Here is a 112,079-nt window from a genome sequence, read left to right as displayed (position 1 = left end):
AGTGCTGGAGTTACTGAAGGGTGAAATGCAAACGAGCTGCTGTAACCTTCCCGAGCTCACCCCAGCAGTGCTGTTCTGACAGGGAGGCTCCTGCCTCCGCTCCCTTCCTTCCCAGCTGCCGACGAAGCTGCCGGCAGGGCTGGAGAGGAGAGGGAGAGGAAAGAGGAGGGAGAGGAGAGGACCTCTCCAGAGCCAAGTATCAATTCCACCAAGCTGGAGGCACAAGAGACACCAGGGTGGCCCTGGGAGCTGCCCACACCTTGGTCTGACCGTGATGGTTACACCAGCCCCATGGCTGGCCAAGCCAGGGGTGTAACATCTGTTATGGCTTCTGGACAGGGTGCCAGGCAGCACCATAGGGGCTGGGATGTGCCAGTGCTGGCAGGAGTCAGTGGTGGCATTAAGGTTGCTGCGTTTTCATGAACCCAGCGGCTTGTTTGGCTGGTGGGAGCTGCTCTGTGAAATCTGTGCGGGGCCAGGGCGAGCAGAGGAGAGGGTGGGCGGGGGAGAAGAGCAAGGGAAGAGGGCATCAGGTGCCTGCAAGCCCCAGCAGGGTGGCTGTGGCCGTGGGCAGACTGCTCCCTCCTTCCTGCCCGCGCTGGTGCCGCTCTCTGCCCTGGCACGGCTGGAGCCTCGATGCCAGGTGGCTTATTTGTGGCCCTGAGTTAAACTCCACAAAGTGTGACAATCAAAATTAAAGATTTCTCCAGGAAGGCAGCCTGGGGGGAAATCACTGCTGCAGCCAGCTGAGATTTCCCAGCGGTGACTTTTAAATTAAAGGGGGGGGTGTGGATTTTTTCCCTTTAATTTGCTGGCGTGCTCAGGATGCAGCTCACTGGGCACGTTATTACCCAGCCCAGCAAACACCCTCAGAATTCATTCATGCTCCAAATTGCCAAACTCTCCGTGAAGCAGAACAGCCCCACCTGCACTGGCATCCACTGGCACCAGGGGCACTGGCATCACAGGGGATGAGCAGGACTTGGACACCCTGGAGCCGAGCCCGGATGGGTGCCCTCTCTCCCTGCCCTGTGCTAGCTCCTGGGTTGTGGAATGCAGCTGGATTCTGCCTCTGCACAGGATGAGAGCAGCACAGCCATGCTTTGGAACACTCCCTGCTGGACACGGAGCTGATTCAAGTTCTTGGAGCCCCAGAAGGCTCCACAGACCCATCCTGTCTGCACGTCCACAGGGCTGGGCATGCAGCGTTGCCAGATGGATTGCACACCAGCCCCAGGGCACCAACCAGCTGAGGTTGTCACTGTGAAAGCCTCATTGGCATCAGAGGCACTTGTGCACCTGAAACACTCCTCACCCTGCTCTGCCGTGCCACACAGAGCACGGTGAGCTCCACGGCACAGCAAAGCACCACAGCTCCACACCACCACCTCTGTGCTACTCCAGGATGCTGCAAGGACATTGGCACTGTCCTGGATCTCCACGGGCATGCACCGAAGCCTTTCATATGCCCCATGGGTGAGGATGCAGCTCCTGCCACACACCTTGCCCCAGGTATGTGCCAGGCTGGGGTATGGGGCACAGCAAAAGGGTTTTAGTGCCCAAGCTGGCAAAGCTGCCACTTGTCCCCACCTCAAGAAGCGCCCATGGTGACAGGGGCTGATGGTATGGGGCTGGTCCTACCCAGTCAGTGCGTGGATGCCACGGGGGGCACGGGCAGCCCTAGACCTGCCTGCCCTGGCACTGCTCTTCCCTTCCTCTCCCCTCCCCCCGCCCTCCAGATGAAGCAATGAAATTATTTTTCTACTTGAGTAGTTTTCAATTTAGATTAAGAAAAATCTGTGCTCCGTTAGCGGCGCTGCCGTAAATCAGCAGCGAGCGCAGCGCGCCGCTGGCAGCCGATCGCTCCTCGCCTCCCAGCATCTCCTCAGGCTGACAGCCTCCGGCTGTGACATTGAGCGAGGGCAGCGGTAATGGCGGGGGCACGGCGGGCAGGCAGACCCCCGCCGAGCACGCAGACCCCCGCCGGGTACGCACCCCAGGCACCGCGGCTCTGCCCTAGCTGCAGGCAGTGCCCAAAGCGGGCAGGCAGACCCTGGCAGGGTCAGGCTCTGGGCATCACGAGGTGGGGCAGACCTGGGGATGTGTTGAGCAGCACCGGCCCCTGCCTGGTTGCAGCTGTGCCAGCCGATGGCACCGCTCCTGGGGCTGCCCATGGGAGCTGGGCTGGATCCATCCCGGCTCGCTGCCATCACACCCATCCCCACCCCCCAGGGCTGCCTGGTGCCCCAGCATCTTGCCAAGCCTTGGCTCTCACCCATCCATCACCACTAGTGTGGTGGTGGCACCAAAGCAGCCACGATGGTGCCCATCTCTAGCTGCCTTGTGGCCACACCACGATCAGATGCCCACCCGCGCCGGTGCCAGCCCCATCAAAAGGAGCATTTGACAGCAAACAAACCTTTTTTTTTCCACACACCCCCTCCGGTTCCTGCGGCTCGTTTATCGCTGGTGCGGGGCGGGCAGAGCTGTCAGCGCCTGAACCTCACTCATCCGTTTAACCTTGGGGGAAGGAACACATTTGTGCCGGGTAACGCGCATCAGATGGTGGCACCGGGAGCGCCGGGAGCCGCCGCGCCTGATGGATGGGCTACACGGGCCTCGCCTGACCTGTGCTTGTAGCTTATCTGCAGTGCTGCGGGAGGCTCTTCATCACGCCGACAGCTCCAGCATCACCTGCCTGGCAGCAGCGCCTCGCCAGGGACGGCTGCTGGCCACGGCGGCTGGCACCGCGGCGAGCCACCGCGCCAGGGGACAGCCTGCCGCCCCTGGGGAGGGGTCACAGGCTGTGCCCACCCCCGGTGCACGGCTGCAGCAACGAGGACAGCCCCACCAAGAGCAGAGCTGGTGCTCTCTATGCCTGAGGGGGCAGAAGGTGCCCTCACCGCCGGCGGTGCCACCGGGCAGGGCGGAAAGGAGAGGCCAAGCTGCCGCACTTGTCCTTTGGGTGACATTTTGCCAACGAGGGGTCCTGTGACAGAGACAGAGAGGGTACAGGTCCGGGCAGCCCAGGGCCCCGCTGACAGATGAGCGCTGCCAAGCGGCGCCACCGGAGCCATTTGGTGTGGGGAGATGATCGATGCCCACATTCATTCCGAGCCCCGGCAGCCGAATTCCTGCAGACACCGGCGGCGCCCAGGATTTAGGGCACAGCTGCTGGGTTCAGATAAGGTGTGAAATCAGCCCGGCGTGCAGGGTGCTGCTTAGTAATGAACAGCTTGTGATGGATGGGGGTGGCTCAGCGACAGAACCTCCACATTTGGAGCCTTCCAAATCTCTTGCCATCAATCCTGCTCCCTGCCAGGTGGCAGGAGGGAAAGCTGGGAGCTGGCAGCAGGCACACGCCCCACCAGGCTGGCACCGGAGCATGGGCTGAGCCATTCCCCCTTCCCTGCCCCCCATCACTGGCACTTTCAGAGGCTGGTGGCAGGTCTGGGGCTGGGTCCTGCCTGGGATGGCTGTGCCTGATCCCTCCAGTGCCACCAGCACCACGGCCCCACAAACCTCCTCCCTTCTGTCATGCCAGTGGAGATCTGGGCTGCTGAATGAGAAGGGGGATGGCAAGAGGTTGTGTCCTCCCCAGGCATGCCCCTGCTCACCCAGCACCCTGCTCAGAGCAGTTTTCTCCTCACTACACCAAGCAGTCTCTGACCCATGTGGGCAGCACAGGGACGTGGCACCAGCCTCACATATTGACAGTGGAGGTTGTTGGGAGGGGCAGAGGCTGTGCTTGCCTGGAGCATTTAATCTTCCCTCTGACCTTACACAAACATCTGCTTACACCACCCCCTCCAGGCCTCACACCCTGTTAATCTCTCCTCAACCAAATGAGTTTGGTGTTTGCTCTTTCCCAGTGCCACCAATGCCAGAGCACAGGGAGAATGCACACAGTGACCACCCCTGCTCAGAGCTGCTGCCTGTGACCCACTCAGCCCATGTGTGCCCCTGCATGCTCAGCCCTGTGCACACACTTGGCCTTGCACGCTCACCCCCATCACACACAAGCACCTCTGAAGCATCTCCTCCAGCTCGGGGAGGTCTGGGCACTGCTGCCACTTCCCAGCAGGGCTCAGAGCTGGGGGATGAAGGCTGGCATGGGGCAGAAGCATCAGACCAGGCTCCAGAGAGGTGGCAATAGGCTCACCCGGCCTGACCATGCACAGCATACCTCAGCAGAACCCCACAAGATGCCTGTCTCGCCGCAGGAGTGCCAGCGAGGCTGGGGTTGGTGGCATGTGGCACTGCTGCAGCCAGAGCAGCTGAGCTCTCAGCTCAGCACAGGGCCACTGGTTAGGAGGTGATTGCTACTGGGGTCACTCACCTCATCATTGTGCAAACAGCTGGGATGTAAATCTGGGTGCACCTAGGAAAGAACTGAACAGTGTCCCTGCTGGGCCAGGTCCTGGGGCACCTTCTGCACGTTGGGTGATGGCCAGGCTCCCCTTCCTCTGCTGCACCCAGCACGTGGCTTGTTTGGGTATCTGGGACTGTGGGGTTTTACCAAGCACATCAAACCATGCTCCTGAAGTCTCCAGAAGGCTCCACCAACAGCACTGACTGCCCACCTCGGGGTGCTGGGTCAGGGGGTGTTATTGTTCACCAGGATTTACCACCAAGGTAAAGGTTCATGGTGCCTCCAGCCCCAAAACTTACCTGCCCTTCCCCAGCCCAAAGCTTGAAACTCCCAGAACAAGAGCACCAGCAGTCCTCACCTCAGCATGGCACACAGCCCTGGCATGCAAGGCCTGGGCATGGGGCAGGCAGGGAGAGCTCGTGATCTGCCCAGCAGGCATGAGCAGGGTGCCAAGCTCTGCTGATTTATTACCCAGGAAACGCCTGATTTAGGCCGTGTATTTAAAGGCACTAATTAGAGTTGCATTAATATTCATGGGCCCTGTGCAGGAGCTGATAGCCACCGTTTGAGGGCATTTGCCCTTATCTCTTACCCGGCAGGACCGGGGTGTTTGGAGGCAACTTTAATTGCAATGAAAGCAGCCAAGACCTCGCCCGGAGGCTGGTGGCAGCAGCTCACCCGAGGCTGTTTGAAGCACTAATGAGCATCTGCAGAATTAATAACCCTGCCCACGTGGTGCTCCCCTCCCAGCATCCCTCTGAGGAGGGACAGGCACAGCCAGCTGCTCAGGCTGTGCTGTGGGTGATGGGGGGACCAGGGGAGCTAGACACACACCCCGCACTCCCCCTTCAGCTCCCAGAGCGGCAGCAGCTTGGCACCCCGAGCCAGACGTGCCTCCGGTCCTGCTGCTGCTGCTCCCCATCCATCCCACGCAGAGGGGCCCAGGGGCAGGGAGCTCCCTCCAGCAGCCCCCAGCTCATCCATAACCAAGCTCCCCTGCCCGACCTCTCGCTGCAGCAAAGTTCACATCAATTTTCCTTCCCCTCATTTGTCTGTAAACCATGAAGAAAAATCACCGCCGTCCGCCCGCATCAGCCCGCCACGGTGATCTATGGCTGTAATAAAAACCCCATTTTGGGAGGCCGCCTTCCCGGGGCCGCCAGCCGGCTCGCCAGCAGCGCCCGTGCCACCAGCCGGGCCGTGCCGGCTGGCGCCAGGATGGGGCAGGCGCCGCCAGCCCAGCGCTGCCACCAGCGCTTCCACCTCGGCCTGGCCCCGCAGCCAAGAGCAATCGTGGAGCATCAACCTCTGTGCGGCTGTTGGTGGCACCCCACACATACACCCCCCACCAAGGGGGGGGAAGCAGGAAGAAGCTGGGGAGCACATGGGGCCAGGCAGGGAGAGGAGGCTGAGGTGCTGCCGGCTGGTGGCTTTGTTGTGCGGGGCACGGCAGACCTTAGTCCTCCCTGGCTGCCAGCCCCTTCCTGGCTCTGGGGCTTCTGGTTCTGCTGCCCCACCTCTCCCTCAGGGTCAGTCCTTGGCACTCCCTGGGGGACAAAAGGGGACAGAGAGAAGAGTGGTGCAGGGCAAGGGGAGGCAGTGGGGTGCTGGTGTCAGTAAGCAGAGCTGGCCCCACACTGGCTACTGCACTCACACACACACACCCCTTCACCCCCTGGGAAGTGGCACAGCCAGGAGCACCTCTCGTGGTTCTGGTGTTCCATGGAGACCACCACTGTGCCAGGGACACTAAGCACCGAGGGGGCTGCTCAACCACCAACAGCCCCAGCCGCCCGCGGCTCCGCCTGGAAAGGAGGATCACACCTGGGCAGGTGTCCACACAGTGCCAGGCTCCCCCTGCGGGTGCCACTGCAGCTCTGCCAGCCACCTCCTCCCCCAGGTGCACGCCCCGTGCCCAGCGTGTTTAGCAGAGATGCGGGAAGGCAAACGGCAAGAGCAGGCTCTTTCCCTGCCCCCGCAGGCTGAGTGCCGGGGTGGTCACACCTGCTTTGATCATCAGTGGCAAAGCTGGGACCGCTGTGTTCTGATTCTGACCAGGGCTGGTGCCAGTGCCCAGGACGGGGCTGTGAGCCGGCTGAGATTGCCCAACCATCAACACCCAGAGCCCCTGTGCCGTGTGTCAGGGCGCAGGGACGCTGGTGCCCGCATGATTGGCACAGCTGTACCACCCCTGCTATGGGGAGGTACAGAGTAGACCCTCTGGTTCTGGCTGCCTGGCAGCAGGGGGAGCCCAGTCCGGCCCAGCCTGGCCCAGTGCAGTCCTTGCTCTCACCCTGGCAGACCTGATGGCACTCCTTCACCGTCCTGAGGTTGTTTGGCTCGCCACAGCCGCTGTGGATGAAGGTCTGGCAGGTGCCCGTGGCAGGGGTGTAGGCAGCTCCCCAAGGCGAAGGGTCCCGGGGACGGCAGGAGAGGCAGCGACAACAGCTCACGGCGCTGCTGCCGCCCGCACCCCCTTAAATACCGCCGGGAGCACCGGGACCGGCCCGGGCAGGCGCCGTGGGGCTCCCGGAGCCCGGCCCCGCTGCTGCGGAGCAACAGCCTCCTCTGCCGGCCGTCGCCTGGGGAGCTGCGCCGGGGCCGAGGCCAACGGGACTGCGCTGCCCGCGTTGAGAGAACCGGGACCGCAGCCCCTGGGGCTCACGGAGCTGCAGGGCATCGCAGGAGGGGGCTGTGGGCAGGGAAAGGAGTGCCCGGGCCAGGGTGAGCCTGCCGCAGGATATGGTGGCAAGGGGACGCACTGGCCTCCATGCCGCCGTTACCGGCACACGGCCACACGGTGACCAAGGGGAGAAGGGTAGGAGGCCAAAGGACCTGGCACTGCTGGGGAGAGCCTGGTGACCCTGTGGCACCACCGTGGCACCATGGCACGTTCCGTGCTGGGGCAAAGCTGTCACTCGGGGGGACCCCGCAGGCGTGACGCGGCACCGGGGCCGTTCTCCCAGCCCCCCGGTTCTCTGCTGCTGGTCCCTTTGTGCCAGCCCCGGAGTTTCTGTAGCAACAAGGGCAGCTGGCAGCAGGAGCAGGGGTGACGCAAACAGGAATTTCCAAGCGAGGAAACGCGATCGCTGAGCTGTAAAACCCCGCATGGGACCGCAGAGGTCACCTCCCTCAGCACAAAGACACCAGGTACAAACCCCCAGGCAGGGAGTGTCCCCAGCGTCCCCCGACACCGGCACACCAGGACCTCAGCCCGAGGACATTGCCCTCGGCTCCAGCTCCAGCAGATCATGAGCCCCTTGCACCAGCCCCTCCAAAACCCAGGCTCCTGCCCCTCTCTGCCCACTGTCGCCACAGGCTGCCCCTCCTGCCTTGCTGCATCTCTGGCAGCCCTTTGCCATTTGGCAGAGTGTGGTGAGCTGTGCTGGCACGGCCACAGGTGAGCAGTGAGAGCTGTCCTGGTGCAGACCTCCTGCCATGCCCCCCCCACTGCATGGAATGGGGGGCAAGGAGCAAAGCCTTCCTTGGCAGAGTCTTGGGGTGCAGCAGTGGCAGCACTGTGGGGTCCCTGTGGCACAGAGCACCCCTCACACCCAGCACAGTCACTTTTGGTTGTGACCCCCACAGCCCCTTCACCTTGGCATTCCCCACCCCAGGCAGGGCTGTGTCCCGCTGGTGCTGCTGCTCGGTGAGGTGAGGGGCAGGCCCGCTGCCGACCCCACCGCAGCACCCATCTGCTGGGGCACGTCTGGAGCAGCTGGCATGATGGCACCCAGCCACCTGCTTGTCCCCACGCAGGAACGCTGCAGGGTGCACGGTGGGGGCAGCGGGTGCGCCCAGCCTGGCACGTCACGCACCTTCCCACGCTCCGCTCCCCCTGAGGCCACGCTCAACCCCCGGGCACCTGTCTGGCCGCACCCTCTGCTGCGTCTGCCTGTGGCTTGGCATCTGCCGCGCTGAGCCCCACAGCCTGGCCAGGTGGCCACCCCTCCTCTGCCCCTCATTGTGGGTCTGCCCAGCACCGCCATCTCCTGCAGCCGCAGCAGCGTGAAAGTCGTATCTGCGCCCTCTGGGCCGCTCTGGGTGTCCCAGCCTTCCCCCTGCCCCCTCCTTCCCAAGTCGGGGAGCTCCAGCCCCTTCCTCCGGGCTCGCCATGGCCGTGGGGGTGACCCTGGCCCACGGCCTCATCTCTCTCCGACCCAGGGGTGGGTGCTGTTGGGTGCTGACGTCCTCAGCCTGGCTGTTGGGGCTGGGCCGGGGCCGTGGTAAATGATTTCTCAGGCAGAGACTCGTCGCGGGGCTGCTGCTGCCTCGGGCACGGCTCTGAAGCAGCCGAGTTTCGGTTATGTTTCGGCAGCCCCTCCCCGGCCCCATGCTGATATAAACCCCTGCCGCCCGCGCCCGCCACCTGCCACCTGCAGCCAGCACCATGAAGACCACCACTGGCATCTTGCTGATGGTCATCCTGGCTCTGTGTGCCCAGCTGCAGCCGGGCACTGCGGCTCCTGGAGCAAAGGGTGAGTGTTGGGGGGCATGGGGTGGCAGCTCCCAGGGTGCTGCGTGGCTGCCTTGGGCCGGGGTCCCCGTAAGGGATGAGCAGGTAAGACCAATGGCAGCAGCAGAGACAGGGACTTCCCCGGCTCTGGGGCACCCCACAGGCACCACCACCAAGCCACAAGGTCTGTGCCACGCAGGCATGGAGGAGTTTGGTGGCAGAACACATCAGTGCAGTTGGAGCCCCTTTGCCCACGGTGTGCCATTGGCTGCCAGTCGGGGCACAGCTGGGCCCCCAAGGGATCAGGTAATTCCCTGTGTGTCACAGTGTGAGGACCCTGAGGTGGCTTCACATCTCCCCAAGGATGGAGTGTCCCTATCGCTGTGCCTTGCTTTCACTGCTCCATGCCAGCAGTGAGAGGCCAAGTAGCTCTCTGGGGCACCTTGTCTGGCCCCCTTTTAATCATTGACCACCCTCTCTTGGAGTGAGGCGTGATTTGAGCACCTCCCCTCCTGCCATGAAGGGGCCCACAGAGCCTGGGCACAGCCAGCATGACCAGGCTGAGCAGCAGCAGGCGCTGCCACCTGGGGATGCTGCAGCAGCTTTGGAGCTCAGGGCTGCTGATCCCACAGCCTCAGCCAGGATCCTCCTCTGGGATGTGCCATGGCGTGGGCATGACTGCCCACAGCCCTGTTGGCAGCCCCCCGTGCTCTCCACAGCCTCTGTCCAGGAAGTGCCTGGCAGAGCCGGGCCGGGGACAGCAGCATTCCTGATGCCACGTGCTGGGGACAGGAGCCAAAGCGCTTCTGTCTCCCAGAAAGCAATGCCAACTGCCCGGGCTGGAGCTGCTGCCCCTGCTGCCAGCATGTCCCTCTCCAGCTCCGGCTGGCTGAGAGCAGCTCCGGCTGGATCGGCCGCGTGGCAGCCAGCTGGGCACGCCGGGGGCACGGCACAACCTTGGGCAAACCTGCCGACACCCACACCGCAGCTCTCGCCTTCCTCTGTGGTTTCCCCCTTGCCTCCTGCCACCGGTGCTGAGCTCCCAGCTGCTCCCACCCGGCTGCCCTGGTGCAGCTCAGCTGTTGGCATCCCCACTCGCATCCTCCCGGCTCCGGCTGCTCGCTGCTGGCACCAAGGGCACCCCGCACGCTGGGGCAGAGCAATGACCCTCAAAGGCAAGTGCTGGCACAGGAGCAGCAGCTCAGCCACGGTGGGACACTGGGGCGGCCCCTGCCCTGGTGGTGGGGATGGCAACGCTGTGTGGGCAGCATCAGGGAGTCCTGGGCTAGAAACACCAATCCAGCCCAGTCCCCCAAAGAGCTGTCACCAGTGGGAACCAGCTGCATGGGCAGAGTGGGAGCAGCCAGCCCCCGAGCATGGCACAGGGACAAGGACAGTTCTTCCAGTTTCCCTGACATGCCCTGCCACTCTCCCCACCACCCCTGGCCTGTCCAACATTCCCATGTGTCAGACCCTGCTGCCAGTGGTGGTGAGCACGGCACAGCAGCGGGCAGGCAGCTCTGCCATGCACACCAGCTCCTGTTCCTGCACAAACACCCATGGCAGGGAGGGGACTGCAAGGGCAAACAGTTCCTGATTCACTGCCACTGCCCCGTGCTGTGCTGCTGGCCATGGGGTTCAATTACCTGGCATGGACCCTGGCAGCGCAGACACCGCTCATGACTCAGGGCAGGGACTGTGTCCTTGTCCTCTGGCTCATGTAGGGCTGCAGGATGCTCCAGCCCAGAGCTGGAGGCTGCCCCAGAGCCTCTGCCAGTGATGAGCACACATCATCAGCACCAGAGCAGGTCTCATCCTTCTCCCCACACAGGAGAGGCGCAGCCTGTGACCTCTCCCTGGATGGGGCCCAGGGAGCCAGGATGCCCTGGGATTGCCTCCGGGCAGAGGGGGCCAGCCCGTGCCCCCCAGGCAGACCAGCACCTTTTAGCAGGACCTGTGCTGTGGCAGCTGCCAAACCACCCGAGCTATCGAGCTGAAACCACGGGCTGTGAGCAAAGGGGATGGGGTCCTCAGACTCTCCCAGTGCAGTGCTGGGCTGCTCCGCTTCCACCGGCAGCCCTGGAGGAATTGCAGCGGTGCCCAGCCGCGCCTGCGGCAGAGCCAGGAGCTGGCAGGGCGGCGAACGCCAATGGGAGCAGGGCAGCCATGCCGGGTGATCTGGGCTGCTTGGCTGGCTGGGCCTGCCCAAGCACAGGCCAGCTCAACGCTGCCTGGCACCGCCGAGCGTCCCGGTGTGTCGCCGTGAGTGCCGCCAGAGGGGTGCCGGCACAGCTGCCGCGCCGGAGGCCTCCAGGGTCGCACGGCTCCCGGCACTGCCGTGCCCCGCAGCGCCGGGCGCACAGCCAGAGCACGCCGGCAGCTCGCTCCCCGCCAGCCACTCGCCCAACCGGTGCTGCCAGATGATCTGGGCCGCATCCCCGCGGCTGCGGGAGGCTGCGAGGATGGCGGATGCCACGGGACGAGACTGGGCCCGGGCAGAAAGAGCTGCCGCGGTGGTGTGGGGGAGGCTGGAGAGCAAGCAGCCTGAAGAGCTCTCCAGCCGAGAGCGAGAGCTGGAGGAGGACAAGTGGCTGTGGCTGGAGCTGGAGCAGGAGCTGAGTGAGCAGCGGCTGCAGCTGAGCCGCAGCTCCCAGCCGTGCCACCAGCTTGTCCTGGCCTTTGGGCATCAGCGGCCCCGGTCGGGAGCTCCACTCGTGCTCGTGGCTGGAGTGGTGGGAGAGAGGGACCATGCCTTATTCCTGGGCCACCCGTGCTGCCAGTGCCAGCTGCATCCCCATGACCTGTGCTGGCCGAGCCCCATGTGGGGCCACGGCAGCCTGGCTGCCTCAGCAGCTGAGGGCAGAGGGGGCCTGGCGTGCGGCACACGGGGTCCACAGCCGGTGGGGGCCGGGTGTGCGGCACACGGGGGCCATGGCCGGTGGCGGCTGGCGGCTGTTCCTGCCGGGCGAGTTTTTGGCGTGGCGGCCGGGCTCCTCCAGGCTCCCCCTCCCTGGTCGGCAGCCAGCGGCAGCAGATACCTGATCCTGCGTTGTGCAAGCGAAGGGGGAGCCTGGCCCTGCCCGGCCCTTGGGAACCACCCGGAAGGCCGAGCCCGCGGCCCCACCTGGAAAGGAGCTTAAAGGGCGTCCGGGCAGCCCCGCAGGCGCAGCGCCGGCTCCCGCACCATGCCCATGGCCCGCAGCGTGCTCGTCCTGGCAGGACTCCTGGCTCTCTGGGCAGAGCTGCCTCCAGCATCCGCCCAGAATGTCACCAGTGAGTATGAGCGCACGGCAGAGCGCGGCACGGCTCGGCGCGGCTCGGTGCAGCCTGACATGGCTCGGCACGCCCCGGGCGAGCAGCCAGCATTGCTCCCAGCTGTGGGGCCTTCTGGGGTCATAGCTGGGAGCCGGCCGGTGCCCGGCGCGGTTGGGTTCGGCAGCATCCCTGGAGCCAGCCCTGGGGCTGGCAGCAGCATCTTCTGCTTCAGGCCACAGCCCTCGCCCCGCTGCGGGGCCGGCAGCCCTGGCTCCCACCTATGCGCCCACCCTTTGCCTTGCAGCAAAAGCCGGCGTGTGCCCGGACCCGGCGACGGAGGCGGTGAACTGCACGGTGGGGTGCCAGTCCGATGGCGACTGCGAGAGCACCCTCAAGTGCTGCCCGGCGGCCTGCGGCAAGGCCTGCCAGAAGCCCGACGGTAACGCTCCCTCCTGCTCCCGGCTGCGCTGCCCGCAGCCGGTCCCGCTGCTGAGAGCCAACAGCCCGTCCCAGCGGGAGCACCGGTGCTCCAGAGCGTGGGACCGGCCGTGAGCCCGGGCGCCCAGCGCCCACCCGGCTGCAGCGTGGTGTCGAGGGTTTTGCGTGGAGCCCAACGTGGCTGGGGTGCGCTCCCGCGGGGCCACGCTGCCCCTTCCTTCTCCCGGTGACGCGGGGGTTGAGCAGACGCCTCGGAACGGCCCAGGGGCCAGGGCAGAGGGCAGGGGCCTGCGCCGCTCCCCTCGCTGCCTGCTCAGCCCCCTAGGCACTGCTGTCCCTCCTGACATCATGTCCAGGAAGTGTCTCCCAAGGGCGTCATCCCCAGCCCTGCGCTGAACGCGGCCCCGCAGCCCCGCGGCTGGGCACGGTCACCGCCCCGCTCCTGCCGCAGAGCAGCCCCGGCAGATGAGCGCCGGAGTTGGGATCTCCAGCTGCAAACACCTGGATGTGGACTGGGGGCTCCAGTGCCTCCATGGCCGCCCGCAAGGACGAAGCTGGCCTGGCTGTGCTGCAGCGGAGGACGGCGCAGCGCAGAGCCGGGAGCCCAGTGCTGGGGGCAGGCAGCAGGAGGCAGCAGGATGGCAGGGGCACAGCCGGGGCACGGGCTGCCTGGGGGCACACGCCCCCCCCCCCCCGGGACCTGGGCTGAGCCCACATGCCAAGCCCACCTGCCACAAATGCCTAACCAGGGCTGTCCATGGTGGCCGTGGGGGAAAGGGGCCACGGCTGCCATCGGGGCTGTGTGCTGTGGTTACTCATCCTGTGCCAGCCAGCGAGGGGAACCACCATGCCTGCCCAATCCATCCCCATCAGATCAGGCTGGTGGGACTGCCAACGGGGTGGAGGAACCACCAGCTGGCACAAAGGCCCTTTCTGTATGGCAGCCAGGGCCTAGAGCCATGCCCTCTGCTGGGTCAGCTCTGCCCCTTGTGCCAGGACCGTGGGTCTCAAGCTGTGTCCCTTCACCTTTGCAGAGAAGCCTGGCACCTGCCCGCCCGTCAGCCCAGGGATCCCCATGCTGGGCGTCTGTGCCAACCAGTGCAAGTCTGACTCCAACTGCTCCGGGAACCAGAAGTGCTGCAGGAATGGCTGTGGCAAGGTCTCCTGCGTGACACCCATCCACTGAGGTCAGCTGGGTGACCACCGACCCCGGGGGTCCCACGGCACGGCACCCGTGGCACAGCGCCCACACGCCCATCCTGCTCACTTCCCTCTGCTCCCTTTGCAGGCACAGCCACCTCCTTCCAGCCAGGTCACAGGGAAGCTGCTGCCTGATGCCAGTCCCACACACCCAGGCCCCGGCCCCACACAGTCCCCCTTCTTCCGGAGCCTTCAGCCTCAGCCTTCCTGCTGAGGTGCCCTGCTTGGGGCACGCCGCAGCACCCTGCGTGCCCACCAATAAAGCAGCATCTCCCTGCCGTGCTTGTGCCTGTCTCTGTGCCCTCTGTGCCCGTGTCTGTCTCTCTGTCCTGCCATGCTGCCAGCCAGGCAGTCACCTTGCCCACTCCTGCCTGCACCCTGCTCACCAGAGCTGCTGCTGGTGCTGGGGTCCCGTGAGAGCAGAGCTGCTCCCTGTTCTGCAGTGGCCAGGCACAGGGAGGCTGCCAGCAACTGCTGTCACATGAGTGCCACCCAGATCCCTCCTGCCCCCCATGCTCCCATCCCTGCAGCAGCACACTGCCTATGGCAGAACCCTGGAGGAGCCACAGGCATCTGTAGTCCCCATGCCCCTGCTCCATGCCTGCCTCTGCAGAGCTGGGCTCCACTCCCACTCCTGCTCTGCTCTGCTGGCACCTCCTGCTCCCCACAGGGCTACTGGGGACCCTCCTGCTCCCACCCCAGTCCTGCTCCAAGTCCCTGGAACCAGAGAAACCAGTCCCTTCTGCCTGTGAGGGGCCAGCATCCCCAGAGCCTTTGTCACTGGCAGGGGACAGAGCAGAGCTGTCGCCCAGTGCACAGTGAGCCCTGAACCGTTCCTGGCACAGCCTGGTGCCCAGTGCCTGGTGTTGCTTCCCCTTCTCCCTGCAATGCAGGTGCAGGCTGGTGCACCCTGTCTCAGTACCATGGCAACTGCTGATGGTCCCCAGGCAGGACTGGGTGGGCCCTGAGGACCAGGCACAGGATGTGACTTCCTCATGTGCCAGCCTTGCGTGCCATGGGGGAGTACAGGCACCAGGCTCCAGAGCGCCCACAGGTCACTGGTGACCTGGAAAGAGCACAGTGTGGAGGATGTGGCAGCCGTGGGCCCCGAGCCCAGCAGTGCCCAGGAGTCTCCTCTAAGCTGGATTGTTCATGCCCAGTGCTCCCACGGTCCTAGCACAGAGCTGCCATGGGAAGGAGCAGTGTGGTGGGTTGAAAGGAAAGGCTCCGCGTTCCCTCCCCCACTGAGAAAGAAAACCACGGCTAACTCGGTAACTAGGAAAGCAGACACATATATTTACAAGCATATATAGGAAGCAGGTTTTATGTAACACCACAAATGCAGGTATTTTACAATATATACAGGAATATACAGCAAATGAACTCAACCAGAAACCAGACCCCCAACAGAGGGGGCTTCCCCCTGGGCCCCCTTCACCCCCCTACCTCCCTTCTCCCCCCAAAGAGGTAGAAAAAGGAGACAAGGATGGTTAGCAGGGCAGGCAAGGAAAGAGAGGCTTGGTACAGAAGTTAGTTCTTATCTGTTAGTTGGCCAGAAGCCCAGAAGCAGTCCAGCCAAAAGGAAGAGCGAAGGAAAGGAAAAACAGAGAAGGTCTCAGCTCCCCTGGGTCCAAGAACATCACCTCCCCCCTTAATTAGCCAAAGAAATTCGTTTAGAATATGAACATATTTCACAAACATTTAGCCAGTGTGCCCCTTCCTCAGAGGCACAGCCTCGAATGGTCACAAGCAGCTTGCCTCAGCCACTCCCCATCCCAGGAGGGTTTAAATCCCAGCCAGTGTGCCCAGCAGCACAGCGCCCAGACAGCTGCACGATGCCAGGGAAGCACACCCTCCTCCTGGCACTCCTGGTGCTGCTGGGGCAGCTGTTGCCCACCCTGGCCCAGAAACACCATGCCAGGAACCAGGCTGTTGCACCGCTTCGGGGCCTGCGGGAACGCTGGCCCCGCACTGCCCTGCCTGCCCCAGGCAAAGCAGGGGAGTGCCCGGCAGCAGGGAGTGGTGCCCGGCGTGCCCCCAGGCTCTTCTGTCTCTCCGACCACAGTTGCCCTGGCACCGAGAAGTGTTGCCCGAGCGGCCAGGCCAGGACCTGCCTCCTCCCCACCACAGGTACTGCCAACGCAGGGACTGGGGAATGGGTGGGATGTGACTGGGGATCTGTGCCCATGTCGGTGCCCCTGGTGAGAGCCCCACTCCCTGGGCACACAGCCACATGGAGCATCTCCCTCCGCAGACAGCCCAGGGTACTGCCCCCGCGCCAGCAGCGCCGTTGGAGCCGGCTGTGGGACGAGCTGCCGCAACGACTCTGAGTGCCACACCGGGGAGAAGTGCTGCACCCGCGGCTGCTGTGCCCGCTGCATGCCTGCCGAGCCAGGTAAGGCAGCCTGGCCATCCCCCAAGCCGGGCTGGCAGTGCCATGGGGCACCCCCATGGGGCCCGCAGCCCCTGTCTCTCCGTGGGGCAGCTGTGGGTGCTGCGGGGCCAGCCCTGAGCCTGTCCTCCCCTCCAGCCAAACCCGGGTTGTGCCCACGGAAGCGTGCCCAGCGCCGCGCTGCCTCCTGCCCCAACCGCTGTGCCGACGACCGCGACTGCCACGGGGACCACAAGTGCTGCTTCTCCGGCTGCGGGCTGGCCTGCGTCCCGCCGGGCACAGGTACGGCCCCGCCACCCCTCCTCCCGGGGCTGAGCACCCACGGGCCAGACCCACATCCTCCCCACCCAAGCTTGTGCACCCCCAGCACTGCCCACGGCTGCCCCACATCCACCCCGCAGCCTTGCCAGTGAAGGCTCAGGCCCCCCACGACGGCCGGCGTGTGCTCAGCCGTGCTGCCCGACGAGCCCCAGCAGCCGTGCCCGGCCAGGTGTGCAGCCGGTGGCAGCCATCCAGGCCCCAGGGAGTATGAGCCGCCAGCTGTGCTTCCCAGTGCCACACACCCACCACGGGCACAGCCCCGGCACTCACAAGCCCCTGAGAAGGGAACCTTGTGCCCAGCTCCTCTGAGACAGGTGGGTGGCAGCCCCGAGAGGGCACGGGGCTGCAGCTCATCCTGCACCCCATCTATGCCCCACTCAGGCTGGGTGCTGGCAGGGACTGCTGCCAGGGTTGTCTCTCGTCAGTCCAGCTGACGGCTGGCATCCCATAATGACCTCTGATGGGTCTGACTGGGTCAAACCGGCGCGGGTGTAAGGCTAGCGGCTGAGGACAGCATGGGGCTTTGGGAGGGAGGGCAGGGGGCAGTCAGAGGGCTGGATTGGAGCAGCACAGGGGCAGACCGAGGCCGTGCCAGGAGCAGGGCTGCGGACAGCAGGACCCTGGCACAGCGCAGTCCCTGTCGTCACCAGGCAGCCGCCGTGCCACGGCGAAGCGCGGAGTGTGCCCCGCGGTGCTGCGCGGCTCCCTGGGACCCTGCCGGGAGCTCTGTGACACCGATGGTGACTGCCCCGGGAACGCCAAGTGCTGCTCCACCGGCTGCGGCCACATCTGCAAACCACCCGCTGAGGGTAAAGCCCCCCACACCCCCCCAGGCCAGGGCGGGCACCCCCCTTGGCTGCACCCACTTTCCTCTTGGATGCCCGCCCCCACCCCAAGAGGTGATGGCAGCGTGGGGACTCAGCTGCTGTCCCCATGGGGCACTGAGGGGCTGGCTTGCTGCGGGCTCCTCCAGCCCAGGGGGGTGCACTGCTCACAGCAGGAAGCCCCTCACCCTTCCCTCTCTCCACATGTGCCAGTGCGGCCTGGGCTCTGTCCCCCCACGGCTGACGGTGGCCAGGCGGCTGCGTGCCTCTTCCTGTGCCTGCAGGACAGGGACTGTCCCCGCGGCCAGAGGTGCTGCTTGCAGGGCTGTGGCCGGGCGTGCGTCCCCTCACTGCAGGGTAAGAGCCCCCCCAACCCAGCCACCTCCTGGCTCCAGCAGCCCCGGGTACTGTTGCAGGTCTCATCCAGCCTGGATGAGACTGAGGGGCTCCGGAGTGGTTGACGCCAGGATCAACATCCCTCAGGGCAGGAGCATCCCCTCCCTGCGGGCTGACCCTCATCCATCCCCTGCAGGCACAGCCTAGCCCTGGCCAGGAGGGGCTGCACCAGCAGCTGCCACTTCGGGGCACTCCCCACCCTGCTGCCATCACACCCCTTGAGTGAGGACCATCTTGTGCCCATCCCTGCACCGGGCCCTCTGCACCGCCAGCAAGGTGCCACCAGCATCGTTCTGACAGGTCCCTGCAGTACCTCCCAAGCCCCGGCTGCTCCTCGGCTCTGGAACAGAATAAACCAGCCCACGGTCGCCTCCTGCTCTGGGTCACTGTCCCTGTGCTCCGCGGTGCCTTCACAGCAGGTGCCAGTGGCCCCGGAGTGTGTGTAGGCAGGAGCCTGGCAGCCGTCCCTGCAGGCAGCGCCGTCCTGGGGCAGGGAGTGGTTCTCTGATCCATGCCTCCAGCCACCATCACCTGGTAGTGACCATTGCCTGGTGGTGACCATCCCACCGCGGGGGGCAGTGCTGCCGTGATGTCCCCTCGGCAGTCACAGAGTGCAGGAGCCAGTTCCCTCGGATTCCTTGCACCACGGCAGGGCTCATTTGCACCCTGAGGTGTGAACACCTGGCTGGAAGAGCAGTCACGGGCCGGGGGCAGTGAAGCCCCGGGCCAGGGAAGGGGCAGGGAGCAGCAGCCATGTGCCAGGGGCTGTGGCAGGACAGTTTCACTCCCCAGTCCCATCACCATGCTGGGACACCCAGCTGGCCCAAGACTCTTCCCCCGGTGCCGGATTCGGAGCGCTCCTGCGTGCAGCGGCTGAGCCGAGCCACAGGTCCCAGCTGGCACTGTGGTGGCAGTGCCCCCCTGCCTGCTCCCTGTGCCATGCTGGGGCCAGGCCGTGGGGTGTCTCTGTGGCCCCCAACCTAGCGAGATGAGGGGCGAGCAGACCCCAGGAAGGGACCGCAGTGGCCAATGGCAGGGACAGGGCTGTCTGCCACAGGGGGCGGGAGCCACCAGCCCCGGTTGTCCTCCCTGCCCTGCGGGTCACCCTGACCCGATGACGCGGCTCAGCCGCAGATAAGCAGGGTGGCGGTCGGGGCATAGGCGGATTCTGGGAACCGCCCCTCCTCCTGCCCCTCCTGCCCAGGCACAGCCAGCCTGCCACCACTGCCAGCCCAGCTTGAGCTGCCCTGCCACGCCGGGTACCCTTGCCAGAGACCTCAAACCCGGCCCCAGCTCAGCTCCACACACGCAGGACTGCCCTGGCTGCACCATGAGGCTGGGGGTTCTCCTCTTCCTGGGGCTCCTCATCCTCAGGGCAGAGCCAGGCACCGCACCAGAGGAGAAAGGCGGTGAGTACAGGTGGGCAAACCCAGCAGATGCCAGGTGCAGGCACCCTGGGGCCAGCTCCTTGCATCCGGGCCCCCCTATGCCCCTGCCATGTCCCCTTTGTCCCTGCCCAGCACACACCGGTGGGGACCACGTCCCAGCCGGCTGCCCCTCAGACATGCTGCAGTCAGGAGCCCGTTTCCACCCCCTGCACCCCCACCTGCACTCCTTGTCCCCCAAGGCTGTGTGGAGAAGGCAGAAGCAAGGAGGGTGCTGGAGGGGGGCCAGGGCTGCCCGAACCCTCACCCCTGTGGCCTGGCAGCGTCGGGCTCTGCTCCTCGCAGCCCCCACCGCTGCGTGCGGCCCCGACCATGAGGACAGCACAAACCCCAGGGAAGGGGCCCAGGCTGCAGGTGTTGCTTCCTGGGCACAGACCCCGGTGCCAGGTCCCCCCTGCCGTGGGCGCCATGGCAGGGGCAGCGGTGCCCAGCTGGGGCGATGCTCTGCCCGGCCTGGCACAGCGGCCGAGCTCCTCCTTTGTCGTGAGCCGGCAGCTGCTGTTTGCAGGGAAAGCTCCCAGCGGCTCCTCTGTTTGCAGCCCAAACAGCGCAGCGCTGCCAGGGGCCGCCCGGGGCTTGTTTGCAGAAACTGCTGCTCCCACAGCCCCCGGCCGGCAGGCAGAGCTGGGCACAGTGCCAGCTGGAGTGTGCCCACGCCTGCGGCAAAGACAGGGCTGCCACGATCTTCCCAGCACGGTCAAGAAGATGAGCACAGGGTGCCAGGAGGAGGAGGAGGAAGAGGATGATGAGGAGGCAGCGAGGGGTGTGCTGCTGGCACAGAGGATGCACAGGGCAGAAAGATGCCCAGGGATGGATCCTGACCTCCAGTCGGTGCTGGCTCGGTGCTGGCTTCTCCCTGGCAGTGGCAGTGACACTTACTGCCTTGCAAGGGCACGCACAGCCCCGTGCCATGCCACCCTGTGCCATGTAGGTCTCGGTGTGGGGGTACAGCAGCCCTGGGGCTGTGCTGCAGGGGAGTCTTCAGCCCTGCTCTGCCTGGCAGTGCTGGTGTTGCCATCATCTGGGCACTGCCATGGCAGCGAGGGAGGGTTAGTGGGAGCTGGGCCCCTCAGCTGAGGCCCCAAGAGGCTGAGCTCCTGCCAGGACCCTGCCCTCTATGCTGTGCCCCCTGTTCTGGTGTCTGTGCCTTGCAGAGGGGCTCCTCAACTGCTCCCTGAGGGTGAGGAGCTCTGTCTGGCACTGCCCTGACGATGCCATCCCACTGTAGGGCAGGCCCAGAAGCCGGGCAGGTGCCCACGGGACTTCACGCGCTGCCTACGCCTGAAGCCCCCACTCTGTGCCAAGGACTCCAGCTGCCCTGGCTGGCACAAGTGCTGCTTCCAGGACTGCCAGCTCCGCTGCACCCCCCCAGCAGAAGGTACAGCACTGTGGCACATCCACTGGCACCACCTCCTGCCCCATCCCTGTCCCCATCCTTCTGCCATGCCCACTGCCAAGGAGCAGCTCTCTCTGTGCTGCCCACAGCTCCTAGAGTGGGCATGGAGTATGTGGAGGGTCTGGGGTCTGGCAGGAGCTGGCAGAGGAGTCTGGGCAAGGTCAGGTCTCCTGGCACTGCCCTGGGGTGATGCTGGTGCAGCCTCGCCTCTCATCCCTGCTGCCCATTGGCACTGCAGAGAAACCTGGCACTTGCCCAGCAGAAGCCCCCGAGGGTCTCTTCAACCCCTGCTCCTTCCCCTGCCTGGAGGACAGGGACTGCCTGGGTGCCCAGAAGTGCTGCCAGCTGCGCTGTGGCTCTGCCTGCCTGGAGCCACTGCAGGGTAAGGCCTCTGCATGGCACTGGCACAGCCTTGGCTAGCTGTACAGTGCCTCCACGCTCTGGACACCTGCCACCCCCCTGCCACCCTGCTGCCACCACCATGGGGGGCCTGCATGCCATGTGCCCTGCACCAGCTGCTTCTGGACAGGGAAACCCAATGCTGGGATGTGGCTGCTGGATCTGGGCATGTGCCCCAGGGTGGGCAGGGCAGTGGGATGGGCACGCTGCAGCCTCACACTCACTCTGCCCCACCAGACCAGCCCAAACCCAGGGAGTCCCCCACGGTGAAGCCAGGGCAAGCAGGGCCATGCCAGGAGAAGTGCCAAGGGGACAGCAACTGCCCTGATGGAGAGAACTGCTGCAACAGCAGCTGTGGCAGGCAGAGCCTGCTGCCAGCCCCAGCCGGTGAGACAGGAGGGGATGGGCATCGTGGGCAGGGCAGCGGCTCAGGGACCAGGAGTGATGCCATGAGGCCGCAGTCACTCCAGGACACAGAGCCCGGGCACAACAGGGGCCTCCTCACCCCATACTTGCCAGGGGGGGGCTCTGATGGGGCTGGCAAGGCCACCCTTCAGCCAGGCCACCACCCTACCCTCACCTCCTCCCTGCTGGCACTGCCGGCTGCACCCTGCTCTGTGGCACAGGGAGCCCCAGCCCTGCCCCTGCCACCTCACAGCCGCACCACCAGAGGTGCCACCAGGACCAGGACTGTCACCCACCCCAGGTGTGCTGTCACCAGCAGTGCCATCAGGAGTGCCACACACAAAGCCAAGGTGAGGGAGAAGGCAGCTCTGCCCAGCCTGGTCCCCACAGCAGTGCCAGGAGTGCTGCTGGGAGCTGTGGGCATAGGGGCCCCAGTGAGGCAGAAGGGAAGGGCTGTGGCAACCCACCCAAGCTGGGACCCCTGGGAACCTGCACCTTGGCCACCTGGGAGTCCCCAGGGGCAAGCTGTGTCATGCCATAGTCAGGACCCCGTGGCCTGTACAGCTGGGGCAGGAACTGGGCAGTGCCAAGCTGCCTCCTTGGCTGCTGTCCTGGTGAGGGATAGGATGGAGGGCACTGAGCAGAGCTGGGATTGGCAGAGGGGACAGATGTGTCCCGATCCCTGCTGGCATTCCTGGCCCTGCCTGCAGCCTTGAGCTGTTCACCTCCCAGGGACCCCTACAGTCGTGCCAGCCTGGCAGGAGCAGACAAGGTGCCAGAGTGACAGAGACTGCGGCGCTGGGGAGCTGTGCTATGGCGGCTGGTGTGCCAGGCTGCGCGGGACCGGGCACCAAGGTGGGACATGGGCAACAGCCAAACCTTCCAAGCCACTGAGGCAAGGGTGATTCTTCTCCACAGCCCCTGTGCCCCTCGGCAGAGGAGCCTGATGCCAGTCCCATGGTTCCCATGGGAGGAGGTGCTGCAGCATTGCCACGGGGCACAGCCACACCGTGGTCCCTGGAGCACCCAGGTGCTCTTGAGGCCACAGTGCCAAGGGGGCTGTGTGCCCAGCGGGGGTGGTTGGGCTGCAGTGTGAGTCTGTGCAGCCATCCAGGGGGCACCACAGCCACCCCCTGTCATGCCCTGCAGGGAAGGCTGGCTTCTGCCCAGCCCGGCCCGGGCTCTTCCCCAGTTACGACTGCAGAGCCTGGTGCTGGCAGGACACGGAGTGCCCTGGCCAGGAGAAGTGCTGCCAGAGCGGCTGCGACTACCTCTGCCTGCCCCCGGCCCCAGGTGACAGACACTTGTGCCCACACCAGGCAGGGCAGCTGCGGGCAGGCCCCCCCCAGCTCCAGGGGTACAGGTCTGGGTGGGGCAGAGCTGCTGTTGTCCCTGGCACACATAGCCCTGCTGCCTCCTGTCCCTAGAGAAACCTGGGATCTGCCCCTTGGCCGAGGAGGCACTCCCCACCGTGGCACCGTGTGGTACCCCCTGCACTGGGGACTGGCAGTGCCCAGGGGCTGAGAAGTGCTGCAGCAGCAGATGTGGCCGCGTGTGCTTGGCCCCTGAGCGAGGTGAGGAGACAGTCGGGGGGGACAGCAGTGCCACACGCCACCGGGCACGCTGGCAAACCTCGTGGGGAGGTGATGCCACAGGGCAGGTGCTCAGACCCTCAGGGGGAAGGTGCCAGGGTGTGTGCATGTGGCACAGGGGCGTGCCTGCCCCTGCTACCCCTTCCTGCCCCTCTCAGACAAACCTGGTGAGTGCCCGAGGGTGAGGCCGAGGCAGGCGCCGGAGCCGTGCGCGGAGCAGGATTCCTGCGCCCACGACAGGGACTGTCCCCGGCAGGAGAAGTGCTGCTTCTCCGGCTGTGCCCTGCACTGTGCCCGCCCTGCCCGAGGTGAGTGTGGGCAGCCTGGCCACCGGCACGGCAGAGTAGGCACATAGAGTGGGCAACATCCTGGTCTGGATGCCCCCCTCCTGCAGAGCACCCCGGGCAGTGCCCCCGGGCAGAGCCATGCTGGGACCCCTGGCGCAGGCACAGGAGCCAGTGCCTGGATGACAGCGTCTGCGGGCAAGGGGAGAAGTGCTGCCACACCGGCTGTGCCTGGCAGTGCCTGGCCATGCCCACAGGTACCCGAGCAGCCTCTATGGGGGGAGGTTGTCGCTGGCTCCCCGAGGGCAGCTAGGTGACAGCAGGTCACTGTGCCCCTGCAGAGAGCCCGGGCGGGCCGCAGTGCGTGGCAGAGTGCCAGGACGACTCACAGTGCCCCCGCGGTCAGAGGTGCACCGGCACCGGCTGTGGCCGCGTCTGCATGGACATCCCTGGAGGTGAGAGCCAACCAGGCACCCCTGGCACCATGCAGGGCCACCCTGGGCTGCCCACAGCCGGGTGCTTCCCTTTCAGGCAGAGTGGGAGTGTGCCCCATCCCTGGGGAGGCAGGGACGTGCGTGGACCTGTGCAGCTTTGACGAGGAGTGTCCCTGGGGCCAGAAGTGCTGCAGCAACGGCTGTGGCCACGTCTGCATGCCAGCCTCTCTGCCAGGTCAGGCCCTGGCACTGGGCTGCGATCCCCTACCCAGCTGAGCCCAGCGGGGATGGAGCTCAGGGTCCCCTCAGGGGCATCTCGCCTCATAAGGGCATCCCACCCTCCCTCCCTGAGGGCATCACACATCCACCATGCGGGAGCCCCATGCTCAAGGCTGCCAAGGCAGCTGTGCCCATGGGGTCTCATACCCTCCCTGTGCCAGGGACACACCCCTGTTCTTCTTTCCATACCTTCTCCTCTTCCCATGCCAGTGCTGAGCCTGCATGGCCTCAGCTCAGAGCCGCTACACAATGGTCCTCTCCTGCCCACAGAACCTGGCACTGCGGCCGTGCCATGGCCCCGTGCCCAGCGGTGCAGAGACGAGTGCCAGGCCGACTCACAGTGTCCCCGGGGACAGAGGTGCAGCCACGCTGGGTGCAGCCGCATCTGCATGGACAGCCCTGGAGGTGAGCTGTGCCTCGGCCAGGCAGCACCCTGGCACTGCCCTGGAGCCATGAAGTGGCATTTATTGGATGCCCCATGGTGGGTGCTGTGCCCTACAGGCAGAGAGGGAGCGTGCCCTGTCCCCCAGGGCCGTGGGGCGTGCGTGGACCTGTGCAGCCTCGATGCAGAGTGTCCCTGGGGTCACAAGTGCTGCAGCAACGGCTGCGGCCACGTCTGCACACAGGTGCCCCGAGGTAAGGGGACCCAGGGCCCCCAAGCCAGAGCTAGTACCAAGGCTGGCACCAGGGCATATGTGTGTCAAGGGCACAGCCTTCAGCATGCTGCCAGCTCAGTGTCAGCACAGGGCCAAGTCCTGCTGCTGCCCCATCACTCTCCTTCAGGCAGCGATGCGCTTTTGGGCTGCTGGGCAGGTTGAAGCTCTTGCCAGCACTGGCCATGCCCAGCTGCCACTGTGGCTGCCAGTCCCTCACTCCACAGCCTTGGGGTCCCTGAAAGCGTGTCTGTGTCCTCCTTTTCAGATGTGGTGTGACATGAGAGCAGCTCCTCCAGAGCAGGAAGATGCTTTTGCCAGGGGATGTGGGGTGGTGAAGGGTCCCAGCTGGCCGGTGCCCTCCCCACCACCTGCAACAATAAAGGCTGTGCCCAGCCACCTCCATCCTCCCCCAAGTCTTGGCAGCACTGGCCTGTACCGACCAGACCCTGGGACAGAACTTTCTGCACCTGAAGGAGCCCTGGCAATGGAAGGGTCCTGCCAGGGCTGGGGACACTGGGCTCAGGTTGGTGCCGCACGGCCAGCAGACTGGTGCAGGCACAGACTCAGGTCTGGGGCAGGCTGCAGGACAGGCACCAGCCTGGGCATCCTTTGAGGTGGGGGCAGTTCTTCCTTCATCACTTCAGCTCCCAGAGAGGTCACATTGGCAGCTTGAGGGCAGAGCCGGTGCTGGGAGCCCATCCAGAGGCTGTGGGAGCTGCAGGTGGTGGCTGGGGCTGCCAGGGGGTGCTGCCGAAGACACCCAGTGCCAACAGGGAGGGTGGCCCAAAGGGATGGGCACTGCCTGCTCCTGCCCATGCAGGCAGGAAGGACAAGACCCAGACGTGCTCATCCAAGCACCTGTCCTTGTATTGAGGTGTCACAGCCCAGGGGAGGGCCTGGCTTCTCCGTCCAGGCACCACGGCGCAGGAGGGGCAGGTACATGCCCCTGTCCTGGGGCCAGCCAGCATCCCCGGGTGAGCCACAGCCCTGGGCACATCTGCTTCGGGCAGCAGCGCTCATCACCACCAGCCCTGTGGGAAACGGCTCCCTGTGGGCACCGGGGCATGGCCACCAGCGGCAGCAGCTACCCTGGGCGGGGGCCGGGCAGAGACCATTGCGCTCCCCAGGCTGGAGCTATCAAGCACCTGGAAGTGAGAGATGGGGCATCAGGAGCAGGGCCAGGCTGGATACTGCTGGGGCAGGGGCAGCCACCGGCTGCAGCACAGGGCATAGGGCACAGGGCTAGTTACCGACGTGGGAGCACGCCCGGGAGCACTCGCCCTTGGTCTCGAAGTTGTTGAGGTTGCCGCCGCAGCCGCCGTAGATGAACTCCTCACACTGCTGGCTGGAGGCGTTGAAGAAGAAACGGCGGAACAGAGCCTTGCAGCTCCCGCAGACCGAGGGCAGGTAGCAGAAGTCTGAGAGGTGCAAGGGGAACAGCCTGAGACCGGTGATGGGATGGAGACATCGCCAGACTCAGCTCTCCCAGCACCGCCGCCAAACGCTCCCTGCCAGCAGCCAGCTCTGCACCCACTTGTCCCATGCCCCCCTGTGCCAGCAGTCCTGGTTCTCCTCCAGCCCACAGCACAGTGGCCCCAGGATCTAGGGAACCTGGCAAGAGCTCAGGAGCCACCTAGGGACCCCCTTCCCCGTTTGCTCAGCTCACTCCCTCCTCCTGCCACCCCCCACTGCGCTCGCCACGCCGCCAGGAAAAGTCCCTCACCCAGCACCGGCTCCTGGCACGTGTAGCCGCACTTGCTGGGGCAGCACTTGGTGGCACCAGGGCAGCTGCTGTCACCGGTGCAGCGGGAGCAGGAGACGTCCCCGCGGCAGGCACCGCAGCCCTTGTCCAGCGGGTCCTCCACCTCCGCGATGTGGTAGCAGTACCCGGGCTTCACTGCGGGGCACAGAGACCGAGACGCTGGAACGGGCTGCAGAGCCGGGGCCGAGCAGCTCCCCAGCACCCCAGGGCCAGACCCCGATCACCCCCAGTCCTGTGCCCCCACGGACATCCAGCACCACACAGAGTAGTGGGCAGCACCAGGCGTCAGCGCACCCCAAGCATCGCAGGACGTGTCCCGGGCACTCACCTGTCCCTGGCTTCTCTCGTCCAGCCACATGCGAGGCCGGCCCGGGCCGTGCCGAGAGGGGCAGCAGGGCTGCGAGGAAGAGGAGGAGGCGGCCGGGCAGCAGCTCCATGATGGCCTGGGCAGCCGGGTCTGGGTCCGGGCGCGGCGGGCAGGGATTTAAGGTACGCAGGCGGGGCAGAGGGAGCAGGGCTGGTGCCTGAGCCCCAATAATTCCTGCCATGTGGGTAACGAGCCGCACCCAGGCAGGGCCAGGCCGCTCTGGCAGCATCCCTGCCGCAGCCCTCGAGCCGGGGGGACCGGTAGGACGGGACGGCTGCCCTGGCGTGGCTCTCGCCGAGCCTGACCAGGCAGCAGCAGCGTATTCCATGCTGGGCTGGGGGCACCGCCAGCACCCGCAGCCCCTCGAGCCCGCAGTGGGGACGGGCAGGGCATCTTGGCTCCAGACTCCCCATTCCAGGGCATGGAAAGCTGCCGGCTCTGGCACAGACATCACCCAGGGAAGAGTCTGGGGCACTGCACACTGCGGCGCTGCCCTCCTGCCTCTCCCTGCAGTGCCGATCCTCGGGGAAGAGCTGCTTGGGGGTCGTGCCCCTTCTGCCCTTCTCCCCGGCTGACAGCAAGCGTCCCAGGCGGGATGGTCCCACACACAAGGCTAAACCTGTGGGTGCCACCACCCCTGCCCTGGAAGGGAGGTCTGGCAGGACAGGATGCTCCCACCCTTTCCCAACAAGACACCACCAGCCCTGTGCCCCCCACCTCACCACCCTCTGCAGCATGGGCTCACCCACTCCCCTCCTCGGGTGCTGCCATCACAGAGCTGTGCCCTGTGCCCCCACAGCTCCCTGCCCCCAGCAGCAGGCTGGGGGTCCAGCAGCTGCATCAGACCAGTGTGAAGAATATCCCCTGGGCACAGGACACCATTCACAACCTACTCAGCCCCCAGGCAGGGGTCTGGACCCCTGGCAGCACAGGGCTCTCAGTGCTGGGTTGGGCAGCAGCCAGGTCCCCAGCACACGGGAGGGCGTGGGGTGAAACCTGCCAAAAGGAGGGAGAAACAGATTAAGCTGTTTCCATCCAGCAGGATTAATTGTCTTCCTAATTACTGCCATAATTACTGTCCCAAGGGGGAAGCAGAGGGCGAAGAAATCTCCATGGGGAGAGGCCAGGAAAGTCAGAGCCGGGGTGGGGTTTGAGAGGAGGTGCCACGACCCTGGTGGGGGAGCCACAACAGTGGGGAACAGAGGGTCAGGATGGGTGGTGGGAAAGGGACCCCTGTGCCAGGACTGTACTGGTGGCCTCTGTGGCCACTCGGTGGTTCAGCGGCCGCCCTTGGTGCATCTCCCACAACCCTGAGCTGTCCTGGGTATTCCCAGCGGCACCGAAACTCCCAGCCCCGCACCCCAGAGGGGGGCAGGGCCACAGCTCCAAAATCCACCGGGGCTGCATTCTTCCCCCGCTATCTCTCCATGCTATCTCCAACGCCCCGAGATCACCAGGACGACTGCCATGGGCTTCTCGAGCAGCCCCTGCTGTCCTGCACTGGTGGTGAGGCTGCAGCCACACTGGGCAGGCACCAGAGCAGGTGCAGAGCTCATCCTGGGGGTGCTGGGGTTCAGGGCACCGTGAGAGTGAGGGAGGGGCTGTGTTGGGGTTGCACACGACAGAAAACCACAGCCCGTGAGGAGCCCATGCTGGGAGCACTGTGTCAGAAATCCCGTGTCAGTGACCCCTGCCACCACACCCAGCTTTGGTGGCCAGGGACACACAGCTGAGCAGTGGGCACAGCTGCCCAGGCAGAGCCTCCAGCCTGATCTCTCCACCTTGACGGAAATAGAGACCGCGGCAGCCCGGCCCAGCGAGCACCCAGGAATGTGGCACCTCCCAGGGCAGGCACCCAGCAGGGACAGTGACAAAGGCAGAGCTGTGCCACCGGGATGCTGCTGCTGCCCAGACCAGGGTGCATGGGAGGTGAGGCACTGAGGGAGCCGAGGGCAGAGCAAGTCTCTCCAGTCGTGAGTCGTCCTGGCTGGCCCTGCGGAGAGCCTGCTGGCACGCTGGCACTGACGCCAGCCAGAGCTGACACAGGCTGGGCACTGTCCCAGGCACAGGGCCGACCCCTGCAGGGAGCAGGGACACCCCAGAGCACTCCATCCCGCACACGGGGACACACCGACGGGAGAGGGTCCCCAGCAGGCGGTGCGCGGCGCCACCCGGCCAGCCCGGGCTGTGAGTGGGCACTCGCAGAGGCACGCACTCACGGCGTGCTCTGTGCCCACACGTGCCAGAGCCACCAGGGAAGGCTGCTCCCGGAAGGCAGCCGGCAGGGAAAGCCCCGGCAGCGCCGGTGCTGCCGTCCTTGCCACAAGCCGCAGCAGACTCGCCAGCAGCCCCATGTGGCACCGGCACGGCGCAGCCCCAGGAACAGGCAGCAGGCCCCGCGACTGTCCCCGCCGCTGGTGCCACAGGCAGCAGGTGCCCCCAGCACGGGTTTGGGGTCAGCGTTGGGACCTCCAGGGGCTGGCACGGCTGCCAGTGGGCTGCAGGCACACAGTGAGTGTGGGTGGTAGCACAGCCAGACCTGTGTGTCCTGGCGAGGGATGGTGCTGGCAAAGATCCATGCCCAGGGACCGGGTGGAAGCCGGTGCACCGATCCTGCCAGCCCCAGGGAAGGGAGCAAGAGGCAGCTCTGGCATCCAGAGCTCCGGGCACACTCAGGCTCCAGCAAGGACTCAGGACCCAGTGCTATGGCCCTGCAGCACCAGTGCCCAGGCACAGCCCCCACCTCCCTGCACCCAGCACTGGGGCCCATCAGTCCCTGGCCAGTTCTGGCCCCCAGTTGCCACACCAAGGCATGGGCCAGGGTGGGCATCAGCTGTCCAGAAGGTGCAGGGCCAAGGGGCTGGTAGCAGCGTGGGGCTGTGGACCGTGTCTGGTCACAGGACGTCCCTCAGGAGCCAGTGATTGTTCCCAGAGGCAGAACAATGCCCGGAGAGCTGCCAGGGCACCACGGGCCGCTCCGCAGCGCGCGGCCAGGAAGCCACCTCCACCACCTTGGCAGGACCAGACCTGTGCTGGGGTCCCCCAACCCCTTAATGCCACCTGGCCTGGACCTGCCCTCCCCAGTGGGAAGCTGTGCTGAATGCTCTGGTCTTGTGGCACAGCGTGGCACGGCTCTCTCAGAGCTGCACAGAGCCCAGCACCGAGCAGCAGCACCTTGGTGCCTCCCCAGGTGGTTCATCCAGCAGCAGCAGCCGTGGGCAGGAGGGGATGGGGAGGTTCATGCTTGGATGGAGAGTGCCAGGCACTGGGGCACAGACCAGGTCACTGGGACCAGCCTCCAGCCCCAGGAGGATTTAAAGCCCTGCCTGTGCTGGGACAGGCAGCCCCCACTCCGCCTGCCCTGTGCCATGCGCCTGCTGTCACTGCTCCTGCTCCTGGGGTTCTGCTGCCTCTGGGCACGGCTGGTGTCCACAGGTGAGTGTTGGGTGGGCACAATCTGGGCATGGGGAAGGCATGGAGATCTGGCAGGTCTGTGCTGTATGAGGATCTGCAGCTGTGACTAGCAAACCTCTCCAGCAGCTCCCCTGGAAGGGGTGCAGGGGGGCTCAGGAGCCCATGGGTCCCCACTGGAGGGCTGATGACTGCACCCAGGGTGCTTGAAGTGGAGGCTTGGGACAGACCCTTCCCCATCTCTCCTCAGGATTCAGCTGACCCCCACCTGGACCTGCCTGAGCACCCAGAGAGCACAGCCACCCCCCACCAGACAGACGGACAGAGTGACATGGAGGGATCCATCAGCTCGACAAGCTCCTGCCTCCTTGAGCCCACCTCCACCCCAGCACCCTCAGCTCCTGGCTGAGCATGGGGTCTCCATGTCCCCCTACTTCCCAATAAACCCAGTTTGTGATGAATGATGGCTGGCTCCTGCCATGTCTGGCTCCTGGCAAGCCCTTGCCGACCCCCATGAGACCCACCTGGGGGGAGGGTTGGGGTCCCAGGTAGGGGATCTGTCCTGACAGTTGGTGTGTCCCCAGGGATCTGCTGATGAGTCCTGCCCAAACTCCATGGGTCCACCTGGGACTGGGCTTGGTCCTGAAACCAGGAACTCTCCTGGGAGCAAGCACTTTGGAGTAGGATTGTGCCAGGGCTGCCCTGAGCCCTCAGGGGTGAGCTGCGGGTGCCCCTCACATCCTGCATGGGCAGTGGTCCCCAGTTCCTGATCCCTCTGCCAGCATGGCACAGTGGGCACAGCTGAGGCTCCAAGGAACACACAATCTCCCAGCACCCTGGCAAACCAGCAGGTCTTGGGGCTGTGATGTTCAGGGCCTGCATGGCTCCTGACCAAGCCCTGCCAAGGCTGATGGATGCCAGGCAGCCTTGGCCGTGGAGCAACTCACCCCAGGGAGCTGTGGGGGACAGACCCCACAGAGGGGTTTCTCTTGGCCCAGAGAGGGGCAGGTGCCTGGGCAGGGCCATCCCTGTGGCCGTCCCGTGGGGGACAGAGCCACACTGCCAGGCAGAGGGCCCTGCCGAGGACACGCTGTGCAGGGGGACAACTGAGGCAGCCACCAGAGTCTGGCTGTGCCAGGCACTGACCAGGGGCAGCTTGTCACAGCTTGTCATGCCAAGCCAGTGGCCCAGTGTGGGTTTATTAGAGAACAGAAGGTCCTGCCCAGAATGTCATTGGTACCTGGGACCAGCCCTGGCAGGGTGAGGCAGAGGGGCAGGCTGGAAGTGGTTGCCCCTGAGCCCACCCACTGTGGGCTCCCTTCACCCCACGTGCTCCTTTTCACACCCTGCAGCATCGGTCACCAAGCCTCATCGTCGCCATCACCACCACCATCATCGTCGTCACCATCGCCGTAACCATCGCTGCCATCATCATTGTAGCCATCATCATCACCACCATCACTGTTATCACCATCATCATCATCACTGCTGTCATCACCATCGTCGCCATTGCCATCATCACCATCATCGTCATTGCCATCATCATCACCATCGTTGCCATTGCCATCATCATCACCATCATCGTCATTGCCATCATCATCACCATCGTTGCCATTGCCATCATCATCACCATCGTCGCCATCGCCATCATTGTCATCATCATCATCACCACCGTCACCTTGCTCATTTTCCTCCTCCTCATCATCACCATCATCATCATGGTCGTTGTTGTCATCCTCTCCGCTCTCACCCTCATCAGATTCAGGCTTCTCTCCTGCCTCAGGCTTCCCCTCACTCTCTGGCTTCTCCCCTGTCTCTGGCTTCCCTCCACTCTCTGGCTTCTCCCCTAGCACAGGTTTCTCCCCTGTCTCTGGCTTCCCTCCACTCTCTGGCTTCTCCCCTAGCACAGGTTTCTCCCCTGTCTCTGGCTTCCCTCCACTCTCTGGCTTCTCCCCTAGCACAGGTTTCTCCCCTGTCTCTGGCTTCCCTCCACTCTCTGGCTTTCCCCCCAGCACAGGTTTCTCCCCAGCCACCGGCTTCCCTCCAGCCTCCAGCTTGTTCCCAGCCACCGGCTTTCCCCCAGCGTCTGGCTTCTCCCCAGTCCCCGGCTTTGCCAAGCCCTCTGGCTTTCCCCCGGGCTGAGTTTTGCCCCCACACGCTGGCTGTTTCCCTGTGATGGGTCTCTCCCCAGTGCTCGGCCTCCCTGCCAGCTCAGGTTTGTTCCCTGCCACCGGCTGCCCTTTGGTCACCGGCTCCCTCCCCGGCGTGGGCGTCGCAGCAGCCGCGGGTTTAGACGCGGGCAGGCACCGGTCCTTACCCACCCGCACCACACCCAGCTCTGGGGTGACCTTCCTGGGGGGCTGCAGACTGGGCACCGCGCTGGGCTCTTCCTTGGGCAAAGGGCTCTTCCCTGGCACAGTGCATCCGGGCCGTCCTGGCTGCCCCTGCCTGGCATGGGCTGCCCCAGGCGGGCCTGGAAGAGAGCAGAAAGCAGCAGCGTCAGCCTCGGTGTGTGAGCTCTGTGCTGTCCCCCACACCCCTACCCACCAGCACCCTGCAAGGCTCCCACACAGGCAGAGCCCACAGGGATCTGCCCATGATGGCTCAGGGGCTCAGGCTTGGCATCAGAGTGCCAGGGCATTGAGGGCAGGACACATGCAGGAGCTGGGTTTGCCACGGCTCCTTCTTCCCTCTGGTTTTTCCTGGTGGGTTTCCAGGGCTGTGCCTTCCTGCTGCTGCCCTCATGGCCGGGGTGATGCAGTCCCCGGGGTCACAGCTGTGCCTCCCAGCACCAGGCAGTGCCATGGCAAGGCCAGTGCCCAAGGGACTCACCACTGGCAGCAGCAGGGCTGTGGAGGAGCCACCACAAAGCCGCAGCTCACCCAGGCACTCGTGGCTGTCTCTGAACTGGGGCCAACACCCACCCAGGTGCACCAGCTGAGCCAGGAAGGGATGGCACCATGCCACAGACCACCCTGACTCTGTGGCAAGCCTCACATTGCCCAGGCTCATCCCCATCCTGCCCCACCAATGGTTTCTCCAACCTTCACAGGCAGCACCACCAGCTGCCAGCACCCCAAAGGTGCTGGTCCACCACCAGCTCCTGCAGCACCCCAAGTCGTGGGCAGAATGCAGGTGCCTGTGGGTGCAGGAGCTGGATGAGGTTTGGAGAAGAAAGGCAAGAAGACATCTGTGTGGTGGTGTGAGTGCAGGCAGGCAGACACTGTGTGCCACTTAACCACAGGAGCACAGGGTGTTAGGGGTTGGAAAGGACCTCCAGAGATCATCCAGTCCAACCCCCTGCCAGAGCAGGGCCATAGAATCCAGCACAGGTCACACAGGAATGTATCCAGAGCCTGTTCCAGGGCTCTTTGACCCTCACAGGGCAGAAGTTCCTCCTCATGTGGAGGTGGAACCTCCTGTGCTGCAGTTCATATCCATTGCCCCTTGTCCTACCCCAGGGTACAACTGAGCAGAGTCTGTCCCTTCCCTCTTGACCCCCCAGCCCTCAGATATTTATAAGCATCTACTCAATGCCCTCTCAGTCTTCTCCTCCCCAGACTGAACAGCCCCAGGGCTCTCAGCCCCTCCTCACGGGGCAGTGCTCCAGTCCCTTCATCATCCTTGTAGCCCTCTCGAGTAGATCAGGGCAGGGGCACCTCGCTGTGGGTCCACAGGAGGTCGATCCACGCACGCTGCTGTTGTGCTTGGCAGCACAAGGCTGCCCGCGGGCAGGGCCGGCCCCTTGGCACGGCTGCAAGATGGGGACCCACACGCTGGCAAGGGAGGCAGCAGCCCTGCCAGGAGAAGGGGCTCAGGCTCCAAACCCAGGGCAGAAGCAACTCCAATTTCCAGGGATTTGGGAAGCGATGACATGTCTGCTGACACGTTTTCAGCAGCGTGTGGTGGCCCCCAGTGTCCTGTTACAGAGCACCAGCAAAGCTGCATCCTGCTGCACCAGAGCCATTCCTGCCTCTGAGACCAAGCTTTAGGATGAAAACCAAAAGCAAATCTTGGATAAGCCTGGCTGGCAGCCAAGATTATAAAGTTTAAGCAAGAGCTAAGCCTCACGGGGCACAGAGCTCCACAGAAAGATATCAGCAGTACGAGGAGCTAAACAAACCCATCAGTGAACATCATCATCATCACTGGTCTAGTTCAGATCAAAGAACCACACAATCATCTTGGTTGGAAAAGCCCTTTAAGATCATGGAGTCCAATCACTCTCTAGCTCTGCCAGCTCTGGTGCCAAAGCATGGCCCCCAGCATCACCTCTGTGCCTTTAGACATCTCCAGGGATGGGGATCCACAGCCACCTCCCTGGGCAGTCTGTGCCAGGGGTTGAGAACCGTTCCAGGGGAAAAGTTTCTTCTGATGTCCAACCTAAACCTCCCCTGGTGCAACTTGAAGCCATTTCCTTTTGTCCTGTCACTTGTTCCTAGGGAGAAGAGACCAACCCCCACCCATTTCCAAACTCATTTCAGGGAGTCATCGAGACCAAGGAGGTCTCCCCTCAGCCTCCTCTTCTCCAGGCTGAACACCCCTCAGCTGCTCCTCCCCAGCCCTGTTCTCCAGACCCCTCCCCAGCCTTGTTGCCCTTCTCTGGACCTGCTCCAGCCCCTCAGGGTCCCAGCTGGTCACAGGGAGGCTGGACTAGACGACCTTAAAAAGGTCCCTTCCAGCCCAAACCGGCCCATTCGGATTGAAACCCTCCCAAGCCCCTGGCGGGGGTGTTTCCAGCACCCGTACTTGCCTGCCGTGGGTGCTGCCTGCAGCTCTGCCCATAGGGCCAGGAGCCCCAGCAGGAGGAAGCCTCTCGCTCTCATGCTGCCGGAGCAAGTGGCCAGGGCAGCGCCGGGCGGCAATTTAAAGTTCCTCCCCGGGCCGGCGATGGGAGGAAGCAGCTCACAGGTGACTTGGAGGAACCTCCCACGTTTTACTCCAATTCTGTTTTCTAAGGAGCCACTCCAGCTGCCTTTCTCCACCCACAGCCCAGGCAGGAGCAGGATCCACAGCCAGCTGCATGACATGGGGAGGTCAGCACAGCAACAAGGGGGGCAGGATGGGGACAGGGAAGATGGGATGGGGACTGGGGGAGAGGACAGGGACCATTAAGAGGGAAGGGAAATCCCAGCTGCAAGGAGATGAAATCTTCACTGCTGCTCCTGACAGGACCCCCCACTGCCTTGCTGAAGGCTCTGACTGACCCCTCCACGCTGCTGCCCAGCACAAACCATCCTCCCGAGCCCCAGCACACAGGATGCCGTGGTGCCTCCCTGCGATGCCAGGTGGTAAGAGGCAGGGATTGGCACCAGTCCTGTCAGTGCCTTTGGGCACGTCCCCAGCCTAGCCCTGCCACCAGTGCTGTTGGGGCATCTCCCACTTGCTGAGCACTGGTGGCATGGGGGCACATGGGGGAACAGGGCCTCCAGCACCGCTCTGTGCCACAGGATGTGCAAAGCCAAGCAGGAGGAAGGGCAGTGCCAGTCCCAAGCCTTTGCTCCTGGGGCTGCTCTTTTGCATCCCAGATGCTGTTTGCAGATCCCTGCAGCCTGGTTTTGCAGGGCCTCACTTGAAGATCTGACTAAACCCAGGATTTCCTTTGTCTGAGGCCTTCACAGCAGCATCATCCAGCTCCTTCCATGTTACCAATGGGCACTGCCAGGTTTTGGCACCCAAAGGAAGGAGCTCAGAGTCTCCTCAGCCCCCTAATGAAAAGGGATTTCAAGGATAAGATGAGGAGAGCATAGGAATCTGCCTTCAAACCCCAGGTCCAAACTGCCAGCCTTCACTGGAGACCTACATTAAAAGAATGAGAAGTGCTGTCACATCGAGCTCCCAATTCTCTGCACCTGATGTCAGGGTAGAGACTCATTGACTATGTTTGAGCTCACAAAGCAGCACCTTCAGCTGCCTCAGTGCTAACCCATTTAATGAAGCCATTCTCAAGTCACACAGGAGTGTAGTCAGAATATGATTTTGCATTTCCACCCCCCCCCTTCCTATTTCATTACTTCTTCCTGAGTTATACTCAAGCCAAAGTGCAATCAGCATTGTAGAACTTAAGGCCACGTGTGGCCAGGACACAGCAGCACCAGGACAGAGCAAGGTAGATTTGCTGCCTCAAAAGTCAAAGCAGAAATGTGACATGGAGGGAGAGGGGGGAGTGAAGTCAAAAGGTGAGGTCAGAGCCATTTCTGCAGTTCTCAGGCAGTGCATGGCACATGCCACAAGCACCGAGAAGGCCACATCCTGCCCAGAGTGGCCACCAAGCGACAGAGCCACGCAGGGGCTGCAGCTCGGCAGCAGGAAGGTGCGTGGCTCCACGCTGCCCAACCTGTGTGGGAAGAGGGCTTGTGGCAAGAAACACAGGTGGAGCCCTCCCCTCGTGGCCGTGACTCAAGTCAGATGCCATCTCCGCGCCAGCCGCCCGTGTCTGCTGGAGATCCGGTGCTCCACGCCTGGCAGCCCGCGGCTCGACCCGCCGGCCCGGTGCTTATCGCAGGCTGTTAATCATCGCCGAGCAGGGCACCCCGCCGAGCAGCCGGAGCTGCCTCCCTCGCACGCACCCGGAAAGCATCCGGAAAACATCCGGAACGACCTGTGGGGCTGCGGGGCTGCTTCCAACCCCGGGCTGCTGCGGCTGAGAGCTCGCAGCTCCTCCCCTCGGGCGCAGCGCCGCGGTCTCGGCTGTGTGCCTCCAGCGGAGCACAAGCTCTGTTAACAAAAGCAGCTAACGAGGGCCAGGTCTGGCAGCCTCATTGCCCTGCTGCAACAAAGGCCTCGGGGAGATGGACCCCACGGCCCTGTTCCAAGTCCTCTCGCATCCAGGTCTACTCTCATCCCGCAGGGCAGGACGGTGCCTGCATGCCGACCCCCGAGGGACAGCGGGGCTTTGGCCATCGCAGATCAGAAAGAGCCTGGATAACCTCAGCTGTCAAATGGCCCTTTGCCTCTGGCAGGCATCTGCAGGCTGGTGTGTTTGCTACGTGCACCCACTGCACAGGCCCACGGAGAAGTTACCATCAAAAGCCAGGGACTGGAAGAGATTCCAAGCAGTCATCTCTTCAGTTACATGCAGGTGACCACTGGCAGACATTGCTCTGGTCTGCTCTCAAAAAGACATCCCTGTCCCTGCAAAGACAGGGACACTCTGACAGGCATTGAAATCTTCTTGTAACTGGGGAGTTTCTCCAAAGAGCTGATCCAAATCTCACCTGACCCAGCCCAACACCAGCACTTCTTGCCTGCTGTCGGTGGGTGCAGAGAGCTGTCCCTCCTGCAGCACATGCAGGGGCCCTCTCCCCATCCAGCTTCCACAGGTTAGACAGAAGCATCCTCTCCACCTTTCCCCAGGAGTTTCTACAGCCCCAGGTATCTTTCCTCTTCTCTGGACAGCGTCCAGCTTTTGCTGCTAACCGTTTGAAGCAACCATAAGCACACACAAAGCCCAGTGCTGCTGATAATGAACTTGTGGCAACATTGAGGATGACTCCGTCGGCCCCACATCCGCAGGTCAGGTTGGAGCAACAACCTGACCTCACCCCAGGCTGACGCAGTCCCGGCCAAAGCAGCAGGAAGGGGACAAGGGCAGGACCCTCTTCCACCGTGTGAGCTCCTGAGTCACCCAGCCTCTCCCACAGCCAGCTCTGGTCTCCTGCTGCTGAGCACAGCTACTGCCAGGCCGATGGCTATGGTGGGAAAAACACACCAGTCCTGCTGGGGGGACACGGCCATGAATGCTGAGACACTGACAGACCACCCTTCAGAGCTACCAGCCCCCTGCCTGCACCACAGGCCCTGGGCTTGAGCATCCAGCTGGGCTGCAGGGGAGGAACCCTCTTTCCCTTTTGGTGAAGTGCTTCCCCATCTGCACACAGGGCATGAGGACACCGAGCCGGAAAGGACCACTCAAGCACATGTTTCAGTTCCACCGCTGCCCTGGGCAGCCGGGGCCAGGCCTTAGCAACCCTTCCGGGGGAGAAATTGTTCCTCATGGCCAACCTAAAACCTCCACTGGAGCAGCCTGAGGCTGTTTCCTCTCGTCCTGTCACTTGTTTCTTGACTCCAACCTCCTTTCAGGCTGCAGAGAGCGGGCCCCGCACGGTGTGCGTAAGGTGCGGAGCCCGAGACGGAGGCTTAGTCCAAGCCGCGGGGAAACCGTAGGGCGGAGGCTGCGGGGGAAGCAAACGCGGGCGTGTTCCCTCCACAGCAGCCAGGCCTTTGCCTCGGCCAGCGCCGAGAGACCCGGGGAGAAGCGGAGCAGGGTGCGGCGGGGGTGCGGCGGGGCTGCAGCCGCCCCACGCCGCCGCCGCCCCCCGCAGCCCGGCCGGGGCTCGCGGCACCTGCGGCCCGCGCGCGGGCGGTCGCGAGCTGATGACGCGCGCCGCGCCCGGCGCTTCCGGTGGCGAGGGGCGGGAGCGGGGCCGGGAGCGGCGCCGGGGCCATGGGCGCTGCCCGCGATGCCGAGCAGCAGCCGGGGCCGCCGGGCGAAGAGGGCCCGGACGGCGCTGAGGAGCAGCTGGTCAGCACGGTGAGGCGGGCGGCGGGCCGGGCCGGGGGGGCAGCCGCGTAGCGGGCGGGCCGCGGCTGACGCGTGTGTCCCGCAGAGCCCCTGGAACATCATGATCAAGCACCGGCAGGTCCAGCGGCGCGGTCGCCGATCCCAGATGACAACCAGGTACGAGCGGCCCGCGGAGGGACTGGGCCGGGCAGAGGCTGGGTTGCAGCTGGCGTGGGGTGGCGGTGGAAGAGCCCTGGCCGAGGGGACCCGAGTGGAAAGGTGGAACTGGGGAATTGGGCTGAGCCAGACTGGGCACTGGAGCAAAGGGGAGGGTCTGCATTAGACCAGACTGGGGTGGGGGGGTTCCACTCCTGATTTCTCCACCTGCAGCTTCACAGACCCATCCGTGTCCATGGACTTGCTGCGTGCTGTCCTGCAGCCCAGCATCAATGAGGAGATCCGGGGCGTCTTCAACAAGTACATGAAGGTGAGGGGGAGCTGCAGGGCCAGGCCCAGGTGCTGCAGTGTGGCTGCAGAGCTGGGCCTGCCCTGGCACTGCTGGGCCACGCTGGCTCTAACCCTCTCCTGTCACCTGCCCCCCAGTTTTTCCAGAAGGCAGCAATGAACGTGCGTGAGAACGTTGGGGAGGAGGTGGACCCAGAGCAGCTCATCCAGGAGACGTGTCGGAGCTGCCTGGAGCAGGTGAGGTGCTTGTGGGGGGCTGTGCTGCCTTTGCAGAGCTCAGCAGGCAGGTCTCTCTGGACCCAGAGTCAAGTAACCCTTCCTTCTGTCCCTGCAGGCCAAGCTGTTGTTCTCAGATGGCAAAAAGGTTGTTCCCAGGTTGCCCCTCGAGCAGGCAGTGCCAAAGGTAAAGGTTGTTACTGTTCCCAGAGGCTTCAGTGACTGGGAGAAGGAGGGAGAAGGTGGAGTTGCTTTGTTCTCTGCCACCCCTTGTCCGCCAGTGAGCAGCAAGAAGGCAGGGTTGGGGATGTAGGGCAGGACTGGTACCTCCAGGGCAGTCCCAGGCACAGCTGCTGTGTGTGGAGTTGTGTGCTTCTCACTGAGAAGCTGGGGTTGGCACTGCCCTTCTCAGCCACTGTCGCTCCCTTCCAGCGTGCCCGGCAGATGGATGAGGAGCTGAGCCGGCGTGGGAGCCCTGTGCCCAAAAAGGTAGGAGGGTTTGCATGTTTGGGAAGCCTGTGCCCTGTTCCTGGCCATTCCTGCAGCAGAGAAGTGCACAGGGGCTCCTGGGGGGTGCCCACACTCGTGCTGGGCAGCACTGCAGCTCCTGGCAGAGAGCAGTGTCCCTGGGAGGGGAGGGCAGCGTGGGGGTTCTGCCGGCCTGCACGGCACAGTCACCGCAGGATTTCTTCCCTGCAGAGGAAGGGGAGGCCCCCAGGACAGAGCCTGGCGAATGACCGCGGGGTCTCAGGCATGGCAGCGTGAGTATGGGCCCCGAGCTGAAGCCCTTCTTCTGGGAGGGTGGAGGGGAAATGAGGCTGGCTGAATGGATGAGCACAGAAACCCTGCAGTCTGCTTCCTCTCCCACAGAGCAGAGAGAGACAGAGGGAGGCCAGGGGGTGGGCAGGAGGGAATGGTGTTGAGCTGTTCCCTCCAGGAGGTGAAGACATTAAACCAAACAGTTTTAAAGAGGCTTGAATGGGTGAAAAGGTCCAGATGGACCAGTCAGAACGAGTGGTGTGAGATGTTGGTGGGATTTTGACAGCTGGAGAGGAGAATGTGCAGTGAAGATGAGAGTCTGTAGCTGGGGCCATGGGGGGATGGAATGTGTGAACCAAGGCAGCTCTGGAAGAGCTGGGGTTCAATCCCTGATGCTGAGATGATGGCTGTGCTGGACCCACAGGGACTTGTTCTTACTGCATTTTCCTTCTCCTCAGGTGGAAGCTCAAAGTCTCAGAGCCTGTGAGAAGGGATGGACCAAAGGTATTGGCTGGCCAACACTGCTGGGCTCTCCCTCTCCTCCCCTTTGCCCCCACCAGCAGAGCCCTACTGCTGCTGGCACAGAGGGCAGTGCCAAGCTGTGCTGTGCCCTGATGGGTCCTGCAGTGCAGGAGAGGAGCACGAAGAAGAGCAAAGTGCCTGGAGGTCTTTGCCTGCCTCCCCTGGGCACTGTAGCCTGTAGCTCTGTTAGGAGACCTGGGGAGAGCAGTGGTAGCCAGGAGGATCCCACAGGCGTTTCCCATGAGGGAAGCAGCTTAGATGAGCCCAGAGGGAGCTAACTGCCCTCCTCTGTGGAGGTCTGTGGCCAGCTCCCTCCCTCCCAGGCCGGGGATGGTCCCAGCACCGGCTTCACTTCTAATGTTGCCCCTTTTCCAATTGCTCTGTAGTGGGATCCATCCCGACTGACTGAAACCACAACCTTTGTGCTGGGATCTCGAGCAAACAAGTAAGGAGCGGCCCTGCTGCTGGAGGGTGGTGTCTCCAAGGCAGGAGCCCGTAAGACTCTCCCCATCACTTCACTTCTCTGCCTCAAAAGCAGTAGGAAGGGCTTGGGGAGGAGAGGAGGTGTCCACAGACCACCGCAGCCGCTCTCCACCCCCGGGTGACGCCTCCTGTGTTCCTCTTTCAGGGCTCTCGGGATGGGAGGAACAAGAGGGCGGCTCTACATCAAGCATCCCCACCTCTTTAAGGTCAGATGCCACAGCAGGATGTGTCCTCCTTTGGAGTTTCTGGTGGGAATGGGGCGTGTGTGCTTCAGCCAGCTTGTCCTTTTCCTCCCCCACGGCCTCGCTGTCTCAGCCCTGTTATCTCAGAGCACACACAGGGCCTGGCTGTAGCACACTGGAACACGAGTTAGGGGCAGAGCGCAGCCTTCCACGCCGTGGGTTTGGAATCAGGCCCCAAGTCTGGAGAAGCAGCAGGCAGAGCGGAGCCCTGGCTGTGGTGGGCACTGCCCTGGGCACTGTGCTGGAGTGGGGCGCAGTGTCCCAGCTGGAGGGGGTCAGAGCGGGCTGGGATCTGTCCCCTGTGTTCAGCCAGGTCCTTGCTGCTTTATTGCAGTACGCAGCCGACCCGCAGGATAAGCACTGGCTGGCAGAGCAGCAGCACATGAGGGCGACGGGGGGCAAGATGGTGAGTACGGCCAGGCTCCCGGTGCCCACAGCCCGCGGGAAGGAACCCTGCAGACCCACCCCAGGGCCAGGACGGGGGGAAGAGCTGCTGGAGAAGTGGCTGTGGCAGGGAGGATAGGCAGGGCAAGCTGCTTCCTGGGTGCTGCAGAGGGCTGTCTGTCCGTCTGCTGCCCCATGGGATTCGGGCAAGGGTGGGGAACAGCACTTCAGTGCAGGGTGAAGATAGGGAATGGGACACTGCCCTGAAGCATCCATCGCCTTGTGCCACAGGCCTACCTCCTCATCGAAGAGGACATTCGGGATCTGGCCGCCAGTGATGATTACAGGTGAGCACCAAAGCAGAGGTGCAGCTGTGCCAGTGTCTGATGCTCTGGGGGCCTCTGCTCTGTGTCAGCTTCAGGGGGAGGGACAGGCTTCATGGTGAGGGTTTGGCGGCTCAGTACTTGTGGGAGCTTGGTGTTAGTTGGGGTTGGATGTCAGGGTCCATGATGGGTGCCAGAGGTTGAGCTTGGTGCTTGCTGGTGGGGGGTCCACGGTGAGCACCAAGGACCATGGGTGGGTTCCAGAGGTGGGGCTTTAGTCTTGGTGCTGCTTGGGCGTCCATGGTGGATATCAGGGGCCCATGGTGGGGGCCGGGCCCTCCAGCCTCATAGCCCCTCTCCCCAGGGACTCGGTGGACCTGCGGCTGGAGGAGCTGAAGCCCTTTGTGCCGCCGGCCTGGATGACGCAGAAGATGCAGCGGCACATGGAGACGCTTCGCCGCGGGGGGGATGCTCCTCCTGCCGACGGCCCCCCCGAGGCCGCGCCGCCCCCCGAGCCCTAAGCCCCGCCTCCACGCCCCCCGGACTTAATAAAGCAGCTTCGCACCCTTTTCACAGCAGCTGCCGTCTCTGAGGTTACTGTGGGGGACGTGGGGAGGAGAATCTAAGCCTTTAAATGCCCGCGGGCGTGAGGCTCCGCCCCGGGGCGCGGCAGCCAATCGAGGCGTGAGGGGCGCCGCGCCTGGCGGCCAATGGGCGGCTGCTCGCCGTTGCCCTGGCAGCCGCATCCTCAGCGAGTGGCAATTGGCCGGCTCGAACGGAGCTGCGCGCTGATTGGTGGGGCGGCCGCACGTTGGGGAAATTCAAAAGGGTGCGAGCGCGGGGCGGGACTAGACCGGACGGGACGGGGGCGGTGGACCGGAGAGCGACCGGGACCAGGCCGGCGGTAGAGATCCCTGCACCGTAGCTCCAGCAACAGCCACCGGGGCCAGGCCGGCAGACAGCCTCCCCCCGCCCCGTACGTCAGCGGCACCGGACCAGAGAGCGTCCGGGACAGCGGAGGGGCCGCAGAATTCTCTATACTGGGGCTCAGCCACCGATAGCCCCCTCCCCCCCCCCCGCCTTGCACCGTCGCTCCATACCGGGAAAGGCGCAGCGGGGACCGTCTCCCGCGTTCGAGCACAGCCTCGGTCGGAAGCAGAGGCCGGTGCGGCCCCGGCCGGGAGTGGTATCCGCGTCCAACGCCCGTGAAACGGCGGGCAGCTGCAAAGGCATTGCCCCGGAACCGTCATGGCCTCGCAGAACGCCGACCCCGCCGCCGTGCCCAGCGCGGCTGCCCGCAAAGCCACTGAGGCGGGTGCCACCGCCGCCCGGGGCTCGGTGGGGAAGAGGTGAGCCAGGACCGGGGCCAGGGCTGGGGTTGCCCCGCCGAACTGGAGCGGTAAAATAACGTGTATTTCTCCCGCAGGCTGCAGCAGGAGCTGATGGCGCTGATGGTAAGATCCTGGGGCCGGGGCGGTGCGGGAGGGTGGGGCGGGCCCCGGCATGGGGGGGGGTCCCGAGTTGTTGCGGGAGTTCCCGAGGGCCAAACAGTGCAGGGAAGGTTGGTTGGGGCCGGGGGTCCCGGGCCGCCCTGACCACTGTCCCCGCAGATGTCCGGTGACAAAGGCATCTCTGCCTTCCCCGAGTCCGACAACCTCTTCAAGTGGATTGGGACCATCGACGGTGCTGCCGGCACGGTGAGCGGGCGGGACCCACTTCTCCCCCACCCGTCCCCAGTCGGGGTTGTCCAGCCGGGGCCATGCTCCCTGATACAACCCCTGTCCCCAGGCCTACGAGGAGCTCCGGTACAAGCTGTCGCTGGAGTTCCCCAGCGGGTACCCCTACACTGCCCCCACTGTGCGCTTCCTGACCCCCTGCTACCACCCCAACGTGGACACCCAGGGTAACATCTGCCTCGACATCCTCAAGGACAAGTGGTCAGCGCTCTATGATGTCCGCACCATCCTGCTCTCCATCCAGAGCCTGCTGGCAGGTGGGTCCCAGGGCTACGCTGCACCTGGGGGGAAGGGGGACAGTGGGGGTTCTCCCAGCATAGCAGTGGGGGTCTTTGGGATCCAAGCCACCCCACTATTAACCCATCCCTTGTCCCCCAGAGCCAAATATCGAGAGCCCCTTGAACACACACGCTGCTGAACTCTGGAAGAACCAAACCGGTGAGTGCCAGGGCAGCTGCCCCTTCCACTCTCCCTTGAGGTGGGCAGCAGCACAGCCCCCAACCCTGCTGTGTCCTGCAGCTGCCCCAGGAGCCTCAGCCTCATGTTCCACCTCTCTCCTCAGCCTACAAGAAGTACGTGCGGGAGACATATGCCAAGCAGGCCAAGAGCCAGGAAACCTGACCCCGTGCCACCTCTGCCCATTCCCCTCCAGCTGCTCCCCGCCTGGCTCTCTGTATCATAGGCTGTTATTAAGTTAATTTGGCACTTTGTGCCACGGTTAATGTATAAATAAATGCACATTTATAATTTTTCTTTGGATGATTTCATTGGAGCTTGAGTAGCCACAGGCACCTTCTTGCCCTGAGGTCCTGTTGCCCCTCCTGAGAGGGCAGCAGAAGAGGGACATGCCCCAGCATTTATTAGTACTGGGGAGTGCCCAGGGCTCATCACCTTCCCTCCATAGGGTGGGGGCAGCTCCTAGCATCATCCACTCAAGGAGGGGTCTGAGGGGCTGCACAGGGCCCTGTCTCCTGCTCCATGCTTCTTGAGCAGGTACAGGGCTGCCAGCACTGTCACCTCAGAGGACTCTGCAGTGGTGCCCAGTGTGAGCCTCCCCCTGAGCCACCCCAGCCATGCTGCTGCTTGGCCCCTCTGGTTGTGTGGCCTCCACTGTCCAGAGTGGGATGTTGACTCTGCTCTCCATCTCCACCAGTATGGCCCTCACCTCCTCCACCTCCTCCTCCAGGCTCAGGGCAGTGGGGGGCTGTGTGGGGCCCCCACCTCGCCGCCCCCCCAGCCCTGTGTGCAGTGGGGCTGTGCCATCCCTCTGTCCGGAGAAGAGCTGGCAGAGGTGGTGGGCTCGGCGCAGGTCCTGCAGGAAGTGCTCCAGCGCAGAGAGGAAGAGCACCCAGAGCTGCTCCAGCTCCTGCCGCTCCTCAGAGCCTGCCGCTGCCTGCTGCAGCCCTTCCAGCAGCGTGTGCCGGAGCCCTGCGGGACCAGGACACTGAGCCTCAGGACACCCCCTCAGCCCCGGGGCGGGTGCAGGGGGTACAGCATCCCCCTCCTTACCGGTGATGAGCTCTCGGGCTTCTGCGCTCCTCCTGCCCCGCTCCTCACGCAGCCCGAGGCTGTCGCTGCTGCCCCCAAGCTGCAGCACCAGCAGCCGGTGCCCAGCCGTGGCTTTGCAGAGGGCAGCCTGGGCTGCTGCACATCGACCTGCTGTCCCCCGTGCGCGGCACGCCTCCCTTTGCCCTGGGGCCATTGTGCCCCTTGAGGACAGAGCAGGGTCAAGCCCTTCCGTGCTGGTCCCTGGCTTTCTGTGGTGCTCAGTAGCCCTGTGCCCCAGTGCTGCGCTGCAGGGATGTGCCAGGCTCCAAGCTGTGTCCCACACAGTGCTGATCTCCACCTCTGCTGGGCTCTTCTGGGAGGAGCTGGTCTCTGGGGAGCAGTGATGCTTGCTGGGCTGGCACAGGCTCTCCAGACAGAGAGGTTCCAGCAGTGCCTTGAGCCTGCAGGGTCAAGCCCCACAGGGAGGCTGCTTCTCCTCCCCCAGCATAACAGCCAGTTCCTCTGTGACCATCTCTGTGGGACAACAGGGGTCCTGCTGTGGGGCAGATGTCAGTGGATTCCCTGTGGCCCCACAGCCCTGCTTCAAAGTAGGCAGGAGCAACTCCCCAGGGCATCCAGGCCTCTGCTGTGACTCTTTGGGCCAGGGCCAGCGTGTCAGTGGGCTGCTCCACATGGAAAATCTGAGTCAGTACTGGCACCTGCCCAGCAGCCCGTGGGAACTACAGCCACAGGGTGAGTACAGCCAGCACGTGGCACCCACCCAGATATGACACCCTCCATCGGGGGTGGGGCACAGTGTCATGGTCCTCTCCCCACACGAACCCAGAGAAGTTCTGCACTAGCAACTCAAGCTTTTCCCCTTTTATTGAGGCTCAGGCTGAAACCACGTGCGATGGACCAGGGGAAAAGCTTGGCCAACAGCGGCAGGACAAGACCAGAGCCCTGGCACGGGGCAGGGTCTCAGCCAGCACGGCTGGGCAGGGCCGGATGCTGCAGAGCTGCTTCTCCCCGGGCGGTGGTGGAGCAGGGCTGGATGCAGCAGCCGGCCCGAGGAATGTCTGGTCGCTTACTGCACACCCTCCATCATCTTCAGGAACTCTGTAATACGGAGAGCAGCACCCTCAGCACACAGCTCTGCCCCCGGGCTGCGCAGCGTGGGTGCCGGGCTGGGCGCGTTGCTCACCATCAAAGTCGATCCGGCCGTCGTTGTTCTTGTCCGAGTCCTTCATCATGTCCTCTATGTCCTCATCGGTGACAGGCTCCCCAGTGGCCCTCAGGATCTCACCCAGCTCTTCGATGTCGATGAACCCATCCGCATTCCTGAAGGAGGCTCAGGCCAGCATGCAGCCCCTGCTCACCCCCGTGGGCAGGGTGGGCAAGACGGGCAGCTGGCACCCCCCACTCACCGGTCGAAGATGCGGAAGCAGTTGGCCAGCTCCTCCTCAGACTTGCCTTTTGCATCCTCTTTCATCTGGCGCACCATCATCACCAGGAACTCCTCGAAGTCGATGGTGCCGCTGCCTGCGGGGAGGAGGCCAAGCACAGGTCAGGCTGCTCGCCTGGCGCCCACCACCCCGTGCCCAACACCCGCTACCAAGAGCTGCTCACCATCCTCATCCACCTCCTCTATGATGGCATCCAGCTCCTCCTTGGTGGGGTTCTGGCCCAGCATCCTCATCACCGTCCCCAGCTCCTTGGTGCTGATGTCACCGCCGCCATCCGCATCGAACATGTCAAAGGCGGCCTTGAACTCTGCGGGGAAGGGGGAAGGGGTCAGAGCTGGATAGCTCTTGGGCTGAGGCCATGGCAGTGAGACAGAGCCCGATGCCTCAGCCAGATCTGTCCCCTCTGCCCACTGCCACCAAGCTCACCAGCAATCATTTCCTCGCTGAGGAAGGCACGGGCTTCAGCCTGCTGATCAGTCTGCAAGGCAAGGGAGCAGGGTCACCATGGCCACCACATCGTGCCAGGGAGCCCCTCTCACATTGCAGGGCTGCAGGGAGAGCCCCCTGCCCAGCTGGAGGGCGATGCCATGCCAAGGTGAGTGGCAGCCTCCAGCCATTTCCACAGCTCCAGTGTCCACTTTGAGGGTGGTGGGCTGCAGGAGGCTGCCCGCCCAGGGCTTCCCACCAGCCAGGGCCATAATCCCCATGTACTGCCTTGGCACGCCAGGCATGCAGCACTATTTTTGTGATCTCCTCAGCTCCCCTTATAGGGACCAGTGGGGCCACAGCCACCAGCAAGCACCTGTCAGCCCTGATCGAGTTTCTCCTGGAGGCACAGGCCAGGCACAGCCGCAACACCATGTCCCATGACCCAGCACTCTGCTTTCTGCCACCCCCTGCCCAAGCTCCAGCCGGGGCTGAGCCAGTGTCCATGGGCACCTGCACCCCTTGCACGGCCGCGCAGTCCCCCCTGGGGCACATCCCTTGGGGACCCTGTACCACCCCAACACCTCCCTGCCTTCACCCACCACAATCAGCCCATCCCTGGTGGCTGTCTCCCCACTGCTACCCACGGAGGCAGCTCAGCAGCCCGGATTCCCACTTTGCCAGGTCTCGCCCTGGCATGCAGCATGCAGAGGCTCTTACCATTGAGGGCATTTTTTTGGCTGTCTTCAGGGAGTCACCACCTCCAGCAGAAAAAAAACACCCAGAAGCTTGCTAGTGCCCCTGGCACCCCAATTTGTACTGTGCTCCCTGTGTGGCGTGGCCGCAGCCGCTGACCCCCTGTCCCCAGCAGCCTATCAGCTCCGTGGTGGCAATCCGGCCCTGCTCATTGGCAAGGGGCACGTTTTACCTAATTTAGCCAAAGCGCTATTGGCCAAGGGCTGGGGATTAAAAGTGGGTCTGAGGCTGAGATGGAAATTCAAGCCCTGCAGGGAGGGGCCCCAGAGCCTTGGGAGGAAGGTGGCTCTGCCCCTCTGCACCAGCCCCCCCCAGCCCGGGACAGCTCAGCAAGGAGAGGGTTAAAAATAGCCCCTGAGCCACCAGCATCACCCAGAGCAGGGGTCCAGAGCTATTCCTGAGCTCTCTGGCTTGAGGCAAGAAACCCCTGAGGTGTGGAGCAGGGTCCTCGGAGCCCTTGGCACCTGGGTCCGGAAAAGTCTTTTCGTGCTCCCAGGCGAGTGGGAATCACGCACGGCTGCCTCCTCGAAGGCTCTGCCCTCTCACACCACAGCCCCTGCCAGCCACCTTTGCCAGGGCTTGGCTGGGGCTAGTGGCTTTGGGGACACACTGGCCAAGTGGACCATGCCCTGTGGTGCTCTGAGGTGGTGTCAGGGGCAGTCAGGGCAGCAGCAGGCTCAGGCTGATGGTGCCCGGTCCCACAAGGTCCCAGCAATGGGGACATCCAGAAGGTTCCAGAGCTCCTGCTTTTACCAGGACCCCAGTTCCTAGGTGGGAGCTTGAGATGGAACCAGCACAGTTCCCTGTGTGTCCTGCTTTGCCCAGCAGGCAGGTGGGGAGGGTCAGGGTCCCTGCCGGCACTGGATGCAGAAGCCCTCTCTGAATTGCCCCTGCCTGAGCCCAGCAGGGTGCAGGGTGATGGAGTGGGGCGTAGTGGGTGAGCAGGGCAGAGCGATGGCAGCAGCTGGGCTGTTCCTCGATATTAATAGACATTCCCAAGAAAGCACTGAGGAGGCCGTGGGTGCGGTGCTAAAAAAGGCTGGGCGAGGGCTGGGGCTCAGCTCAATGGCACAGGGTGCATGGCGAGGGCACCCAGGGCGAGGGCAGCTAGGGCAACAGTGGCTGGGTGCCAGGGTAGTCCAGAGGGCATCCTATGGTGGCTGCAGCACAGTGGGATTGGGAGCCTGGGTTTGGGCTACCACTGATTGGGAGTGCCAGGATGTGGGAATCTGGTGTATCAGGACCCTGCAGTGCCAGGCACCGGGGTGTTGGGCTCCTGTGGCCCCAGACGAGGCCACCGGGGGCCGTGCCACGACATGCTGGGCAGCGGACAATAGGAGCGCCGACGGGGTGAGGTCGGGCAGAGGCTGGCAGCGCTGGGCTGACCCGTGCCGGGCCGCGCTGATCCCGGCTGTGCCGGCCCCGCCGCCGCGATCCGGGTTCCCGGCGGGGGCGGAGCCGCGCAGGGAGGATCCCGGGACGAGCCGCGGCGGAGCGGCCATCGCTCGGCACCGCCCGGGCCAGCGCGGCACGGGCCGGGCCGGCAGCGCCCGCAACAGGGACGCGGCTGCACCGGGCCGGGGCTGGGGACAAAGCGGGTACCGGGGCTGCACCGGAACCGGCTGTCCCGGCCCCGCCGTGGTGAGCAGCCCCCGGCCCCTGTCCGTCCCCCCGCGGCGGGGTGCCCGGTGCTGAGCGCGGCGGGACCGGCAGGATGGCTGCGCGCATCCTGCACCGGTTGCGGCACGCGCTGTCCGGGGAAGGCTCCCGGGAGCAGCGGGCACACGGCAGCTGCGAGGCCGAGGACTTCCCGGAGAGCTCGGAGCTGGAGGACGACACGGAGGGGCTGTCGACGCGCCTCAGCGGCACCCTGAGCTTCACCAGCCAGGAGGAGGAGGAAGAGGAGGAGGAAGAAGAGGAGGAGGAGGGTGCCGGAGAGGAGCTGGTGGAGCCGCCGCAGCCGACCGAGGCGGCAGCGGGTGCAGAGGACGGAGGCAGGTGCCGGGGTCAGGGTGCTGGGGAGGCCTCGCTCCCCGCCGGGAGTGGCCCGAGCGGTGTGGTGGGGCCCAGCTGCCCACAGACGCCGGGGTGTGGGTCTTGCCCACGGGCTGACTCCCGTGTCCCGGTGCAGAGTGGGGCCCCGCAGCGCAGCGTCCCGGCGGCAGCCTTCTGACACGGCAGCTGCAGGAGCTCTGGAGGAGGTCCCGGGGCAGCCTGGCACCGCAGAGGCTTCTCTTTGAGGTCACCAGTGCCAGCGTGGTCAGCGAGCGCTCCTCCAAGTACGTGGTGAGTGAGCCCAGCAGGGCTGGGCACGGGCTGGGCGAGGGGTGGGCACGGGTCCCACTCCTTCCCTGGGCAGGGGTCCCACGGGGCTGGTGCTTATTTCTCTCTCTTTCCCCGTGCTTCTCGGATGGTGTTGGCGGCTCAGATGAGCCTCAGGTAACTATCCCCAACTGGGTGCCGCGGGGGCTCCGCCTGCTCCCTCCTGCCTGGGCAAACGCCGCCGCAGCTGCACCCCCGGCTCTGGCCGGCTGCTCCCGCGGCACCGCCCTGACGCCTGGCTCCCCCCCTTCCCCCGCAGCTCTACACCATCTACCTGATCCGCTCCGGCCAGTTCGACAAGGCCCCCGCTGCCATCGCCCGGCGCTACTCGGACTTCGAGCGGCTGAACCGCCGCCTGCGCTGCCGCTTCGGCTGCGACATGGCCGACGTCGCCTTCCCCAGGAAGAGGCTGCGCCGCAACTTCACCGCCGAGACCATCGCCAAGCGCAGCCGAGCCTTCGAGCAGTTCCTGTCCCACCTGCACTCCATCGCCGAGATCCGCCGCTCCCCCGAGTTCCTCGAGTTCTTCTTCCTGCAGGACCTGCGTGCCGCGCAGCGCCTGACCTGTACCGGCATGTACCGCGAGGCCCTGGCCACCTGGGCCAACGCCTACCGGCTGCAGGACCGGCTGGGGGTCTGCGGCTCCGGCCGGTTCCTCCTGACGCTGGCCGGGCTGGCCGTGTGCCACCAGGAGCTGGACCAGCTTGGGGAGGCGCACAGCTGCTGCGAGCAGGCGCTGCAGCTGCTGGAGGCCCAGGGCAGCCACCCGCTGCTGGGGCCCTTTCTACAGGCCCACATCCACCTTGCCTGGAAGGTGGGCAAGGACAAGCGGCGCTCGGAGGCACGGCTGCAGGACCTGCGGGAGGCTGGACCCCCGCTGCAGCAGCAGCCCACCCTGAAGGAGTGCCTGATCAAGGAGCCACTGGACTGAGCATCCCACCACCACACCAGTGCTCGTGGTGGTGTGAAGGCAGGGGCCACACCAGGGTCATGCCCAGGGAGCTGCAAGGGTGATGCCGTGGGAGGGGATGGGGCACCAGAGCCCCTGCTCTGGGAGCTGATGTGAAAATGCACTTTCTCTGTGGTTAGTCCGTGCCACAGGGCCAGGCGCTCACGAGGGCTCACCTGGCACTGCCAGGAGCCAGCTGAGCCTCTGCAGGGTGCTTCTGGAGCAGACAGGACTTGAGCTGGGATATACTGGCATTGTGTGAGGGAACGGGAAGGCTTCTGACAGGGGCTGGTGCTCTTGCCAGGAACTTCCCATAAAACTTACATAATAAAAGGACTTTATTCAATAAAGTCTTGGTGGGAAGAAGGCATCTGCCATGTCTGTTCCACTTCACTTCCCCCAGGGCACCCTCAGCAGGGTCCCCCCCCCAGCTAAGCTAGGAGCTGCCTCATCCATTTTACCAAAGCTCTTGGAGCCTGTCCTGCAGCAGGAGGCTGAGGACAAGCAGAAGCAGTGACTGATCCAAGTGCCAGGGCAGGAAGAGGGCAGCAGAAGTGAGAAGGGGAAGCCACATGTGACACAGTGGCACTTTCCCTGCTGCGGGGGCAGAGCCAGCCCTGGTGCTGCTGGCTGCACCTGCTCTCAGGTGAGTGCTGTCAGGGGACAAATTCCAGGGCACAGGGCCTGGCTGGTGATTTGATGGCTTTATTTAAGGCAGGAGAAGGGTGGCTGATGGTAGTGTGCAGTTACATGTTGTGCAGCTGGCAGTTTGTCACAGCAGATGCCTCTGCCACCAGCACTCCTGCCTCGTCCACACCTGCTTGGGTGCTGAGGTCGCTCCCTTGGTGTGCCCAGGCCGCAGCTCAGAGATTCCTCAGCTAGAGATTGCTCTTCATTTGCCTTGGCTCCACCCTGATGACTCCCTCCTGCACACAGGTGACAGCCAGGACCCCATCCCTGCGCCACAGCCGTCCCTGCACCAGTGCCCGGGCCCCACCTGCAAAGAGGCTCCGTCAGACTGCGGCCTTTGCCACCCCTGGGACAGGCAGAGCTGGCCTTTGCTGTACGGGACTCCGGGGCATGTGGTGAGTACTCACCAGCCCAGGGGCTCTCACACTCATACAGCATCCAGTGGTCTGATTGGAAGGGTGAATGGAACCACATGGAATGGTCAAGGGACACCATGAACTTGGTGCGGTACTGCCGGTGCGGGAGCAGCGCGGTGCCCAGGAAGGCGTAGTCGGAGATGTAAGCAGCCACGCAGCAGTGCACCTTCATATCGGTCTCTCCTGCAAAGAACCCGCACTGCCTATCCCCGTGGGCTGGCTGTGGGACAAGCCTCTGGCACCAGGTAAAGCTGGGTCAGCTGCACCAAGGTGCTCTTTCAGCCCCACTCCCCTGGCCATGCCCCCTGGGGAATGCCCACCGTGGCTGAACACAGTACATGGGCGTCACTTCACGCTCCAGCACCCACGTCTGTGCTTCAGCTTCAGAATCCCTTGGCCTCTCTGCCGGCCTGGGTGCAGGCAAGCTACAAACTGCAGCCTTCTCATCCCGCTCCGTCATGAGCCCAAGCCTGTGTGCCCACCTATGGGGGCAGCTGCACCCACCTATGTGCCCTCGTGCTCGCACCCAGAGGAGCTGCTTCGGCTCCTGTGCCTCCAGGCAGAATTTATCTGGTGGGTTGATGGGTTTGATCTCGATTGGCACATCCTCTGCTTGGATCTTGTGGAGGTGTTTCCTGTATTTCTCTGCCAGTTTAGGATCCCTGTAGACCAACACAAAGGTTAACGCCATGCAGGCCAAGGGCACGTCCTGCTGGCAACAGCTTTAGAGTGGGGAGCCAGTGCCACACTGAGGGGCCTGTTCTGTGCCAGGCACAGGTCCTTCCCTGTCCTGTTTTCTGCTCCTGTTCAAGCCCTATCTGAGGTCTCCTCAGGCAGTCATCCTGCTCCCTGTGCCTCCTTAAGCCCCTGCCACAGAGGGTGTCCCCAGCGTGCACTTTGACCCCACTCACTCCAGGAACTTTTTGATGAGCTCCTCTTGCGTCAGCAGATCCTCAGGGGGTGGCACAGAAGGCATGGTGAACTGGTGCTGCACTGGGCTCTCCTCGGGGAGCTGGAAGGAGGCCTGGCAGGTGAAGATTGCCTTCCCATGCTGGATGGCATTTATGGAACGAACAGAGAAGCTCCTTCCTGTACGGGTCCGTTCCACCTGGTACAGCACCGGCACCTCAGGGTCCCCTGGCACAGTGGAGGGACATTCTGCTGTTGGGCAACCGCGCACCACAGAGGGGACCTGATCTACAGAGGCTGAGCACTGGGGCCAGAGGGGCTGAGGTGGCAGTGCCATCCACACACCCTTTCTGCTGTGCTGGAGCCAGGATGGTGGCACCTCCTCACCCACGGGGCTCAACCCCAGCTCCCCAATCCCTCTGCTACTGAATTCGGTGCCTGGCACCAGTCCCACCATAACCCACCATCTCCCCGACCCCCCTGCACCTCGTCCCTCACCCCACAGCCACCTCTCAGCCCCGGGCATCCCCCGACTCTGGCATCAGCCCCTCTATCTTTGACCTGCCTGTCCCACTGCGCGGCCCTGATCCCCCCGGTTCCCCGGTGTCCGCCCACCTGCCCGCACAAAGTAGCAGTGCAGCGAGTGGACCTGCTCCTCGGGTCTCACGGTGCGGGCGGCCGCCACCAGCGCCTGCCCCGCGATCTGCCCGCCGAACAAGCGCTGCGTGGCGGGTACCCAGTGGTGCCGGCCCCTGTTGGGGAGAGACGGGCGGCCGTGAAGGCAGCGACGGGGAGGGCGGCCTGGTCCCGGTGGCCCGGTGCCAACGGCCCCGCGCACCTAAAGAGATCGACATCCAGCCGCTCCAGGTTCAGCACGCTGGTGATCAGCACGCTCCGCAGGTCCCCGGACAGCGGCCGCTTGAGTCCCGACATTGCCACAGCGACCGGGCACAGGTGCCAGACACAACTGCAACATACGGAGCGCGAGGTACCGCCCATCGAGGGCGGGGCCTGACGGATGATTGGACCTCAGAGCCGCCAGTCATATGGGCGGCGGCAGAAAGCTCTGGCCTGCTCGTCTCACCTCCTGCTAGCCGGCTCTGATTGGCTGTATGCAGAGCGTGCGCGGTACCTTAGCGGAAGCGGCGGCGCCGGTGGTGCTTCTGCTGTCGGTTCCTGTTTCGGGAGCTGCGGCGTCTGCATGGAGTGGTTCTGTGCCTACGAGCTGGCTGAAGTGTGGGATTAGCCCGGAGCTCCGCGGCCCGGACACGGGGCAGCCTGGAGCTCACCCGCCGCACGCCGGATTTCCGGGCCCTTCGTCCAGCGGCCAGCCCCGAGCGGCCTCGGTTGCCCGGAGTGTGCCCACCGCCTCCAGGCTCCGAACGGGGGGGTTTGGAAGCAGCGCGGGCGGTGAGAGGCCCCGCTGCTGGCTCCCCAGGTTCCTGCCGGGCCGCAAGCGTACCGGGGCTGCGGGGAGGAAGCCGTGGTGTGCAGCAGCCCCTTTGGGGCACAGCGGGCGGCAAGGGCGGAGAGAGCCCGGTCCTTCAGAGTGGCGCTGGCCGCTCTCCCGCTGCAGTACAGAGGGCGGGAGTCGGAGGAAGGTGGCTTCGCCGATGTGTAACGGCGGCACCGAGGAGATGTGTGACGGCGGAGGGAAGCTCCTAGCAGTCCTCGGCCCTCGTCCTGGAAGGCTGCTCCATAGCCGTGGCGAGAGCGCCCGGCCAGCAGGGGGCGATGTCCTGCGCCTGATTGGCGTTCCCGGGGCGGAGGAGCGTGCCGCGATCAGCTCCCGCGGAACCGAGCGGGGCCGGGCCGGCCGCTGCCTGCGCCATCGCCGGGAGCAGGCGTAGTGAGCCGCGCACCCTCTTGCCGGACGTCCTGACGCCAGAGCTTCCACCCCGGAGAGGGGATCTGGGTCACGCATGGGGGAAACAGCGGTGACCTGCAGATGGGCAGCTTTCAGCGCTGGGCTCTCCCTAGAGAGCTGCATCACCTCCTTAGCCCAGTACCACCAGCGCTGTGTTCCTAGGAGCCCTCCTGATGCCGTGACGTGCTCTGCTCCCCATCTCGATCACTGCTGCTCGGGCAGCCCCTCACATCCTGCCTGCCTTGGGTCTCGCCCCTCTGACACGCCAGGGTCAGCCATTGCAGAGCCCTGTTCAGGTGCTAGCAGCAGTAGCTGGTGTCAGCCTTTCTTAGTGGCTGTGAGAGTCTCGTGATGGTTCTCCAGAGTCCAAGGAGAACCACCTCTTGCCTCCTTGTAGCTCTTCAGTGTTAGCCTGAACACCCACCCCCCCATACTTCCCACTGGCTCTCTTCTGGAGTAAGCCTGGGAGCCCTCAGTCCTTATTAGATCTTTCAACTCATGCAGCTGAACTGGAGGTCACAAAACCTGGAGGGTGAAGCAAGGAAGAGATTAACTGAAGGGCTGAGAAACACATTAGGCAGTCTTTGAGTGAGATCTGCACAGAGCCTGCTTCCAGGCTGTGTCTGAGCAAGTTTGTGATGTTGCAGAAGTCTGTGCAGCTCAGAGACACCAGGAGGGACGCTCAGTGTACAGGTTCTTGAGGATGCCTACAGGGTGTTTGTTCTTGAAAGGCCTGGGCAGCTGTGCTTGCCACTTCAGCCAGGTCTTCTACTGACCTGTGGGCACATCCTGGCTGTGCTGAGTTCAGAGGGGAACACCCTGCAGCCAGAAAGTGCTCAGCTGGCAGTGGCAGGAGGGATGATGCCCAGCAGCCTGCATGACATGGTGCTGATGGCCTCTTGGAGAGCCTGAAGAACTCCTGGAACAAGTCTTTACATAAATCCTTGCTGGTGTCCTTGCTGCTGAGGTCATGCAGCTTCTCACCCACTGCAGCAAGGGGTTTGAGTGCAGGCAGAAGATCCTCTGGGAGCTGGCAGACAGCTGCATTGAGGTGAAGCTGGCTGCTCCGTGTGCCAGCCCTTGCGAGCAGCAGGTCTGTGGGAACTGCTTTGTCAGTCTGCTGCTCTCCCAGCTGCCACCTTTACTCCAGTCAAGCCTGTCACTCCCTCAAGGCTCGGCGTGGAAGGGGCAGCTGGGTTGGGATCTGCTGATCACGCTGGATGGGTCACCAGGAGCTGACCTGGCTAAGCGATGTGGCTGGGAGCCAGCCGCGGGGGGTGCGGTGTGGGAGGCGATGGTATGACAACTGTGATGAAATCTTTTGATCTGTGGCCAACGCCTGCAGGTCCTTGCAGCATCCAGCTGCGGTGTGTTGTGCAACACAGGCAATAAAGGGGCCTCGTCGTGCTGGGGAGTTTCGTCTGTCTCTGGACAGGACAATGGGGCCGGCGGGATCGGGCAGGGCTGGGGCCGGTGCTGCTTGGTGTGCCTGCCTCGTGGTGCTCTCTGGTCAGAGCAGTCAGGCTGCAGAGCCCGCGGGTGACGATCTCTGCTGCCAGCAGCTCGGCTGTAGGCTGCAGCAGAGGAGTTGTTTGTCTGGTTACAGCAGCTGCTTTCGATTCCTCAGAAAGGGGAACCCGCCCTCCTTGGTCAACAGCTCCAGCAGTGGGGGTCACAGCAAACAGAGCTGTGGTGAGGTGGAGAGCAAAGGCCTGAAGCTCATGGGGTGGGGGAGGGCAAACCCAGAAGAGCAAACAAGCTCCAGGCCTCGGGTGTTGCTCTCGGCCAGCTGAGCTCCTGTCCAACACCAGCAGCTACGATGCCTGCTGTGGTTGGGACGTGGCAGAGGGGTGCCAGAGCCCCAGCTTGTGGTGGCTCTGGCACTGTTGTTTTTTCCCCCTGATTGGTGCTTCCTCTGGTAACATTTTGGTTTCAGTCAAATTGCCTGTTGCAGGGGCAGGCCTGTGGCGTGGTTGGGGATTTCCTCTTGATCCTGAGTTTTGTAACATTACCTGATACTATCGAGTCTCTCTGACTAAATATAGCATCAGGTTTCCTAAAACACGGAGCTGGAAACCTGGAGCTACCTGTTTCACCCCTCAGCAGCGCTGCAGGCCTGCCAGCCTCCTCACCATCCTTCTCCCTAGCATGTGGACATGCCTCTGATTTTCGAGGAGCTCTTTCTTCCCCCTGCCACTCACTCTGCAGCTCCAGTCCTGCCTCCCCTCCCAACCTGGCACAGGCACTGCCAGAATGCCAGCTGCCATCCCCACCAGCCAGGGGGGGTGAGGGGCCTGGATGAAGGTCTGGTGCTGGCTGCTGGAGCTGGGGAGCGCGGAGGTCCCTCCCAACATCAGCAGCCTGCAGCAGGTCATCGCGACCAGCTCCATGGCCACAGGCATGTGCCCGAGCAGCTGTGGGTGTCCCTGCAGCACCCGCCCGGCCCCCTCCCCTGTGGAGTGCAGGAAATAACTCATCCCAGCTCTTGGGGTAAACATCTTTCCCAAGAGAGGAACAGTCTGGCTGGGATGGGCACCCAGCTGCAACTTATCCTCCTTGTACTGGGCCCTCCCCTGCTCCACCCAGCCCAGCCCTGCCCTCGCCCAGAGCCGAATGGGTGATCCCAGCTTTGTTCCAGGGCCGTGGACAGGCCCCAAGCGCAGCGGGGACGAGGGCCGTGCTCACAGCCTCCTGGCTAGGCTGTGTCCCTTGCTGGAGGGGGAGCTGCTCCCACCAGTGATCCCTGCAGCCCTGTGAGATGGCCTGATGGGGGAGGGGAGGAAAGCCCCCTTAGCGGGGGACTAAATCACCCAAAGCCGCAGCTTCCTCCTCTGGGCAGCACGCCAGCCCCCACAGCTGCCCGGTGCTGGCTTCACCCATTTGAGGACTGGCACTGGGCTTGTGGTGAAGCCTTGTGCCATGTGGTACCAATCCCACCAGCCCAGCTCCACCAGCACCTCAGCACCCAGGACCTCCTGCAGCAGGCAGTGCCCTATTGTGTGTCAGGCAGCAATCCCTGATTCCCCCATGCTCGTTTTCTGTCTGGCATCACTTTATTGCTCGCTCTGAGCCCTGTCACCAGCCCCACTGCACCCATCTGTGATGAGGGGAGTCCATCCCCTGCACTGCCCCTGCTCCTGCATCAGCCTGGTGGCAGCGTGTGGTGGGCCAGGGGACAGCCAGGGGACACAGCTCCTGCCCAGGCAGCTGGCCAGCTGCTACCGGGGGGCTGTTGGTACAGGGGTAGCCAGGGCAGAGTCCCCAACACCTCACTCATGTTTGCAGAAGCTCTTGAGTGGTGGTGGCAGGTCCAGGCCATCGATGGCTAGGCGGTGGATGATGTGCTTCTGGATGACCAAGCGGCAGAGGGTCTGCAGAGAGGGCACTGGAAGAGAGCAGAGGAGAGCTGAGCTGAGTGAGAGGTGTGGTGGAGACAGGCCCTGAGGTTCCCCAGTAGCAGCCTGGTTTGTGGCAGCTGTGGTGAGCTCAGCTGCGGCAAGAGCAGGCAGCATCCTGCCCTGGGCTCCAGCCAGCTGTGGGCAGAGCTGGTGCCAGGCTGGGCTGGCTAAGCTGGGAGCTCGAGGGCCCTGGGCAGCAAATCTCTTCCCGTTACTTGGAGAGGGTTGGGAGGGCAGCAGGGTGTCTGAGCTGCACATTACCACATCTGCTTTGGTTTTCTCTGGGGGCTGTCGTGCAGCTCCCCACTGTCTCACATGCCCACAATGTGCATTCCTCCAGCTCCCTTGATCTCCTTAGAGCTATGCAACTGTTTGGGATGCAGCTTTCACACCATCAAGTCCAGCCATTACTCCAGCACTGCCAAGTCACCACTGAACTATGTGCCTCAGCAACACATCTCCATGGCTTTGAAACTTCTCCAGGGACAGAGACTCCACCACTGGCCTGGGCAGCCTGAGCCAGGCCTTGACAATCTTTTGGGGCAAGAAATCTTTCCTTCTACCGCTGCCAGTGCCAGGGCTGTGCTGCCTGCAGAGACTGCTCCTGCCATGCCTTTGGGACAACCATCCCCTGGGCTGTTCCCATGGCTGCCCGTCTGGGCTCTGCCCGGATACCACTCTTGTGACACAGCCTGGTGGGATTCCTCCTGCTGGACCCCTGCATGCCTCAGCAGTGCTGGGGCAGTTAGCTGCTCTCCTTGGATTTTAAACAAAAGCTGACTCCAGCACAGTCTTTGGGCCTTGGTTCATCTGCTGCTGTCAAGATCATGGCTCCAGACAGCTCCTGACCTTGGGCTGTGGCCAGGCAGCTGGAGCACCGCTTATCTCTGCTTTGGCACAGGGCTGCGTCGTGCCGGCTGATGGGTGGCAGATGCCCTGTGGCTTTCTTGCCCCTTGCACCACATTGCTGGCAGCTCAGCTGCTCACTTCTGCTTTTCACTTCATCAGCTGGGAGCTGAACTGTGCCTGGTCTGAATCTGAGCCCTGCAGAAGCGCTGCAGAACCCAGGGCTGCCGGGGACTCGGTGAAGGGGAGGAAGCCAGATTGTGCCTCTGCAGCGGTGCCTGTGCCAGCTCTTGGGGACCCACAGCCAGAGGTATGTGGTGTCAGCCCAAGTCCCTCCTCAGTGGTCAGGGATGGCAACAGGAGAGGACCTCTGAGGTGGCCAGTGTGCTCTGGCCAGTTCCCCCTCAGCCAGCTCTAGGCTAGGGGGCCTGCACACATTTCCTCCCACGTTTGGATAACCAGGCAGTGGGACAGGAGAATCCCAGATTCCAGCCCTGAGACAGGAGCTGTGCTTTGTGCCAGCTCCTGCCCGTGAGGGGCAGCCAGCACCCCGGTGGTCGCTCTCCTGTCTCACCTAATCCTCCACATCTGCTGTTCCAGTATGGTACTAATTAGCTCTCATTAGCCAGCCTTGGCCTTCCCATCCCACTGCAGCCAGATGAGGCATGCTGGGCATTGCCCAATCCCTGACAGCATCACAGGGAGTCTGCCCAGGGCACCCTGCAGCCGGGGCACGCGGCAGGCACAGGGGCACAGTGCATGTGCTGGGGTGGGTGGCAGGGTGCAGCCGGATGTTTTGATACCATGGCAGGAGGATGCCTATCTCTAGGTTGCCACGTGCCCATGGGCAAAGCTGGGCACAGCAAGGGTTCACCAGCTCCTCAGAAGCAGCTCTAGTGTTGGGTTCTGCTCAGGGGTGTCAGGCTGGCTAGGGCTGAGCACGGTGCTGGGGGGGCACAGCTCCATGGTACCGCAGCCACCAGCACGCCCACCCCCATCACACCGCTGAGGAAGGGTGACCAGGGTGGGCTCTGCCCCACCACTGTGGCTGGGAGCTGGTGTGGGGTGCAGCCCCACACGGCAGAGCTTTAGGGCAGCACCGCCTGGCAGGAGGGAGGTCTCACCTGCTCTCCGCAGGGCCCAGAGCCTCCCCTGTACCATCTGCCCCATGTACCTATGCCACGAGGCACTGCTGGGGACTACAGGGTGACCCACGGAAGCCCCAGCTCCCGGCCCATCCCCCCCGGAGCAGGGGCAGGTACCTACAGCCATACTCCACCGGGATGATCCGGACGCTCTTGGTGGAGGCGAAGACATCGACCACGGCGTAGAGTGGGCGTGCGGTGGGCAGGCGGCGGGCGCTGGGCCCCATGTCCTGCCCGTTGATGACGATGTGCATGTCGGCGGTGCCGTCGGGCTGCGGGGTGTACAGCACGCCGATACGGCTGCGCCGGGCCGTGGCCGGCAGCACGTTGGCCCTGTACAGCTCGTCCAGGATGTGGCTGTAGCGGCCGGGCCGGCTGCGCCCCACCAGCGCGTCCCGGGGGATCCGCACCTGCTCGATCAGCAGGAAGGGCTCCCAGGGCGAGCACCGTGCCGGTGCCGGTTCCGGCGCCTCCTCCCCCCCGTCCGGCGCCACGCGGTTGTGGCTGCGGGTGATGGCGAACACCCAGGTGTCACCCAGATTGACCAGGTCTGGCAGCGAGTACTCGGGCACCACCTCCAGGCTCTGGGGGTCGTGGGCCGTCAGCCCCACACGCAGGTGCCCGCACCAGCCCTTCTCCTTCTCCTCGATCTCCACCAGGAAGATCTGCCCCGGCGCCAGCGGCTCCTGGCTGAAGCAGAGCCCGTTGGCAAAGCTCTCCACTCGTGTGGCCCGCATGCGTGAGGCGTCCAGCTGGACATTGGCACCGTGGACTCGGTGGAAGCTGGTGGCGAGCCGGCACCGGGCAGCCATTGCTGCCGCCGCTATTTTTAACTGTCCCTATCACAGCTGCTGTGAGGAGGTGACGGTGACAGCCCCACTGGGCAGGGACGGCCCGGCTGACTTGCGGGGGGGGGTCCTAGTGCTACAAGACAAGGTGGGAGGGTACCCTGTGGCTGATGTGGCACAGCTGGGGCACAATTGGACCCCACTGGCACTCTACACAGTTCCCATCTGTGCCAAATGGCGCCTGGCAGTGCCTGGTGACACCCTGCCCATCTGTGCTCAGCAGTACCCAGCTGTGCAGCGTACCCAGTGGCACTCGGCAGTGTCCACTATGCCTGGCATTGCCTGCCTGTACCCGGTTGTGGCCTGTGGTGCCTGGCAATGCCCGGTGATAGATGGCAGTACCCAGCAGTGCCCATCCATGGCCAAGGCTGTGCCTTGTCGTGCCCAGTGGCCCCCAGAATTGCCCAGCTGTGCCTGGTAGCATCACCCAGTGCTTGTCTGTGCCCGGCTGTAGCCACCAGGGCACCACCGCTCTGCTGCCAGCTGCCACCATAGTGCCGGTCGCCATGGGCTCCTGCTCTACCAGCACTGGGATCCCGGGGGCAGAGAACCCCCCGGCCCAGGGATCCCCCGCACTGGGACCCCTGGGGACAGGGACCTTCAGCACCGGGACCCCTCTGGTGCCCCCCAGCTCCCGGCCCGCGAAGCCGCTCCCACGTGCGCGCGCGGGGCGCTGATTGGCCGCCCCGAGGGCCCGCCCTGGTCACGTGATCGCGCGGAGGTCATATGGGCTCGTGTCACGTGCCCCCCCCCGGATCAGCGCCGCCAGGAGCCGGGACCGCGGGGTCAGCGGGACGGGACCCCGGGGGCGGAACTGGACCGGGACCAGGGGGACCGGGAGGCACTGGGGCCAGCCTGGGGTATTGGGGTCAGCCGGGTGGAACGGCATCAGCGGCGGCACCAAGCCGGGACTAGAGGAGCATGAGGAAGTGGAGCAGTCCGGTACCGGGGGGGCAGGGCCGTGCCAGGGTCGGTGGGACGGGACGCGGAACTGGGCTGGCACCGGGAGTGCGCAAGGGACCGGGCCACTGGGACGGACCGGGCGAGACAGGCTCCGGGGAACAGAACGGGTTGGGAAGGTGGCACTGAGCGGGGACCGAGCAGCTGTGAGGGGTCGGGACCGTGAGAAGGACTGGTCTGAGGGACCGGGATGGGTCGGGTCCGTCTGGGTGCGGGGCACTGCTGGGGCCGCAGCCGCTCCCGGTCAGCAGCGCCCCAAGCCCCCACTCCTCCCTGCAGATGGGGCCGGTGCTGCCGTGGTTGCTACTGCTGCTGGTGGGTCTGGGTCGAGCTGCCCCCACGGGTCATGAGGTGACCTTCCTGCCCGGGCTGGCCAAGCAGCCTGCTTTCCGCCACTTCTCTGGCTACCTCTGTGCTGGGCCGGGCAAGCACCTGCACTACTGGTATGTGGGTTTGTACTGGCACTAGGCTGGTGCCAGGCTGTGCCCTGTACAGCCAGGGCAGCTACCAGGCTGTGCCTGAAGCAACCGAAGCAGGGTTTGGTCTTGCACTGATGGTGATGTGTCCACAGGTTTGTGGAAGCCCAGAGCAACCCCCAGAGCAGCCCTTTGGTGCTGTGGCTGAATGGGGGACCCGGCTGCAGCTCCATGGAGGGCTTCCTGAAGGAGCATGGTCCCTTCATGGTTAGTAGCCACAGCCATTCTGCAGCTGAGGGGCTGGCAGGCTGTGTGTCACAAGCTGCCTTGCTGGGACCAGCCTGATTGTGCCTGTGGGTCACCTCCTTCTGCTTCCCTAGATCCAACCTGATGGAGTCACGCTGAAGTACAACGACTATGCCTGGAACAAGGTATGGGTGTGAGTGCTGCTGGCCTCTGCGGCTGCGGGGAGAGGGTGGCCCCGAGCCAGCTCCTCTTGCCCAATTCGTGGTGTTGAGTCCTCCCACAGCCCCTGCCACTGCTGTCCTGCGGGGCAGGAATGTGGCCCTGCCAGCACAGCCCTGGGGCAGGCTGGGCACCCACGGGTGCCACCAGCAGCCCTCTGCCTGGCCCTGCCAAGAGGAGCAGCTCTGATCTCTGCTGTCCCTGCAGATCGCCAACATCCTCTACCTGGAGTCTCCTGCTGGCGTTGGCTTCTCGTACTCCGAGGACAAGAACTATGCCACAAATGACACAGAGGCAAGTGGCCTGGGCTGCCAGGGGGACCTGCCTCCTGCCCACCCCAGCCTGGGCACAGGGGGTCTGTCCTTGCTGCCTGACCCCTGTCCCCTCCTGCCTGCAGGTTGCTCACAACAACTACCTGGCACTGAAGGACTTCCTGCGGCTCTTCCCCGAGTACGCCAAGAACGATCTCTTCCTCACCGGGGAGAGCTATGGGGGCATCTACATCCCCACGCTGGCCGAGTGGGTGATGCAGGACCCCAGCCTCAACCTGAAGGTGCGTGGCTGGGCTCTGCAGCCGGCACGTGGGGCCCCCTCTGGGGCGTAGGGCAGGCCTGGCCCCTCAGCCTTTCATCTTCTCCTGGGGTGCTGGCAGCAGCTGCTGGTGGACGTGTCTGTCCCCGCTGCAGGCAACCAGGGGAGTGTCCTCTGGTGCCCCCGACCCTTCCTGTTCCCTCCATGGAGTAAACAGAAGCCACATCTGCTTCCTGCTGCTGCTGCAGCTGCCCTGCAGGGAGCTGGAGCACAACAGGGTTGTTTTCTTCTTGCCTCGCAGGGAATCGCTGTGGGAAACGGCCTCTCCTCCTACGAGATCAACGACAACTCCCTGGTTTACTTTGCCTATTACCATGGGCTGCTGGGCACCGAGTGAGTGGAGGGGGCAGTAGGATGGTGGCCACGGGGCTGATGGCTTGCCATCCCTGTGCCAGCAGGATGGAGCTGGCTGGGTCAGTGGTGTGCAGCATGGGAAGTTGTTGGCCTGATTGGGGCCAGCAGCCAGGCTGTGGGGGCGGCCTCTTGTCCTAGGCATCTCCCATGGGCACTTGTTCATGTGCTGTGCCAGGCACCAGGCCAGGGTGCTGCTGGGCAGGGAAGCTGCAGCCAAGGCCACTGGCTTTGTGTTGGAATTGCCACCTGGGCATCGTGGTCCAAGTCCCTTGGTCTCTGCCTGCAGGCTGTGGAGGGACTTGCAGGCGTTCTGCTGCTCCCAGGGAAAGTGCAACTTCCATGACAACTCCAACTTGAACTGCACCCTCAAGGTGAGGAAAACCAGACCCCCTGAGCACATGCCCAGCACCGGTGCCTGTGGGCAGCACCCACCCAGCTTGCTGTGGACAGGCCCACGGGTCCTTGAGCATCCTGCTAAGTCCCAAACCCTTCCTGTGGCTCACTGTAGATGCAGGAGATGATTCAGATCGTGGAGGAGTCTGGCCTCAACATCTATAACCTCTATGCCCCATGTGATGGTGGTGTCCCTGGGAGCATGAGGTGAGAGTGGCTCCACTGGAAAAGGAGTCTCCAGGCACTGGCTCACGTTGATTTGCCAGATCCCGGCTGGCAGAGGGATGTGGTGGGCTGTGCCAGGATGCCCTTAGACAGGTGGACCCTACCTGGGTGCTCTTGGAAGACTCCCCAGAGAGGGTGCTGAGCTCCTGTTCCTCCAGAGCATTCAGTCTGGCCCCATGCTCGTTCGGGCTGCAGGTACGAGGGCGACTGTCTCGTCACGCACGACTTGGGCAACTCCTTCATCCGGATGCCAATGAGGTTCTCCTGGCGGCAGGTGAGCCCAGGTGCCCGTGCCACCGGGCTGCAAGCATTCCCAGCCACAGCACAGTGATGCCAGCGGGCAAAGTGGGCAGAGAGCTGTTGGTGTGGGGCAGCACCGGGTGCTGCTGTGGCAGGGACTCCCTTTACTGTCTCAGAACCTGTTCCGGATGCCGGTAGCTCGGAAACGCGTCCGGATGGACCCACCCTGCACCAACTCCACTGCTCTCAGGGTGTATCTGAACTCTCCAGAGGTGAAGAAGGCTCTCCACATCTCCCCCGATGCCCCAGACTGGGATGTGTGCAGGTGAGAGAGCTGCAGGCGGGGAGGGATGGCCGTGGGCGGCAGCAGCCACCTGACGCCCACGCTTGCTCCGCAGCTTCGAGGTGAACCGCGGCTACAAGCGCCTCTACATGCAGATGAACGACCAGTACCTGAAGCTGCTGGGAGCCACGGTGAGTGCCGGGGAGAGCCCCCCGGGCCCTGGCACCGGCCGTGCCAGCCCGTCCGGGGCTGCTGCCCTGTGAAACGCTGACCCTCCTCCTGCTCTGCAGAAATACCGGATCCTGGTGTACAACGGCGACGTCGACATGGCCTGCAACTTCCTCGGCGATGAGTGGTTCGTGGACTCCCTCTGCCAGAAGGTAAATTGGGAGAGCAGGGCCTGGGCCGGGTCCGTCACCGGCTCCGGGCTGCGCAGCCGGCTGCGGCACTGCCTGGCACTGAGGGCGCTGCTGCCGGTCCCAGGTGCAGGTGGCTCGCCGGCCCTGGCTCTACAGTGAGCAAGGCGAGAACCAGATCGGGGGCTTTGTGAAGGAATTCACCAACATTGCCTTCCTCACCGTCAAGGTAGGGCTGGGGGGCCCTGGGGAAACGGGGCCGTGGCATGCAGATGCCAGACACCAGCACTGGGGGCACTGGGGCGGTGCTGGCTGAGCTGTGGTCAGTTGTTGGGGGGTGCTGAGAAGCTGTGGGCTGCTCAGGGCTGGCATCAACCTTCTGCTGCCCATTCCTCACAGGGAGCCGGCCACATGGTGCCCACGGACCGGCCGCTCGCCGCCTTCACCATGTTCAGCCGCTTCATTAAGAATGAGCCTTATTAGTGTCTGGGGGGCAGTGCCCGGCTGCCCTCACCACTGGCACCTCCTGCATCGCCCATCCTGGCTGTGCCTGGGCTCCCTGCACCGTTGAACGGGGTCACTGCTGCGGCTGGTGGAGCTGGCTGGGCTGGCCGGGAGGGGGGAGTCAGGACAGCTGGTGGTGGGTGAAGGCCAAGGGGTCTGGGGGCTCTGTCCTTGCTGGGTGAGGAGCTGTGCCCCTGCTGCAGCTACCTCCTCGCTTCTGAGTTCCTCTCACCCCCTCCCTGCCTGGGGGATGCTGTTGCTCCTCCTGATACGGGGGGACAGACACAGCACATCCCTACAGCCCTGGGCAGGCTCCAAGGCAGCCGCCTCTGCCAGGGAAAGCACAATTCACGTGGGGGCTGCTCCACAGGGGCTCTCTGCTCCCCTCCAACTCACTCCCACATCTGATCCCAGTGAAAGGAGGCTTTACCACGGAGATGATCCCACCACCCGCTCCCTGCCCAGGGCACACAGTGCTTCTGGGAACCGGCAATAAACTCTCTGAACAAGGTCTTCCTGCCCCTCATTGCCCAGCTCTTGGCACCCACTGTTCTGCTGCACTTTGCTCTCTGCATGACAAGGATCCTGCAGAAAATGAGTGCCAAAGTGGAGCCACTGCCCTCCTCTCTGCAGGGGAGCACTGAGGCCTGGAACTGAGCCTCCCCCAAGAACAATGAGTTGAGCAGCCGCCCTGAGCCCCTCTGCCAGCAGCCTGAGCTGTGTCTGCCTCTGAGTCCCTGTGCCTGGGGATCTGTTCCCTGTCCCCCACGTCCTGGCAGCTCCCTGATCCAGCCTGGCACAGGCACATCCTGCAAGCAACGATGCCATGAGGGTCGGAGTCAAGTGGTTTATTAGTCGGGGGAGGAGGGGTGCAGCAGGGATTCCCAGAGCAGCTGTCTCCACCTTGCTGCTACCCCCCAGGGCACAACAGATGTGCTCCTGGTACCAGGGAAGCTGCTGCCTACCTACATCCTACGGGTCCAGCCCGGGATCTGCCCTCGGTCCGGGTGCAGGAGGAAGCAGGGAGCAGAGCTAGAGCTGGTGGGGGCCCAGGCTGGGCTCTGCAGGCCGGGCGCTGGTGGCAGGGGGGACAGTGGGCACTGTCCGGTACTGGTCGATCACCTCCCGCAGCCCCTTGGAGAAGTGGAGGTCAGCTCCCACCGTGAGGAATCCCTGTAAGGGGAGAGGATGGGCACAGGGCTGGGTGTGACACAAGCCCTGTGTCTGCTGCGAGGGCCTGGGCTGTCCCCATCCCACCACGTACCGCGTGGTTGGTGACCACCTCCTTGGTGAAGTCCATGCCTTCGGGCAGTGGGATCTGCACCCCGTTTTTAGTCCTCTCTGTGGGGAAAGGAGAGGTGTGGTGAAGCTGAGTGCTGCTGTGCCCTGCCCGTGGTGTGCAGGCAGTGCCGGTGCCTACCGTTAATGATGGGCATGATGGTCAGCTGCAGCAGGGTCTTCAGTGGGGCCTGCAGTGAGAAGAGCTGTGAAGAGAGGAGCATGGGTGAGTGTGGTGGCAGTGGCTGCAGGCCTGCCTGAGCTGCAGGGCAGGGGGTGGGTGAGAAGAGGGGCTCTGCCCTGTGCAACCCTCCCCAAGGCCCAACTGGGTGGCAGAAGCCCACTCACCGCCAGCGACTCCAGCGCCGACTGCTTGGAGTAGATGCGAAACCTACAAGGAGAAAGTAATGTGAGGGAGGTGCTGGGGGGTCCCTCCCAAAGCCCCCACAGGGTCCTGGCACAGGCCCTACCGTCTCAGGTCCATCTGCATGCGCAGTGCCTTCCCTTGCAGAAACACCTTGGCACTCAGCTTGGTTTCCTAGGGAGGGAGAAGGCTGAACTGCAGCTGGCCAGGCTTTGGGCTACCAGAGCCCTCCCGTGCTAAGTGGGAAATGCTCCTGCCATGTGTGCCAGGTGGCTGTATGGGGAGCCCCAGCCCCTGGCACCCCTCCCAGAGCTCACCAGGACCATGCTGGAGAGCTGGACAGGAGGGTGGCCCGGTGGCACCATGGAGATGTTGAGGAAGGCAGAGACAGAGACGGAGGTGCCCGAAGGTTTGATGGTGCAGCGTGGTGGAGCCGACACCTGGAGCACCAGCTGCAGGGGAGCGTCCACCGTGGGGCTCTGCGGAGGGCAGGTGAGACAAGGGCCACAGAGCCAGGCAGGGCTGCACTCTGCCTCAGAGGTCCCCTGTCCCTCCTGCCCTGGCTGCATGCTCCTCTCACCAGCATGAAGATGGTCCCGAAGAAGGTGGCTCTCAGCAAAACTTCCAGGTCCTTGGGTATCTGCAGAGAGGACAAACCGCTGCGGGGTAAGCAAGTGGTTGCCAGAGCTGCTCCCGGGGTGGCACCAGCCTGGCAGCAGGCCCCTGCTAACCAGGCATGCTGCAGGACTTTACCTTCTCCCCCTGGAGCTCTATGGCCAGCACACCCGCCTGGAAGTAAGCCTGCATGGCTGAGTCAAAGAAGTACTCCGAGAAGGCGACGTAGACCATGCGCTCGGTCTCCTTGATCACCGGCTCCACCGCGTGGTTCTCCAGCTCCTGGTTCTCTCTTGCACGGGGGAAGAACATGCCCTGTGCCAGGAGCAGGAGAGGTTTTTGCAGCAGTAGCATAGTCCCCCCTGCCCACTCTGTGGTGCCCGGCATGCAGGCTGGCACAGCTGCTCCCACGGGCACTAGGAAGGTCAGCAGGGCAGGATCCAGCGTTCACCTTGAAGTCCAGGTCCAGGGTGTCTGTGGAGACAGCTGGATCCTGCAGGAGGGAGTAGTCAATCCCGATGTGCTCATCCACGTAGCTCCTCACTGCCAGGGAAGAGGTGTTGCAGAGGTCAAGCCTGGGGGCTGCCCAGCAGGCTAATGCCCAGCTCTGCCCTCCCCAGGGTAGCACTCACCAGGCACTGTATCCAGCAAGGAGTTCAGCAGCACCAGGCTGGCGTGCTCCAGGGATGGGCAGATCTGAAAGATGCAGGACTGGGCTAAGAAGAGGATTGCTTCCAGGTCATCGTGAGGACCTGGACCCTCCTCCAGCCTCCCTGGAGTCAGACCCTCCTGCTGCAGGCCAGGGCACAGCCAGGCTCCCCCAGGCTCCATCGCCCAGTTCTCAGCCGTACCTGCTGGCTGAGGAGGTAGCGCATCCCAGTGACAATGAAGGTGCTCAAGAACTCATAGACCTTCCTGTGGGACACAACAGCAGCTCTGTGTCCTGCCCTGTCCATCCGTGCCCTTGGGAGCACACCAGCCCGGGCTGGGGAAGGCCTGAGGGTGCAGGAAGGGGGCTCAGGGAACTGGGCAGAGGCCGTGGTGGGGTCGGGCATACCGCAGCGTGCCGGAGAAGCCTGCGTGCATCCTGGCGATGGAGGCCTCGCAGCTCATGTTGGAGATCTTCAGGCGCCCAGCCTTGTCCTTGGCCAGCTGCAGCACCGTGTGGATGTGGACGCCGTCTGCAGAGGCGTTGATGGACCCAATGTCATAGCTGGAAGCGAGGAGAGCAGATGAGAGGAGCAGGCAGCCACTGGCAGCTCCAGGCACCCAGAGCAGAGGCTGCAGCCTGGCTGTGGGGCCGACCGGGGAGCAGGAGGCAACTCACAAGAACCAGTAGAGCAGCTGCCTGCGGAAGCGCAGGCTGATGGAGGCATTGTTGATGTTGAAGGCAAGGTGCTGCTGAGGCTGGAAGTGCAGGTCAGAAAGTGCCAGCTGCAGGTCTGTCACCTTGACCCTGCAGGGGAGGGAATGGACAGGGTCAGACGCACAGGTGGACGCGGGGCTGGGTGCAGAGGGAGCAGGCAGCACTCACTGGCTGATGTTGTAGTGGAACTGCCCCTCCTGCCCGTGCAGGTCGGACATTGTGATGTTCTGCAGCTCCTGCTCCACGAAGCGCAGCCCCTCCTGCTTCACTGCAAAGCAGAGCGAGCCTGGGCTGGCTGCAGCCAGGCCCTGCCACCCTCCCAGCACTACCCTCCCGAGTCCACCAGCTCCCCTCCCGCCGGCCCCAAGTGCAGGGTTCCAGCCACCAGCCTCATCCTGCTTGCAGAGCCCAAGAGCAGCACCCCAGCCAGCCCCTTAGCCAGGCCACAGCAGTGGGGTCCCATCCAGCCCCTTACCCAGATCCAGCCCCTTGGAGGTTATCCGGATCCTGCAGCCGGGGGTGCTGTGTGAGGTCATCGCCAGGCAGGGCAGGAGGAGGAGGAGGAGGCAGCTGCCGGCAGCCATCTCACACCTGGAGGGAGGTAGCAGGGTCAGCATGAGCTGGCCTGGAGGGGGACACAGGGACACCCCCAGAGGAGGTGGCTGCTGTCCAGATGTTCTTGCAGCCCTGGCCTGGAGGAACATCCCATGGCACCACTGTTCCCTGCAGTCCAGAACCCCTGGCGCTGCCCAGATTCCCACTGCCCAAACATCCAGGGACCAACAGCCTACAAGTGGCACAGTCCCACCCCCGGGTGCTGTGCCAAAGCCCCCAGCACAGATCCCGTGGGGCCCAGGGAGTCTCACATGCCCTGAGGGGACCCTCAAGTCCCACCCTGCCCTGCACACACCCAAAACTGCTGCTGCAGCAGGGAACTCAGCACTCTGTGGGGGAGGGAGCACTCTCCTGTGGGGCCATCCCACAGACATGTGCTGCCTGCCCACGCTGGAGCTGGGGCCTCCCCATCCCACACCCCCAGAGCTCCTGGCCAGACTGGGCTCCCCATGCAGCGCTGCCCCCTCGGTTCTCTTGGGTGGGGGATGGGAACCTTCCTGCCCAGGGCCCACAGCTGCAATCCTTCCCTTCGGCCCTGGGGTTCACCCACGCAGTGGTGTCTCAGCCTGGGGTACTCACGGTGAGGCTCGTGTGGTGGGGAGAAGCTGAATCACATGAAGGAGGGAGGGAGGACAGCAGTAGCTCCAGGAGTTTCTTTTGAGCTGGAGGAGGTTCCCCTGCCTTTATATATCCCACCAGCTGCCACTCCTTTCGAGCCCACAAGCTGGGAGGAGACAGCAGGATGGGACGGGGAGGATGCAGATCTCAAGCAGGCTGAGCCCCGGCCACTTGCCAGCACGGGCAGAGCACAGCAGGTCGCTCACTCCGGGCTGATCACGCAGCCTTCCTCTGCCAGCGCAAACACAGCTCCCCACATCCTGCACACGGCCATGCTCCACGGCCCCGGGGGCTCCTCGGCCCTGCAAGGGGCACACATGCAAACCGAGGCTGAGGGGTCCACCATGTCAGGCGGCTCCCCCCGGTCCGTGCTATGAAGCTCCCCCAGCCACCTGCTGCCCTGCTTGCAGGGGTGCTGCTGGAGGCTGGTTTTGCCAGTTTGTGGCATAAACCCCTGGCAGAGAGGGTGACAGATCCTCAATGCTGCTCCAACAGCCGCTGACACAACCTGGGCAGCTTGGGGTCTGCGGGATGAGGCACTCTGCCTGGACTCGCTCAGCTTGCTGCTGGCAGCCCGGCAGGCACCAGGGTTAACGGCCCTGTGAGAGGTGCTTGCCAAGGTCCTCAGCAGTGCCCACGCTGCCATCTTGCTCCATCCCACCTTTGCTAGCTCCCTTCACAGAGGGCACATGCAGCTCCTCAGGACAGGGCTTCCTCTCAGAGGGCTCTCAGAGACTTGTGGGAGCACAGCCAAGGGGCTACCCCTGCCCTCACCACCTACTTTGGCTGCTTGACCCTCCCCACCTGGAGGATGAAGGTTGTGCAGCTCTTTCTCGCCCCAGCCCACACAACAAGGGGCTGGCGTGAGCCAGCACTTGTGCTCGGGGCAGTTGCCAGCTCTGTGGGGCAGTGAAGCCAGGCTGTGTGGGGCTGGCGTGCCAGACACAGGGAGCCTCAGGAGCCTGAGTGCTTACACAGCACTTACCCTCCAGAACTGCTTTGCCAGCATCAGCTCGTTACACTGACCCGGGCGCCCTTGGAGCAGAGGGCAGGACTTTGGGATGGAGCAGGTCAAGCTGCTGTTTGGGAAGACAGGAAGCTCCTTGGAAAGCTGGGCAGTGGGGACACTCTGGAGACAAAGGGCAGGAAAGGGCCCCACGGTCAGAGGTGACAGCCCCACAGCTTCCTGCAGCCCCCTTCAAAAACTGGCTCAGCCCAGCAGGGACAGGACCCAGTGACTGTATCCCCCACGTCATCCCTCGGCATTCTCCCTGTGCTGGGTGCAGATGGCTCCAGCAGCAGCAGCGACCAATCTCAAGGCAAGGGAGTGATCCCTATGGAGGGTGGAGGAAAGTGGCTGCCTGTGTGCCACCGTGGGTGTGGGGCAGGCACACAGCTGGGCACACACCAGCATAACCATCCCACCACACACAGCCGCCACTGACCACAGCAGCTGAACTATGCCTGCACCGGGTGGCTCTGTGGGCCACATTCTGCCCTGAACAGGGAGCTGTCAGTTGGACAGGGCGAGGAGCTGCTCCAAGAGAAGCTCTGTAGCCACATCCAAGGATTGTCCCTCTGCACTAGGCACTGGTGAGGCCACACCTCGAGTGCTGACCTCAGTTTTGGATGCCTCACTCCAAGGAAGGCATTGAGGGGCTGGAGCAGGTCCAGAGAAGGGCAATGAGGCTGGGGAAGGGTCTGGAGAACAGGGCTGGGCAGGAGCAGCTGAGGGAGCTGGGGGTGTGCAGCCCGGCAAAAAGGAGGCTGAGGGAGACCTCATTGCTCCCCTCAGCTCCTTGAAAGGAGGCTGGAGCCAGGTGGGGGTTGGTCTTTTCTTCCAAGGAACAAGTGACAGGACAAGAGGAAATAGCCTCAAGTTGCCCCAGGGAGGTTTAGGCTGGACACGAGGAATAATTCCTTCCCCCAAAGGGCTGTGAAGGCCGGGCCCTGGCTGCCCAGGGCAGTGGTGGAGTCTCCATCCCTGGGTGGGTTTCAAAGCCGCGGGGACGTGGTGCAAAGGGACATGGCTTAGGTGTGCCCTGGCAGTGCCGGGGTAACGGGGGCACTCGTGACTTTAATGGTCTCTAAACGATGCGACGATGCCATGAGAGCCCCACGAGCAGCAGCGGCGCTGTGGGTGGCCCGCGGGCAGGGGCCGGCCTGCAGGCTAAGGCGTGGGCGGGGAGCGGAGGGAGCCCCGCTGCGGGCACCCAGCTGCGCCGCTGCCGCCGGCACATCAATGCGCTGCTGCCGCCGCCGCCGCCCTCGGGCCCGTCCGCCCGCTCCGCCCCGGCGCCGCCTCACTTCAAAGGCCCCTTTGGTGGGGACCGCCGGCGGCCGCGCCCTGCCAGTGACGGGAACCGCCCGCGGCGGGCGGGCAGGGCCGCAATAACAGACTGCGCGGCCCGAAATAGCGGCAGGGGCCGCCTGGGGACGGCCGCGGCCGCGCCGCACCAAAGATGGCGGCGGGCCGAAGGCGCAGCTCCGCCTTCTGCGCATGCGGTTCTCGACGGCCCGAGAGCGGGCTCGGCTCGGCGCAGGCGCGCCGCGGGCGGGCGGGGGCGCGGAGGGAGCGCGCATGAGCCGAGCGGTGGCGCCTGCGCAGTACCGAGGGCGGGGCGGCTCCGCACATGCGCCCTGCCGGCCCGCGGTCCCGGCGCAAGATGGCGGCGGTGGGGCGGGCGAGGCGGAGGTGGGGCGGTGGCGGGAGACACAGCGGTGCCCGGTGCCTGCAGCCCCCGACCTCACGCCCAGGTAAGCGGCGCTGCCGCGCGGCCCGCGTCTGCCCTGGGTGGGGAGAAGGAGGATAGGGCGGGCGGCGGCCGGGCGGGCGGCGTAGGGGGAGGCGGTGCAGGCCCGCGGCCGCCATCTTAGAGCGCTGCCGCCGCGCCCGCCCCGGCCGCGCTGGTCGCCGCACTCCCGCTGCTCCCGCCGCCGCCGCGGTCCCGCCGCCGCGCCTGCGCGCGTCCCGCGGCTCCTCCCCCGCGGCGCGCCGTAACCGGCTCCTGTCTCCGCAGCGGCCCCCGCGGGCCAGGCGCGGGACGCCCCGCTATGAGGATGCGGCCCCGGCGCGCCAGCGGCGAGCACGGAGTGACGGCCACACGTCCCGCCACCGTAAGTACTCGCCTGCCCAGGCGTGGGGCCGCCGGGCCTCCGCCCCGCTTAGGCCGTGCCCCCGGACTCCTCCCGTCCAGCCTGCAGACTTGTCGCCGTCGCCGCCTCCGCTCCGCACTCGTTGGGCCCCGTTGCCCGTGGCTGCCCGCCGGTCCCGGCCCGCCGCGCCGAGGAGCTCCGTCCCGTCACCGCCTCGGGGAGGGAGGCCCCGGGAGCTGCCGCCGCGCCGCCCGTGCTTCCCCTCGGTCCCCGCACGCCTGCGTGCTGCCTCGGGAGCTCCGCGCTCGGCGCAGCGCTTGTCCCGCCTAGCCGGGCTCCCGGGAAGGGGAGCCGTGCCGGTGGGAGGAGGTGAGGGCCAGACCCCTAGCCGCCTGCAGCAGCCCGGTCCTGGGATGAGGGAGAACCTTTCCGGGTCCCGGGGGGCTGGCGCTGCTCTCCTCGGTCGGCATTTGCCGTTGTCCTGTGTAAAACCCCGCCTCGGCGAAATGGAAACAAACGACGCTGCCGTGTGCTGCACTGCCCTGCTCCGTTGTCTCCTTCCCCGTGCCGCGGCCCCTGGTCGTGCCGCTGCTCCTAGGCTGTGAGCTGTCTGGGCAGGGTCAGACAGTGCTGCCGTGCCGGGGAGGACTGAACACATCGCCACGTCTGTAACAACTGCACCTCAGCCACCAGCAGATGCTGCATCCCCGGCGCTGGCCGAGCCCCAGTGCCAGTCCCATGAAAGCAGAGCTCTGTCTGCCAGGGTTCCCTGGTAGTTTGCTTTTTTCCCCTTGTCCCAGACTTCGAGGCACTTCGGTTTAACTCTCAGCAGCGCTGTCAAGTGGTAAAGCTTCTTGCCTGCTTCCACCACTGTGGTTTATCCACAGGTGGGAGAAGGCAGAGCTGGTGGCCCCCTTTTGACAGCTGATGTGAGCAGCTGGGGGTCTAGGAGGATCCTGATCCCCAGTGCTGTCTGTAACTCTCACCCTCAGGAGCTGTGGTCCCACCAGCATGCACCAGTTCACTTGTAAAGTGCTGTTTGTACCATGCAGGACACATCAGCCACAGCCTCTGCAAATAAGTTGTTAATTTAAGGAGGAGAGGTCCAAAACATCCTTCATGAACTGCTGTAGCTGCAGTGCTGCCTGGTGGGGCTCCTGCCCTGCAGCCCTGAGCCCCCAGCTCTGCTGTGCTTTGTGATGGCTCCAGCATGGCTCTGATCTGGGTTATTTCTGCTGCCTGTTGCTGTGCTGACCTTGCCACCCTTGGGCTGACCTTGCTGCCTTTCTGGCAGCTAAGGTGACTGTAGAGGGCATGGCAGGGTTTGGAGTTCAGGAGGAAGTGTGAGTAAACAAATATTGCACAACTCTCATCTGCTGCATGAGTGAATGTCCCTGGTGGCACTGGGGCTCTGCAGCAGGTCTCCCACCTGTGGCTTGGTTGTTACCTTCTCATTCTGCCCCAAGTTCCCAGCCTTTGCTGTGTCCCACACTGTTCCACACCCTGGCTGGAAGGATGGAAACATCTTCCCCAAGGCTGAAAGGGTCAAGTTCCTCAGCCCTGAGCTGTATCACACTCGTTCCACAAGCAGTACTTAGAGACACCTCAGCCAGTCCCTGTGATCACCCTTGGCTCCTGCTCCTCTGAACCAGGCAGCAGAGCTTTATGGCCAGGAAGGGGAGGGAAGGGGAATAAATTCCAGTAACTACCAACCAAAGCAGAGAGAGTTTTCACTGAAGAAATGATCTGTGGGGGGAGCTGACTGCTGGGGCAGCCTGGTGTCCAGTTAAAAAACACACTTCTGTGCTGCTGCTGCTGCTGCCCCACCTCTGGTGTAGTGCAAGGTGTCTCCAGAAGCCTGAAGAGAGCTGAGTAACCGAGGGAGGTGATAATTTATGCAGAGTGCCTGGTTTCCCCCCCAGCCTGTTTCCCCCATGCTTAGGGCTGCCAGAGAGGAGCAGTCTGCAGTGTCAGAAGCTTCCCCGGGGGACGTGGTGACTAAGGGAGGGAAAGCCTGGCTCTTCCTCTCCAGCTGGCAACATTAAATTATGATTAAGAGGAGCTTTCATTGTTTCAGCAGCTCTTTGCATAACTCTTGTTATGCAGATGAAAAAGTAGGAAGGGCTCCAGCAGCCGCTGAGGCCTTGCAGCCAGCCTGAGCCCAGGCCATGCCATGGAAAGAATTCAGGGGTTCATGACTGGCTCTGAACCAGAGGCTGCCCCTGGTGAGGCACTGGAGCTGCTTTACAGAGCAGAACTTTTGTGTTAAAAGTCTTTTGTTTCAAGTAGCTGCAGTTGGGTTTGTAAGTGGTGGTGGAAGCTGTCTCAGGGCAGCAGCTCAGCTCTGGCCAGCAGCGTTGGGTGGTGCCACGGGGGTGCACGTCACTGTGCACGTCCTGATGTGTGGGACCAGACACTGCACTGCTGGCAGGCATGTAGCTGGAAAGAGCTTTTGAGTGCTGGCCTGAAGAGCTCCCTGGCTGGGAGCTCAGCGTTGCTCCCAGCTGGTTGTGTGGGGAGAACAAGGCAGGGCTCAGGAGCTCAGTGTGTCCCCAGTCAAGCTCCTTTTAACTGCCAGAGTGAACTCGTGACCCTGCAGCCGAGCAGGCCCAGTGCATCTGGGGGCTCTGCTGCTCTGACCTGGGCTTTGTGTCTGTGTTTTCTAGAGGAGTTGCTAAGAAATGGCCAATGAGAATCACGGAAGCCCTGCGGAGGAAGTGTCTCTCATGAGTCACTCACCTGGCACCTCCAACCAGAACCAGCCCAGCTCCCCCAAACCCATGCGCCTGGTGCAGGACCTGCCAGGTACTGAGGCTGCTCTGGGGAACCCCTGCAGGGCTCTGCAGGGCCCTGGCAGCCAGGAGGGGGGACGAGGGGAGAGCGCTCCGGTATCTGTGCTGTGGCCGTCACGGGCACCTGAGGGGCAGGGGGTGAGGGCTGTCCTCTCCTGATCCCTGGCTGTCTTCCCAGATGAGCTGGTGCAGGCTGGCTGGGAGAAGTGCTGGAGCAAGCGGGAGAATCGCCCCTACTACTTCAACCGCTTCACCAACCAGTCCCTGTGGGAGATGCCTGTGCTGGGGCAGCACGACGTCATTGTAAGTGAGGGCTGTGCCCACCCTGGGATGTTCTGCAGGGGCAGATGCCGTGGTGGTCTTGTGGGCTTCTCGACCCTCAGAGGGTCTTCTGTACCCTCAGAACTCCTCACCAAGCCTTCTTGGTTCTGAGGAGAGGCTCCTCCAAGTGCATGCTCAGGCAGTGCTGTGCCAAGTGAAAGAACTCCCAGGCCTGGCAAGTTGCGTTCCGCTTCCTCGTGTGTTCCTCACCAACAGTCAACAGGGCTGGCAAAGAATATTTTGGCTTTGTGCAGATGGGGGTGTTGGTGTCTTTAGTTCCATCCTCAGGGGAGTCTGGGGTGGTGGAGTGGGTGTGAAGAGGCTTTGTCACCTTTGTTTGGCCTCTGGTGGGGCCAGGGAGCTAACGTGGGCTGCTGCTGTGGTTGTGTGGACTCCCGCAGTCGGACCCGCTGGGACTGAACGCGGCGCCGATGCCGCTGGAAGGTGGAGTGATTGATGCTTCTGTGGAGAGCAAGCAGAGGAAGAGGAGATTCTCTGAGGAGGTTCCAGCCAGTGGCAACAGTGTCAAAAAGCCCAAGGTGGGTCTGGTGCTGTGAAACAAATGGGCTTAAGGATGGTGTTTAAGTTGAAATCTCGGGGCTCCGGAGCTTGGACCTGGGTTTGTTTCCGCTCTGCAAGGTCAGCCCTGACTCAGGCTGTGACATTGGGAAGGTAGAGAATTGGCTGCAGGCTCAGGTCCTGCTAAGTTGCCCTTGCTCCCAGCCTGAGCTGGAGTGTGGGAGTTGGGAGATAGTAGCACAGCAGCTTGTGTGTACATGTTAACTTGTGCCAGCAGCAGGCAAAACGTGCTCCCAGGGGTGCCCTGGGGGTGTGCTGCTGTGGGACTGCTGGGAACATTGGGCTGCTCTGCCTTTGCCTGGCTCTGCAGGGCAGTAATTTCATTTCCTGTGTGCCCAGGCTGATGTCCCAGGGAATGCAGCTGCCCAGCCAGTCCCCAGCTCTCCCAGTATCCCTGGAACCTCTGTCCTGAAGGCATGGTGTGTCTCACCTGAGGACAAACAGCAGGCAGCTCTCCTGCGACCAACTGAGTGAGTTGCCTCCATTTCTCTTCGTTGGGTGGTGGCATAGAGACACCTGGTTTTCCAGATGTCACTGGGGAGGAACCTGAGGGGTGTAACACCCCCAGCTGCCTTTGCAAGGTTCAGTTTGCTGGCTGGTGAAACAGCCCAGGGAACATCTGCTTTGGGAGTAGTAATTGCTAGCTAGCCAATGGGTCTGGCCCTCCTGATGACGTTTGCTTCTGCTGTAGGGTGTATTGGGACCTGGACATCCAGACAAACGCAGTGATCAAGCAGAGGGCGCCCTCAGAAGTGCTTTCTCCACACCCCGAGGTGGAGCTGCTGCGGTCCCAGCTCATCCTCAAGCTGCGGCAGCACTACCGCGAGCTCTGCCAGCAGAGGGAAGGTGAGCTGCCTCTGGGCTCCCCTTCTGCATCCTCTCAGGCCTGTGGTTCCTCCTGGGTTACCTCTGTCCTGTCCCTGAGGTGTCTTCTGGTGGTGGCTGTAGCCTCTGTGATGTTGGTTGTGAGCTGGTTGGGCTGGACTCCAAGGGGACCATGCTTACCAGAACTTCTGGGCAGCTCTTTGTGGTGTTGATGAGACCCTTCTGTGCTTCCCCAGGGATTGACCCCCCAAGGGAGTCCTTTAACCGCTGGATGCTGGAGAGGAAGGTGGTGGATAAAGGGACAGATCCTCTTCTGCCCAGTGACTGCGAGCCAGTAGTGTCTCCTTCCATGTTCAGAGAGATCATGAATGACATTCCCATCAGGTACCACGCAGAGCAGGGCTGGGCTGGCTTTGGCTTGGGCTGGCCCGGGGCTTCAGCTGCTGCCCTTCTGGGCTTTGCCTTCTGCATTCTCTGATGAGCTGGTGGGGTGCTGCTGATGTCAGGCTTGGACCTCCCTTCCTGGCAGCTGTGGAGCTGATGCCTGTGAATGTAACCTTCCTTCCCCCAGGTTATCCAGAATCAAGTTCCGGGAGGAGGCCAAGAGGCTGCTTTTCAAATACGCCGAGGCGGCGAAGCGCCTGATCGAGTCCAGGTGGGAGCTGCTCTCACGGTGGGAAGGGCTGCTGCATCCCACCTTCTGCAGTGCCTGCCATCCTCTTGCTGAGGAAAGCCAGGCTGGGAAGTTGCAGAGGGAAGACAGTGGCGCTGGAGGAGGCAGCTTTTGATGGTCATGTTACAGTGGGAGCCAGTGTGGAGAAGCAGGCGAGTGGGAGCCTGTCAAACACTGAGCAGAGAGTGCCTCCTGTCATTTGTCCCTGAGCAAAGAACAGGAGTGCTTGGGCAGTCACTGCTGCTGGAGAGCAGCAAGCTTAGAACAGGGGTTTATTATTCCATCTGTGGTTTTTCTGACCAGTTCTGCCACTTTGTAGGAGAGGTAAACACTTGTTAACAGGGGAGTTTTCTTAGAGCCATAAGATCCCAGCAGCACCAGTGTTAGAAAAGGAGAGGCAAGATCAGAATGGGCTCTTTCTGTGAGAAGATAAAGGCTTCACCTGCCTCTGCTGTAGCACAGGGAGCACAGCAGTCCTGAAGCATGGAAGTGTCTGGGAGGAGGCCTGAAGGACAGTGGCAAGGCTGGGACTTGGTGAAATGCCCGCAGCTGTGTTCCCCTGCTGATGGGAAGCAGCTGTGGCAGGATGGATGCCGGGGGTTCAGTCTTGCTTCTCCATTCTGTGCAGGAGTGCTTCACCAGACAGCAGGAAGGTAGTGAAGTGGAACGTGGAGGACACCTTCAGCTGGCTGCGACGGGACCACTCCGCCTCCAAGGAGGACTACATGGTCAGTGCCCCGCTGCGCCTGCAAGGGGTGCAGGGAGCCTGGGAGGGGCGCGGAGGGGGAGCCTTGCTGCCACACGAGGGTCCTCCTGGGGGAGGCTGCGATTGCTCCCCTTTGGCTTTGTGCAGTGGGAGTGGCAGCAGCGTGGGGACCCTGCAGGGGGCAGTGCTGCAGGGGCTCTCTGGCTGTCTCCCGCAGGACCGCCTGGAGCACTTGCGCAAGCAGTGCGGGCCCCACGTGTCCGCAGCAGCCAAGGACTCCGTGGAAGGCATCTGCAGCAAGATCTACTACATCTCCCTGGAGTATGTCAAGCGGATCCGGGAGAAGCACCTGGCCATCCTCAAGGAGAACAACATCTCCGGTGGGTGGGGAGGCTGCCCTGTGCCCGCCCGGCCCTGTGCGAGCCCCGCTGCCCCTGGCGAGGGCAGCTCTGAGCCCACAGCAGCAGTGGCCAGCCTGGGACAGGAGGCACGGCTGGCACTCACACAGGTGCCTGTGCAGTGGGGTGGTGTCCTCCTAGCAGCAGGTGGCACAGACATGTTCTGTCAGAATGCAGCAGCCTGCCAGGAGCTTGCCCGTGCTGAGCAGGGCACCAGTTGGTTCCCCTGCACCATGCTTTTTGGCTCTGCTTCCTCCTAAGTTCCCAGGGACAGCTGGCAGTCCCCTCCCCAGTGCTGAGGGTTCTCTCCTCCACATGTTCTCCTTTGCCATGTTTCCTGGGTCTGAGCAGCTCCTGCACTCCTCTGCCTCTCAGCATCTCGCTGTGCACCCTTCTTCCTTTCCCAGCAGGGGATTTTTGTTCATCCTTTCTCTTTTCCCTCTTGTCTGCCTCTGGCTACCTTTCCTTCTGCCACCGTCCCTGCTCCTCACCACTGTTCTGCAGTTCTTTTCCTTCTTGGGTCCCAGCTCTGCTCAGACTCCCCTCGGACCTCAGAGTCTGCCTTCAGCTGCTTGAGTTTGCTTTTGCCTTCCCACCTGACTGAACTTGTGATGTTTTCTGACTGGTCTTTCCCATGAGCTCTCTTTTCCTGCTGGACCTGCTGTCAGTGATGGGTAACTGCAAGGAGGCAGGCAGGTTCCTTTGCCTCCTACACTTGACAGCCTGGGAATCCTTGGATGGGTTTGACTGAAGCAATGACAGTGGCAACATGAAAGGTGTTTTGCTGGTCTTGGATGTGCCTCGTGGTGCTGGGATGGCTGTGTGCAGTTTGCAGTGTGCTGCGTCAGAGATGGAGGAGTACTGTGGAATGTCTCCTCTCTGTGCTGCAGCACTGGGGGATGGATTGAGTTTGGGGAATCAGCTCTGGACCTAGGCAGCTCTCTGTGACATCTGTGAAGGACACCACGGCGGGTTGTGGTGGGGACACACACCTCTCTGCTCTTTAGCCTTGTTCCTGCCCCTGCAAGTTTTGAGGTGAAGGAAGATCTGTCCCAGATGTCCCAGGATTATTCTGACCACAGCCTTTCTCTTTATTTTCTGTAGCTGAGGTGGAAGCTCCTGAGGTGCAGGACAGGCTGGTGTACTGCTACCCAGTGAGGCTGGCCATCCCCTCCCCACCCCTGCCCAGCGTGGAGATGCACATGGAGAACAACGTGGCCTGCGTGCGCTACAAGGGCGAGATGGTCAAAGTCAGCCGCAACTACTTCAGCAAGCTGGTACGGGCTGGGGGCTGGCATAGAGGGCTGCCTCTGCCCCTGGGGTGGGCTGCCAGTGCTGCATGCCCTGCTGAGAGAGGGAGCTGCCCTGAGAGCGGCAGAGCCGAGGCCAGCCAGGCTGGGAGCACCTTCAGGGTGCTGTGCCGCAGGAGCAGTCGTGCTGGCGGCGAGGCAGCGCTGCTGGCCTGCTGCCGTCATCCACGCTGGTAAAGGGCTCCTGGGAGCTCAGTCATGGTGGGAGCAGATGTGCCTCTACACAGAGCCTCCCCAGCTCCTCATCACCTGTGCCCCTTATGTTGGTGTTTGTTGATCTGCTCATGGCCAGGCTTTCTCTTCCAGTGGCTCCTCTATCGGTACAGCTGCATCGATGACTCTGGCTTCGAGAAGTTTCTGCCCAGGGTTTGGTGCCTTCTCCGTCGCTATCAGGTAAGGTCTCACCACAGCTGTGCTTCAGAAAGCCTTAGAGACAGCAGGGAGATGAAGGTTCTGCTGAAGACCTCAAGGTCTTTCCTCCAGGGGAGGTCCACAGCTTCAGGAGCCTGATGCAAAACAGGGCTTAAAAGCTGCTGCTGTTCTGGGAGAGGCCTGTGGGCTGGGGAGTGGTTGTCACCTTGCCAGGAGACCCTGGCAGGGGGGAGGCTAAAGACAAAAGTTAATGAAAGAGACCTTCAGTAGTTCCTGACTCTGGGGGCCAGCTGAAGGCTGTGAGAATTGACCCTTGGTTTGTGAGGCCTGAGCTGGATGAGGCATCTAAGGAGCATTCCAGGGTACATGCAGGGGATCTACAGGAATTTGAGGAAGGCCAAGGGGGGCTTTGCATCCCTAGAGGAGTGGGTGCATGGCCAGGGGCCCTGGGCCTGTGGTGAGTGAAGGGAGCACTGGGCACAGCAGGCACTCACCAGGCTTTGATCCCCCAGATGATGTTCGGTGTGGGGCTGTACGAAGGAACTGGGCTGCAGGGGGCGCTGCCCGTGCACGTCTTCGAGGCCCTCCACAAGCTCTTTGGAGTGAGTTTTGAGTGCTTTGCCTCGCCCCTGAACTGCTACTTCAAGCAGTACTGCTCGGCCTTCCTGGACACAGACGGGTATTTCGGATCCAGGGGGTGAGTCCCGTGCCCTGCCCTGCCCTGGGCCTGGGTGGGTGCACCTGGGGTGGGCTGGAGCTGGAGCATCTGCTCAGGGCAGTGTGACCTCAGGGCTTCCTGAAGGCAGTGAGTGAGCACAGGCTGGCTGTGGGACCACAATGGCACTGTGCCATTAGCCTTCTTAGAGCATCTGCTCCCCAGAGTGCTGCAGTTCATGGGTCTGCCAGTGCTGCCCTGCTTCTGGAGCGGGAGAGCTGGGCCCTGGAGCAGCCTCCTGGGCTCAGTCACCATCAGTGAGAGCAGCTGGGCTGTGTCCCCCATGACCAGTCACAGAATCCCCAAATCCCAGCATGGTTGGGGGTGACCTCTGGAGATCATCCAGGCCAAATGCCCTGCAGCATCACTCACAGCAGGTTACCCAGGATGACAATGGGCAGGGGGGGTTGGAAACTCCAGGGAAGGAGACTTACACAACCTCTCTGGGCAGCCTGCTCCAGGGCTCCAGCACCCTCACACCGAGGAATTTTCTCCTCCTTTTCAGATGGAACCTCCTGGGTTCCAGTTTGTGCCCACTGCCCCTTGTCCTGCCACTGGGCACCACTGAGTCTGGCCCCATCCTCTTGCCCCCCACTCCTTAGCTCTCGCTGAGCATTTGGAGGTGCTGCTGCTGGAAGTGGCAGGCTCTGTGCTGCTGGGGGCTCAGCCCCTGGGAGTGTGGCTGCTCCTTCTGAGGACACTGAGCGTTCCCAGGTGTGAGGATTGGAGCTCTGGCCTCTCTGATGGGGTTCTTTGCCTCTTTCCTCCAGCCCCTGCCTGGATTTCTTCCCTATAAGTGGCTCTTTTGAGGCAAATCCTCCGTTCTGTGAGGAGCTGATGGATGCCATGGTCTCTCACTTTGAGGTACGTTGTCCCCTGGGGAGCTGTGGGAGGTCCTCTCCGCCCCACGGAAGGCAGAGGCAGGGACGGCTGCTGCAGCTCCATCTGGGAGCAGAAGTGTTTCCATGATTACAGCGCTGCTCAGGCAGGGCTCAGACCCTTCCTTTTTCTTGCTGAACTAGAAACTGCTGGAGAGCTCCAGCGAGCCTCTGTCCTTCATCGTCTTCATCCCCGAGTGGCGGGACCCCCCGACGCCGGCCCTGACCCGCATGGAGCAGAGCAAGTTCAAGCGGCACCAGCTGATCCTGCCGGCCTTCGACCACGAGTACCGCAGCGGCTCCCAGCACGTCTGCAAGAAGTAGGCTGTGATCCCAGCTCCTGCTGGGAGAAGGGACAGGGCAGAACCATCCCAGCTGGAAGGGCTGGGAAGCGGGGAGCGGGCAGGGAAGGTGCGGCGCCTGGGCGCTGGGGTTTCTGGGACGGGCACAGGCGGCGTTGAGAGCTCCACCTTCTGTTGTTGCTGGTGGGTGGGGTGTCCATGGTACAAGTCCTGGCTGAGCAGGTCACACTTGGGTGCTGTGCCATCCCCTGTGCCTTCTGCCAGCCCTTGGACCCGGTGAGCCAGCCCAGCCACACTTCCTGCCCTGCCAAATCTGCAGCAGCTTGGTGTCACTTGGGGAAGCAGAGCGTGCGGAAGGGGTCTTGATCTTAGCACAACAAGCTGGCCACGGTCTGCTGGCCAGGCAACAAGGTCAGGCAACTGGAGGCTCACTGTGACAAGTCCTCTTCTGCAGGGACAGCGGCGTCCCAGCAGGTGCTGGTGGAGGGCGGTGGTGATCCGGCATCAGCTCCACTCTTCAGAGCCTGGGCGCCTTTGTTTAAGCTCAGCCTCTGCTCAGAGCTGCCTGGCACTGCTCTGATGAACTCAGAGGAGTGAGGGAAGAGGACCTTGTCCTAAGCACCATGCAGGGGAGGGGGTCAGGGTGCAGTGTGTGACTCTGGGCAGGAGGGCTGGGGGGACGCTGCTGAGTGCCTCTTGTCTTCCCCTGCAGGGAGGAGATGTACTACAAGGCCGTGCACAACACGGCCGTGCTCTTCCTGCAGAACAGCGCCGGCTTTGCCAAGTGGGAGCCCACCCCGGAGCGGCTGCAGGAGCTCGTGGCAGCCTACAAGCATTCAGGCCGGACCCTCAGCTCCTCCTCATCCTCCTCCTCCTCATCCTCCTCCTCCTCTTCCACGGCAGACAAGGAGCGGGAGCTGAGCCGAGAGCAGAGCAGCAGCCGGGAGACCAATCCCAACTAGGGAGCAGAGGTGCGAGGCAGCAGGGGAGGCGCCGCAGCCCGGGGAGCCAGAGGCTGTGCCGGGGCGGTGGGGAGACTGCTGGCAGCGCGGTGCCGCCGCGGGACTCAACGGCAGCAGCTCCACGGCACCGCCTTCCTCTGCGAACTGCACGCCCGGGGCGGCCGGAGCAGCCGGCGGGCACCGGAGGAGGCCCAGCCGCGGCTCGGCACAGGGCGCGCGGGAGGAGCAGGGCGGCCCCAGGGAAGGGGCGGCCAGAGCCGGGACGCAGGCGCGGGCAGGAGGACGGCAGGACGGCCAGAGGGGACGGACGGACGGACGGCAAGCCGCAGCCGGCGGGAGAAGGAGGGGCAGAGCCCGGCGGGGGGGGGGGGCTCCTGCGGCCGGCCCGGCCCCGGCGCGGCTCCGTGTCCAGATGTAAATAGCTGTGTCCGTGGCGCCGCGCTCCGGCGGCGCCGCTCCCATCCCATCCGTGTTTTCTCTCCCACCCGTGTGAGTCCCGCCCCGGCCGCCGCCGCCGCGCCCCTGCAGGGCAGCCGCAGGGGGAGGCCGGCCGGGGTTGTACAGATGTTGTTGCAGCGGTTTTGTAGTCGTCGTGGTTTTTATGCAGAGCCCCTCCCTCCCTCCCTCCCTCCCTCCCCTCCCCCCCCACCCCCCTCTCCCGCCCCCCATCTCCCCCCGGGGCTTTATTTAACCTCCTTGGGTTGTGTTTTGTAAGGGTTAATTTAACACCGCTAACCATTTTATTACTTTTATCAAGAAGAGCAAAAAGTCTATTTTTGATTTCTGTTTCCTAGTTCTTAGGGACATTAAAAACCAGCCTACAGCTCTGCCCCTGCCTCTGCCCTTCCTTCTGTGCCCGCCCCCTGCCCTCGCTCCCAGCTGGCAGCAGCATGCCAGGGGGAGGGCTGTCCGGGAGCCCGGATCCACCCTGTTCCACGCTGCTGCTTTCTCTTGGTGAATGCTTTTCCTGACAGCTGCTGTGAATCCCCCAGAGCAGCCTGGCCAGCACCCCCTTGGTTCCCTGTGTGCTGCACAGCAGGAGGAGTTTGGCTTCTCACCACCATCACAGCCCTCTGAGCAGCGCCACTGCCCTCAGCCTCCTCAGGGCAGGACAAGGCAGCTTTTCCTCACTGGGTCTCCACTCTGGGGCTCTCCAGGCTCCTCTTGCCCAGTGAGGGTGGCCTGTGCTGAGCTGTATTCTGGGTCCAGCCTCACCAGTGCAGAGCCACAACTGGCATAGAGGGGAGAGCCAGTCCCGGGTGGGTGTGTGGTGAGCAGGGGCTCTCTGAGCAGAGCTCTTCCCCACCTGGCTGGGTTTGGGTCCAGCCTCACCAGCACAGAGCCCCAGTTGGCATGGAGGGGAGAGCCAGTCCCTGGTGGGTGTGTGGTGAGCAGGGGCTCTCTGAGCAGAGCTCTTCCCTACCTGGCTGGGTCTTGCTCCAGCTTCCATCGATCTCATCCTGTCCCTGCTATTGGACTCAAGAATTGTTCATCACCACCCATCTCTTCTGGCCTGACAAGGTGAGGGTGGCTCCTGGGGGCTAAAAGCTGTGATAATTCCCTAAGCCAGATGTCTGGGAGTTGGGAATTTCCTGGTTTTCCCTCTGCTGCCTCCAGCCAGGCTGGAGGGCACCATGGAATCCAGTCAAACGCCTCCAGGGAGGGTCAGCAGTGCCTGGATGCCATCACCCTGCAGGGCTGCGTTCCTGGCACGGCTCAGACGGGTTGTGAGGGTTCTCAGGTAAAAGCCAGGATGTGACTTGTGAGCTGGAGCTGTGCACGTGGCACCCTGGGCTGGCAGCACTGGTGCCAGTGCTCTGTGGTGGGCAGGAGCAGCCCAGCCCCATGTGCTCCTGGCATCTCCACAGCTCTCCAGGGATGCTTTCAACAACAGACAAGATCATCAATGTCCTTCAGTGAGACTCAGCTGGGAACTCTGGCACTGAAAGCAGTGTTTTGAAAGCCTTTTTTCCCTTTATGCCCTGTTTCAGGCTGCTGCTGAAGTGCAGGTGAGCAGAGACACCATCAGCCTCAGCAACCCAGTCTACCCTCACCAAGCCCTTTGCCTCTCTCCCAGGCCATGCCCAGTTACCTCATTAAGCATTTTATTGCCCTGGGCTATGGCCAAGGTGGCCAAGAAGCCTTGTGGGCTGGCTGTGGCTCTAGAACATCTTGTTTATCTGGATGAAGCAGGAGGTGGTAGAAGAGGAGTGTCAGGATGCCCACTGCTGGCACCCTGGTCAGCCTGATGCCAAGGCAGGACATAACCCTTCCCACCAAGACTCTGCAAGGGCCACCACACAGTGCCTGGCAGTACCTGGCTGAGCCTGTCCCAAGGCAAAGCCCAGGGATGGTCAGCGAGGCCAGGCTGAGCCATGGGGAGGGCTGCAGTGGTGGGGGGCAGCCAGGGGGCACAGCTGGGAATGGTGGGAGGTGTGAACAGGGCAGGGGGCTGAGGTCACACCAGGAGCTGGAGGGTGCTTGGCCCCTGGCATAGAAGCTCTGATGGTCTGACCTAGAAGGGCCTTCACTCCCACTGCCCCCAGCACCTCCAGCCCCGGGGGGCTGCTCTGGTGAGGGCTGGAGCCACAGCCCCACACTGAGGTCCTCAGGGTGTGGGCAGCAGGCACCTGGCTGCTCCTGGAGCTCAGGGGATAGAGCAAGGCCCTGCCTGGAGGGAAAAGGATTTTCTTCACAGGCACAGCTCACTGCCTTGTGTCCTGAGGGGGCTGAGGGCAGCAAGGTGTGAGCCTATCATTGAGAGGGGCTGAACCCTCTTGCAGCACCTGGGCTCAGACATGTCCCTGGGTGGACTCTATCTGTGTGAGGACCCCCCTGTAACCCCTGCTGTGAGCGATTGCTGCTGCCCTCCAGCCTGGCAGCACAGGGAGAGAGGTTTGCATTGTCCATGCTGGGAAGGAAGAAGCACTGCCAACCTGCCTGCAGCACTGGGAGGGGGGGATGTCTCTGGTGGCTGCTGCACCTCGGGGCTCCTGGAAACACCCCTGCCAGGGCTGCAGCTGGGGTGGGGGTGGATTTGGCACAGACTGAAGAGACCCAGCTGCAGAGAGGGACATGCCAAGGACTTTGCCGTGCTCAGTCTGGCTCTAGCAAGTGCTGCAGCCCCCAGGTGCCCCTGGCCCTGGTTCCCCAGGTGCAGTGGTTCGGGTAACAACCCTGCTCTGCAGCTGCCCTGCCTGCCAGGCTGGGGGCTGCAGAACTCCAGGGACCACTGGGCAGGGAAGGAGCATCCTCGGGGTGCCCGGGAGCGGAGAGGCTGCAGGAACCCACACCGACCCCCCCTGCCGTGCCTGCCGCATCCCGGCTGTGTCCCGCAGCGCGGGTGGCCCCCATCCTGCCCGGTCTGGGCTCAGCACAGCACCGGCAGCGGCATCGGCAGCCGCAGCGGCCGAGCATCTTCCTCCGGCTCGCCGTTGCCAGGCCAACGCCGCGGGGATGCCGCCGGCCCCTGCGCCGGGGCGGCCTCCGCAGCGCGGCGGGCACCGCGTCCCAGCCCGCTCCATGGGGCTCCCGGGGCCCCGGGCATCCACCCACGGCCGCCGACCGCCCCGGAGCCCCAGCGGAGAGCAGGTACCATGCGGGGAGCTGGGGGCGGGAAGGTCGTTCTGGAGCCCGGGGACGGGAGGGTGCTGCGGGAGGAGGGTCCCGGCAGCCGCAGAGCCCGTGTCCGGTGCCAGCTCGCCCGGGGGAAGCCGTTGGCACGGGGAGGGTAGACCCGAACCCACCTGGGAGCTGGGTCCCCGCCCTGCAGCCGGGCCCGTTCCTTGCTCCCACCCACACACGGAAGCCGGGACGGGGGCGAGGCCCGGAACCAGCCCCAGTAGCCGGTGGTCAGAGCTGGCCCCGGGAGGAGGGCTGCAGCCAGTGCCAGTCTCCCTCGGTCCTACTCTGCCGGGGAGCCTCGGGGTGCCCAGGAGCCTGCCCATGGGGTGCAGCAGGGCCTAAGAACCTGCCCCTCAGCCCCCATTCACAGCCCCTTCCCTCTGTCCCCAGGCCCCCAGCAGCCCCCCGGGAGCATGGCCCAGCCGGATAGCGAGCAGGGGCTGCAGGCAAAGCCCCCGGAGCTGGACTGCACCATCTGCTACAGCCGCTACGATGCCCGCGCCCGCAGACCCAAACTGCTCCACTGTGGCCATCGTCTTTGCACCAGGTGCCTGCACAAGATGGTGGCACTGGGGGACACGTCGCCCCACCAGCTCCGCTGTCCCTTCTGCCGCCAGCACAGCCCGGTGCCCGGTGGGGACGTGCAGCGGCTGCAGGACGATGGTGAGGCGCTGGCGCTGCTGACGGGCGGTGAGAAGCCCAAGAAGCAAGGTCCCTCCCGGTCCCCTGAGGTCCTGCTCTGCCCCAGTGTGCTGGAGCCCGCACCTGGCCCTGATTGCGTGGTCGTCACCATCCTGGAGGTGCCAGAGGACGTGGCCCTGCCAGAGAGCTTGAACGGGCTGGAGGTGGTGCGGCTGTACCGCCCTGACAGCCTGACCGTGCTGCCCTGCCATGGCTCCGCGCAGAAGTGCCGCTCCTGGGGGTGGCAAGCAGTCCCCCACTTCATCCTGGGCGTCCTCTGCCTCCTCTACTTCAGCTCCCTGCCCTTTGGCATCTACCTCCTCCTCATCGAGCACCACAGCCTGGGCATTGTCCTGGTCAGCCTCGTGCCCGCCACCCTCCTCCTCTGCATCGTCTACAGCCTCTGCCAGTGCCTGTGCCGGGAGGTCTTTGGGTTCCCCCACTCCTGACCCTGCACAGCCGAGCCCTGCACCTGCACCGGGGAAGCTTCGGGCACCTTGCAGCGTTGTCCCTTGGTCCAGGTGTTCCCCGTGGGTCACCCACAGCATGGAGATCCGCCTGGACCACGGGGAGATGCTGGGTGCCTGTTGCCTTCCCAGGCAGAACAGCTCCGGCTTTGCCAAGAGGGACCCCACGCCGGAGCTCGTTGCAGCCTTCAAGGGACCAGGTCAGACCTTCAGCTCCCCCTCATCCTCCGTCAGAAAGAAACAGAGAGGCGCTGGGCTGAAAGCAAAGCAGCAACCAGGGGACTGATCCCACCCAAGGAAGAATGGATGCTTAGTGCCGCGGCCGGAGGGGCCCCGGCAGCTGGACACAGCCCGGCGCCGGCAGGAGGAGGGGCAGAACCTGGGGGGGCTCCTGCGGCCGGCATGGCTCCGTGTCCAGATGTAAACAGCTGTGTCCATGGCACCGCGCTCCGGCGGCGCTGCTCCCATCCCATCCCATCTGTGTTTCTTTCCCGCCCGTGTGAGTCCTGCCCTGGCCGCCGCCGCCGCCGCTGTGTCCGTGGAGGGCAGGAGCAGGGGGAGGTCTGCTGGGGTTGTACAGATGTTGTTGCAGCTGTTTGGTAGTCTTGTGGTCTTCATGCAGAGCCCCCGGGCTTGATTTAACCTCCCTGTGTTGTGCTGTGCAAGGACTCATTCAGCACCCAGAACATTTCATTACTTTTATCGAGAGGAGCAAATTCTGATCTCTGGTTCCTGGTTCTTAGGGACGTCAGAAGCAGACCCTGCCTGTGTTCAAGCCTTCCCGGGGCTCCTGGTCCCTGCTCTGCTTCCCGGAGTCTCCTCAGGCTGCACTTGTCACCCAGGGGCTGCACAGAGCCACCAGCTTGGCCTTGGGGAATGGGGGGAAAAGGTCTGCGCCTGGTCCTGGCAGCGAGTGGCTGGGCACTGCTGCCGCCTCCCACACCCACTGTGTGCCATGCTCCCTGCATGTGCCTCCCTGCTCTGTCCCACAGCGCAGCGCTGTGACAGCCCCACACCCAGTTTGCCGCAGGGGTGACCCTGGATGTCCAGGGAGGGGAAAGGGGAGGAAGAATCAGGAAGGCACCAAGTCGGGTGGAGGAGCCACCCCGGGCACCAGGGGCTGGTAAATCCCATGAAGCCTGGCTGGGCACTGAGCGGTGTCCTGCTTCAGGGAGAGGCAGCAGCCTGAGGGGCTCAGGGCAGGACCTGTTCTGCCCCATGGGGTGACTGGGGCAGCCCACAGCAGTACTGGCAGTAGAGATGTCCATCTCTCCTCCAGCCCTCCCTACACGCCCACCAGCATGCCCACCGCCCCACTGCCAGCCCCACCACAAACTGGCAACACCAGGAGGTCCAAGAGAGTCACATTTATTAGTGCCCTGCGTCCCTCCCTGCCCCCATTGCCCACTCTCCTTGTTCCCAGGCAGTCTCCAGGTCCTGTCACCACCCCTGTCCCCCGCAGAAGGCTGCTGCATCCCCCCCAGCCCTACCCCTGCTTCGGCATTGCTGGCACCCCTGGGGGGGACCTGCTCTCCCTGGCGGGAGATGCCAGCATTGCTGCCACGCTCCAGATCTTGGGTTTCTGGTGCTCCGTGACCTGCTCAGGACCTGGCTCCTGCTCGGGATCGTCCCTGCACCCATCCTGCACGGGGTTGGGGTCAGGGCCAGGCTTGGCACCTGGCGTGGTGCCCTCTCCCTCGCTGTCCTCGCTCTCTGAGGCACCCCGCGGTGCCCATCCTGCTTTGTTCTCCTTCTTGAGGCGCCGGCGGGCGTTGGCGAACCACGTGGAGACCTGGGTGAGGCTCATCCTGCTGACCACGGCCAGCATCACCTTCTCCCCCTTGCTGGGGTAGGGGTTCCTGGGGTGCCGTGCCAGCCAGGCCTTCAATGCCCCAGTGCTCTCCCGTGCTGCTGCCACCTTTGCCCGCCCCGGCTCCACAGGCAGCCGCTGCTGGCAGCAGGGTGGGCAGAGCCCAGCACTGGATACCAGTCCTGGCAGCACCTCGTAGGCTGGAGAGACCTGGAGGGGGCAAATGGGTGTCAGGACAGGGGCACCCTCAGCCAGAGGGCAGGGACTGGGGGACAGAGGAACCCAGCCCTTTGCACATGGGAAGGAGCAAAGCTGAGTCCTGACCCTCCTCATCTTCTCCCATGCCTGGCATGGGGTGTCCTGAGGTGCAGGAGGGTGTAAGGGGAGGTGCAGGGGATACAGAGAACCCAGAACAGCAGGTCCCCAGCCCCAACCCCAGCCCCCCCCCACAGCCCTAGCTCAGTCCCAGGAGGGTTCTGCATCCCATCTACCCTGTGCAGCACTTACCGGGGGTGCCAGGAGGCTCAGGGGTGGTGGCAGCAGGCTGTAGCCGCCCAGCACAGGGCAGGGGTAGGGCATCAGGGCTTGGGGGGACCCCCGCAGGGCTCCCCAGGGCCCTCCATAGCCCTCCAGCTCTTGTCCTGGGCTCCCCTCACCCTGAGTTGCTGCCATGCTGCAGGGAGAGAAGCCAGGGAGCTGCTCCTGGGCATTTTATAGCTGCTGGGTCCGTGGCAACTGGCAGCTGACCAGGGGGTATTAGTGCCCAGGGGAGCGGCAGCGGGATCTGGGGCAGCGGATAACTCCCCCCACAGCTCGTGCTGGCAGGGACTGGCAGGGAGCAGCCCCCCACCCTGCCCACCACCAGCCAGGACATGGCCAGGGACCTCTGTCGCCTTCAGTCCCCCAACCCTGCACGGCCAACATGGATGGAGAGCAGCCCCCAGGGATGGGGCGCAGCGGCAGTAGGAGCTAGTGCAGAGCTCAAAGGAGCACCACAGGGCTGTCCATGGGGCACAGCACACACCAGGCTCGACTGCAGTGCCAAGAGCTGCTGGTCCCCATCCTTGGCTCCAGCCCTGACCCGGGCCCGGGACAGGGGTCAGCAGAGCCCCCCCAGTGGGTCAGGTCAGAGGGCTGACCACTGGTACAACTTGGGCACGGTTAGTAGGACATGGGTGGCACAGAGTGCTGTGCTGGAACTCGGCTGCTCCCCCAGCTCGACCAGGTTCTTGTCCAAGCCCTGCTGACACCGTGGACCCCTGGCTGCAGAGGAGCAAAGGGCCCCACAGCCCTGGGGCCATTTTGCCCAGGTAGGGACGTTCCTGCCCGCTGTAGGGGCAGCAAGCAGGCAGGGCAGCAGCGGGCAGCTGCGGGCAGCTGTGCAAGGAGCCCCGAGAGCTTGCGACCCCCCGGGCCCCGGCTCCTGCGCTGCGCCCCCCGCTCAGCCTGGGATTATCCCACAGGTTGTACCCGTGGTTAAATACCGATAATAACGCTCTCAGGATATTAAAGATGTAACAAACCCGCTTAGCGCCGGCCGGGGACGGCAACGGGAAGGTCACCGGCGCTAACGCGCCCTGCCGCATCCCCGGGCTCCCAGTGACAGGGGAGGTGCCAGCGCTGGGGCGGCCCCCAGCCCCTGTTGTGCCCTGCTGTGCGCACCCAGAGTGCCAGCAGCACCTGGAGCACTCCATCTGCAGCAGCCAGGACCCCTGGTTCCATCCATCCCAGCGCTGTCCTCGCCTCGGGCTTGGTCCCATGCTCTGGGCAGCTCCAAGCATGGAAGTCACGGGGCAGCCGTTGTCACCAGTGTCACCGAGCAGGAGTGGACAGCCAGGCTGGACAGCAGGGCCAGCCCTGGCCGTGGCCCCACAGTGGCTCCATAACCTTGTCCCCACAGGACTCTTGCAGCCCTAATCGGTGCTGCCGGCGACACCGCGGATCGGCTTGATCAGATAATGGGGCTGTAATCTAGGAAAGCGCCTGCGGATTGCCCGGGGCCTTAACCCTGCGCTGCACAGCTGGGGAGGGAGGGCCGCGGCCAGGCACCGCCGTGGCAGCTGGACACAGCTGGATGCTGACCCAGCGCCAGCCAGAGCTACACAGCAGCATAAGTGGGCAATAGCTGTAACTGGCACAGCCCCACAGCGAGCAGGGCTGCGGGGCCATCCACACCCCACTTCCCAGCTGGGTACCCCAGCTGCCAGGCCGGGCAGGCGCTGCCGGCGTTTGGAGCAGGGCAGGGCACAGCCCCCAGTGCCATCCCCATCCCCTGCAGCAGGTGGGGGAAGAGCCTGGCTAAGCTCAGGGTCCACACCACGCCAGGCTCAGGGGCTCAGGGCTGCTCCTGCTGAGGGGGGGAGGCCCCAGGCCCTGTCCCCTGGGCGGAGGCCGAGCTGGCTGCAGCGCAGGAGCCGGAGCTCAGCTGTCATAATCACATGTAAACACCTCCCGACAATCAGCTCAGGGAGGGGCCGCGTGTAGCAGGGCAGAGTTACACGGGATTTAGGCTGTTTACCACTCGATTAATTTCATGACTCCAGCCCCAAACCCTCTCCCAGCTGCCCGGCTTGAAGCCCAGGAGTCAAGGTGACCCCGGAAGGAGGCAGCCGATGGCACAGGGCAGCCACATCTGCCGGCAGCCGCTGGAGCCCGGCTGGGGGTGGGCAGTGCCCGGGTGGGCGGGGCAGGACCACAGAGCCCATGCCAGCTGCAATCCCTTTTTATTCATAAGCAGAGTCAAAGCTCAAGAACGGGCCCCGAACCCCTCCCACAACCACCCCGGAACCAACACCAGAGTCCAACCCTCCTCGGAACAAAAATAGAACATTTTCCACCCGCGCCTCCTCCAGGCCAAGCCCCAGCGCTGCCTGCCCGCAGGCAGGCGCTGCCAAGGGAGGGACAGGTGCCCTCACAGCCCCTGGCTGCGGCACAGGGAGCCTGGCTGCAGCACAGGGAGCCTGGCTGCAGCACCCCCTTCCCCAGGGCTGCACCCGTGTGGCAGGCAGGCACTGCTCGAGGCGTGGCCTGCACAGACATGATTCAGGCAGAGGAGTTTCAGACCATCGGCGCAGCAGGCAGAGTCCGGGCCTGCAAGCGCTGCCAGCCTCGGGCCCTGGCTGGAGGCAGCAGCCTGCGCCGGGGCGGGGGGGATGTGCAGGACCCTCCCGGGGCAGCCGAGTGGCAGCGTGTCCCTGTCACGGCGCGCCCAGGAGCGCCCCCCGGAGCCCCCGAGCAATAAGGCAACTGCTGGCTGAGGCGGCGGCTGCCCGGCCTGCCCGCCCCGCTGGGCGCGGCGTCCCGGTGCCCGCCGGGCCTGGCGCCGCTATTCTCCCAGCGTGATGACGTCGTAGTGAATGCCCTCCTGCAGCTGCTCGGCCACGGCCTCGGCCGTGAACAGCCCCTGCGCCTGCGCCATCGCCGCGTCGGCCACCGCTGCGGGGGACAGGAGAGCGGAGAGCTGAGGCCAGGACCCTGCCCGCTGGGCCCCAGGGGACAGGCAGGGCACCCAGGGAAGCAGAAGGGCTCCAGCCGAAGCCTGGCTGTGGTTGACTCGGGGAACACACAGCGTGGTGTCTCCTCCCTGGGCCAAGCTCAGCCCCAGGGGAAAGAGGCTGATCCTGACCCAGAGCTGAGAGGCTGGGGACAGTGAAGGGCTCCCCAGAGACAACAGGGTGAGCCCAAGGCCAGTTGTTGCCCACAGTTCCAGGGATGCTAACAGCAAGGGGGCAACCTCACCTCACCAACCCTGGAGGGCTGTGGCATGGGTACCTGTGAAGCCCTGCTGGTGACAACCACCAACAGCCTCTGCAGGCAGAGCAGAGACAAGGTGATGGTGTCACACAGCAGGACTGGCTGCTGGAAGAGCTGGAGTGAGAGGAGCAGCCAGGGCTACCCCCAAGCTTGGCCCTGGCCCCAGGTCCTACCTGAGACTGCAGAGTGTGCTGCTGCCTCCAGCTGTGCCTGGGTGACGAGCTGCTGCTCTGGCGAGACAGGCATGTATTGGATCTGCAGGGGAGAGAGGGCAGGGGGCTCAGGGAAGGCCTGCACCCCACCTGGGGCACTGCTCTGTCACCAGCCCACACACACCTTCCATTTCACATCCCTCCCTCTCCAGCTGGGTGCCCAATGCCCATCTCAGAGAGCCCTGTCAGCCCCATCCACGCTTGGCTCCTCACCTGTGGCTCCTGGAGGAACTGGCTGCCCTGCTCATACTGGATGTGGGTGATTTGCCCATCCTGGACCTGGGGAGGAGAGCCACCGTGGGGCTGTGTGAGTGCCAGCAGGCTCTGCACAACACTGTCACTCAAATGGAGAAAGGCTGAAGCCCATGCACAGCACCCTCCTGAGCCCCATCCACAGCAGGGAGGGGCAGCCTGAAGCTCACCTGGATGTGATGTCCCTCTGGGACAACAACGTACTCGTGGGGAAGCAAGTGCTGTACGGAGTCCTGGGCAATGATGTACTGAACCTGCAAACAGGGATTCAGACCCAGGGAAGGCCACCACAGCCTACACCCTGCACTGCAGCAGGGCTGATTCTTGTCTGCCTCCTGTGCCCATTTCCACCCCAGCTCTCCCCCCTGCAGCCATGCAGCGGCTCTGGGCCTCTCACCTGGTTGTCTGAGGTCACTAAGTGCTGCACTGTCTGCCCATCGGCCGTTGTGATCTCCTGGATGTATGCAGCCTCCTCCTGCACATCACCAAGAGCCCGTGGTCAGGGCAGGATGCCAGCTGTGTGCCTCCAAGGAGGCAACCCCAGAGCCCCCAGGGAGCAGCTGCAGGGAACATGCAGCCTGACTCACCTGGCTGGTGACACTCTGCTCCTGGGCCACAATGATGTGCTCCTGCCCCAGGGCCTGCTGCAGCCTCTCAGGAGCCAGCACTGCCTGGCCTGACTGCAGAGCTGCTGCAAGGCAGAGAGAGTCATTGCCAACACTGACAGACCCTGCCAGGGCTGCCAGCTGGCCCCTGCCTGGTGCCCACCCCATGAGGAGCACAGGAGTCTCAGCTCAGCTTGCAGAAGGCCAGAAGCTAAAGCAAACTTTCCCAGGATGAAGGGAACTAGAGGTCACTATGGGCAATCAACCTCCCCATCAGACCATGAACTGCTTCTCACTTCAGCACCACTGCTCCCACCACATCCTGATCCACTGGGGCCTGCTTGGAGCAAGTGCTGGTCCCCAGTTCTACACAGGACCACAACAGCAAGCACCTTGCCAGAAGAGCTCCCTGCGCCCAGCCTTTCATCTCCACACCCACCATGTCCTGCCACTGCGAGCAGCTCTGACCTGCAGCTGGAATCTCTTGGCCCTGTTTGCCCACAGGCTGGGTGAACCCTGCAGAGGAGACCCCGAGGTCACGCTGGTGACAGGAGCACAACTCACTCTGCAGGGTGGCCAGCGTGTCCTCATCACTGTTCAGGATGATGGTCTGCTGGGCAGCGGCTGCCGGCGGCCCCGGCCGAGCGCCCTCTGAGCTGTGCAAACGTTGCATGTGGAACTTGAGGTGCCCGTTTCGGTTGAACCTGCAGAGGGACAGAGCAGGGGGGAGTTGCTGTGGGCACCTCGAGGCCTTAGTGTCCTCTGCAGAGGCCCAGGCTACAGGAGCACGTCCCACTGCACGGCCTGGCCCAGCTCCCAGAACGCTCCCATCAGCGCTGAACCTCCTGGAGCTGAAGCTCCTTGGAGACAAGCTCATAGAAGGAACCACCTGGGGGCAGAATTCCCTCTAAGAGGGGACAGCCCTCAGGGGTCAGGTCTTCTTGTAAGCCTTGGGGAGCTCTGCATGACCCCCTCAAAGCAGGCAGGCCTCACCCACCTCTGCCCACAGATCTGGCAGGCAAAGGGCTTCTCATTGGTGTGTGTCAGCATGTGCCTGCGCAGGTCCTTCTTGTTCTTGGAGGCGAAGCTGCAGTGGGTGCACTTGTGTGGCCGCAGGCTGGCGTGCTGCACCATGTGGCTCTGGGGGCAAAGGGACAGCTGTGGGCTCAGGAAGCTCACATGTGCCCACGCTTCTCGCTCCCAGGGCTGCCCTGTGGCAGGCACCTACCCGAACCTCCGGCCAGAGGGCTGCAGTGAAGGGGCAGTCGGGACACTTGAAGGTGCTGGGCCCAATGTGGGCTCTCTTGTGACTCTCCATCTCTGCTCTCCCCGTGAACATGGCTGTGCAAATCTTGCATGAGAACTTTTTGGCTGCGGAAATCTTGCACGAAAGCTTCTTGGCTGTGGAAACCTTGCAGGAGAGCTTCTTGGCCATGCCTTGCAGCACAGGCCACTTGACCTTTGGGGATGAGACTTCCTGCCCCTCGGAGGCTGGGGATAAAGACGAGTCCTTCTGGAGCTGCCTGGTGACACACTGCACCAGGGGCCACTTGACGCCGGCGGGCTGTGCCTCCGGGCCCTCTGCTGGTGGGGGGAAGGCAGCGTCCCCGCTGAGGGGCTGCGAGAGAAACACCGCGGTCACGCCGGCTCACACCGCTGCCGCGGCGGGGGGGAGCTCGGCTCCTTACCTCCACCGGCTGGAACTGGCTCCCCGCAGCGCTGGACATGATGTAGTGATCGCTGTGCTCCTTCAGAACATCCTCTGTCATCACCGCCTCGCTCACCACGACCGCATGGGAGGTCTCCGCAGGGCTCTCCTCCTCGCTGCGGGTGAGGACAAGTCAGAGAGCTGCCTCTTCCTCCTCCCTCACCACCAAAGCCTCCTCCTTTAGGTCAGAAGCACTCCTCCCACACAGCTGACCTGTAGAGGGTGGCTGCAGCTGGCATCTCCTCGCTGATGGGTGTGATGATGCTGTACTCTGCTGTCCCACCAAAGGGTATCGTGATCTGCTGCAGCTCTGAGCCACCCAGCGCCGCCTCCTCGTAAGCCTCCTGCACCAGCGTCTCCCCAGCCTCTGCCATGTGCAGCGTCACCAACTTTTGCTGCTGCTGCTCCTCAAGGTCCACCTCTGCCCCCTCCTCCTGTGCTGGTGGCTCACAGGCTGCCTGCACCTCTCCCGAATCACTCGGCTTCACCACAGCCACCTGGGGAAGATGGGGGGGGCGTGGGGCAGGCAGCAGCTCAGGCACAGCACTGAGACCTCCGTGGTGCAGAACAGGGCTGGGTGCTGCAGAGAGACTTCCCCCAGCAGGCACAGCCACCCCAGCCCTCCTCACCTGCAGAGAGCCTGTGGCCAGCTCTCGCTGCGTGCTCATGTTCAGCAGGAGGTCCAGGGCAGTCTGTGTGGCCAGCTCAGCTGATCCAGCCACATCTGCAGGGGCCAGAGGGAAGGGGATTAGGTGGGCACCCACCCACTCCCTCTCCATCCCCTGCCCTGGGAGCTCACTCACCCTGCTCGTAAATGATGGTGGCCCCTCCCAGGGAGTCCTGTGAGAGGACAGGGGCATCTGCTCCTGGGACAGCCTGGGCTGCCTGGTAGGCGACAGAGGACAAGAGGAGCCCGCGTTAGAGCGCGAGCCGGCAGCGCGGCCGGGCACGGGAGCAGCCGGGACGCGGAGGTGGCACTGACCGGTGGGCCAGGCTCTGGCTCGGCGGGGCCCTGTCCCTGGCTGTGCTGCTGCCTCAGCTCCTCGATCTGCTGCAGGGTGAAGAAGGGGCGGCGGCGGCAGGGCGGCTCCTCGGGGTGCTTCTGAGCCCACTCCTCGAAGGAGTCGGCGTGGCGGCACTGCACGTGCAGCCGCAGGTTCTTCTTGTGCTTGGTGGTGAAGTGACAGAACTCACAGGCGAAGGGCTTCCCTCCTGCGGGACGGGGTGCCGGGGTCAGCAGGGAGCCCGCCGGGGCTCCCGCAGCGCCCGGCAGAGGGGGCGCGGGACAGGCAGCTCCCCTCACCCGTGTGCTTGACGGCCATGTGCGACACCAGGAAGTCCTCGCGGAAGGTGGAGTACTTGCAGAAGCTGCACTTGTAGGGCTTGTCATTCATGTGTGACAGCTGGTGGTTCAGCAGCACCTTCTTGTCCTCGCACACGTAGTCGCAGAACTCGCACTTGAACCTGCCGGCACAGCGGCACAGGGGCAGCAGGGACCTCCCGTGCCTGCCTCCGCGGGGAGCGGGACGTGGCTCTGCCCGGCAGCCTGCTGCCGGGCTCCTACCTGCGGTTGGCGATGGCCTGGATGTGTGTCAGGAGGTGCATCTTGAAGGTGTAGCGCTTCTTGAAGGACTTCCCACACTGCAGCAGAACAAAGGATGGCACTCACCACCCTGTCCAGCTTCACCCACCACCAGCCCCTCCCCAGGCCGTGTCCCCCCTCTCACCTTGTCACACATGTGTGGCTTCTCAGTGCTGTGTGTCTTCATGTGCTGCGTCAGCCTCTTCTGCATGGGGTAGACGCGGTTGCAGACAGGGCACGGGAAGGAGTTCAGCTTTGGGGGCTGGAGGGAGACCATGAGGATGAGATTGCTAGGGAAGGGTCACTGGCATCCTGACCTCCTCCCTGCTGCAGGACCTGGGCTGCTGTTCCTCCAGCCAGGCACCAAGAGCCTGTGGAAACCCAGACATGCCTCCTCCTACAGAGCAGGTGGACAGCCAGCCAGCGGGACACCCAGACTCACCGGATCCGCTCTCTTCTTCCTGGAAAAGAAAGGAGAAAACCCCCTGGGGTCAGCCACATCCCAGGACCGGGCTCCCTTGTACCCAAACACCACAACTGCCCATTTTGGGGCCAGGGGAAGGGGCAGGGGGAACAGCTGGTGCCGTTCAAGCAGGCTGTGAGACTGTCCCAGGAAGGCAGCTCCCTCACCTGTCGCGGCTGTGCACCGTGGAGTGCCGGATGACGTCCTTCTTGTACACGCTGGTGTAACTGCACTCCTCACACTTGTAGGGCTTGCTGCCCACGTGGTTGAACATGTGCTCCTGTGAGAAGCACAACGGGGCTGTGAGACCCGGGGCCGCCAGCCCCCCTTGTGGGTGCAGGAGCAGGCCAGAGGGTGCCCACCTTGAGGGAGGACCAGCGTCGGGAGCGGTAGCTGCACTGCAGACACTTGAAGAGCTGCGGGTCGTTGGCCTCGTGCGAGCTGACGTGGAAGCGCAGGTCCTCGTGCGTCAGGAAGCGCGAGCCGCAGATCCGGCACAGGTAGGGCCTCATCAGCGGCTTGGGGGACTTGTAGTAGTACCTGGGGAACAGGGCCGGGGTCGGGGCTGTGGTGGCCAGCTGGGGCTGGACCGGCCCTGGGCAGAGCCAGAGGGCCCCAGCGCCGGCTCGGCTGGCACCCCTCACCTGCGCCCCATGTACTTGCGGTATTTCTTGCCCAGGAAGCGGCGGGAGGGCCGCCCTCGCCTCCGGGGGAGGACGTCGGCCTCCTCAAGGCTGGCATTGGAGGAAGGGTCCTTGTTCTCCGAGTCGGACTGGCTGATGCTGGGCTCTGCCAGGCTCTCGCTGGCACCGTTCTCCAGCCCAGAGGAACTGGCTGCCTCCGCGGTCTGCAGCTCGCGGCTCGGCGTGCTCTGGGAGGTCACCAGGGGCTCCACCTCTGCTCCTGCTCGACAGGACATGGCACAGCTCCGTCAGACACGCTCCCTGCACTGCTCCCCAGCTCCAGCCTGGCGCAGGACTGCTGCCTCCCGCTCCCCTCACCCTCAGGCACATCCTGGGGCGTGTCCTCCAGACGAGGAAACTTGCGGGGCCTCCCCGGGCGCCGTCGTGGCCTCTCCTCGCTGGACGTGGGGATGCTGCGGCTGTACTTGGGCTGGCGCCCACGAGGCTCATCCTCAGCTGGGTTATAGTCACTGTCCTCTGCAGGGAAGTGGCCCAAAACGTCAGAGAGAGACTGGGAGGAGACTAAGCTACCTAAGAAATGGGGAGGATGAGTCCTACCTTCAGGGTCATCAATAGCACCAGCATCCATGATATCATCATCCTCCTCTTCTTCAGGGGCTTCCTGCTCTGTGCTCTTTGGAGCTGCTCCCCCCTTCCGTGGGCGTCCTTTCTTCAAAGCCAGTGCTGAACCCACTGCCACAGAGAAGAGAAGAACTCCTTACCCAGCTGTGTGCTGGAACAGCTCCTTACATCACACCCCTCCCTGGTTCCTTTTCCAGAGCAGGAGGAAGCTTCCTCAGCACATACCTGGCTGGAAGTGCCGCTCCTTCATGTGGTTGATTAGGGTCTTCTTAGAGACACTCTTGTACTGACACATCTTGCACTTGAACTGCTGCACCACCACCACCTCCATCATCTCCTCCAAAGTCTCCATGTCTGGCTGGTCCAGCTCCTCCCCACCATCTGCTTCTTGGGCCTGATCTGGCTGCGTGGGCAGCTCCAGTACCTCTAGCTGCTCAGCAGGGTCTGAAGGGCCAGGCTGATCAAGGCATGTAGAGGTAGGTCCATCAGCAACAGCTTCAATTGCCAAGCTATTGGCCAGAGCAGAGGTGGCCATCTGGGACACCATGGGGGCACCTGAAACATCACAACAGCTCAGTCAAGAAGCAGACTCTCCCCTACCCCTAGGCTGCACCCACCTCTGGGGCACAGGGCTCCAGAGAACTCAAAGACAGGCTCCCAACAGCCAGGACATCCATGGAGATGCTGGGACAGGTGCTGTGGCTGGGACACCTGCTCCAAGCCCCATTCCTGCCAGGCCTGGGGCACAAACAGCCACCACCCCAGAGCACACCCTTACCATCATCAGGCCCTTGCAGAATGAGGTACTGGGTAGTCTCTGCCCCACCATCCTCTGCACTGGTCACAGCAATGCAGCCTGTGAGGAAGAGGAGAGCAAAGCAGGGGCTGTAGAGTCACAAGGGCTCTCTCACACACAGTGGCAAAAGGCAAGGAAGGCCTGGCTGCAGGGCTGAAGCCTGCCCTGCCACGCAGCTGGGGGATCAGCCAGGCAGGAGGAGGGCCAAAGCCACCAGCTCTTTGTCAAACCCTCCAGAAAGGCAAGAAGAGAACCCCCAACTGCTGCAGGTAGGCATCACCCCCTCGCCTCCCAAGGCCTGGCACGGCAGCAGCTCCCTCCTCAGGCCACACGCAGGCTGCAGCGTGGGCAGCTGCGCCCTGCCTGCCAGCCATGGCAGCCCACACTCACTCTGGATGATGTCAGGGCCGATCGTGGACTCAATGATTTTGTCGATGGCAGAGCCCAGGTCCGAGGAAGTGGAGGCAGTGGAGTCCGAGACGATCGTGGTGCCGTCCGTGATGACGCTGGAGTGGACAAGGACTTGGGGAGACTCTGACACCATGATGGACTGGCTCACAGTGGAGACACTGGAAACTAAGGTGGACTGGGCAATGGAGGATGAATCTGGCAGGTAAACCCGGGGAATGGCATCTGTGCTGGAGCTGCTCTCCGACACCTCTTCCTGACGGTAAAAAAGGAGGCCAGAACAGCTCAGCTGAGAGACCTTTGCCAGGCCAGACCCCCGGGGGAGCCAGTACGTGCAAATGACACCGGCATGTCACCACAGAACTACCGGGAAGGGGAGCAGAGTAGTTCCTTTGGCATTGCTAAGCACCCCGGACCTCCAGCACTGCTCTGGCTACCAAGGAGAGTTCTCTGACCGGCAGCAGACACCGGACTGTTCTCACAGCGCCCGCCCAGACTGCTGAGCTCCAGCGCTAGCTCCCTTTGCCAAGAAACCCACCGCCGCCCTTCCCCGAGCCGACTGCTGCCCCATCCTCCTCGTCAGCTCCTACCAATGAGACCCCGCTGCTGTCGGAGCTCTGGCCCACGGCGGACTCATCGGCACGGGAGAGGGGTCCGGGGGCCGAGGCGGCGTCGCTGCTGTCTGCCGACACGGCTTCCGAGCTCCCGACGCCCAGGCCGCTTTCGGAGGGCTCCTCCCGGGCCTCCTGCGGGGCCGCGTCGCTGCTGCTCTCCACCGCATTCTCCTCCATGCCCGCCCTGCCAGGGCCGTCTAGGCTCGACCTGCGTGGGGAGGCCGCCGCCGTCAGCGTCGCGGCCAGAGCGCCGCTCCCCGCTGCACCCGGCCAGCGCGGGGGAAACGGCCCAGGAGCTCGGGCCGCCCCCCAGGACACCGGCAGCGGAGCCGGAGCTGCGGCGACCCCATGCCCGGGGGTCCCGCCCGCCCTCATGGGGGGTCCCGGCGCCGCCCGGCGTCCCCGCTCCCGTCATGCCCCGCGGCCCTGCCCGGCCCTCGGCCGCCATCTTGCCGCGGGGTCCCCCCCGCCGCCTCCGCGCGCGCGCACACGGCGGGGCGGCCCCGGTGCGCCGGGGCTGGGGGAAGTCGCCGTCGCGGCGAGTCGAGGGGTCCCGATGCCGCCGTCGCCCGCTCGCCCTTCGGCCCGAGCCCTTACCCTGCCCGCCGCGGCTCGGCCGCGCCCCCGCCGGAGCCGGCACCACGGCGGCCGCCATGCCCCCCCGCCCTCGCGCCGCGCAGCGGTACCGCCGTGCGAGGCGCGCGCCGGAACTACTTGCTCCAGTCCCCTCCGCTCCCGCAGCGCTCGCCGCCGCTGGGCCGCGCTCCCTCACTCTAGCTGCCGCCACAGCCGACGAACGACACCGAGCGGCATCACCCGCCGTCGGCAGGCTGGAGAAGGCCTCAGTAGTTCCCTGCCAGGGAACTACTTTCTCCGCGGAAGGATTGCAAAGACAGTACAGTGACTTTGCGTCATGACGTCACGAAGCGGCGCCCGGGCCCTGAGCGTCGGCGTCGCGCCGGGGTTGCGCCTGTCACGTGGGGATAGGGCGGAAGTGGACGCGGCCGGGGTCGGGTGGGCCCGGGCCGGGGTCGGGACTCCCTCTCCCGGGATGTTCTGGGGCTTCCGAACCCTCCGCTCCGGGCCACGTCCCGGTCCTGCCCCGGCATTCGGGCGGCCCCGGTTTTCCGGGTCCCTTCCCGTAGCCCGCGGGGGGCGCGGAGCCTGGCTGTGGCCGTCCCTTCTGGAGCGAGCTGCGGCGCCCGGGGCCTGACCGTGCTGAGCCCTGGCGGCTGTGCCGCCCGTTGAGCGCTCTCCCCGATTCTCCGGGCTGGAGACGCCGCCTGCTGTAGGTTGGTGCTGCATTGCAGAAGCCGCCCTCGGCTTTTGATGGCAGTGCTGCGGCTAAACGACCGCGATTCCCTTCTCTCGTTAGCTGTCGCCCGGGCTGGGCGCACCCTGCTGCAGGTGCAGCGGGTGCCCGGTTTGGCAGGCCTGGATCCGCTGCTGATAGCACCTCTGGCCCCATGTTCATGACAAGCGGTGGGCTGCGCGGGGCTGGCTGTGGGTGGTGGGGCTCTGCCAGCCCTTGTTGTAGCGGTGTCCCCGCAGGGGTGCGCTCGGCAGCTGCTGCTGCTGCCCCAGCTCCGGCAGCGCCGTCTGCTCCAGCCGTCTGAGCTCCGCTGTGGATGGAGAGCCTGGGCTCTGCGTCTTCTGACCCAGCTGCCCTTGCTCTGCTCTGACATCTGCAATGAACTCCTGAGCCCGTCGCTCTCACTGATGGTTTCTCACGTTACAGGGCGCTGCTGAGAGCACCTATCCCAGGTCTTTCTGGACTAATGGCAGTCTTGTGCCTGCACTTTCCCGAGGCAGGACTGTGTTTGGGTGGAGCTTGGCTCAGTCCCAGTGGAAGGGACACACTGAGGATGGGGGCCAGGGATCCATATCCCGGGTCCCAGGGCCACCAGGACTGAGCCAACCCGCAGTGCGGCTCTGTCCAGAGCCAGTCTGGGCCAGCAGTTGTGTTTGTTGGCTCAGTGGCCAGAGCGCCTGGTGCAGAGCTGGTGCTAATGTGGTGCCAGCCACCAGAGGACAGGCAGTGTCTTGCCTGGCACAGCTGGCAAGCATGGTGTGGGATGAGCGGGCATTGGATGAGGGGGGTGGCTGGGCCAGCACTCTGCATCGCTTGGCAGAGTGGTGATTCTGGTTCAGAGTGAGTGGCTGGACTCAGCCTCCCACAGCCCAGGGCTGCTCTGTGGGGCTTGACAGGTCCCTTGTGTCTCTCCAGCACTCCTGCCCTGGTGAGACATCCCGGATGCAGCTGAAGAGCTGCTGCCAAATGTCTGTCTCTGTGAGAGCCTTCCAGCCCTTTCCCCAGCTAATTAAATGCATCCTTGAAAGGTTTGTCCTCATCCATCACCCAGAGACAGCACCAGTGAGATGCAGCACCGGGCTGGTGTCATCTGAGCAGGGGGTGGGCACACAGGCACAGCAGCATGGCCAGTCAGGGTCTGGGGTGCCAGGTCTGCACACACTCAGCTGCTGCTGTTGCCGTAGTGCCAGCAGCTGAGAGAGACCCTGGGGCTGTTTCCCCACACCCCCATTTACTCCTCATCAAAGCCACCCTGTGTAGCAATGTGGTTGCTGTGGGGAAGTGGAGCTGAGAAGGACACAGGGGCTCCTGGGACTGATGTGCCCTTTCCAACATCCCCTTTCCATTGCTTTGTGGCTCATGCAGCAGGAGCCTGATGCTGCATGTGGCTGGCTATGGAGCTGGGGTTTCTCTCAGGGAAGTGGGTCCTGGGAGCCCCCAGCAAAAGCTGCCTTGCAGGGTGAGGAAATGGGATGGATTTCTGTTCGACCAGCAGGTTTCTTTTCTTTGTCCTTTTGGTTGGTTGCTGTCTGGGATAAGTGAGGGATTTTCCCAGTGGATGCTGGTTCCAGGGCAGAGCAACCTGACCTCTGGGAGCTTCAGGGGCTTGTGTGGACCCACCTGATGCTGGCTCCAGTGGTGATAGAAAGCGCTTGGAGCTTCCCTATTACCCTGCAGAGCTGCCCTGTGCCCTTTGTCTCCAAAGACCACACCAGAGGTGCGTTGCTGGGGTGGGTACCCAGCTATTTTTAACAGTGTGTGTGCCCCCAGGCAGGGAATTTCCAAGCCCAGCTCCAGAGTGCAGCTCCCCTCTGAGAATGCTGCCCCGTTGTGGTTCCTGGTCCTGAAATCACCTCGGGGCCAAAGCAAGCACAAATCTCAGTGAGAGATGTGGCTGTGCACTGGGCGTGTGTCCAGACACCCAAGCAGGTGCCAGTTGAAGGCCTGTGGGGAGTGAGCTGAGCAGGCAGGAGTGGCTGTGCCTGGAGAGCAGAGTGATGAACTGGGGTGAGCTCTTAACTGCTCCCAGCAGGCTGCTTGCTCTGTCCCACGAAGGCTGTCCCAGGCTGGGGGAAGGTTTCCTGGCTTCACGCTTTCCACTCTGGAAGTGATGCTTGGAAGGATCCACAGCCAGAGGAGCTGCTGCTCAGGGCAGGGCAAGAACAGTGATTTGGGTACTCCAGCTGGGGTCCTGCTGGACCCTGATCCTCATCTCTGTGACAGGCTGCCCTGTCTCCCTCAGTTTGTCACTCACTGCACTGCCCCTGGTGAGCCTGCTCTACTCCCACGGCAGCTTCCCTGTGAGCCAGCAGCTTCGGTCACCATCCCAGAATAGTCCTGGGCTGTGCCCAGCGCAGTGCCCAGGGCCATTCCCCCCCTAGCCTCCTGTATCCCGAGCCCTGGGCTCCCACAGTGGCGATTTTGCTGTCGGGGCTGTTTGTTGCCTTTGTTTCCTTTTCTAGCGGGGAGGCTTGCCGGGGATGTTTGCCTAGCTGCGGGGCAGGGATCCACATCAACAGGCTGCTGTTTGTACCCACCTGGGCCGGGCGGTTGCATCAGCACATTTTGCAAAGCGTTGAGCAAAGCAGCTCCTGCTGCAGGAAATGGTTTTTCTTCACACCAGATTGCTTCACCGCTCGGCTCCTTCCCAGCAACGCGGCTCCCGCAGCGGGCGCCCGCGGCTCTCCCTGGGGATCGCTCCGTGCCAGGGTGTCGGCGAGCCGGGACGGCTGCCCACCGGGCACGGCTTGGGCCCCTGTCGTATGCCTCAGCCTCTGTGGCGAGCAGCCTCCCTCCAGTACCAGCTGTGCTTGCTGGCGTCTGTCGTTTCCCAGGGCTCTGGCACCAGTGGGAGTGCCGTAGGATACTGCCCCATTTTCTGTGGCCACCGAGGCTGCGGCTGAAGCTGTAATGCCACCCTTAGGCTCTCCCGAGACAGGCAGGAGCCGCTCCCAGCTGCTTCCCAGGGGCTGAGAGGAGCCGAGGAAAGCCCGTGGTGAGGTCACTTACACCCTGGTGAGATCCTATTGGCAGGAGGCAGCTCACCGGCCCGGGCTTTGCCCAGCCCGGCCGGGAGGTGCTGCCGGTGGCTGTGTCATGAGCACCGGGGGGCTCTCCATGAGGTGAGGCAGCACGGGCGGGCTGGCCGCGCTCCTGCCTGCTCACGGGGACCACGGTGCCATACTTGGGTCCCACCGCCGCTCAGACCATTGCCGCCTGCCACCCTGCCCAGCAGCCAGAGCGACGGCCGGGCTGAGCCGTGCCACACGCAGTTCCTGCCTCGCAGCCGAGCCAGAGCTGTGGCTGCCGTTCCCGCAGGACTGCGGGGCGACTGACAGCCGTTCCAGGGTGAATTTGGAGCTGCTGAGCATGAGCAGCCATGGCCAGGCCCGGCACAGCCACTCCGTGCTGCCAGAACTCTTGCTGCTGGTTGTTTTCTTTCCCTTCTGGAGGGATCCTGTGGCTTCCTTCCCAGAACCTGAGACCTCGGAGCCACGGTCCAAGGCCGCCGACTTCCAGCCTCTCCTGTGCTGCTGATTCATCATTGCTGGTTACTTAAAAAAAGGGAAATCAGCAAATTACTGAAATATAAGTAACATAAACAAGGTGGGCAGGAGAACTCTGTGTAGCAGGGCCCCAGAGACCTGACACGCGTGTTTTGCTGGGCTGTTCCCATCGCCCCTGGGTGGCTTCATCCTGCTGAGCACCTGTGGAGCTGGAGGAGCTCAGCATCGTAGCATTGCTGCAGGGGGCCTCAGCCTGTGCTGCCACCACGGCCCTGCCTGCCACCAGACTCCTCAGAGGTCTGGAGAACACCAGGCAGTGACTGAGGAGCAGTGGGGATTGGGTTGGTCTCCCAGCCTTGCCCTGTGAGAGAGGGTCACTGGACCCTCGGGGCTGAGCTCCAGGGCTGTTCTTTGCTTTGTGGTGCTTGGGGCATGGCAGCTCCCAAGGGACCGGTGCCTCTCACCTGGATACTCTCAGCCCTGCTCCCCAGCAGCACAGAAGCTGCTTTGGTCCCCGGTTCCCCCACTGCCGCTGGCTGTCTCCCCTCCATGGTGCCCACAGAAGGGGTTCTGAGGGCCCCAAGGGTCGTGCAGCCCCGGCAGGGCCCGGCTGGCAGCCCAGCCGTGTGCCATTCCTGGGCTCTGTCCATATGCCTGTGTTGACAACTGAGGCACTCTGAGTTAATTTGGCAGCGAGCGTCAGAACAGTTGTCAAATGTTTTACTGCAAGCCGAGCCGTGTTGCCTCTACCACTCTTCCTTCTGCTGCCTGTAGTTTACAATTAAATACAACCAGTTTTGCCCATATTTCACCTTCCACAAACCCCCGCTTCTTGTTCCCCAGCCGCCTGGTGGCTGGCAGCCAGCGGGTGGCTGGCACCGGGTCCGTTGTCCCCTGCGCCCGCCGGGCAGGTTCGCCGTCATCGTCACCATTGTTGCTCTTCCCGATTTAGCAGGCAGCTGCCGTGCCGGCCTCACACCGCGGAACAAAGCGCTGCCCACCCGTGCTGTGCCGTGCTGCGCTGCGCCGGCAGCTCTGCCTGTGGCCGCCCAGCCCTGTCCCGTCCTGCCTGCCTCCCAGCCTGGTTCGATGAAGGTGCAGGAGGCAGGGGCGGGTCACACCATCCCCGTGCGGCTAAGGGGACGACAGCAGCAGGGCTGCCCATGGATACCCCTTCCCAGAGCGGCTGCAGATGCCAGAGGCTCCGTGTTGCCCCATCCCACATGCCTGAAGTGATTCCTGCCCCTGACACGTGGGGAAAGTTTGGTAGAAGAGAAGTTGGTCCAAGCTGGAGGAGGCAAGCGCTGGGACAGGACATGATTCGAGGGATGGGGCTGAGTTGACAGTAAAGTCATGAAGCAGATCGAGAGCCCTGCAGCGTTTAGAGCTCTCTCACCGCTTTCCTACGGCTCTAGGGCTACCTGGGTTGCCAGGCTTTAGGTGCTGCTCAAGGGCAGATGGCACAGCCTGGGCTGCTTTCCTTCTGGCTGACTAGAAAAGGCCAGAGAAGGACTCGTTTCTTCAAGCCCTTCCCGGGTTTCTCACTTGTAGAGGGCTTCCCAGCAGCTGGGAGTGTGGTTTCCACCCCATTCCCTGAATGCTGGGGTCTGTGTTGTGACCCCCCCCCCGGGGCATCAGCAGGGCTGTGTCTGGCTGCCTGTGCCACTGTGCCTGTCAGTGGGCATCTGGAGCTTCAGCACCAGGGTGGGAGATTCCCGGGGTGGGGTTAGGGGGGACCCAAACACGGAGGGTTTCTGTGGTGCAATGGGGTCAGTGAAGGCAGGGGGAACATGTCCCAGCCCGACACAGGGAGGTGACTGTGCCACCCACCTGGGTGCCTGGAGCCAGTGTGCCAGCCGCGGGGATCTGTCATGGTTGGTTTGCAGCTGGGAGGGGTCCTGCGGGTGACGAAACGGCAGCGCTGGTTTCGGTGCCTGCAGGGTGGAGGTGATCAGCACCGCCCGCGTCACCCTCACCCGGCAGAGGCTGCAGGGAGCAGCGGCACAGGGCGGGAGGGGGTCTGGGGGGCAGGACTGGGCAAACAGGCAAAGGATTCGCGAGAAGCTGGTGTTGAGGGGCTAGGGATTTCCCCAGGTGGGGCAAGGGACTAGCAGGGATGGATCAGCGAGATGCCACAGGTGCATTCATGTCGCTTGAGGTGGGCAGGGGTGGCAGGCAGGGGTGGCATGCAGGGCCGGGGATCAGCACTGCTGGGAGCACTGTGGGGTAGTGGCATGCAGTGTGGCTTGCCAAGAAGGGTCCTGGGCCCAGCTGGACGCTGCCGTCCCGGCCCACGCAGGGCCCGGTGCCGGGCGGCAGAGCCGGGAGGCGTGTGCAGGAATGTTGTTGCTGTCTGGAGCCCTCGAGCAGGAGCAAAGGGGCTTCCGAGCCTCTGACGCAGAGCTGCTCACATGCCAGAAGTCCTCCTGCCCGGGACACGGTGCTCTGGGGCAGCCAGTGAGCAGGCAGCAGCTCATGGGGTGCTGCAGAGCCTGAGGAGTGGGAGCAGGGCTGGCCTGGGGGCAGCGGGGCTGGCAGCTGCAGTTGTCTGGCTTTGCTAAGGGCATACACTGGTGTCCTTTGCCCACCAGCCAGGGAGTCTGGCTGTGCCATGGTGGCCCTGGCACCGGTGCTTCCTGAGCTGCTCCCTGTCCTCAGCACAGGCTGTGCTTCCCCGCGGTGCCTAGCGCTGGGCTCTCCTCGACCCGGTGCTGTCTCACTGGCACAAGATGCTGACTCCCCACTGCCCTGCTTCCCCTTGCTGCTACACTCTGCTGTACCCAAGGCCATCCACATGCCTGGGCCTGCCCTTCACTCCTGTGCCCACCCTGTCCCCTGCCCAGCTCTTCGGGTGTCCAAGTGTGAGGCAGCAGCTGTGCCACCCAGGTGTCCCCTTGCCTTGCTCCTTGGCTCTCCTGTCACATTTGACACCCTGGTGCACCCCATGGCTGTGTCTGTCTGACCTCTCCCCTGGCTGAGCAGTGCTGTGCTCCCTGCCTGGCTGGCCCCACTCCAAAGGGAGTTGGGCAGAGTCTGGGCTCAGCTCTGGAGGTCTCTGACTCCGTCCACTTCCCCCGAGATCTTGCTGCTGGCCTGGTCAGTATCTCCTGGCTGAAGACTGAGGACCTGCAGCCTCACAGAGCTGCTGCCATCTCCCACCTCTGTCCTGGGCAAGGATCCAGGCAGGCATCCAGCCCCAGCCAGGGTCCCAGACTCTTTTCCCATGGGGGTCCCCCCATGGTGCTTGCCTGCTTGAACCCTGCATGCAGTGAGCAAGAGCGTGGGAAGGGGCTGCAGTGCCTGTTCCTTCCCCTTTCGGTGGCAGCAGTGGTGACAGGCAGCCTCGTGGGATGCAGGATGTCCACAGAGGTTTTTCCATTTCATTTGTCTGTGCAGGAGTTCTGGGTGTAAACCATGCCCCTGGGCAGATGTAGGCTGGGCACAGCACCTGGATGCACTGGGGGTCCCTCCCCTGCCCACTGAGCTGCCTGTGCCCGTTGCTGAGCTGAGCTGCCTCAAGCATCCCTCCACATGTGCCCACGGTGGGGGGCTTAGGTGTTGCCCAGCTCCCTGGCCAAGCAGGGCTGCTCCACATTCCAGGTCATGCCTGCAGTGTCAAGCCCATCCCTGTGGAGTTCCCCTGCCCAGCGTGGAGGCTGTTGGTGCTGCCAGACGTGGGGGTTTCCCTGCTGGCCTGGCCCTGCCCCTGCTCCCTGCAGAGCATCCAGAGAGTCACCAGAAAATCCCCGCGCTGGTGCCAGGAGGAAGCTGGTGAGCAGGACTCTGAGTCAGTGGGAGAGGCTGGGCTGGGGGCAGAGCCGTGGCCAGCAGCCCACCACCAGGACCCTGTCTGCCCAGCTTGAGGATGCTCAGGGCCACTGGGCACAGCCCTACTGGTGCACCCTGGAGTGAGCCAGGGCAAGCGTGGGCTCACCAGGATGGGCTGTGTGGTGTGTGGGGCCCTGGCTCTTGGCTTCTCTTGCTGTTGCTTGCTCTGTGCCCCTGCTCTTTGACCCTCATCCCTGCCAGCACTGCTCTGCTCTGCGGGGCAGTGGCTCTGCCCTCAGGATGGTGAGAGGTTGGCAGGGCCATGGTGGTGCTGGTCATGCCGTGGTGGCAGGGTATGAGCGGTGCCATTGTGGTGTGGGCAGTGTGCCCAGGCTGTGGGAGCTGCAGGTCCTGCACGTGTCAGAAATGAGGGATGGA

The 112,079-nt window shown here is 63.8% G+C and overlaps 16 protein-coding genes across 23 annotated transcripts; 9 read left to right on the top strand and 7 right to left on the bottom strand.

The window, feature by feature from the left end:
* The first annotated feature begins 11,902 nt into the window (after window positions 1-11,902).
* LOC104301460 (WAP four-disulfide core domain protein 2) lies at window positions 11,903-13,992 on the top strand. The gene is made up of 4 exons (XM_054173661.1): window positions 11,903-12,101; window positions 12,388-12,522; window positions 13,556-13,708; window positions 13,810-13,992. Exons 1-3 carry the CDS (start codon window positions 12,014-12,016, stop codon window positions 13,705-13,707), a joined length of 375 nt encoding a protein of 124 aa, XP_054029636.1. The 5' UTR covers window positions 11,903-12,013; the 3' UTR covers window position 13,708; window positions 13,810-13,992.
* An 8,953-nt stretch (window positions 13,993-22,945) lies between these two features.
* On the top strand, window positions 22,946-23,885 carry WFDC3 (WAP four-disulfide core domain 3). The gene is made up of 5 exons (XM_054173496.1): window positions 22,946-22,982; window positions 23,050-23,199; window positions 23,286-23,432; window positions 23,517-23,630; window positions 23,707-23,885. The coding sequence occupies exons 1-5, from the start codon at window positions 22,946-22,948 to the stop codon at window positions 23,883-23,885; spliced, it is 627 nt and encodes a 208-aa protein (XP_054029471.1).
* Window positions 23,886-38,504: 14,619 nt separating this feature from the next.
* Window positions 38,505-42,573, top strand: DNTTIP1 (deoxynucleotidyltransferase terminal interacting protein 1). 2 transcript variants are annotated; one of them, XM_054173414.1, is made up of 13 exons: window positions 38,505-38,617; window positions 38,694-38,764; window positions 38,978-39,074; window positions 39,191-39,289; window positions 39,387-39,455; window positions 39,701-39,757; window positions 39,968-40,029; window positions 40,486-40,531; window positions 40,936-40,994; window positions 41,178-41,238; window positions 41,609-41,680; window positions 41,950-42,005; window positions 42,346-42,573. In XM_054173414.1, the coding sequence occupies exons 1-13, from the start codon at window positions 38,531-38,533 to the stop codon at window positions 42,500-42,502; spliced, it is 993 nt and encodes a 330-aa protein (XP_054029389.1). In that variant the 5' UTR covers window positions 38,505-38,530; the 3' UTR covers window positions 42,503-42,573. The 2 variants fall into 2 exon arrangements, with proteins under 2 accessions (XP_054029389.1, XP_054029390.1); XM_054173415.1 differs by lacking the exon at window positions 41,609-41,680.
* Window positions 42,574-43,229: 656 nt separating this feature from the next.
* On the top strand, window positions 43,230-44,338 carry UBE2C (ubiquitin conjugating enzyme E2 C). The gene is made up of 6 exons (XM_054173417.1): window positions 43,230-43,330; window positions 43,408-43,435; window positions 43,592-43,678; window positions 43,770-43,974; window positions 44,096-44,155; window positions 44,280-44,338. The coding sequence occupies exons 1-6, from the start codon at window positions 43,230-43,232 to the stop codon at window positions 44,336-44,338; spliced, it is 540 nt and encodes a 179-aa protein (XP_054029392.1).
* Window positions 44,339-44,735: 397 nt separating this feature from the next.
* On the bottom strand, window positions 44,736-45,466 carry LOC104301466 (regulator of G-protein signaling 9-binding protein-like). Its single transcript, XM_054173495.1, has 2 exons — window positions 45,227-45,466; window positions 44,736-45,145 (listed from the first exon to the last, which is right to left on the bottom strand). The coding sequence occupies exons 1-2, from the start codon at window positions 45,417-45,419 to the stop codon at window positions 44,736-44,738; spliced, it is 603 nt and encodes a 200-aa protein (XP_054029470.1). The 5' UTR covers window positions 45,420-45,466.
* Window positions 45,467-46,087: 621 nt separating this feature from the next.
* On the bottom strand, window positions 46,088-47,161 carry TNNC2 (troponin C2, fast skeletal type; the record flags this gene model as incomplete). Its single annotated transcript, XM_009901847.2, has 5 exons — window positions 46,088-46,324; window positions 46,410-46,546; window positions 46,633-46,747; window positions 46,835-46,978; window positions 47,098-47,161. Coding segments are annotated over 5 exons (492 nt in total), but the record flags the coding sequence as incomplete, so codon positions are not given.
* Window positions 47,162-49,444: 2,283 nt separating this feature from the next.
* On the top strand, window positions 49,445-51,493 carry SNX21 (sorting nexin family member 21). The gene is given in 3 exon segments (XM_054173418.1): window positions 49,445-49,859; window positions 49,934-50,139; window positions 50,435-51,493. Coding segments are annotated over 3 exon segments (1,170 nt in total). The 5' UTR covers window positions 49,445-49,567; the 3' UTR covers window positions 51,107-51,493.
* A 76-nt stretch (window positions 51,494-51,569) lies between these two features.
* Window positions 51,570-54,110, bottom strand: ACOT8 (acyl-CoA thioesterase 8). Its single transcript, XM_054173416.1, has 6 exons — window positions 53,978-54,110; window positions 53,755-53,891; window positions 53,142-53,367; window positions 52,735-52,892; window positions 52,222-52,413; window positions 51,570-52,121 (listed from the first exon to the last, which is right to left on the bottom strand). The coding sequence occupies exons 1-6, from the start codon at window positions 54,070-54,072 to the stop codon at window positions 52,003-52,005; spliced, it is 927 nt and encodes a 308-aa protein (XP_054029391.1). The 5' UTR covers window positions 54,073-54,110; the 3' UTR covers window positions 51,570-52,002.
* A 951-nt stretch (window positions 54,111-55,061) lies between these two features.
* LOC104301470 (zinc finger SWIM domain-containing protein 1) lies at window positions 55,062-55,918 on the top strand. Its single transcript, XM_054173360.1, is given in 5 exon segments — window positions 55,062-55,343; window positions 55,435-55,688; window positions 55,690-55,726; window positions 55,728-55,773; window positions 55,776-55,918. Coding segments are annotated over 5 exon segments (762 nt in total).
* Window positions 55,919-58,045: 2,127 nt separating this feature from the next.
* NEURL2 (neuralized E3 ubiquitin protein ligase 2) lies at window positions 58,046-61,207 on the bottom strand. Its single transcript, XM_054173588.1, has 2 exons — window positions 60,517-61,207; window positions 58,046-58,391 (listed from the first exon to the last, which is right to left on the bottom strand). The coding sequence occupies exons 1-2, from the start codon at window positions 61,205-61,207 to the stop codon at window positions 58,276-58,278; spliced, it is 807 nt and encodes a 268-aa protein (XP_054029563.1). The 3' UTR covers window positions 58,046-58,275.
* A 788-nt stretch (window positions 61,208-61,995) lies between these two features.
* Window positions 61,996-66,541, top strand: CTSA (cathepsin A). The gene is made up of 15 exons (XM_054173693.1): window positions 61,996-62,103; window positions 62,483-62,646; window positions 62,775-62,886; window positions 63,000-63,050; window positions 63,292-63,378; window positions 63,482-63,637; window positions 63,917-64,008; window positions 64,316-64,400; window positions 64,538-64,629; window positions 64,843-64,921; window positions 65,064-65,212; window positions 65,286-65,361; window positions 65,461-65,550; window positions 65,654-65,755; window positions 65,926-66,541. The coding sequence occupies exons 2-15, from the start codon at window positions 62,483-62,485 to the stop codon at window positions 66,007-66,009; spliced, it is 1,419 nt and encodes a 472-aa protein (XP_054029668.1). The 5' UTR covers window positions 61,996-62,103; the 3' UTR covers window positions 66,010-66,541.
* A 329-nt stretch (window positions 66,542-66,870) lies between these two features.
* PLTP (phospholipid transfer protein) lies at window positions 66,871-71,164 on the bottom strand. The gene is made up of 16 exons (XM_054173465.1): window positions 70,848-71,164; window positions 70,129-70,244; window positions 69,822-69,921; window positions 69,615-69,743; window positions 69,345-69,500; window positions 69,139-69,202; window positions 68,920-68,983; window positions 68,739-68,830; window positions 68,426-68,602; window positions 68,253-68,312; window positions 67,990-68,151; window positions 67,779-67,846; window positions 67,657-67,699; window positions 67,451-67,499; window positions 67,295-67,371; window positions 66,871-67,203 (listed from the first exon to the last, which is right to left on the bottom strand). Exons 2-16 carry the CDS (start codon window positions 70,235-70,237, stop codon window positions 67,063-67,065), a joined length of 1,491 nt encoding a protein of 496 aa, XP_054029440.1. The 5' UTR covers window positions 70,238-70,244; window positions 70,848-71,164; the 3' UTR covers window positions 66,871-67,062.
* Window positions 71,165-73,519: 2,355 nt separating this feature from the next.
* On the top strand, window positions 73,520-85,029 carry PCIF1 (phosphorylated CTD interacting factor 1). The gene is made up of 17 exons (XM_054173560.1): window positions 73,520-73,643; window positions 73,907-74,003; window positions 76,649-76,787; window positions 76,953-77,077; window positions 77,497-77,634; window positions 78,014-78,144; window positions 78,366-78,520; window positions 78,736-78,883; window positions 79,071-79,154; window positions 79,801-79,900; window positions 80,096-80,258; window positions 81,381-81,553; window positions 81,893-81,979; window positions 82,471-82,655; window positions 83,444-83,537; window positions 83,696-83,871; window positions 84,566-85,029. Exons 3-17 carry the CDS (start codon window positions 76,664-76,666, stop codon window positions 84,813-84,815), a joined length of 2,133 nt encoding a protein of 710 aa, XP_054029535.1. The 5' UTR covers window positions 73,520-73,643; window positions 73,907-74,003; window positions 76,649-76,663; the 3' UTR covers window positions 84,816-85,029.
* A 3,202-nt stretch (window positions 85,030-88,231) lies between these two features.
* Window positions 88,232-89,757, top strand: LOC104301477 (E3 ubiquitin-protein ligase RNF182-like). The gene is made up of 2 exons (XM_054173624.1): window positions 88,232-88,406; window positions 88,830-89,757. The coding sequence occupies exon 2, from the start codon at window positions 88,853-88,855 to the stop codon at window positions 89,567-89,569; it is 717 nt and encodes a 238-aa protein (XP_054029599.1). The 5' UTR covers window positions 88,232-88,406; window positions 88,830-88,852; the 3' UTR covers window positions 89,570-89,757.
* A 1,316-nt stretch (window positions 89,758-91,073) lies between these two features.
* On the bottom strand, window positions 91,074-91,767 carry LOC104301478 (iroquois-class homeodomain protein IRX-5). The gene has a single exon (XM_054173359.1). It carries the CDS (start codon window positions 91,728-91,730, stop codon window positions 91,074-91,076), a length of 657 nt encoding a protein of 218 aa, XP_054029334.1. The 5' UTR covers window positions 91,731-91,767.
* A 2,907-nt stretch (window positions 91,768-94,674) lies between these two features.
* On the bottom strand, window positions 94,675-103,766 carry ZNF335 (zinc finger protein 335). 7 transcript variants are annotated; one of them, XM_054173536.1, is made up of 27 exons: window positions 103,653-103,766; window positions 103,032-103,263; window positions 102,424-102,697; window positions 102,016-102,093; window positions 101,463-101,792; window positions 100,974-101,348; window positions 100,617-100,875; window positions 100,335-100,512; window positions 100,140-100,252; window positions 99,952-99,970; window positions 99,655-99,771; window positions 99,492-99,568; window positions 99,231-99,391; window positions 98,910-99,139; window positions 98,731-98,812; window positions 98,557-98,651; window positions 98,141-98,424; window positions 97,908-98,043; window positions 97,448-97,837; window positions 97,217-97,359; window positions 96,784-96,923; window positions 96,202-96,305; window positions 96,012-96,089; window positions 95,785-95,868; window positions 95,576-95,641; window positions 95,324-95,405; window positions 94,675-94,832 (listed from the first exon to the last, which is right to left on the bottom strand). In XM_054173536.1, the coding sequence occupies exons 2-27, from the start codon at window positions 103,230-103,232 to the stop codon at window positions 94,723-94,725; spliced, it is 4,206 nt and encodes a 1,401-aa protein (XP_054029511.1). In that variant the 5' UTR covers window positions 103,233-103,263; window positions 103,653-103,766; the 3' UTR covers window positions 94,675-94,722. The 7 variants fall into 7 exon arrangements, with proteins under 7 accessions (XP_054029511.1, XP_054029509.1, XP_054029510.1 ...); XM_054173534.1 differs by lacking the exon at window positions 103,653-103,766 and having other exon boundaries at window positions 100,974-101,132; window positions 101,214-101,348; window positions 103,032-103,493; XM_054173535.1 differs by lacking the exon at window positions 103,653-103,766 and having other exon boundaries at window positions 100,632-100,875; window positions 100,974-101,132; window positions 101,214-101,348; window positions 103,032-103,493.
* Between the last annotated feature and the right edge of the window lie 8,313 nt (window positions 103,767-112,079).

Source organism: Dryobates pubescens, chromosome 26 (genome assembly GCF_014839835.1).
Source record: "Dryobates pubescens isolate bDryPub1 chromosome 26, bDryPub1.pri, whole genome shotgun sequence".
Classification (NCBI taxonomy): domain Eukaryota; kingdom Metazoa; phylum Chordata; class Aves; order Piciformes; family Picidae; genus Dryobates; species Dryobates pubescens.
Note: the sequence above shows the minus strand (reverse complement) of the source record. Positions and strands in the feature narration are given on the sequence as shown.

Coding starts and splice junctions, on each gene's coding strand:
- LOC104301466 (XM_054173495.1), bottom strand. CDS start 45,419: ATGGCCCCAGGGCAAAGGGAGGCGTGCCGCGCACGGGGGACAGCAGGT. Junction 45,146..45,226: donor AGCCCGAGAGCTCATCACCG/GTAAGGAGGGGG, acceptor CTGGTCCCGCAG/GGCTCCGGCACACGCTGCTG.
- NEURL2 (XM_054173588.1), bottom strand. CDS start 61,207: ATGGCTGCCCGGTGCCGGCTCGCCACCAGCTTCCACCGAGTCCACGGT. Junction 58,392..60,516: donor CATCCCGGTGGAGTATGGCT/GTAGGTACCTGC, acceptor GCTCTCTTCCAG/TGCCCTCTCTGCAGACCCTC.
- UBE2C (XM_054173417.1), top strand. CDS start 43,230: ATGGCCTCGCAGAACGCCGACCCCGCCGCCGTGCCCAGCGCGGCTGCC. Junction 43,679..43,769: donor TCGACGGTGCTGCCGGCACG/GTGAGCGGGCGG, acceptor CCCTGTCCCCAG/GCCTACGAGGAGCTCCGGTA. Junction 44,156..44,279: donor ACTCTGGAAGAACCAAACCG/GTGAGTGCCAGG, acceptor CTCTCTCCTCAG/CCTACAAGAAGTACGTGCGG.
- LOC104301478 (XM_054173359.1), bottom strand. CDS start 91,730: ATGAGGAGGGTCAGGACTCAGCTTTGCTCCTTCCCATGTGCAAAGGGC.
- PCIF1 (XM_054173560.1), top strand. CDS start 76,664: ATGGCCAATGAGAATCACGGAAGCCCTGCGGAGGAAGTGTCTCTCATG. Junction 76,788..76,952: donor CCTGGTGCAGGACCTGCCAG/GTACTGAGGCTG, acceptor CTGTCTTCCCAG/ATGAGCTGGTGCAGGCTGGC. Junction 80,259..81,380: donor CAAGGAGAACAACATCTCCG/GTGGGTGGGGAG, acceptor TATTTTCTGTAG/CTGAGGTGGAAGCTCCTGAG.
- ZNF335 (XM_054173530.1), bottom strand. CDS start 103,430: ATGAGGGCGGGCGGGACCCCCGGGCATGGGGTCGCCGCAGCTCCGGCT. Junction 99,140..99,230: donor CATGGCCGTCAAGCACACGG/GTGAGGGGAGCT, acceptor CCCGTCCCGCAG/GAGGGAAGCCCTTCGCCTGT. Junction 96,924..97,216: donor TGCCAGATCTGTGGGCAGAG/GTGGGTGAGGCC, acceptor GTCCCTCTGCAG/GTTCAACCGAAACGGGCACC.
- LOC104301460 (XM_054173661.1), top strand. CDS start 12,014: ATGCCCATGGCCCGCAGCGTGCTCGTCCTGGCAGGACTCCTGGCTCTC. Junction 12,102..12,387: donor ATCCGCCCAGAATGTCACCA/GTGAGTATGAGC, acceptor TTTGCCTTGCAG/CAAAAGCCGGCGTGTGCCCG. Junction 12,523..13,555: donor GGCCTGCCAGAAGCCCGACG/GTAACGCTCCCT, acceptor TCACCTTTGCAG/AGAAGCCTGGCACCTGCCCG.
- DNTTIP1 (XM_054173414.1), top strand. CDS start 38,531: ATGGGCGCTGCCCGCGATGCCGAGCAGCAGCCGGGGCCGCCGGGCGAA. Junction 39,075..39,190: donor TCTTCAACAAGTACATGAAG/GTGAGGGGGAGC, acceptor CCTGCCCCCCAG/TTTTTCCAGAAGGCAGCAAT. Junction 39,456..39,700: donor TCGAGCAGGCAGTGCCAAAG/GTAAAGGTTGTT, acceptor GCTCCCTTCCAG/CGTGCCCGGCAGATGGATGA.
- CTSA (XM_054173693.1), top strand. CDS start 62,483: ATGGGGCCGGTGCTGCCGTGGTTGCTACTGCTGCTGGTGGGTCTGGGT. Junction 65,213..65,285: donor CCAGACTGGGATGTGTGCAG/GTGAGAGAGCTG, acceptor CTTGCTCCGCAG/CTTCGAGGTGAACCGCGGCT. Junction 65,362..65,460: donor TGAAGCTGCTGGGAGCCACG/GTGAGTGCCGGG, acceptor CCTGCTCTGCAG/AAATACCGGATCCTGGTGTA.
- ACOT8 (XM_054173416.1), bottom strand. CDS start 54,072: ATGTCGGGACTCAAGCGGCCGCTGTCCGGGGACCTGCGGAGCGTGCTG. Junction 53,368..53,754: donor CTGCTACTTTGTGCGGGCAG/GTGGGCGGACAC, acceptor CCACTGTGCCAG/GGGACCCTGAGGTGCCGGTG. Junction 52,893..53,141: donor CTCATCAAAAAGTTCCTGGA/GTGAGTGGGGTC, acceptor GTTGGTCTACAG/GGATCCTAAACTGGCAGAGA.
- LOC104301477 (XM_054173624.1), top strand. CDS start 88,853: ATGGCCCAGCCGGATAGCGAGCAGGGGCTGCAGGCAAAGCCCCCGGAG.
- WFDC3 (XM_054173496.1), top strand. CDS start 22,946: ATGCCACAGGGCAGGTGCTCAGACCCTCAGGGGGAAG. Junction 23,200..23,285: donor CTGTGCCCGCCCTGCCCGAG/GTGAGTGTGGGC, acceptor CCCCTCCTGCAG/AGCACCCCGGGCAGTGCCCC. Junction 23,631..23,706: donor CTGCATGGACATCCCTGGAG/GTGAGAGCCAAC, acceptor CTTCCCTTTCAG/GCAGAGTGGGAGTGTGCCCC.
- PLTP (XM_054173465.1), bottom strand. CDS start 70,237: ATGGCTGCCGGCAGCTGCCTCCTCCTCCTCCTCCTGCCCTGCCTGGCG. Junction 69,203..69,344: donor GGCTTCTCCGGCACGCTGCG/GTATGCCCGACC, acceptor TGTGTCCCACAG/GAAGGTCTATGAGTTCTTGA. Junction 67,500..67,656: donor CGGCGCTGGAGTCGCTGGCG/GTGAGTGGGCTT, acceptor TTCTCACTGCAG/GCCCCACTGAAGACCCTGCT.